The sequence below is a fragment of the Bos javanicus genome, chromosome 16 (assembly GCF_032452875.1).
Source record: "Bos javanicus breed banteng chromosome 16, ARS-OSU_banteng_1.0, whole genome shotgun sequence".
Classification (NCBI taxonomy): domain Eukaryota; kingdom Metazoa; phylum Chordata; class Mammalia; order Artiodactyla; family Bovidae; genus Bos; species Bos javanicus.
The window spans coordinates 30,328,152-30,472,330 of NC_083883.1; the positions used below are offsets into that span (position 1 = coordinate 30,328,152).

The following is a 144,179-nucleotide window of genomic DNA, read 5'->3' on the forward strand; positions in this document are numbered from 1 at the left end:
ATGATGTTGAGTATCTTTTACGTGCTTATTCCCTGTCTTATTTTGTAAGATGTCTGTTCAGATGTTTTGCCCATTTGGTGGAAGGTTGTTTTCTTACTGGTGAGTTTCAGGAGTTTCTGACATCTATCAAGGGATGAACGGACAAAGAAAACATGGAATATACATGCAGTGGAATAGTATTCAGTCTGAAAAAGTAGGAAATCCTGTCGTGTGCTGTAACATGAATGAAACTTGAGTACATTTTGCTAAGTAAAATAAGCCAGCCACAGACTGACAAATATTGCATGATTCCACGTATCTAAAGTAGTCAGACTCACAGAAACAGAGCATAGAATGGTGGTTACAAAGGGCTGCGTGGAGAAGGAATTGCAGAATTGTTTAATGAATATAGAGGTTCAGTCACGCAAGATGAAAAAATTCTAGAGTTTGTTGTACAACAATGTGCATAGAGTTAACAACAGTGTAATGTAACATTTAAAATTTTGCTAAGAGGGTAGATTTCATGTTATGTGGCTTTTTTACCACAATTAAAAACATACGTTTGGATATAATGGTTGCATCCTTTGTCAGATGTGTGTTTTGCAAATATTTTTTCTCAATTTGTGGCTTGTTTTTTCATTTTCTTAACAAAGTTTTTAAAAGAGCAGAAGCTTTAAATGTTAGTGAAGTCCAATTTATCATATTTTTCTTTTATGGTGACATATCCAAGAAAATCTCTGCCTAACCTTAAATCACCAAGATGTTATCCCATATTTTCTTCTGGAAGTTTTATAATTTTAGGTTTTATTTGAGTTCAGTTTACATGAGTTAATTTTTGTATGTGATGCAAAATTTGAGTCAAAGTTCAGATTATTTTGTATATGGATGCCCAATTGTTTCAGCACCTTTTGTTGAAAACACTGTCTCTTCTTCATGGAGTTACTTTTGCATTTTTTGTTGAAAAAGAATTCATAACACGTGTATAGATCTCTTTCTGAACTCTCTCGTGTCCTACTCCTTTGTCTATTTTTAACTGAAGTATATAACTGATTTACAATGTTGTGTTAATTTCTGCTGTACAGCAAAATGATTCATATATATACATATATATATATATATCTATATATATATCTGCAGGAGACATCAGAGATGCAGGAGACATCAGAGATGCAGGTTCTATCCCTAAGTTGGGAAGATCCCCTGGAGGAGGGCCTGGCAACCCACTCCAGTATTCTTGCCTGGAGTATCCCATGGACAGAGGAGCCTGGTGGGCTGCAGTCCATAGGGATGCAAAGAGTGAGACACGACTGAGGTGAGTGTGTATATTTATATGCACACTCTTTTTAAAATGCTTTTCCATTCTGGTTTACCAGAGGATAGTAAATATAGTTCCCTGTGCTGTACAGTAGGACCTTGCTGTTTATCTACTTTAAACATGATAGTTTGCGTCTACTAACCCCAAATTCCCAGTTCATTCCCCTCCCACCCACCCCCACCCCCGTGGCAATCCCAAGTCTGTTCTCGATGTCTGTGAGTCTGTTTCTTTTTCATAGATATGTTCATTTGCGTCATATTTAACAGCTGCATTGGAAACATTTCATTTAGCCTGGCCCCACAATGACATGGACGGCATTTGCAATCTTTGGCTGTCCTGGATTGAATTTTCCTGTGTTGGTGTCATCGGACACATGGGCTATGGTATCTGTAAATAAACACCTGGACAGTTTTGCTCAGTCAGTGGATATGTATCTTAAAAAGTTGAGACTATTTACTGCCAAATCGTCCTCTATAAAAGTAGTGATGCTTTTTATGAGCTCATTTATGAACTAATATATTATTCATTGCTGATCCTTATAATTAATATTAGCATTTCATGAACATTTACAAATAGTTAGATTTTCTTCTTTATAAACAGATTTTGCCAAGGACTGAGAGCTCCGTAAATAGCAAGCTCCTGTGCCCTGCCTAGCCTGAGATCCTGGCAAGGGCACTGTCAGGGCTCCAGGGAGCCCCTGGTCTTGCCTGGCCATTGGGTACATGCTTTGTGGTGGGCCTTCTAAGTTTCCTTTTTCCACTGATGCAGGATTTCTCATGCTGCCTCTATGTGCCAGGCTCTGGGCTGGAGCTGAGGACCCCAGGATGACGAGGACTCAGACTTTCCCACAGGTGAACAAACACAACAGTGTGTGATAAGCACCCAAAGAGCAGGGCTTGGGGGCTCGGAAGGGAGGGTTAAGGACATTTTGGTTTCAGAGGTAGTGACTAAAAACAAAACACCTTGTTGTTCATTCGCTAAAGTGAAAGTGAAAGTGAAGTCGCTCAGTCGTGTCCGACTCTTTGCGACCCCATGGACTGTAGCCTATCAGGCTCCTCCGTCCATGGGATTTTCCAGGCAAGAGTGCTGGAATGGATTGCCATTTCCTTCTCCAGGGGATCTTCCCGACCCAGGAATCAAACCCAGGTCTCCTGCACTGTAGGCAGACGCTTTACCGTCTGAGCCACTAGGGAAGTTTCGTTCGTTAAGTCCTGTCCAATTCTTTGCGACTCCAAAACACATACACACGTACATATTTCTGATTATGAAAGCAAATTATGTCTGCTGGGAAATTTTTGATTAAACTGAAAACTGTAAGGAAGGAAATATAAAACACTCATGATCCCATCACTCAAAAAAAAGCACTGTGAATAATCTGAGGTTTTCCTTTTAACTCTAAAACTTGGGCCAAATAGCACATACAATTCTGAATTCTGCTTTCGTCACTTACCATGATATTGTGAACATCCTCCCCACTCCAGCCTCCCTGGGGAAGCCCACAGTCTATTCCCATGACTCCAGAAGCCCGTTCCCCACCCAGGCCTGCTCTTGAACTCCAGGCCCACGTGCCTAGCTGCCGGCAGACGGCTCCACCTGGATATGTTGCCCAGGTACCTCTATCTCAAGTCATCCAAACTAAACTCGCCATCTCCCCTCCTCGCCCACCCCTAGTCCTGCTTTTCCTCCTGCCTTTCCCCTGCCCCAGCCTACCAGCTGGTCACCCTTGGGCACCCCAGCCCAGCCCTCCCACAGCCATGTGTGCCTGGGCACCCACACTATGCCTCTCACGTTCTTCAGTCCATGGTCTCCACCTCTTTTCAGGACCCTCTGGCTTATCCTAACCTCCTAACGAGTCCCCTCACCTCATCTGTCCCCTCCACTCACCCCCAGGGCACAGGCAGCCAGAGCCATCTACCACTACAAATGTGATCTCATCACGCCCTGGCATAAAAGCCTCTGGTCAATGGGAGAAAGTCCACATACAGCACCAGAAGTGTGCCTGGGCACACCCTTCTCCCCGTCCCGTCCCCAGATGTTCCCCCCACCCCCACCCCGGGCTCTAGCAGTCATGTATGGATGTGAGAGTTGGACGATAAAGAAAGCTGAGCATCGAAGAATTGATGCTTTTGAACTGTGGTGTTGGAGAAGACCCTTGAGAGTCCCTTGGACTGCAAGGAGATCCAACCAGTCCATCCTAAAGGAGATCAGTCCTGGGTGTTCATTGGAGGGACTGATGTTGAAGCTGAAACTCCAATACTTTGGCCAACTAATCGGAAGAACTGACTCACTGGAAAAGACCCTGATGCTGGGAAAGATTGAGGGCAGGAGGAGAAGGGGGCAACAGAGGATGAGTTGGCTGGACGGAATCACCGACTCAATGGACACGAGTTTGGGTAAACTCCGGGAATTGCTGATGGACAGGGAGGCCTGGTGTGCTGCGGTTCATGGGGTCGCAAAGAGTGCTGCGGTTCATGGGGTCGCAAAGAGTCGGACACGACTGAGTGACTGAACTGACTGACCCATCTTCCATCATCTTCCATTTCTTCCTGTACATTGTAATGCACATGTCTGTCCAGAAGGGGGCACCCTCCTCTGACTGCTCTCTACTTCAGCAGCCTCTGTAGGCTGCAGTCTTGATTTCACTCCAGCACGTGTTCTCTAAAGCATGACTAAACTTGGGCATTTTCTCCCATTGAAATAAAACAGGGCTGCTGTCAACAGCAAATTGTCTCAGTAAGATACTGGTTGTCCATGATTTGCAGAAACTATTTTTAAAATAACCCAAATACATGTTGCCACATTGCAAACCACAGAAATTAGCATTGCATGACCCATCCCTACCCTTCAAACTGCTTTATTCATTCACGAGTTTGGAAGGTTCGGGACCGGAAGGTGGAGGTGGAACTAGCCCTAGGTATTAGGGAGCACAGGGGCTCTGTTATGGATTGAATGTTGTGTGTTCCCAACCCCCACACCCCCTCCCACAACACCCCCACCCCACCCCATTTATATGCTGAAGCCCTAACCCCCAGTGTGACTGTATTTGGAAATGGGGCCTGTGAGGGCCTGATAAAGGTTATGTGAGGTCATAATGGTGGGGACCTCATTAGATAGGGTTGCTGCCCTTAGAAGATGAGGAAGAGACGCAAGAGCTGACTCCTCCCCACCCGCTGCTCGGGTGAGGGCATAGAGAGAAGGAAGCTGTCTGCAAGCCAAGAAGAGAGCTCACCCCAGAACCCAGTCCCCGCCAGACCTTCATCCAGGACTTCCAGAACTTGGATAAATCCCTGTTGTTGAAGCCGCCCAGTGTATGCCTTTGGGTTACATTTTGAGACAGGCACCTACCCAGGAAAGCCCTTCCATTTCTTAGGTTATTATTGTTGTTAGTATTATATCAAACTAGTTATTTTCTCATTAGAAAAAGATAACCTTAAGCCCTCACCTTTTGCTAAAGAGTGAAAGCCCTCTTCTCAGCACTTTCCATTCCCTCCCTGACTTCTCTGCTGAATTTGTCATCTCAGGCCTCCGTGTGTCCCACTGAAGCCAGGAGCCGGCCAATGCCATCACAGTAAAGAGAGAAAAATGACGCGTGAGCGGTTTTCTGGTGTTTTCAAAAGTTAGGATGCATTTTCTGTTTTCCTGTGGAAAGGCCCCCTGTGAGCCAGCACATGCGCTTGGCTCTGCACAGGCTGCTGGGCTGGGGTGGGGCGAGCAGTGGCGTCACGGTGCTGCGCAGACCGCACTTCCCTGAAGGGTCACTCAGAGTCCAGAACAAACAGTGCCTCATCAGACAGCTCCTGATCCAGGGTCGCCCCCGCCCAACCCCCCAAGGCTGGCTGGAGACCAGGGGCAGCCTCTTGGTCTTGGGGGCTCTGCAGCTCAGCACCCACCCCTAGGAGAAGCCATGCTTGGGATGAACATCCCCAGGGCCCGGTCAGGTTTATAGTCACCGAAACCAGGACTTACGGCTTGACAACAAGCCATCCCAGCAATCCTGTGATGCAGCCAGTGTGGGGACAAACGTGGCTGCTTGGGAGGCTCGGTCATGTAGGGTCATGGAAAGATCTAGAGCTTTGGTTCAAAGGCTGATTCAGCTGCGTGACCTTAGGTAAGTTATTCACCCTCTCTGTGTCTCTTGTGTACAAAATGGGATTAACAAAGCCCATTTTGTGAAGTTTTATAAGTTTTTCTGTAGCCTTAAGTCACCTGATATGGTGCCTGACAGGTAGCAATTTTTCATCAGCGGTCACCGCAGGGGTTGGAGGACATTTTGGTGAAGGGCCAGATAGTAAATATTTTAGGTTTTGCAGCTGTTCAGTCTCTGGCAACTACTCAACTCTGCTGTTTAGTACGAAAGCTGCCATATGCAGTACATGAAGGAACAGGCATGGCTGTTTCCCATAAAGCTCTGCTTAAAGACAGATGGACTGCAGTTCTAAGATGGTGCCTGTTTAGAAGGTCGCATGGTTAAGGGAGAGGATGGAGGGGGTGCAGAGGCCGGGCAAGTCTCCCATGCAGAGACGTCCTTGCAGTGAGGGGATGGGTGGGGCACATGTCCATAATGTTTTGTTGGGAAGGGCAATTACAATCCAAGAGTTCTTAAGCCAGGGCCCATATACTATCTGGGAATTTTTCAAGGGGCTTTGTGGAGTGTCTAGAAGTCCCTGCATTCATATATAAATTTGTCTGTGCGTGTGCTCATGGACGTTTTTCTGAGAAGAGGGTTCATAGCTCCCTCTAGATCAGGGGTCCCCATCCTCTGGGCCATAGACCCTTACCTCCTGTCAGGTCAGGAGGTATTAGATTGGTGGTGGCATTAAAGTGCACACTAAATGCAATGCACTTGAATCATCCTGAAACATACACCCCCCACCCCCAATTCAATCCCACCCCAAGTCCCTGGAAGAATTGTCTTCCATGAAAACTGGTCCCTGGTGCCAAAAAGGTTAGGGACTACTGCTCTAGATTATCTCCGGCATCCATGACCCTCAAAAGGTGAAAGACCTCTGTGTTAAGCCACATGACTCCCTTGATTTCAGTGACATTCCTGGGGAGACCTCGGGGCCATGTCAAATGTGGGAAGAGAGGTCCCTTGGCTGAGCAGGCCACATCTGCTTAGGGGGCAGGTAAGGGGCTCCCTGTACCTTCCGCCCACACCGCCCAAGAACTTCCCCTAACCGCTGGGCCTCATACTATCTCAAGGAGGTTTCCTGCTGATCCCTGGGGCAGAGACAGCCTCCACGTTGTCCAGACAGCCGAAAACTCTCCAGCTGGCCCTCTGTAGACTCTCAGAGAGCTCTGTTCTTCTCGACCCCTCTCACCTCCCCAGGCCTGGCACACCTGCAGGGTGGTTTGATGTGTCCAGTGTCCTGCCCAGTTGAGTGTGGGGTGTCCCTCAGTCAGGGAAACGCAAGAGGCAGAAGAGAGGAGTGTCAGATGGGAGCTGCCCTGTTGGTATAATTTATGGAAAAAAAAAGCTCCTCACCAGACTTAGTTCCCACAGCACCCCAGAAACCAGAGCAACCCAGCAAAGCCCTCTGTTGCCCCCCACAGTCCAGGAGCCACATTGTCCCCCTACCCCCCACCCCCACCCAGCACTGACCCAGCACAGGCACCTGTGCTCAGGTTGTTGAAGGAGCTGGAGTGTCACCCCAGAGATGCACACAGATAACCAGTGGGAATGTCCATTCCTCCCTGCCCCGTAGGACCGACCACAGACCCTAGCATGAAGGCCTCTCTGTAAGCTTCCCTCCTGTTCATGTTGCCCTTATCCCTGCCTCGATTACCCCACCCCTCACCTTTGCCCCCAGGGACTGCTCTTCCTAATGAAGTGTTAGCACATCAGCCTTTACCTTGGCGTCCATGTTTCAGGGAAGCCGGCCAAGGCAGCTGGTACAACAAGTGGTTCTGGGAAGCGGCAGGGTGACTGACCTTCCAGTTCCCCACAACACAGGTCCCCGACAGCTGGTCACCCTTAGGAAGCAGAACCTCAGGGTGGGGTGGTGGTATCAGCTTGCCCACCAGGCCATGTCTGTGCCCAGGGCTCTCCCGCTTTGTTCCGGTGGAGTGGAGCGTGGGTGGAAGGTGAGCAGGGGCAGGCCCCTGTGATTGGCCGAGGTACGTGATGTGACTTAGTTCTGGAAGGGTCTGCACTTACCTGCTGTGTTAAGGTCAAACCCTTCTGAGGCAGTGGAGCCACACCGGAGTGATTCCGCCACACCCTGCCCCCATACCCCGCGGGCCCATCCTGTCTCCACCTACGAAGTGTGTGGCCTGTAGGCAGCAGGGTCCCTGAGCTCTACTGGTTCACGTGCTGACACTCCCTCCCCAGGGCAGGCAGGGTTTGACGGGCCACCTTGGCCACTGCAGTTTGTCTGAAGCAGGCAGAAAGACCCAAGATCCCATTAAGTAAGCCAGAGGATGGCTATTCCCCATTCAGAGGCACATGTGCCCTGGTGGTACCCATGCTCCTCTGTGTCCCCATGGCCTGGGGTCTGGTCCTTTCTCTGTGGCCCGAGCCTCTAGGGGACATGTAGGGTCCACTCCAGGTTAGCAGGGTGAGGAGTGCGGAAGCTGAGAAGGCCTGGATGCTCCTGGTGCCCTGACTGCACAGCTGGAGAGGAGCCCCGGTCGAGTGGGTGGCCCAGGTCCCAGGCAGGGTGTAGAGACGGCACCTTTGGTGGGTTGTAGCGATGTCTCCATCAGTCTGTGCTGGAGACACAGGAGGCTGAGCAGGGAAACCAGGCGGATACGAGGCCAGGGTTTCATGGCCACAGGAGCTGCACATGGGTTGGGAGCGATCACAAAGCCTGGCGGGGGCAGGGGTGATGATGGTGAGGAGAGGGAGTGACACTCACCCATCCCAGAAAGCACTGTCGTGAGCCTTGTTGTTGTTCTTTAGTCTCTCAGTCATGTCTGACTCTTTGCGACCCCATGGACTAGAGCCAGCCAGGCTCCTCTGTCCCTGGGACTTCCCAGGCAAGAATACTGGAGTACTCTCCATGAGTGCCTCTACTGAGCAATTATTGGCAATGGCAAGGTCTAGAGAAAGACACTCAGAACAGATGGCTGAAAGAGGCACAGACAAGAAGGCGGCAGAGGATGGAGGCCAGGTAATCCATGCCGGTTGGGAGCAGCTCTGCTCCTGCCTAAGAAGGGGCATCTGTGTGCCCGAAAGCCATGGTCACTGGGGGTGCTCAGGGGCCCCATCAACACTGCCTGAGCGCCTGCCCTGTGTCTGGCACTGCAAAATGTGGAAAACTGTAGTTAAAAGGTCAAGTCTCTGCTCTCGGAATGGAGGAGACAGACCCCAAGTCCTGTAGATGGTTTGGGAACACTGAGCAGCAGGTGGGAGATGAGTGTGGCTGGGGTGCACTCGCTTTAGCCAGGGGTTCAGAGACTTTTCCAAGGAGTTAACATGGGAGCCAAGAGCTAAAGGATGGTTATCTCTGCTGAGGTTCCCCAGGGAGCAAAGCCTGAGGAGGAGGCTTGTTTCCTGCTTCTTTATCAGCATAAAGCCCCACCGGATCCTCCAACTTACAAAGATACCCTTGCCCCCGCCCCCAGACACCCTTCAAGGACGTGGGGTGGGAAGGACAGCACACAGATGGCGCTCAGCACCATGGTCTCCAGAGCCTTTATTCAGGAAGGCAACAGGGCGTTTAAGGTCTGTTTGACAGGCATGCTGCGGGGGTCTGTAACAGCTCAGTTTTCTCCAATGAAGCTTCTTTGTCAGAATGAAGACCAGCTGCTGGTCTGATCTGATAGGACCTTTGGGGAGCTGCATCCATCAGGCAGGTGGGTGTGTGGTGAAGGTGCAGGGACCTAGTGACCTGTTCTTGTCTCCCACTGGGGAAAGGTTTGTACCACGGGAAGGGGGACTGTTAAATTCCCCAGACTTCAGGGTTACACAGGCACATGGGCACGTCCCAGGGCTCTGGGCTGAGAGGAAAGAAAGGGCAGGAAGCAGTTGGGATGAATCTGGTTGGAGCCCACAGAGCTAGTGTGGGGCAGGGACAGGAATGAGATACAGGCGTGAGAATGAGCACAGTTACCACGGGATAACCTGGGGAGAGCAGTCCAGCCAGGAGGGACAGAAGGTGCGAAGGCACTGTGGCTGTTTTGTGCCTTTGTCCTGTAATTTTTCAAAATGATAAGGATGAACCAGCCCCCTGGATACAGAACGCTGGGTTCTGCAAATGAAGCCGCCAGCAATCTAGAGCTGGGAGAGGCCTGAAGGGAAGGGCAAGGCGAGTTCTTGATATGCTGCCAGGGCTCCTGCTCTCAGTGGTCTTCCTCGGCCAACCCAGCCCCACGGCCGTGCATTAGCCCACCAAACCCTCGCTGGGCGGCTGTGCCAGGCTTGGTGCTCAGTGCCTGGGATGCATGGCAAAGACAAGACAAGCTCTCTGCCCTCCAGATGTCCTCCCAGGGAGGGAGAAGACAGAATTGGTTTTGAAAACAGGCAAATTCTGGATCTGAATCCCTGCTTCCCACTTATTACCCAGGACAAGGTGTTTGTTCTAAGCCTCAGTTTCCCCACTGGTAGACTATACAGCTTTACTCATGGAGCCGATACCGGGATCCAAGAGGACTAGAGACGTGAGCACCCAGAGCCAGGCTGCATAAGCAAAGGCTGCTGGCAGCTCTGCCAGCTCCAGGGGGGGAGCAGACTGTGGCTTCGTCCCTGAGATACTATGTGAAGTTTTCATGGGAAGAGTAGAAAAGAGTTTTGAAAAGTGTTTAAAACCCTTTGCCGATTAAAATATTACCCAATCTGACCCACACACCTGGGAGTTATCATAGCCCCACTGGATCCTCCAACTTACAAAGATACCCTTGCCCCCGCCCACAGACACCCCTCAAGGACGTGGGGTGGGAAGGACAGCACACAGATGGCGCCCAGCACCATGGTCTCCAGGGCCTTTATTCACGAAGGTACAGGGCGTGTAAAGTCTGTTTGACAGGCACGCTGCAGGGGTCTGTAACAGCTCAGTTTTCTCCAAAGGTGTGGCGAGGAGAGGGGTGCAGAGGGAAGGAGAACACCCGGGGGAGTCTTCTTCTCCAGAAAAAGGCACTGGCAGGGGGTGAGCACCTTGCTTCTTCCCAAGCAAGGGCCTGGGTTATATACACATGGGGGTTGGCCAGACGCAGAGAAACTCAAAGCTAAATACAGCTAGCGGTGGAAAGAGTCCATGGGGAGTGGGGAGGGGAGGGGGGCAGTGGCCAAGGCTACATCCGGGCTCTTTCCACTGGGTGGGAAAAGACGTTCAGAAAGAAGGCAGAGCTTTAAAGGAGAAATAGCATCCGGCCTCTCAGACTTAGTGTTTTGTGCAATTGAAAAACCCACAAAATAAATATAACTTAAAAACCTCTTACATGATACTAAAAGCACATTTGGGACAAGCAGTTGAGAACCCCCCTCCACTGCTGAGCAGTGCTGAACCCCAGGAGCCCCACGGGGCCACCCACTCACGTGTGTGCAGGTGTGCACACCTCGGCCCTCCCTCCTGACACCTGCAGGGCCAGGGCCCAGGGGGTCCCCACCTGGACCGGGCTGGCTGGGGGAGGTTTCCAGACTGCCTGAATCCCATTCCAGGATCCATCAGCCCGCTTGGACAACGGAGGAGTGGGGGACAGCGGGGGGAATGGGGTGCGAGAAAGGAGGTGTGCAGGAGAAGTAGCACAGGAAATACAAACCCCTCAAACCCCTAAGTAATAGAATAACCCCACAGAGATACCACTTTCTACCATTCAGGTATACACTTGTCACCCAAAGCAAAGAATTGCCAAGGGGAGGCCCTCTGGGGCACCTTTAATGAACAAATCACTTGTATATTAGCACACTGTTTGCAAACAACTGGCGTCTGCTTAAAGTGCTTGGAAAGTTTGTTCTCTTCAATTGGTTAAGCTGGTCCCCTGTAGTTTTTGTTCATAGCATTATTTTGCTTTAGCAAACTTTTTTTCATAGATAGAATGAGGGTAACTCGACCAGCCCCTAGTGGGGCTTTACATCTGAATTCATGATGTCCCAGACCCCCCCAGACAGTTGCAGCAGAGACCCCTGGGGTCCCTTCTGACCCAGCTGACCACAGCTCCCAGACCCCGAGCTGACTTTGGCGCTTCTGGCTTCTAGGGTCAGGTGGTGTCACGAGCTCTCTAGTGCTCAGCCGGGCGGGGGTGTGACCTTTAGCAAGTCAGCCCACACGGGAGCTCACTGCTGTTTTGAACAAGAGCCAGGAAGTTGAAAAGTGATTTCCTTTTTTAAAATCTGTACTTACACATCCTCGTGTGTCCCACCCTCCGCCCCCACCAACTGTCACTCACTCAGGATGGAAAGGGAAACGTAAGTCACGTGGGCAAGTTGACAGTTCCCCCAGAGACCCTGGGGTGATGGCGGGCAGCCCAGGAAGCCCTCCCTGTGGACTGGTCCTCCAGGCACACACACCTGGGGACACATCCACTCCATGTGTCCCTGGAGTATCTCCCTGCAGAGCCATGGGTCCAACCTCCTGCAGCAGCACCTGGGCCACAGCACCAAACGGCCGCAGAGCTGGAGTTTTGTTCTTTAAAAGTCATGCAAGATTTACATCCTTCTCAATAATACAGACCTACTTGTTTTACAACTAAAATAAGGCTTACAAGTGGTTCCCTATGAATCTTCAAACCACCTAGTAACCCCAGGAAGAGATGCCTGGCATCTTCCACATATTCTGGAAGCTGCCCACAGCACATTTGGGAAATTGGTCTAAGCCCTCCAGGCTGCTATTTCAGGGGGAAAATTATGCCAGTGAGCCAATGTCCTGCTTCCTCCTTGCTCAGCGCTGGCCTGAGGCTCTGCCCCCTAACTGATGGACACTCTGGGTTTTGTGAGAGCCCTGGGTGTGTATCAGGGGGACCAGCTGGCACTAGGAAGTGGGGAGGTGAGAGGACAGGAGCGTCCTCTGCAGGTTCTTTCTTCCCTTGGGGCTGCCTGGGCTCTGGCCCACTGCCATCCAGCCCTCAGGACTGCTCAAAGTAAGGAGGGGAGTGGGAGGCACAGGTGGAAGGCCCTGGGGGTCAGAGGACATCTCTGAAAGCTCAGGTTTGCAGAGTGTCCCCCTGAATTCATGCCAAGACCACAGAAGGAAGAACAAAGCTCCTGCCTGTGCCCTCCCAGGAAGCTCAATGTCAAGAGCACAGTCAAGTTGGATCTGGGACTTTTGGATCCTGGGTCTATCCCAGTGCTGGGGTGTTTCAATACCCAATGGGAGGGGTCCCTGCTTTGGCAGACCTACAAAGGCCACCAGGGCATCTCTGGGAGTCCCTCGGCTGATAAGCAGAGTCTTTTACTCATGGCCGACATGGTTTTGTGCCCCAAATACCAGAAAGCCTGGCAGCAGGTCCCCACGTCCAGAGCAACAGTCAGCCCATCCCCAAAGGGTAAGGCAGAAGTGGGCCCCACCTAACAGTGCCATCACCGGGACCAGCCACCAGGGGGCAGCAGGCCCCCACAGGTAACCTGCCCAGAGGCTGGGGTGCTCTTCTGTTAGGGTCCCCTCTGGAGCCAGGAACTCCATGGCTGCCTGAGCCTCCCCCCAGCTCTAAACCCCAACTGGCCTCCCAGCAGGTGGCCAAGCCTGGGTTTGGGTATTTCTCTGCTAGTAGGAGATCCTACTGACAAAGAAAGTGGAAACCCCGGCTTCGAGCCCTTCAATTAGGAAGTAACTAGAAAATCTCATCCCTTCTACAAAGTGTTCTGTAGTGCCGATCGATCGGGAGGGTCAGTTCTGGGGCTTGCACCCAGTTGGGGAGTGAAGGGAAAATTCAGAAGGAGAAGGAAAGCAAGGGCGAGAAGAGGCCAGGGCGGTGGTGAGGTGGGGCGGAGGGTGGCCTCAGGCGAGCGGGGCACTGGGGCACATTTCCGTCAGGATGTCAATGAGGTTGTTCAGGCCCGAGAGATAACCGTCCTCCCGGTTCCCTTCCTGCCATGGGACGTCGTGCTGCAGGGTCTGGCCCTCAGGCAGGGGCGTGGTTTTCCCAAAGTCGATCATCCACACCTTGGCCTGTTCCTTCTTGTCGTGGATGAAGAGGAGGGAGCTGCCGATGACCTGGAGGGGAGAAAGGGGATGAGGCTGGGAAGGGCCAGGCCCTACCCTGACCTCACCCTGCTGCAGACCAGGCTCGGGAAAGCCGGAGACCTCAGTGTGAAGTGGGCAGAGCTGCACTCAGGTGAGGCCCAGAGCCCACGGCTCCATTCCCCCATTCTCTCCTGGGCAGCAGAGCCCAAGAGGGTGGCCACGCCCAGGGCAGAGTACATGGGATCCAGAACGAGACCACCCACAGTGTGAACAGAGCCAGGGAGGAATGTCCAGGATGGTAGACCCTGTGTGTGTGTGTGTGTGTGCGCGTGTGTGCGTGCTCGTACGTGGGCCTGGGCTCCCCAGCAAGTCAGGGTCTTACGAACCCCTCCGGGTACTGCTGTCAATCCCCAAATTCTCTCTCTCTCAGGCTCCCTGCGTGCTGCCCTCTGCCTGCAGAGGAAAGCAGGAGCCCTGCTCCAGAGTGGTACCCTGAGCTCTGCCTGCCCTTCCTGAGGATCTTGGAGTGGTGATGGAGGGCTTCTTGGCTACTCCAGCAGCTCAGAGACCCTCGGGCATAGGAGACACAAGTCCTGCCACAGCCACTCAGAACGGAGGAGCCCCCGTGGTCGGGAGGGAGAGGGAGGAGAGGGTGACAGGACCACAGCTCACAGCCCCCGTGGCCGTCCGGGGAGCCTGGCAGATGGCTGCAGTGTGGTTCCCGGGTGGAGTGAGGGGCCTGACCCGGCTGCAGTCAGCCTAAGGACGGCCCTCGGGCTTCGGGAGCAGGTCTGTTAGCGTGGGGGACAGGCCCACAACTCAGGAAGGCGCCCCAAGGTCATGGGCCACCACACAGAGCACAGGTCTCCACCCCTGAGGACAAACGCCTGACACCTACCTCATGGCACTTGAAGAAGGGAGAGATTTCCAGGGTGGCCCGAATGTCCTTCAGCCGGTCCCGGTAGGCAATCTGGGAACAGAAAGATGCCGGGATTTTTAAATATATCGGGGTGGGGGGTGGTGTGGTGAGGTTAGGTGTCGTTTACCTTGTTAAAAGTCACTGACTGTCACCATGAGAGGGTCCTAGCACTCTGATAATTTCAAGCTCCTCATCTAGAAATGAAGAAACTGAGACCCATGAAGGCATGGCAGCTGAGGCCCTGGTCCCACGCTCCCTCTACTCCACACTGCTTCGTGACAGGAGGTGCTGGGGTGGACGGGAGTCAGTCCAGGAGCCCCTCGCACAGGGGTTAAGTCTATTCTGGAATGCCAGCAGTGTGGAGGCAGCACCCAGGGGCCCGGTTGCCATGGTGCGAACTTCCTGACACAAACTTCACTGCCCTGAACTTTTGAAAAGAACAGCATAAAAGAGCCAAAGCCACAAATCTCTCTGCCAGTGGCTTCTCCGCAGAGCTGTGCTGGCTCTGGGGCATCCACCCTCCCGGGGGGCTGCAAGAAGGGAAGCCCGTCGCACACAAGCACACAGGGTCCCCCCGACGCCCATGTGCAGCAGCGCCAGCCTGGGGCTCAGCGCCAGGAATAAACCCCTCTTGGCCAGGCGCGGGCACCGTGCACTCTGAAGCAGCTCTGCTGAGCTGGGGCATCTGTCCCATGACTGAAGCCTAGCTCTTACCATAGACTGAAGTCTCTCGGCTGGAAAAGGCAGGAGGGAGACTGCCCAGTACCAGCCGGTGCTGAGTCTCCTTGGAGAAGGGCTGTCTGGGTCCAGCCCTCCTGCTCAGCAGTCCTGGCGAGCCCATGCAGGAGAAGGTGCCTCTCAGGAGGGCTCCAGGGCCCACCTCCCTGGTGTAGTCAAGGCCCTGATTGTCACAGGGTGCCCTGTCCTCAGGGTGTGGGGGCTCAACACGCCCTACCTCACATGATCCCAGTGCTCAGAGCATCTGTCCAGCCTGCCTACAGCAACTGAAGTCATCTGTCACGAACTTATGCCACCCACACCTCCAGGCTCAGAGAGCCTGTCAGTTCTTGCTGGAGAGGGTGATGTGACATCTCACCTTCTGTCCCCCGCACACTTCCCTCCCTCAGTCTCAGCCTAGTGGAGGGGTGGCCAGGCCTAGAAGTGCAGAGACCAGCAGGCTGCCAGGCCCCTGGGTGTGAGCCCCAGCTCCCCTGCTTTCCTTGCTGTGTGCCCTTGACCACTCAGTCTCCTCATCTGTAAAATGGGGACAAGGATGCTGAGCAGCCGCTGCAGGCGGCTGCTCTGAAGGTTTGGTGAGCACTTGGTGTAATACCTGGCAGGCGGTGGGTGGGGTGGGGGGGGTGGCGCTAGAGGAATACAGTTCTGGAAAGGGCTGCTCTGAAGGGGATGGAGACGTTCTGGGGAGCTGAGTTTCTGACGAAAGGAAAAAACAAGCACATGTTCACCCACTGACAGGCTGACAACCACAGCATCTCCCTCTCCACCTTCCAAGCAGAAGTTCGGGGCCATGGTTTTCTGCATGGGTACCACTGCTCAGTCTTGGGCTGGGCAAGCACCCCCAGAGAGGGCCCAGCCCCCTTTGCCAGGGGCACCCGACTCACCAGGATGTTTGGGTTTCCTTTAGTGAATTCTCTGAAGGCCTCAATCACCTGCTCCCTTGTTTTGGTCTTCTTGAAGTCCCGGTTCACAGAGCCGTCTTCTTTCTGAAAAGAATGACACCCACCCGGGAGGCAGTTCAGCAGACAGCCCGCAGGTGGGCACTGCACTCATTCCCCCACCCCATGCTTCAGAGCCAGGAGCCCCAAATTGACCCCCAGGCAGTGAGGCGCCCGCATGCAGCACCAGGAGGCAGGCGCTGGACTGACCAGGCACGGGGCGGTTAGTGGGACAGCACAGCAGAGGGGCGCCTGACCTGGGCCCTGGCTGAGGAGAGGCAGCGGGTGGCACCAGAGTCTCAGAGAGAGGAAGGGCATCAGGGAGGCCTGGAAGCCTGAGGGGCACCTGGGCCAAGCTGGGGGAGCAGGGCCGTGAGAGCTGCCCATCCTGAGGGTCCCGAGTGCGAGCAGTGGGGCTCTGAGGGAGCTGCACGGGCCTCTGCTGCCCATAGAGGCCCGGGGTGTCGGCACCGTGGAACCTGGGTGCCAGAAGCTCCCTGCTGCCCAGGGACGCCCTTGCTTCCCACAGGAGAGAGAAGCCCCTTGCCCCACATTCAGATTCCCTTTGTAATTTCAGGTCTCTGACTTAGGCTCCCTGAAAGCTGAGATTTAACAGCCCACCCGGCTCCCAGCACCACCCAGCACACGAAATGGGTCCATTTTCTAAGCCTGGTGCTATGTCTGTTCCAGGCAGACCAGGCAACACGTGAGGCTTAATTAGCACCTTTATGAGAATATCTGTTCTTTAAGATCAAAGAGTGAGAAAGGATGGCTCTCCTAGGAGCCCCCAGACATGGGTCTGTGCACCCCAGGAGTTGAGCTTAAGGCATTGTGGCTGCCTCTGTAAGAACCCTGGGCAGAGGGAGAGAGCGGTGGCCTGGGCCTTCCCCACCCCACAGAGGGTCTCTGCGGGGGGCCTTTCCTGGACTAAGGGAGGGGAGAGGCTGGTGGAGAGCTGGTGAAGGCAGCTGGCTTCTCTCAGAGCTCGAGAAGCTGTGGGCTGCTCCCACACAGCTAGACAACAGACAGACCAGAAGATCCAGCTTGAGACGGAGAGAGAGGTAAAGGGGAAAGCAGACTGCTTCAGACAGGTCCAGAAAGGAAAAGGAGCGCTGAGAGGAAGAGGATGTGCATATAACAACAGCAACAGCTGATTTCAGAAGACAGGGGAGGAGCAAGTGGCTTTCTCAGCTCATAAAGCAGCTGTCCCAGGGGCCACTGCCCAGCAGAAACTTCCACCCAATGCCATCTGCAAGGAGGCTGCCCTGGCTTCACTTGCTCGGGAGTCATGCCCTACTCTGGGCAAGGGCCAGCCAACATGAGCCAAGAATGGACAGAGAAGAGAAACCCAAGAATGCTCAGGAACTGTCCTCCACTGACAGGGATGGCTGCCTGAGACCGAGGGGCCAGCACCTCACACCATGCTGCTTGGGACGAAACGCACGTCTGAGCAGACGCCCAGATCCGACAGCAAAGGCGGCGTCTGGGAGCCTGGCTCTGGGGAGAGCATTCTCAGGCCCTACTCAAATGAGTGAAGGGGAAAGAAAGGAGAATGAGGTGGCCTGGAAGTTGAGGGGTGGCCTCAGTGCAGGCTCCCCAGAGGTGTTTGGTGACCCGGACAGAGCAGTGCCTAGTCCTGCCCACCTGGGCAGACGACTCGGATGTCAAAGCAGCTAGCGGGCTCCCTCCCTTGCCTGCATCTCACTGAAAGTCCTCATTCTGGGACCCTGGGCAGAATGAGCCAGGTCCCAGCCCTGGCATCCAGGCAGGGCCCTGCTGTGTGGGTACTCAATGCCAGGCATGGTCTGGACTGAAGGCAGGGTCATTGGCAGAGCGCTTACTGCTGGGCAGAGCTAGAAGGCACCCCTGCTCCGAGGCCCCAGCTCCCTCCATGGCCACCCCACCTCAGACCAAGGAGAAGGCCAGTTTCCCCAAACGCTGGCTGCCCGTGCCCTGGCTCTATACCGGGAGGAATCTTACAGTCTCTGAAGGACCCCTGGGGTGAATGTTGGTGGAATCCAAGGACCCAGTCCTTTCCCATCCAGGAGCTGGGCGGCTCAGGCAGCTTCAGGCCCCACCTGGCCGTCCTCACCTTGATGCCCTCAATCCTGAACCCGAGGGTGGCCGTGGAGCTGATGGTTTCCCTCCACTGCATGTACCGTGGCTTGGTCACGGCCCGCTGGGCTTTCTCCTCCTCGGTCGGGGCCTCTGGGTCCACCTCAATCATCTTCTGGTACATGTCTTTCCGGAGGCTGGGCTTCTTCCGGGCCTTGGTGAGCTCCTCCTCCAGGTAGGTCCTAGGAGGGAAGGGAGGCCACATGAGGGCCGCCGGCTGGACCAAGGCCCACTGACACCTTGCCCAAGGGCTGCAGTCAGCTTGGCCAAGCCAGGCTCACCCAGGGCGGGCACATGTTGGGTTGGGCTGGGGTTGGCTCTTGACAGAGACCGGGGGCAGCCTTGCCTAACAGGGGCAACTTCATTCCGGGACCACTGGGAAGGCCTGACAAAGTCCAAGGAGCTCTTCCTTCTCGGGGAAGCTCACAGGACCAGCAGGGGAGGAGGAGGCAGGGCAGCTTGGGAGCTCGTCCTGCTGGGGTAAGGATGGGGAGGGGGCTGAAGGCAGGTCCATTCAGAGCCCAGCTTCCCAACCCCCCACATCTGCCTGGGACCCTCCCAAGAAGCGAGGGCTTAGGAAGCCAGAAATTGTATGGGTCTGGGAGCATGTTCTGTCCCTCTACCCTGTCCATCTCCCTGGTGATCCTGAGGCCTCTCTCTGAAGAGGGAACACCTTCTTGAGTAAAAAGGCCAGGCCAGAAGGCGGTCTCCGAAGGAGCTACAGTGCTGGAGGGAGAAGCATGATGGTGGGGAGGAGAGGGGAGCCTCGGGGCTCCGTTTTGCTACAGAAGAGACATGTTGGGCTCTTCCTGCCTCTCAGACACCAGGCCTTGAGAAGACACAGTTAAGCAAACTGTTTTACCACCGCGCCCTCTGCACAGGTGTCGGGGGCGGGGCGGGGATGAAGCCTGCAGGCCCAGCTGGCAGGGGTCCCCTAGAAACCAGCGGACATAGCAGAAGCAGGGACGGTACAGACTCTGGGCAGCCTGGCACTGAATTCCTGGCCCCAGGCCACCTCCCTGACCCCCAGGGCCAATGGGGTGAGTCACCCCACTGTTGCACATCAGACACCCACCCTCCTCCCTGCTCCTATTTCAAACTCCCCGTCACCCCCCACAACGAGCTCAGCTGCTGTCTGTGACCCTTCCTGAGACAGAAATCTGCAGCGTCAGTTGAATAGAGGGAAGTTTTCTCCCCAGGCCAGTGTGGGTGGGCATTGCCCACACAGTGGCCTGTGACAACCAACCCGGCCTCCATTCACCGTCTGTCCCCGGGGACTTTGCTCCACAGCCACCCACCACACCTCCAACCTGCCAGTGCGGGACCCAGAAAACACTAGTCAAATCTAAATCTATTAAAAAGTTTCCAGAACCACTGGACCAACTCTTGAAAGAAGCAAATCTTTGGGTGTGAACTTGGGTCTGGTCATTTAGGACCTTCCAGAGTGATGAGGGCTTCCTGGGTAGCTCAGACCGTAAAGAATCTGACTGCAATGCAGGAGAGCCTGGTTTGATTCTTGGGTCAGGAAATTCCTCTGGAGAAGGGATAGGCTGCCCACTCTAGTATTCTTGGGCTTCCCTGGTGGCTTAGACGGTAAAGAATCCACTGCAATGTGGGACACCTGGGTTTGATCCCTGGGTTGGGAAGATCCCCTACAGGAGGGCATGGCAACCCACTCCAGAATTCTTGCCTGGAGAATCCCATGGACAGAGGAGCCTGGCGGGCTATAATAGTCCATGGGGTCGCAAAGAGTGGGACATGACTGAGTGACTAAGCACAGCACAGGGAATGATGAAGACCATAGGAGGTGGTCTGCCTTGGTTGTGCCCTCTACACACACACGCATGCATACATACACCATGCACACATACATACGCCCATGCACACAAACACCACTGTGTACAGAACCAGGTCAGTGATGCTGAGAGCTTCAGGGCAGAGGCTGTGGGCAGGAGGCTTCTGTGTGGACTTGTGTCGTGCTGACCCGTGTGTGTATTTGCGTGTATTTGTGTGTGCGGTGTGGAAGGGGCTGCCATCCCAATGCTCCTGAGTGCACTGCAGGGGCCTGCAGGGCGGGTGGATGGGTGCACTTCTGCAAAGATTTCTCAGTAACTCCTTAAACAGGAAGCAAGCCTCAATGTCAAATCCCTTTCCACACAGGGCTTTCTTCAAAAAGGGACCTGCGCAGTTCAATCTGGGCAGAGTTGCTCACCTTCCAGGGAGGAAAGGGGCTGGGCAAATGCCCACAAGGGTCACGGGCCGGGTGGTGGGGTCAGGGGTCCACTGAGGGTGTCCTGACACTGGCCCAGCCCACCTAGCCCACCCCCGCAGGAAGGTCACGCCTCCATGTCACGTGGAGGAGCAGAGGCCAAGGGGCGAAGCCACAAGATGAAGCAGAGGGAGGGCTCCTCTCAGGAAGGCAGCCGGCCCGTGGCGAGCCAACAGGTGACACACCAAAGCCACCCACTCCCACCGCCCTCTCTAACCCGCTTCCACAAGGGCAGAGGTGCCACAGGCAGCTGGGTCTCCGCCTGCCAGTCTCTGGCCCGAACATCAGGAAGACACTCCTGATTCTCCAGACACAGAGTTACAGGTGAAATCGAAGGAAACTCCCTAGAGCAAAGCAGGCCGATGTCCTTGTGGAACCGGGGTCCCAAGAACGCCCCTTGTTAGGACACCACAGTTGCCTCCATCACCCGTTCCTCGGGCTCCACCGCGGCTAAGGCTCAGTCTGCTGATCCGTCCTTCCATCACAGTGACAAGTCTGTGATGAGTCTGAGCCCCTCCTGCTGGGGATTCAGGGTCTGTGGTGGCCCCAGCTCCAGCCTCCTCCCTCTGACAACCACAGAGCCCCTGGGCAGGGCCAAGCTGCAGCCCAGGCTAGACTGGCAGTCAGAGGCCTGCGGCAGAGGTGGGCGGTGTGTTTGTCTGGCTGCGTGGCCCTGGTGAGTCCCTTAGCCTCTGGTGGCAAAGGGCTTCTGCCCCAGACTGGCCTGAGGCCCATCTGCCAGGATGGCTGTAAGAGGTCCTCAACACTCGGAGCACAGAAGGGCCCTCCACACTCAGGACCCACGAGACAGGGAAGGTGGGGCTGGAGGGGGACTGGTTTGGGAGAGACCTTTCCCTTTCCCTCCACTCGGGCCCTCACTTGCCCACACTCTCAGTCTCCAAGCTCTGCCCAGGACTGAGCTAACTGTGCCCCAGCCCTCCTGGTGGCTCCCGAGAGCCCTGTGTGCAATGGGACAGGTGGCAGAGGGAGGGGGCAGCCCTGGTGAGAGGGGGCGGCTCCTGTCCCCCACAGCCTGCCAGGGAACAGACGGGCACACACAGCCTTTTGGGACTGACTGGCCACACGTTCTTCCCACGGGGTGTGCTTATTTTGGCCGTGGTCTGACTGTACAGCCATCAGAATTTTTATGTGTCTCCCCTTGAGAGGTACTTCCTAGTGCATCACGCGAGTGCCTTCCAGGCACAGAAATTAAGACTCTGGAGAAGAGCAGTGGCTAAGTGGTGGCTGGAGGGATGTTCTGTTTCCTCCCCGGTGGGCTGGAGATGGTGAGACCCCTGGATGGAGGGAGGAGAAGGCTGGGAGGCTGGGGACAGTGCCAGAGCAAAGACTGGGACCTATACTTACCCACCCCTTCGTCCCCGCCCTCGGGGCAATGCCAAGGGGACACAGTGAGCCAGCCTGCAGGGTCTGATTTTATGACACAACTCCCAGGAGGAATGAAGAGGGAAAGAAAACTGACCGGCTTGCCTGCTTCTCTCCTGCACGCACGCACGCGTGCACACACACTCTCACACACACTCCTCTTTCTCAATCTCCTCTTTTAAGAAGTAAAACTGCTTAAACCATCCAAAGCAAACACAGGCTCCAGCTGTGAGCTCTGCGGCTGGGAGCCTGGTCTCCCCAGCGAGCAGCGGGCGGGATGGAGGAGCCGGCGTCTGGCCGCCTCCTCTCGGCACCTGCAGCTGGGTGGCTCTCTGAGGCCTGCGGGGACTTCCCCACCCGCTGCCCTGCTGGGGAGAAGGAGCTACTCGGTGACTCCTGAGATGAAATGTTCAGAGTCTGAGAGATGAGGAAAACCCGACTAGCAAAGAAGGGCCGGCAGCCAGGTCTCAGGCCCTCTGGGCTCTGCTCACCGCCCTGTCTCCTCCAGCCCACTCCTCCTGTCTCCTGTCGGGGCAGGGTCTGGGGTCAGGTGGCGGGACCCAACTCCACATACAGGCTGCCCACATACCCATCTGGCCATATGTCCTGCCCCTGACCCGGGAACACGCAGCTGCCAGGCTGGGGCCACCACCAGCCCCAGTCCAGAAGGCAGCAAGCTGGTGCCTGTTGTCAGGACCTCTTGTGCCCCTGGACTTCCTTCTCCATTGCTCCCTTATGGCAGGCTTGAGTCTTTTGGCATATCAACACAATCTACTGACCAGTTCCTTCTTCCCACTCACCAGCATGGGGGCAGGTGGCAGGAGTGGGAGAATGGGAGAAGAGGAGCCTCTACTCCAGGTGCCCCCCTTGTGACCCATGCAACAGGAAGCCGCCCCCGCTGCTCACACTAGCAATCCCACCTGACCAAATGGGCAGCCCTCTCCATGGGGAGGCTCCGCACTCCTCCAGGTCCCCTGGGTCCCTGGCTCACTGGAGAAGGAAAGAGGTCGTCCTGAGCAGAGCCAGCTTTCCTGTCCCCTCCGCACATATGCGAGATGACCGGGGTGGGGTCCACCCAGACCTCTGGCCCGTCCTCGCACACACGAGGCCTCAGGGACCCCCAGAAAGCCCCTGCCTCCTGGGATCCCTGAGCGCCGCCCTGCCCAGTATCTGCTGCCAGCCAGCTGGGTGCCAAGGAGTGGGCGGCCCCACCCCAGAAGCCTGGCTCACCTGACGCCCATCTTGCAGTCCATCACACACGGCGAGTCGAAGTCAGCCAGCAGGTCGTCCATCTGGTTGTAGCGCTCCCCGTCCTTGACCACGTCCCCGTGGTAGGCAGGCACGAAGGGCTTCAGCACGTCGGCCATCAGCCTGTCCAGGCAGCGCTGCTCCGACTCACAGTGCTTCTTCAGGATCCTGCCGTTGGCAGCCGCCTTGAAGCTCCCTGCGGAGCGAGGTGGGAGGAGACCCTGGGTCTCTGGCCCGGGCCCTCCCCGCCCTGACCTTTCCCCCCTGGCACACACGCCCCTCCATCACGGGATGCTGTGGGGTTGGCTAAGCACAGGGCTCAGGATGTGCCCAGGTCTCTGCTGGCGGAACGAGCCCTTTAAGGGGAGTGGGGGCAAGTCCCAGTCTCCCCCACACCTAGACGGCAACTCTGGGCTGGTTCCCTGAATTCCCAGACCCCAGGCTCCTCCTCTGAAGTTGGAAGCAGAGCAGTGCTCACAGCTGGAGGGTGAGCAAGGCTAGTAGAGGTCTGGGCAGGACCTATGCACCCCCCTTTATGTGATTCCTACCTCCCACCCCACCATTGACCCTTCCCAGCCACGAAGGTGTCTCCACTCTCAGTGGAGAAGCCCTGATAAGATGGGACTTAGTGCCAGGACAGGGAAACCGGCAGAGAAGTGTGGACCCCACACTTCTGAGCCACACCCTCAGGCAAGTACTGAGGAAGGGTGTCCATCGGCCTGCCTTGAGCTAGGCCAATGTTGTCGAGGATATAAAAAAACGTCAGACCTTGTGCTGCCCTGAAGTCCACAGGCAGCGGCTGAAAACCCCCCTGATGATGGATGGATCATCATTACAAAGGATGATGCATGACAAAGGGCCGTGGCTAGTGGGCTAGACAGCTCTAGATGCCCTCCCCTGTCACTGAGGGCCACCTGGAGACCTCATGGCTAGCCAAGGGCCTGGCCACTGCAGCCAGCACTCCCACCGTCTAACACTCGTGGAGTGACCTGCCGTCTCTCCCACCAGCTACGAGTCTCCTCTGGGGCAGACACTGTATCTGCATTCACGCTGTTACCCCGAGGAGCACGGTGAGGGGAGCATACAACAGGCACTTGGGGAAGCACTTAGCTTTGTCTCTTTGTCCAGGGGGACAAACGGCAGGCGAGCTAAAAAGACGGATGATTTTGTTTTATTGAGTTAAAATGAAAGATCGAAAGAAAGAGATCGAAAGAGACAGAGACTGAAGGCGGAGAGGTGTGTGATCTGTGAAGGGGTGACGCAGTATGGAGAGGGCGATTGTCATGTGCATTTTCAAGGTAGTGTTAGGGCCCTTCTCTTGGAAAGCATCTCTGTTCGGAACCTTGAACTCCCGCAATATCCAGGGCCGCCCCCGACATGTGCTGGTCACCTCCCCAGAGCCAGACGTCCCGGGAGAGCTGCAGCTACCTGCGTGTCCTGCCAGCTGGATCCAGGGATACTTCTTCTTGAAGGACATGACAAAGGGAGACCAGTGCACCATGTTTTTTATTTTCCTCCATGATTTGCTCTAGAAACAAGCAAACGAAAAACTCAACGTTAGAAGCAGAACTGCTACTTTCTGGTTAGGATGAATTCAAAGCCAGGTAAGCTCTGGCCACAGGACGACAGGTGAGTGCCACGCCCACAAAGCAGGCAGCTCTGAGGACCTAGCCTCTGAGGACCTAGCCTCCGAGGTCCTCGCCTCCAACATCTATGTGGCATATATCTAGGGGGCTTTGCCCCTTTGTACAAACAGGCTGAGCAAAACACCTCGAGTCAAGGGGACAGGCTCCGACGCACTCAGAACAGAGGGCAGGGTAGGCAGAGGTTCTCTATCCAGGGCTGAGCCCATCCCATGCCATGCCCCTGTCAGGGGACAGCTAAACCCACACTGCCCTTCTTCGTGCCCCTCTCGGGCCTTCAGTTTCATCTGTCTAGGGAGGGTTTAGTTGGTACCCATGCTCTTTGGATCAGTGGACACTCTAGGACTCTGGAAAATGACCTCTCTCATCCCAACAGCAAGGGCTTGTAAGGGGAAGACCAGAGAGGTTATGGTCGCCCCGTGGCAGCGTGCCATCTCACTCTGCACTGGCACAGGCAGTGGCAGCAGAGGCAGCTCTTGCCTATGAGAGGCGTGAGGAGACTTTAAAGGGAATTCCCCAGGGACTGCAGTGCCACCAAGGCTTTGAGACTTGCAAGCAAGTCTTTGAGGCTTGCAAGCATGCCTGTGAGACTCCCTCTCCACTGTACTTCTCCTTCTCAGGACGTTTCTTAAATAAAAACTGTGTGTGTGTGTGTGTGTGTGTGTGTGTGTGTGTATAGGAGGGGCTCCTTGGGCAGAAAAGAGAACTAACCTTTATTGAGCACCTTACTTTATTTTCTCAGCAAGCATGGTAATCATTGTCGTTTCGATTTGCAGAATCCCAGCCTCAGACAAGTAAGTAACACAGCAACATTTAAACCCTCACCTACATGACTACTTTTTTAAAAAATCCTTTTTATCCCCAGCAATAAACATTTCTCTGTATAAAAATATCCCTAAGTGAACTTTAATAAGAATGGGTTGTAGACATGAAGATCAAGTGTCTTGAGCCCCTGAAGCAGGTGATGAGAAGTGAACTGAGAAGCATTTCAAGTTCCTGAGAAGTGGATCCCTGAACCAGCAAAACCACAGACAGTAAACCCAAGACTCTGTGCTGGGAAGGGGAAGCTGGGAATTCTGCAGAAGAGGGGGTCCTGCCTGGACAGGGCACCCTGGAGAGGCAGCTTCTCCTTTCCTGTCCTGAACCGTCTACCAGCAGCCACCCAAAGCATGCTGAATGGACTCCCCAAGGGTAAATCAAGGTTAAATTGGTCTCCTTTGTTTTTTTCTCCGTGGTGAGACTCAGCTACTTCTGTCATCAAGTTTTCAAGTTAAAATCTGTTTAAGGAGAAAAATTCTTCCCTACATGAACCTGGCAATGTTTGCCCCATCCCAGAAACCCTCGCTCTACCGTCAAGACCTACTCTATCCTTAAGTGAGGGCAGTGCTCTGCCAGGCCACATGACAAAGGGCTGGCCTCATCGACAAGGGTGTTTTTTCTAGGTCTTTCTGATGGAGATCACCAAAGAAGGCTAAGGAAAGCCAGTGTTTCTTATCTAAGACCCAGAAGGCTGCATAAATACTCAGGGCAGACAATGCATGAGGGCAGCAATGGGAAAATCTAGTTACATGAGACAACCAATCAAGTGATGGTGTGTTCGAACCAGGGGGAAGACGTTTAGGTGGGTCCAAAAGCAAAGCGCATAGTGGTCACCATCTTCTGATCACACTCCTGCAACAGAGCTCAGAGGGAACGAGGATCCGACAGGTTCAGAGCCAGGTTGGAGGCGGGGGAAGGTACAGTGTTCTCCAACCAGGGCTAAGCTGACCCCGTCCTATACCACTCCCCCATAAGAGGTCAACTAAACCCACACTGACTTTTGTTTGTTTTTGGCCTTGCAGGCTTAGTTGCTCCATGGCATGTGGGATCTTAGTTCCCTGACCAGGGATTGAACCTGCATCTCTCATACTGAGAGTTGGGTTCTTAACCACTGGACCACCAGGGAAGTCCCCCCACACTGCCCTTCTTCACAAACCCTCTTGGGGCCTCAGTTTTCTCATCTGTCTAGGGAGAGATGGACAACTGGTCCCCCAAGCTCTTTGGTCCTGTGGACACTCTGCTGCTGCTGCTGCTCCTAAGTCACTTCAGTCGTGTCCGATTCTGTGCAACCCCATAGACGGCAGCCCACCAGGCTCCCTCATCTCTGGGATTCCCCAGGCAAGAACACTGGAGTGGGTTGCCATTTCCTTCTCCAATGCATGAAAATGAAAAGTGAAAGTGAAGTCGCTCAGTCATGTCCGACTCTTCGCAACCCCATGGACTGCAGCCTACCAGGCTCCTCCGTCCATGGGATTTTTTCCAGGCTAGAGTATTGGAGTGGGGTGCCATCACCTTCTCAATGTGGACACTCTAGAACTCTGAAAAACAACCCCTCTCACATTCCAAGATCAAGGGCCCCTCAGAGAAAGACGAGAGGCCCCGATTTGCAGATGTAGTGACAGCAGAAGACCCAGGGAGGAGTGTCGGCTGCCGGGGTGGGGCTGGGGGTGGGGTGATGCCTGAGGCCTGCTGGGAAGGAAGGCTGACCCCCAGAGGCGGTCTGAGGGCAGACTCGAGGGGGCAGAAGACTCCTGCAGGCAGCAGGGCCTGTGGGAACAGAGGCTCAGGACCGGGGTTTAGAGCAACTGGGCCATGTGTGGTGGGAACGAGAGCTGGAAGCAGTGGTTGATAAGCGCGAGTAGGCAAGACCGGCTCTGGATGCCAGGCTGAAATGGTTGGACTCAGGGGACTGCGGTCTGGGGGAGACAGGCTGCCCTGGGCCTGAGTCCTGGCTCCATCCACTCCTCACTGACCTGGGACATGTAGGACCCTTCCTGAGGCCTTATTATCTTACCTGTAAAATGGGAATAACACATAGCTTCCTTTGGTCCCAGGAGGTAAAGCCATTAGGAGCTCACAGGGCACAGAGGTGTTTGTAGAAGAGTCTTAGTGGTCTGAGTTCAAGGAAGAGTGTCCTTGAAGTCACCCCAGGAATAGTCAGTCTGGAGATAAGTTTACTAAAGAATAAAGGCCATCGAGCTGGGGCTGGGCCAGACCCACCCAGTTGGGATGCAGCTCTTTGAGGACCCACTGGGACCCACTGGGCAGGGGGCCTGGGATGCAGGAGGCAGGAGGGAACTGATGCTGGCTGAGAAAAGCCAGGTCCAGCCCAGCGGAGGCATCTGAGCTGTGAAACCTCTAGGTCCAGGGGTCTGAAAAGGAGAAGGGTGCTCCAGGGCAGGGGTCCTCCAATGGCTTATGGGACCCAAGAGCCTCCCAGAATGGCCGAGCTCTGAGTAAACGAGACCTTTTTCTGGGTAGCTTCCCTTTTCCCACACCTCCTCCACAAGGAAGCAATTCTTCAACGTGAAAATGGGCCCCACGTGGCCAAGGCCAGAGAGCCCGCCCCTTCCAAGGTGGAATATTCCACTGGGCCGGGTGTGCACACCAGGGGATTTCTCAACTGCGCTGGCAGCAGCACGCAGGGGATTTTCCTGTGGTTTTAAATAGCAGCACCCAGGCCGTGCCTAAGGTCGCTGCCAAACACTAAACAGAAAAGCAGATCCCAGTCCAGGCCCAGGAAAGGAGGCTGCAGGGTGATCATGGCCCCCGACCCCTAGCCCATAGAAGTGGAGAGAAACAGAAAGGTGGGAGGTCACAGAGAATCGGTTCGCCTATGATGATGCCGGAGACCCCAGCACCCATCCAGGGACCACCTGCTCCAGGTAGAAGCCATGTCCCAGGCAGCCAGTTCCAGAAGGCAGGTGGGGGCTAGCATTCTCCCTCCGAGCCCCTCGCTGGAGGAAGCCACAGTTCTCAGAAGTGGAGGCCAAGCCTCTGCCCCGACCCAAGACAGGAAGCCAGCAAGACAGGAGAACAGCCCGACAATCTGGAAGAATTCCATCTTGAGGAGGAGATCATCTTTTCTATCCGGGGAGAGCCTCAAGAGCGTCAGCCACTGGAATCAGACCACAGCCCCAGGTCTCAAGCTTCTTGAGCCCAGCTATGTCAGACACACAGGCAGCCCTCACAGGCCTTGAAAGTGGTGTGGCCGAGGGTGCCTGGTCCCTCCTCCAGGGCAGCACTGGCTGCCTGCTGATCTCGCTGGCTCCGGTCCTCCATCACCTCCCAGTCACCAGGGCTATCTGGACACCCTCCGCTGACCCTCCCTGGAATGCCCCCGAAGCTCCACCTGGCTGACACGCCCCCTTGACCTCTCTGGGCGGCAGGATCCTCACATGTCAATCTGAGGAGTCGGCTACCTGACTCAGGCAAGCTCAGCTCTGATGTACTCCTTACTCACATGCAGGTGTGGAACCGGCTTAACTAAATGGATAAGCTGGGGTGTTCCCCTCCAGTCTGCTGAGCATGACAGAGCAAAGGGGATGGCTCTCAGAAACTGCCTGCAAGCTGGCATCGTCTGTCATCTCACCAGGAGGGCTCATTTCCCTAGACGTGCAACAGGATGGGCGCCAGCCTCCCTCAGCACTGACTCATCGCTTATGGGCTCTCACTATGTGACAGGAGCTGGGCTGGGCCCTTTACGGCCGCATTTCTCATCTTCAAAGAGCCCCATGGTGGACAGGAGTCCACCTCTGGAAAATGAAGAATCTTACCAGTTGAATTGCTTCCCAGTCATTCCACTCTCCCCCCCAGCCGCAGGTGCCAGTTCATCCTGGGAACCCCACACCAAGATACCAACAGCGGTGTCTATCCACAAGCAGGGCCCCTCCCAGCCCAGAGCATGCTGGACGAGGTGACGGGGACAGAAAACCGGGCGGGAAGGACGGTTCTTCACGGCAGTTCCCCTGGGCAGCCAGGGCACGACGCTGCTCAGAGGGAAGAGGTGTTCAGGCTGCTTCTTCAGCAGAGGGGCCCAGAGTCTTTGGGAGATGCTCCACGACTGACCACCAAAACCCCAGACAGGTCTCACTCTGGAGCTGGGCAGGAACCACTTCCAGCTTAGCCACCAGGTGACACTGGGCTCGCCCATGAGTCAGATCAGACCAATCGTTCCTAGACTGTGGCTGGGATCCTGCACTGGGGATGTTCTTGGGTGGCATTCCAAGGGGAAAGCAAGCCCCACGAAGCTGATGGCCTGTCAAGCAGGATGGCAGGGGGGCGGGGGGTGGGGCGGAGGTGCACATCTCTCACCTTGATTCTGTGCTGGATGTAAGTCAAGTGCAGACCGCAAGTAAGGTTTTTCGTAGGCTTGGACCACCTGGCTCCACAGATCCCTAGATGACTGCCTGCACGCCTGGGCTAAATAAGCACTGGTCTGGGTTTTGCTCTGTTTTCTTACCTGCATGCAGGACAGGAGGACCTTCTGCTGACGTTTGCTACAGCCCTGACCTTGCTCTGTGAGAGGTGGGGTCTTGTTCTCTACTCTGGCTGCACGGGAAAAGGCGCAGAACCCTAATGCACTCAGAGTAGTTCAGGAGGATCAGAAAACAGCCAGCCCCAGCGGGCAGAGGCTGGTCCTTTAAGATTCAAGAGATATGTGGTGCTCTGACACTGCTCTGGCTGGTTCCCTCCCTTCATACCTGACTTGACGGGAGCTCAAATATTCAGAGAATGTGGAGAGAGGGATTGCAGCGGGAGAAAAAAAAAAACAAAAACACCCAACAACAACAAAACCCCAACCCTCTTCAAGCTTGAGGTGACAGAAGTCACCCGGAAAGGGAGTTTCAGAACTTGGCAAGCATGAGCAGAGCCCTCTCCAGCCACTAGGTGCTTTTGGAAGGCTTGGGGACTAACACATTCTGTCTCACTTTTCCCTCCGCATCTTTGCCTGAAGATTCCAGGCCTCAGGGCAGATGTGAGTTTACTCTCTAGAGGCGACCCCTCCACCCAGCACATGGAGCCTCAGAGTGCCCGGGGTAGCCCTGGCCAGGAAAGCTGCTCCTCACCCCCACTCTGGCCTGGACTCGAATCACCCAGAGCCCTTGAGAGCCCAACGCGGAAACGATCCACTGGCCGATGGGGCTGCCGGGGCCCCAGGGAGGAAGCCTGGGCAGCGTCTCTGATTCTGTGTTTATCTTAACCAGACTCCAAGCTTCCCAATGATGCTAATGGCTCCTGGGCAAACGCCGCCTTCCGGATGGCTCCCCCAACCAGTTATCTGCCTCGTGCTGCGTGGAACATTGCCTTAAGACAAATGAAAGGACTAAACGGATGACCTCAAAGCTGGGCCATCAAACAGGCAAAAAGGACTGGTGGAGATGAGGAGAAAGACGAAGGCAGGAAAGCAGGGATCCGGAGCCGAGGCTAGGGCGTGAGGGGGCCTCCAGCCACCCTACCCACAGGATGCTTCAACTGCTGTCAGGATCGGCTGCATGATACACAGGGCCCAGAGCAAAGCAAAATTCGGGCCCCAGGCCCAGAACTTGTTAAGAATATCAGGATGGGGAGGCACGGCATGCACCAAGCGTGGGGCCCCTTTGAGGGCCCTCAGGGGCTGCATGCTCTCACTCCCCTGGGAAGCCGGCCCTGCCCCCAGGGTGGAAAAGAGCCCTGCTGCTAAGTGGCAGCAGGTGACTCGGGGGTTGCAAGGCCTTTCGGCTCCTGACTTACTCCCTCTCTGCCGATGACCACAGACTGCTGGGAGGGGAGGGCTGGAGACTGAAGGTGCTTAAGGTTCTCCTTGGGGGGCTCCCAGTAGTACACCCCAAAAATCGCAGAAGGGGAATGATGTCCTCAGCTGCCCCCTCATTCACCCTCTGCACGTTCCTCAGGGCCTGGCCTTGCTCTGCCCTTGCTCGTGACCTCTTTCTCGTCCACTGAGTAGGGAGTGGGCCCGGCAGTGGCGTCGGAGCCGATCCAGCCCTCACAACAGGAGGGCGGGCTGCCCAGGGTCAATACCATCTTCTCCTCAGCTCAGCCCACACTGCCCTCCGGGGCCTGCTTCCTGTCTTCTTTCGAGCCACCGCCTGCCCCTCCAAACCAACGCTGTGTCTCTCCACAAAAGTTGGGATGGGTGGAGGAAAAAGGGGTAGTGTCCTGGGGGTGCAGACGCCCCTTTGCTAGAGGACTGCCTCACACGTAGTAGGAGGTTTCCGGGCCTGGTGCCCCTCCCCCACCCACACAAGGCGGCATCTGCAGCTCACTAAACACACCTTTGGGCCTTGCTGGTGGCTCAGATGGTGAATAATCTGCCTGCAATGCAGGAGACCTGGATTCAATCCCTGGGTTGGGAAGATCCCCTGGAGAAGGGAATGGCAACCCACTCCAGTTACCTGAAGAATCTCATGGACAGAGGAGCCTGGAGGGCTACAGTCATAGGGTCACAAAGAGTCAGACACGACTGAGCCACTAAGCATACACACACACAAACACACCTTCTCTCAGGACTGTTGAGATTCTCCAGGCAACTCCTGGCTCCTTAAATCCCTCCCTACCCGCCCTCAACACTTTCAGCCACCAGGGATTTTTCACAAGCATGGGTACAGAGGCAAAGGACTCTGCTAACCCCTAGGCAGCTCAGAGACCCCTTTCCCCAGAAGCCCTTCCTCTGTTTGAGCAGGGTGCTCCCAAGGTGCTCTGGGCACACCTGCTCCCCACTTCTGCTCTGGGTGAGTATAACCCTCCAGAGACCCAGGAGCCCCTGCACCTGGCCCCACCAGATACTCAGCCAGTGCTTGCTGAGAGGGTCCCCGGAGAGGTCACCACCATTAGCGAGGCCTGCAGCTGTGAGGGGTCCCCCATGGCTCAGCAGGAGGGCGACCACATCCAACGTCACCCATCAGGAACCTGGTCAAAATCGCTCAAAGCGAGATGAAGCTGCAGGCCTCTGCGGGCTCTGCTCCCCTCCTAACAGCCCCAGCGGAGCCTGGACTGTCTCCGACAAGCAGGCCTCTTCAAGACAGCTCCTCACAACCCCACTTCGTCCACGGCAGCCAGCCTTTCTGCAGCTTCCCTTCCCGCTGGCCCTGCCAGGCCTGCAGCGTTTCCGCCCTGCAGATTCTCTGTACTCCCCCCCTCCACCTCGAGTCTGTCCAAAGTCCTCTTTCTCTGAGGCAGGCCACAGCATTGGATTTTGTTTCCAGAAGGCACACAACCTAGGTTTTGGAGCTAGAATGATCCCTTGCTCTGCCGCTTCCCAGCTGCAGCTGTGATCAAGTCTTTGAACTCTCCTGCCTCAGTGTTCTCATCTGTAAACTGGGCATGATAACCTCCCACTGGCCACCCCACCAGGTTAGAGAGAGAACTGAAGAAGCGGTAACATATATACATGGGTGCTCTGTATACGGTCATTGAACAGGTGAACCTTAGATGTTCACTTTGTACTTCTGTGTACAAGCTTTTATCTTTTTTTCCTTTTTTAAAAAAATTGAATGGTTTTCTCCTCCAAGGCGTAAGAGACTGGCAAAAAATCCGTCGGGCACTTCTAGAGGGTCAATCATTGCCAGTGGCAAGAAGATGAGCTAATTGTGTGATTAATTGCTTACAACGCTTCCCTTTGGATGTTCGAGGCAGCTGGGAACCCGCAGGGAGGCTCCCATGGCCTCCGAGCTCCATGACTCAGGGACAGCAGAGGTGGCCAGCGCCCAGGTGTCTTGACAGCAGTTTCTGGTTCAGAAAGTCAGTAACATTGCTAAAAAGAGAAAGAAGAGCTTCCCAAAGAACCCCATTTCACACATGTGTAACTCTGCTAGGCTCCAGTGAAGAAAATAATAAACAGTGGGCCTGCTGAACGGATTTCATTTTGTACTGGGGTTTACACACTCTCCTTAACCCCTTTCTCACCTGAGTTGTTCCCTTAATATGCTACTGTCTCCTCCAGCACTTCCCTTTTCATTTAAGTAGATCACCCGGCTAATTTTTATTTTCAGATAATTATAAAGAGTATCCTTTTTTTTTTTTTTCCCCTGAGTGAAAGAGATGAAGGGAAATCTCTAAAATATCAGAAAAGGGAAATTATCTCTGTATCCCATGTCTCTCCAAAGCAATACTGCCAAAATCCTTTGCCTTGCTGCACACGTGTGCATACAAGTATGCCTGTGCATATGTGTGTTGGTTAGTGATGATAACCTGGCTTGTCTGGGAAAAGAGGCAGAGAAATCACCTATTAAATGCCTAACATGTCACTAGGTACCATGCTAATATTTCATGTAATCCTCACTCACTACATGCATCCAGTTATCACCATTATGCAAATGGTGAAACATGTTCAGAGAGGTTAAGTAACTTGCCCAAGGTCACACAGCTTCCTGGTGTGCTCCAAGGATCTTGTTTTGTTTCAGCCAACAGGATAACTGGGCCCCCATCGTCTCTCCTCCAGTTAAAAAATAGTCTCGGATAAACAGCAAGTGCTTTGTCAGAAGAGTGACCTTTCAGATGGAGTGGGTCTGAATAAAGACCTGCCTTGCCCTCCTTTCCAAGCTGTTCCCAGAACAGCCTCCCTGACACTGCGGGAAGGCAGTGACAAAGCACTGAGAGCGGGTGAAGACGCCCCTGCCCCGGGAGGTTCGCTCTGTGTCAGTGCCTTTGTCCTGCTCTTGCAGAAGTCTGAGAGAAAAGCATTGAGTTGTCCTTGTTTGGAAAAAATGCGTTTTTCTTCTTTCTTTTCTTCTTTTGGTCTTTCTAAAAAAGCAGCTTGGGTTTCCCTAGTGATCATTCTTTCCTCCGCTGGGGAAAAGCCTGTGCTTCTCCCAGGCTGCAGAGCTGAGGCCAGCCAACTTTGTTCATTGTATTCGCCCTGGCAGAGCCTGCCTGTGACGGCAGCTGGGTGCAGGCCCAGGCAGGTAGGGGCCCCTGGCTCAATAGCTCCGTCCCGAAGCCCTGGTTAGAAACCTGGCTGGGGCCAAAAGCGAAACCTGCCCCTGCCAAAGGGAGCCGGGAGCCTGGAGGGGAGGAGGGAAGGCCTTTCAAAACCTAGACACCAAGGATCGGAAAAATGAAGCCCAAGGACTTGGCAGGGCAGGTAGCTCCGGCTAAAAATAAGGATCTGGATTTGAAGACTAACCATCTTCCTCCTTTAACAAACAAGAAAACTCCCCTAAAAGCCAAATGCAAAAACACTTTTTGAGAAAGATCCGAGTAGTGCTGAGTTTAATCTGTACCCCGCTCCCGCCCCTACATGATGTTCCCACATGCTGGGTGGTTCAGAACACCTTTCACAGGGGCTGTGCCTGGCATGCCCTTTCCTCACCTGTCCTGCAAAAAACCCACAGCAGAGGGTGAGAATCACGCTGAGGGGTGGGGTGGGTGGAGCACCTCCCCCAGAACCAACGGCTGCTCTAGGGCTGGAGAACGAGAACAGCGGGTCCTCACCAGCCTCAGCAGGCCCGGACCCCCTGGTTCCTGTGCACTCGAGAGGTGGGCTCTGGCTCCGTGTTCTCAGGGGGAGTGCTCTGTCCTCCCCACTCCTGGTCAGTTTCAAGGGCTGCTCTGCTCCGGGTCTGGAGGGCAGGAGCTGCTCAGGACCCAGGGCTCCCGACGGGAGTGTGCAGCTTGGCCTGGCCCTCTCTGAGGGATGTCCACCTCAGTCGGTCAGCTCCTAGTGGCATGTTCTAGCCAAAGCCAGGAAAACCCTGAGCAGTGGCCCAGCTGTTCTCTCCTGAGCAATGGCCTTTGTCTTGTTGCAACCGGAAGCCCAGATTCGGGGAAAAGGGTAGTACCTGGTGTGGCACACAGGGGTCGGCCCTCACGGCCACTCTCCCTCCTCGACCATCACCCAGAGTCCCTGCCTGACAAGGCTGCCCAGGCCCAGCTGGCCAGGGCAGGTCCCAGCGAGCACTTCCTAACACCTGCAGGCAGGATCAAGGCCCCACAGGCACACGCGGCCGCCCCAGATGCCTGTGCACCCTCCTTGCCTACACTCAGGCTCCTCACCGCCCTCTCTGATTCCCCTGGGCCATCTTCTCGTCCCACAACTGCTCCAGCCCCAGGTCCTCGCCCATGCAGGTGCTCTGCCTGCAAAGCTTTCTGTCCTCCTTTCCTTGATCCACATTTGACCTGTGGCTCCAGCCGACAGTGCTAGAATCTGTGAGCCGGCCCTATCTTCTCCATAAAGCTTAGACCAGCGACACACCATTCCAGGAAGCCTCCTCCTAGCAGGATAGGTTTTGAGAGCTTCTTTGAGAGGGATTCTTTTGGGCTGTACTGTGTCTCCCATCAGAGGGTATGCTTCTGGAGAACCGGGAGTGTGTCCTCTCATTGCTAGATGCGCCCCAGGCTGGACAGAGTGGAGTACGATACAACCAGCCATGTGACGGATGAGCAAAGTTTACAGACCCAGCCACACGGCAAGGGCTGAGGCTCTGCTATATCCCACCTCTTAGGAACTACATGCACGCATGCTAAGTCGCTTCAGTCGTGTCCGATTCTTTGCAGCCCTATGGACTGTAGCCCGCCAAGCTCCTCTGTCCATGGGATACTCCAGGCAAGAATACTGGAGTGGGTTGCAGTGCCCTCCCCCACGGGATCTTCCTGACCCAGGGATCGAACCTGCGTCTCCTGTGGCTCCTGCACTGAAGGCAGATTCTTTACCACTGAGCCACTGGGGAAGTCCCATAGGACCTGAAACAGATCTAAACCAGCTCCTACCTCTTTACACTCACATGCTTGAGCTTGGATCTTTCCAGAGACATCTCCAGGGGGCATACTTATGGGGATTTCCTGTCCAATCTGCCTGGGGTTCACTACACACCGCCAGGCTCCAGCACAGCGGAGCCGGACCCAGGGGCCTTTTCACACACACTCATCAGGGTCTGGAGGATGTTCTTTCACTCTGGTTCATGAAGAAAGCACTTCTACCAATAATTCTTTCAGATCCACCCTCCTCCCCTCTTCCTAACTTTACAGGAGCTGGCAATCAAGGGGCTTACAATCTTGCCAAATCAGCCTTTTTTGTTGTTGCTGTTACCCAGGAATGGAGGTATCCTTCACCCAAAATGGAAATGCTCCGAACACTCCCTACCAGGCAGCCCCAGCAAATGCTCCCTCTCTGATTGAGAAGGTCACGGGCTTGGCTCCTCCTTCCTCCTCCCTCCTGGACTTCATCCTCTTAAGAACTAAAAATAATGGAGCGCTAGAGGAAAGAGGCAAGACGGGGAGGGGGAAGCAGCTGAAAGCATAGGAAATGCTTTGGTGCGCAGGGGCCTAGCCCACCTCTCCCACCAGGAGTCTGTGGGGCCGCAGAAGCAGAGGCCTGGGGGAGCCAACAATTGCAGGAAGCAGGGAGTGGTCAGGGGGCCGGGGAAGAGCCCTGGGGGTGGGGGTAGCAGCTTCTAGCAGCTGACTTCCTAGTGGACAAAGCTCACAGGACAGAAAGGTTCAGCCTTTCCTCTGGGAAAGGGCACCCGGGGCCCTGCCCAGCTGGTGGGGGCCGCCCCGCAACACACAGGTCCCTTCCCTCCCGTCGCCTCGTCCACCCCTCCCCAGAGATTTTATTTTTACTTTGGTTAAAATGCAAAAAACAAGGCCAAGTTGCAGAGGGTGGAAATTTACTGAGGTCTTTACTGGTCAACAGACAATTGGCACTGAAGGCTGAGTACCCCCAGTGCCCCTCCCAGAGCCACTTCCTCACAGGGACCAGTCAGGACAACCACAGCTCCAACAGACCTCCTTCAGCCCAGACCCTCCTTCTCAGCTTCTGGGCAGGCAGTGGCAAAAGAATCCTCCTGCCAACGCGGGAGACACAGGAGATGCTAGTTCGATCCCTGGGTGGAGAAGATCCCCTGGAGGAGGAAATGGCAACCCACTCCAGTACTCTTCCCCAGAAAATCCCATGGACAGAGGAGGCTGGGGGGCTACAGTCCATGGGGTTGCAAAGAGTCAGATATGACTGAGCATGCATGCATGTGTGCTCGAGTGTTTACTACAGCTAGACACAATGCTAAATGCTTTGTAAGTATTACGTATACATAATACAAGTATCTCAACCTGTCACCTAGGTCATTTCATTAGCCCATTTTACAGATGGGGAAACTGAGAAACAGATTAAGCAACTTGCCCAAGAACGCAACTTGCCCAATTACAAATGGTAACTGGCAAAGCTAAGATTTGAACCCAGGCAGTCTGGCTTCAGGGTCCAAGCTGTCCATCCCTCTGCTAGGCTGCTTCATTGGTCATCTGTAACATGTACCATTATAGCCAGATAAACCCAGGTTTAGATCCTGTTATTCCTGGCTGGTTGTATTAGGCAAGTTACCAAACCTCTCTGAGCTTCAGTTTCCTCCTTATTTTTAAAATGGGAATACCACCTACCTGGCAGGGTTATTTTCAGGATTAAAGTCTCTCTATGCAGTGCCTGCTACAGAAGAAGCACTCAGTAGAGGTGAGTACTGCAAACCTCTCATGTGTCCGGTCTGGTCTGTAAGCCTCCTGAGGACAGGAGCCCGTCCATGGGATGAAGCACATGGAAGGGGGTTCTGCACTGGCTCAGCAGGGTCTGATCACCTCCTTCTCTACCCCAGCCCTGGCCTTCGGAGGCCACCTTTCCAAGAGGAAAGTGCAGAGGATGAAGGCCACAGACATCAGGCAGCGGGTCCCCAGAAACAGATCGACTCTTTCCTTAAGCAGAGACTTCCTGGAAGTCCAGAACTCCCAGGGGCCCTTCTAGGATGGGTATGAGAGGCAGCCTTGCCCAGCAACTACCAGCAGTTCCTCTATTTACTGGTGACCCTCCCCTCTCACCACCCCAGTCTTCCCCCAGGGACCCAAGGTGTGAAAGAAGTCACTCTGCCTGTTGCCAGGCAACAGGCTCCAGGCAGCTCTGACAGGTGGCCCACTGGAAACAGACTTCTTCTCCCCATGCTTTGCTGTCGTTCACTTGCTGAGTCGTGTTTGACTCTTTGCAACCCATGGACTAAAGCACGCCAGGCTCCCCTGTTCTTCACTATCTCCCAGAGTTTGCTCAGATTCATGTCCATTGAGTCAATGATGCCATCTAACCATCTCATCCTCTGTTGCCCCCTTCTCCTTTCCGCGTGCTACGTCGCTTCAGTCACGTCTGACTCTGTGTGACCCTGTGGCCTATAGCCTATCAGGCTCCTCTGTCCATGGGATTTCTCCAGGCAAAAACACTGAAGTGGATTGCCATGCCCTCCTCCAGGGGATCTTCCCAATCCAGGGATCGCACCCGAGTCTCTGACGTCTGTCTTCTGCATTGGCAGGTGGGTTCTTTAACATGAGCGCCACCTGGGAAGCCCCTTCTCCTTTCTAGAAGATGACATTTAAAAGGCCAGGAATCGGAGAGGAAGTTTTCTGCAAAATGTGGAAGAATGGAGAATGTCCTCTTCTCTTCCTCCAGTGCTCACAAGCAGAACAGCACTGCTTATGGAAACAAGCTTCTCCTGTGTTAGCAGCTCAGAGATTCCCTGTATTCTCTCAAAGATGCTCTGAGACTGAAATCTTCTGGTTATAAACTTAAGAACCTGAGGATCCTACTGTGTACCTAGTATTACTAGAAGAGACAAGAACTCCTCACTCCTCAGCTTGATAAAAGTTTTCTTCTCTAGGGAAGAACATTCACAAATTAAAAACTACTGTTTAAGTAGTTTCTGAGACCCCAGGAAGCACTTGTAAGGGTGTTGGTCAAAAGGGGATATTCTGGACTGATGCCAAAGTCAGATTTTGGGGGAACTCCCACCAAAGGCATTTCTAACAAGGAAACTTTTCAGGAAGAGCGTGAATACCACATGAGAACAAATCATGTGCAGTATCAAATATTTAGCTATATTTAGAAAATATTTCCAAGCAAGACACATGGCTGCAATTCATGTTTCTAACAGATGACGCTGATTTGCCTGTGGCTGAGCGGCGCTCAGCAAATAGGAAGGCGGGCTTGCAGAGGCTCGGAACCCGACTGCGGCGGCCCTGCCCAACAGAGCTGAGGCAGAGCTCTGAGTCACCCAGCCTCCCTCTCCCAACCAGGGCTGTTCTGGGTAGAGGGCTGTCTCAGTGAGGCGGTCATGCATCTGTTCACGTGCAGACTGCTGGAGGCACAGGAAATGGGTTGCCAGAAAGACACACCAGTGAACCCCCAAGTATGAGCAAGACTTGTCAGCTATCAGAGTGCAGCTGTCCCCCGGGTCATCCTGACGTCTGTCGGTATGTGTGATTTTCATAAACAGATTGACTCATCACCCATCCCCATGCCTCTCTGTCAACTGGGGCCCTGAGTGCTTACTTAGCACTTTACTGCATAGCAGGAGCCTCCCAGGGCACCTTTCATTCCCTGAGCAGCTCCCAGGGGCCAAGAGGTTCATCCAGGCTTGGATCCCAATCAGGGGACAGACCTGGGGCTCCTGCCCTAACTCCCATCCCTGGCAGCCCTGACATGCCCAACTTCAGGGGGGTCTCCCACACACCCCACAATTGTTTCCTTCACTTTTCTGCTTTAGGCTACAATGCATTAACATTTATCTCACACTGAAGTATTTTACAGCAGCTCTTGGGATAATTAAGTCACACAGGGAACGGATCCTAACACCACGTTGGGGATCTCCTGTGTGAAGACACGGGCAGTTGGTGATGGACAGGGAAACCTGGTGTGCTGGAGTCCATGGGGTTCCAAAGAGTCGGACACGACTGAGCGACTGAACTGAACTGAAAGCCGGCTTCTGCCACAGTCTCTCCCAGCTTCTCCCTCAGATTACAGAGGAGCCAACCCACAACCCAGCACCAGCACCTGCATATAGATGGTGAAGGGTTTTCTATACAAGGGACACCCCACCCTCTGCCTCAAAGCTTGAGCTACAAAAGTCCCCCTTCTTGCCCACATGGCTTATGGAATGCTTCTGATTCCCTTAGACGTGTTTCCAGCCCCTTCCAACTAAGTCGGGGGAAGTGAAAGGTTATTGAGAGATGCAAGTGGGTTGTCTGGAAAACGTATTCTCAGATGGCAGAAGCTGAGAAACAGGCTTAAGGACCGAGGGTCCTTCCAGCCAGCGGGCCTGAGCCAAAGCAACCAGAGAGACCCTTGGAAGACTGGCTGCTCCAGACAGACTGGGCTTAGGTCTCGCCAAGTTCTAAGCCTCTGGGCACAGGGAAAAGGCAGGAGTTGAGAAAGCGCTCGGTCTGCCAATCCATGCCAAGTGCAAACCTCCTTTGCACTGTCCACCTGCCATGTGCCGGGAGCCCAGCAGCTGAGCTGGGAGCCCGGACTAGGCGTGAGAGCCTCCCTCCCGGGTAAACACAGCCGCAGGGACTCTGTCCCAGAGAGGGGGGCACTCCGGAGTCTCATGGTGACCCTGGCCCTGTCACAGGCTCTGCCTCCACCCCAGGTCCCTGGGGACCGCCCACATTTGGGAACTGTAACATAACTTCTAGGGAACAGAACCAGCTGGCTCATCTATCCCCCTCAATTTTCGATGCTATTATTAGGGCACATCTGTCTCCGAGTGAGGTCACCAAGGAAAAACCCAAATGGAGAAAATATTTTCAAGCCGCCGTCATTTCAATCTTTGGAAGAGGAAGCGAGGCAATAAACTGCCAGAGAACCCCAGAATTCACGGTGACCCAAGAGGAAAATGGAAAGTATTTGCCCTGGGAATGCAAGCAGATGAGCTATTTACAGGGTGCTTGGCCAGCAGGGCGCGGATGGACCGGCAGCTCCTGGGACGGTTTCCTCTTCCCCAACTTCCCAAACCCTTGGCTGGGGAAGTCAGGCGGCGGAGTTCCCCCTCAGCTCCAAACCAGACCCAGAGGAAAGCCACTGAGCGGCCGGAGGACGCAGGACCGAGCCTCCAGCCAGTGGCCAGCACACTCGCTTTCTTTGCCAACAATTTGTTTTGTTCGAAACCAGTTGCCAACATTTAAAAATCAGGACATTTCACACAAACATCCAGATTTCCAGCATTCTTTGAAATACTGTGCTTCACACTGCGCTCCCACCCTCCCCCCCCCCCCCCGCAATCGGGGGTGATGACCGTCTGTGGGCCGCAGCTAAACTACACACCTTGAGATGGACCTTCTGTCACCTGTCACCGGGTGTTCACCTGCATTACCTGCCTGGCCTCCGACAGCGTTCAAGCTGAGTTTCTGGATGACAGACGAAGGGGATCAGGCTCCAAGGATGCCTTAGACCTCAACTGGTTGTAAAAGCACTACTCACTGCCACGTAACACGGTCAAGTCACCTACCCCCCTGAGTTTCTTCTCCATCTGCAGACAGTGCACAGGACCACCCTGCCTCTCGGACTGTCGGGAGGATGATGTGGGAGAACAAGGGGAATGCTTTCAACACTTGCCCACCCCACAGGCAAGGTGAGACATGGCCATTTAGGTCTAAAGGATAAAACACTCAAAGAAAGGTGCCCTCTCTGATTAGATTAGTAGCCAGGGAGAGGGAGGCAAGAGGTGGCTCAGTGGTTACTTAGGGAAGCTGAAGGAGAACCCAGCACTTCTGAGCCACACAACCAGGCCCAGTCTCCTCAACCAGAGAGGTGGGACATCACGGGGTCATGGCTGAACAGAACAGGCTCTGATGGGCTTCAAATCAGAGCAGAATTTAGAACTAGGGGTGCCCGGCACTTGGGACCGCCAGTTGTGGCCCAGCCTTGGGGAGGAGACGCTCACCATGGCATCACCACAGTGGGTCAGGAGAAACCTTAATGTCTTAGCCACAAAACCTAACACTCAAAATGCTAGGGGAATCCAGAAAAGGGGGGATGGATATATGTATAGCCGATTCACTTTGCTGTACAGCAGAAACCAATACAACTTCGTAAAGCTTTTGAACTGTGGTGATGGAGAAGACTCTTGAGAGTCCCATGGACTGCAACGAGATCCAACCAGTCAATCCTAAAGGAAATCAGTCCTGAATATTCATTGGAAGGGCTGATGCTGAAGCTGAAACTCCAATACTTTGGCCACCTGATGCGAAGAACTGACTCACTGGAAAAGGCCCTGACGCTGGGAAAGATTGAAGGTGGGAGGAGAAGGGGATGACAGCGGATGAGATGCTTGGATGGCATCACCGACTCAATGGACATGAGTCTGAGTCAGCTCCGAGAATTGGTGATGGACGGGGAAGCCTGGAGTGCTGCAGTCCATGGGGTCACAAAGAGTTGGACACAACTGAGTGACTGAACTGAAATGAAAGCAACTATATTTCGATTAAGTATGGGCTTCCCTGGTGGCTCAAACGGTAAAGAATCCACCTGCAGTGCAAGAGATCTGGGTTCAATCCCTGGGTTGGGAGGATCCCCTGGAGAAGGAAATGGCTACCCACTCCAGTATTTTTGCCTGAAGAATCCATAGACAGAGAAGCCTGGTGGGCTACAGTCCATGGGATCACAAAAAGTCAGACACGACTCAGTAACTAACACACACATAGTACTCTGATAAAAATTTTTAAAAAAAGAATGCTAGGAGAAACCAGAGGGTCCTATGGCCTCTGAGTATTTCCCAGGGCAGTGGCAGGGGCACTTTTAGGTATAGGCCCACACCAGAGCCAATGGAGAAGGCAATGGCACCCCACTCCAGTACTCTTGCCTGGAAAATCCCATGGATGGAGGAGCCTGGTAGGCTGCAGTCCATGGGGTTGCTAGGAGTCGGACACGACTGAGCGACTTCACTTTGAGTTTTCACTTTCATGCACTGGAGGAGGAAATGGCAACCCACTCCAGTGTTCTTGCCTGGAGAATCCCAGGGACGGGGGAGCCTGGTGGGCTGCTGTCTATGGGGTCGCACAGAGTCGGACACGACTGAAGCGACTTAGCAGCAGCAGCAGAGCCAAAGCTCCTGCCCAACCTCTCTCTTCCCCTAAATCTGGTGAAAATGAGAATAAAATGATGAACTGGATGGAAGAGGGCCAGCCACCAAGGGGCTTCTCCTGGATAAGGAGAGGTATGAGCGATAAATGCCTTGGTCTCATGTCCACCCTGCAGTCCTCCCGAAGGCGATGCACGAAGCACAGGCTGTCTGCAGGGAAGGCTGGGGAGAGACCGGCTATGAAACGAGAAGAGCAGGGACCACCAGATGGGATCCTGTGGCCAGAGCACCTATGGCTGGGGGCTGGGGACGCCAAGGTGACCAAGCCACCCAATCAGGGTGCCTCCCCCAAAGCCAGAGGCTCTCAGAGGCCAGAGCCCAATTGCTCACTGCTCCCAAGACAACCAGCTCCTTCAGAGAGCATCAGGAAGACAGGAGTCCCACTGTTTGCCCACATACCTCACTGGTTTCCTGGTGGCTGGGGGCTGAAGGGGCTTTGGGCAGAGTCCTGCCCTGACACCCGTTCAGCAGGCCTGACAGGAACTAATGAGGATCACAAACCATGTGGAAGACCTGGGGATCTCCCCTCAGGGGAGCTAAGGAGACTCTGGCGCAGATGGTCCAAGGCCCCCGAGTTTATCTCCCTGACAGCTCTCCCATCCTCATCTGCACCACCCTGTGCTCCTCCCATCTTACCTGGATTAGACGGCCTTCCCTTTCTCCAGGTGTGCCTTCCTCCAATTCCCGCTCCGCATCTCTTTCTACAATGTAAAGCTCATCTCGCCAATTTCAGCAGACCCCTGCCTGCTTTAAACCCTCAACAGCTTCCCCAAAGTCTTCAGAACAGAGACCAAACTCCTTCAGAGGGGCTCTTGAGAGCTCTGGCCCAGCCATGTCCCTCCACCCCCTGTGCTGAAGAAGAAAATCTGACCTTTCCGCCAAGACACATAATGTGGCTTCATGCTTCTGAGCCTTTCATGCTGCTCCCTCTGGCTGGAGAGCCACCCTCCTGACTTGCCCAGAGAGCTGGTCTCCATTCTCTCAAACCCTGCTCACTCATCACCTCCTCTCTGCCCTTCCCCACACCACATGTCCCCTTGCCCAACACATGCAGAAGCTCATCGCTTCCTTCCCTGGAGAACTACTCCTCCACACCCTGCATGTTCATTTGTGGCTCCCTTTAGAGCAAAATCAAATTATCTGGTTGTACCATGGGTGTCACTCAAACTACAGCGAGCAATCCGTGAGGTCAGCGAACAGCTGAAACCCTAGGCCCTAAAGCATGACCCTCCCAGAGTCAAGAAGTAATCAATGCCCGTTACACTAAAGGCCTAGTGCCCTCCTGGACTCAGAGGCTGCTTGGAAGGCAAGAGTCTTCTCCTCCAGAAGCCCCAGTCCTCACTGTGGAGTCTGGCTGAAAGCTGTGATTCCTGAAGCAGAAGGAGGAGCTTCACACACACCCAGAAGTCAAGAACCAGAGGCAGCAGCCTCTAAGGCCTTCATAAGGTCCTGCCCCCAGGGCCAGCCCCTCCAGGAGCACCCCAGACCCAGGACCCAGACAGGTCACCCTGAGCAGGCTCCCTGGCCTCTCCCATCCCCATCAGAGGCTGGTCCAGGCTGCACACAACTCCCAGAAGGGGTTGGCTTCCACCCACAGACCCAGGGCACGGCTGGCCAGGGACTTGGACACAAAAGGAAGGCGGAGCCCCTAAAGGCACCTTGTGTGAACCCTAAACCCTTTAGGAGCCCCTAAGGAAATGGCAACCCACTCCAGTGTTCTTGCCTGGAGAATCCCAGGGATGGGGGAGCCTGGTAGGCTGCCGTCTATGGGGTTGCACAGAGTCGGACACGACTGAAGCAACTTAGCAGCAGCAGCAAAGGCACCTAAAGTTCACCTTGTGAACGCTGGAGCAAGAAGCAGCTAGAGTTCAGGCCACTCTGTGCAGGTCCCTCACTGCAAAGAATGCCCAGAGGGGAGGGACCTGCCCAGACCACAAGCTCAACAGAGAAGAATCCAGGTTTCTACAAACCCAGGTCAAAGCTGGTTCCACAAGTGTGCCACCTCTTTGTCGGCTGTCCTCTCCAGAAACTTCTATCCTGACTGAGAGCAAACAGTCGCACTCTGCTCTCTCCTTGGCCCTGTCCCGACAAAAACAGCCTCCACTCACCTCCCCTGCTTATGAAATCCAAAATCCCGTGATCCCTCCTGCCTATTCCTCCTCGTTTTGTCCTCTACCACCCAGGACAGTTTGTACCCATTCCAATTCAGCAAGGTACACCAATCCTTATACTATGTCCTAGGTTCAGTGCTGAGTTCTTTATGGGGGATAAAAAACTACATTAGAGTGTAGAAAATGTTGGCGATTTTACGGAGGTGCAGATAGGGGCTATAGGAAGTTAGCTTAGTTGGGAATCAGGGGAAATACATTAAGGAAGCTCTACAGGAAAGGTGGCATTTAAGCTACATCCTGGAAGATGAGGATGGTGCAGAGGGCGTGTGTGTGTTTCAGGTAAGATTTCAGCCCTGGGAAAAACATAAGCAAAACAGAGAAATAAAAGCACATTCAGAACAGCAAGCAGGTTAGCTCACCACCAAGCCCAGGCGAAGGGGGGCAGTTTGCCTTAGAGGTAAGCAATTAAGAGGGTTAACAGTCTGCTGGGAAATTTACAACAATAATAAAACTGATCAGCTTTTTATTATCACCACAAGCTGGCAATTCTGATTGAACATATTCCTAACCTAACATTTTGTCTAATTCCTCCAAGCCTCTTATCTAACTCTAAACAATTGAGCACATGACTTTAATTTTTAATACCATATGTAAGCTTCAAATTCACAGCTTTATTACTTATCCTTTACCATCTGAGCCACCAAGCAAGCCCCCAAAATACTGGAGTGGGTAGCCATTCCCTTCTCCAGGGGATCGACCTGACCCAGGGGGTCGAACCTGGGTCTTCCACACTGCAGGCAGATTCTTCACTGTCTGAGCCACCAGGGAAGCCCATTACTTATCCTTTAATAAATTTACTGTTTTCTACACAGAAGTTGGCTTCCCTGACATTCTGTTAAGACCACTTGTGGAATTTCTTTTTTTTTTTAATGTTTAAATTTTTTCAAAAGCAGAGACATACAATCAACCCCAAAGAAAGACAGATAAGGACAGTGTTACAGTTTCTGGATTTACTGTGAAATGGGAAATTGGTGAATTTCTGCCAAACATACCTTTATGTTTAAGATTTTTTTCCTACTTGTATACCTGACATTTCAATTGAAAAAACTTTCAAAATTAAAATGAATAAAAAATTCTTTACAACCAACTACAAGCGAAGACAGATGGAGAAATCTGGCTCTGTCTACCTAACATGAATATGCAAAGGAGGGTCAGTTTTTATGAAGTCTGACAAATTTATACGAGCCTCAGAAATAGAAGACTTCCCCGGTGGCTCAGCCGTTAAAATATCCACCCGTCAGTATAGGAGATGAGGGTTCAATCCCTGGGTTGGGAAGATCCCCTGAAGAAGGAAATGGCAACCCACTCCAGTATTCTTGCCTGGGAAATACCAGAGACAGAGGAGCCTGGCGGGTTACAGTCCATGGGGTCGCAAAAGAGTCGGACATGACTCAGCAACTAAACAACAACAACAGAAATAGGAGCTATAATGTTATTAGTCATTACAGCTACAGACCAATATGTAAGTGCAAATTTTCCCCTGTTCCCAAAGGATGCATTACTATCTTTAACAAGGATTAAATCCACTACTCATCTCTGCCTCTACGCCCCGACCCACAACCACCAGCACCACCACAGTTTTTATTGACTGGCATGATCATATGTACAAAATTCAATAGTAGAAAAGTTTTATTGTCTGCAAATCTTTCCTGGCCATTTTCATTATTTATTTCTTTATCATCACTGAAAATAATTTTGTCATACAGAAGAGTGTTTAAAAAAAAAATCCATGCCACATGCCAAATATGCTAGATATGCCACTGGTTCAGCTTTCTGACAAGATGGTTTCAAGAGGAGAAGAGAAGGTGAGGCTTTGGGAGAGGAGAACCAAGCCAAGATCACTAAGACCTGGACTGCCGGGCTAATGAACTCGGACTACGGTCTCCAGGGAAATGGGCAGAAACGACAGAGGAAATTAACAGAGCTTTGACTATCCCAAATGTAAGACTTCCAAGTATTAAGAGCAAAGCAACCCCCAAATGTAAGTAAAAGTCAAACTGGGAATAATATTTTACAGAATACATTATGATGGAAGGGTTAACACATTCTGTACATAAAGAACTCACAGAAATAGGTGAAAAAAACCTCTAAGATGCCAATAGATAACATGGCAACATAAACTCAACCAACACATAATGAAAAAAACAATATAAGATTTCCCCATTAAGTCAGTAAAAAACAGAAACATAATCAATACAAGTGCTTGTGAGGAGGAGTGCACAGTGGGAGGCTGCTGGAGACACCCAGCTGTATAGGACCTTGAGGGAAATCAGTTCACGAATATGTTTTAAAGGCCATAAAAATGTCTGAAGCTTTCATTAGTTATTCTACCTCTGGAAATCTACTTAAGGAAATACTCTAAAATATGGAAAAACTTACAAGCACAAAGATGTTAATTAAGCCATTGTTTATTTAACAATAGCATTGAAAATAACTCAAGATCTAACAATAGAGGAATGATTAAATAAATTAGGGGTACGTCCTTGGGATTCATCATTCCGTGTTGAACAATAACAGTTAGAAGGTAACATGGAAAATTTGGTATAGTGTTAAATGGTGGCAGGGGGGAAAGCAGAATAATCTATGAAGATTGTGCATAATTAAAAGGCCAGGAGGAAATACATGAATGTATATGAATAGTTATATTAATATGCATTTCTGCATAAAGTTTATATTGACTTCCATAAACCTATTTAAGCCTTTGTTCTGACTTCTTAGTTATTTATTATATTCTATTGTACTACATATAAGCTTGTAAGCATCCTCAAACCTCTTCGAATTAAGATGAAATACAGGGACTCACCTGTTGATCCAGTGGTTAAGAATCCACCTTGCCATTCAGGGAACACTGGTTTGATCCCTGGACAGGGAACTAAGATCCCATATACCTTGGGGTCTGGGCAGGGAACTAAGATCCCACATACCTTGGGGCAGCTAAGCTGCCCCCAAGGCAACCCCCAACTAAGACCTGATGCAGCTAAATAAATAAAATTTTAAAAAAGAAGATGGAATATAAATTAACCAGTTAATTAATAATCAACAAATCAATAGACTTAGTTAAAATTTTAGGGTTATGATGATAGTAGGGTTATAGGTTCTTTTACTTTATTCCTAAAATGTCTGTGATACAGTTAGTTGGCTTTTACAATTTTAAAAATGTACAGATCACAAGCAAGCTAAGTCGTGTCTGACTCTTTGCGACCCCATGGACTGCAGCCCTCCAGGCTTCCTCTGTCCATAGGATTCTCCAGGCAAGAATACTAGAGTGGGTTGCCACACCCTTCTCCAGGGGATCCTCTCAATTCAGGGATCAAACCCCCGTCTCACGTCTCCTGCATTGGCAGACAGGTTCTTTACCACTAGCACCACTTGGGAAGCCCAGATGTCTCTCTCTCACACACACACACACACGTGACATGCATACCCAGATCTCTCTCTCTCACACACACACACACACACGTGACATGCATACCCTGCTGTTCTGTCTCCTCCAGCACCTTCAGTGCTTCTCCTTGCATTTGATCCAAGAACACAGCCGCCTCCAAAATGCCCCTTCATCTGAGGGAGAAGCAGCCTTCCTTCCCCTCTGGGCAGGCTCCTCAAGGTCCAGACTGGACACTGTTCCCTGAATGGGGCCCCATGGAACTCTGGAAGCCCAGGAACATCAGAGGAGGATAACAGCTAGAATAACACAGTGAGTGGCCTTTCCAATACTCAGAACAGTAGTGAGGGACAGAGTTACGTGTGACTCCCTCCCACAGAGACGAGAGCAAGATGGTTCGAGCAGGACCGTGAGGGTCATTTTTGTACCCCTTGCTACAAACACGGTGCCCAATCAAGAGCTCAATAAATGCTGCTGCTGGTGGGTTCATTTCCCTGCTGGCCTTTGAACAAATATTTATAGAGTATCTGCCACATGCTGTGTCCGAGGCACAGCGGCTACAGCAGTGAACACAGCAAAGCCCCTCCCTTCCCAGTGGAAAAAGGCATAAATATATAAATGGTACATCATATAAATAAATACCGGGTACATCGGATGGCAGTGAGTGTTTTGAAGAAAGATAAAGGGAGGCAGAGGAAAGGGTGTGGCTCAGGGCAGGGGGAGGGCTTGCTATCTGGGCTGGGCGCTCAGGGAAGGCCTTCCTGCAGGAAGTGAGGAGCTGAGCCCTGCACACGGCCTGGTCCTGGCCAAGGTCAAGAGAGCAGCCCAGTTCAGGGGCCTGAGACACAGTGTGCTGGGCGGGATCAAAGGTCAGCAAGAGCTACAAGCGCCCGAATGGAACGAGCACAGGGGAGTGGGAAAAGAAAAACAGGCCCATTGGGGCAGCGCTCCTCAGGCTGCCTTGAGGATCTTGGCTTCTATTTGAGAGATATGGGAAGGCAGTGGGGGTTCTGGGAGAGGAGCATTGTGATCAGCTTTGGGTTTTAAAGATCTCATTCAGCCTGTGTGAAGACAGACCTGGGGAACAGAAAGCAGGGCAGAGAGATCAGTTTTGAGGTTGTGTGATTGTCCAGGTAAGAGAGGAAGATGGATTAAAAAACAAACACCCAACAGCTCTCTGCTTTGGACCATGACTGTTTTACCTCTGGGTGTGAGAGCATGACTCTTTCACATGCCCACTCCAGCCTGGAGGTGAGATCCCTGTTCACAGGAGATGCTTGCAAAGGCCTTGGGATCCTGACAACATGAAAACAGGAAGGAATTCTGGACCAGAGATAAGCACCTGTCTGTGTGCTGGTGAGGAGTGCTGCCCTGGGTGTGCCTCTGTGGGAGGTGAAAGGAATTTTAGGTTTGATGAAGGGGTGTAGATATCCCTGGTGACTCAGATGGTAAAGTGTCTGTCTACAATGCAGGAGACCCGGGTTCAAACCCTAGGTCGGGAAGATCTCCTGGAGAAGGAAATGGGAACCCACTCCAGTATTCTTGCCTAGAAAAATCCCATGGACGGAGGAGCCTGGTAGGCTACAGTCCATGGGGTCGCAAAGAGTCGGACACGACTGAGCGACTTCACTTTCACTTTGTAGATATCTCGCTCCAGACTGCAGCTCCTAATGAGAGGTGTGAACTCAGGCAGACAAACAGGAAGACGGTCTGGGGGACAGAGCTTGCATTTGGTTTCTGTCCCCCAATTCCAGTGATCAGAAATACCCACTACCCTCAGAACACTGGTCCTTCCTAACCAGAAACCTGCTTCTGACAAGTGGAGAACATGGAGAACGTGCTTTAAATTGTGCCAAGTGTATGGCAAGAATGTTTTTCTAGATATTCCTGTTTTTAAAAAGGGAAGCACTGGAGCAACTGTGAAAACACCTTCAGTCTTGCTGAGGAGTAGGGATGGCATGAAGAAGACCAACACAGAGACCTCGGCGGTCTAAACACAGTCACAGGAACTGTGACTCCAGCCAACTCCCAACCTGTAGCCAGAGTCTCAACTCTTACCTATCAAGGGATTCTTCTAAACTCTCAAGATGTATGGAAATTTTGATAGATCTTTGGTACCTATAGAGTACAGAATATAGCACAGCATAGATTGATACATAATGCACATCATATACATGAGATGTATGTCATATATTTCTACTTCTTGGCCTTTCGGCTTTTTTATCTATTTTTTTATCTATCTGCACAAAGTGGGAAATGCTACAAGCCTGTGTGCAATTTAAGTTTCTATATCTGGATTGTCCTGCAAACCCGCCAGAGTTGCAGGAAGCTCCCGCTTGTTCTGCCGAGATCGCTCTTCCAGATAGGCTCAGAGACCTGCTCTTTTATTGTTCTGTTTAATAATGCATAAAGATTAAGCACAAATTCACAAAGAGTGGTTTTACTTTTTCCCCTTCTTTGGCTCAGTCACTGCATAATTGGAGGACAGAGTCAGGACGTTTTATGGTTCACACATGCCTCAAGCTCACCCACATGCCACTCCACCTCAGCTGCCGCCCTCCAAAGTTGGCGTGACCAGGCCTACATCACAAGCATTTTCTGGGGGTGGGATTCCATGGTCTTCAAGGTTCTACAAAGGACTGGGGTGGATTCAGAAGTTCTTGTACCAAGTGTATGGCAAACCAGCAATAATAAATATACATTTTAAGTATTAGTTTAAAAATATCTAAAATCAACAGCCCCTCTTCAAACATCTTACTCATTCTTTACTGATCCTTTCCTTATATCCCCCACACTCTTTTCATTTCTCTAGAATCCCTACTTGCTTCCTTTTCATCATTACCTAACCACCAAGTCCTGCTCTGCTCCCCTGAAAGTCTTCAAAAAAAACCCTGCAGGGTTTGTTCCTTTTCATTCCTAGCAACCTGATGCAGCGTGCTCCCCTCAACTCCTGATAATTAACCGCTCCATATTCCTACTAGGTGGAAGGCCAACCCAGTTTCCTCCAAAATGAAGCAGGATGACAAAGCACCTCGGGAGACCTGCAGTTGACCTGCATGTGGGTTTTCTGTACTCCCCAAGCCCTGTATCAGAGGGGAAGGAGACTTATCCATCAGACCCTGCGTGTATTTCAAGACAAGAGGAAAAAAAGGAACCCTGCTCTCAGAAGGGAATACTCTGCTGTAACTGGTGTTTACCACGTTCCACTGGGTGCTGAGGAGGAAGTGGTTACTATAACCCCAAGGGGGAAATGCTCGCTTGAAACAGGAAAATGGAACTCTTACTACTTTCCACTAGCAGTGTGCAAGAAGCCCGCCACACTTGGAAATGCTTGCACAGCACTCTCCTCCAGAGCAGAGTGTCTAAGGCTCAGCCCCATTACCCTCAAAAAGCACAGATCAGGATCCAGATACAGGTCTGCTCTTTTCCAGAAACATCTCAGCATTGGAAAACTTCTCACTATCGCTTCCCTTATCTCTAAGCAGACAGATGGTCAGGAGCCCCTGGGCAGCTGGGGGGAGGACGAGGGGGAAGAAGGCTGGATGGTGGATTGGAAAGAATACTCAACTGAGCAAGGGTCGGACAACCGGGGCTCTGGGCCCAGCTTTGCCATTTACTAGCTGTGGAACCTTGGGCAAATTACTCAACCTTCCTGCTTCTCGGTTTCTACTTCCCCTATAAAACGGGGATATTATTAACTGCTCTGCTCACGTCTTTGGTTGTGAGAGTGATATGGAATAAGGCATAAAGGTGAAGGTTCTCAGGACACTCCAAAGTGCTATGCAAAGGCAGGCTTTTACCATCAACAAGAATCAAGACCTTACAAAGCTTTCTTGAGCGCTGAACTCTGTCTCCTCCAGTTTATCCCCTCAGCTACATTTCCACTTGAGTACTTCCCCAACTCATCCTTCTGAGCCTTGTTTATTATTACTGCCCACAGTTCTGCAGAATTTTCGTAGAATATTCTGTAAAGTCTGCCGAGAGGAATCTAAGCAAGACCAAACACAAGAAGTGGGGAGAAATAAACAAAACTACCTGACCCTGGGCTCCCACATCCTCTACAATCGATCCAAAGACAAAGACTTTACCCTCAAGGGCTAATTTGCCTGCCTGGAGGGTCAGAGTGGCCCCAGTTCTGAGTCATATTTTCCATTTATTAAAATGAACATCTGGCTGCTGCCTGATGCCTTTTGTGTACCGTCTTTTAACTCATGATTACCTGCCAGGCAATTTTGATGTGTAAAGCAATGCAGAAAGGAGAGTCACGGACACGCCCATGCTAATTCACGCCACTGTGCATGGCCTAACACAAAGTCAGCCATCTTGGCTTACCTGCAAATTCTAATGAAGCAGAAAAGTAGCCAGAACCAGCAAGTCCACACACTCATAAAGAAGAACTATGAATTAATTTAATCTAAGAACATTCCCCCTAATTCCATCCCCCCACACCCCAGATCTTGGGTCCCAGGAACCATCCTGCTATTTCATCTCAGTGGGAAGCAGGCCAATTAAGAGAAGTCTGAGCTCTAGGGCTCTCTCTACCCCTGTGTGACCTTGAACAGGCCACTCAACCTTCCAAAACCATGGCTTCCTCATCTGTGAAACAAGGATAATAACAAGACATGCCCTGCCTGGTTCCCAAGGTTATTGTGACAACTAAGTGAGAAAACAGATGTGAAAGTGCTTTGCAAACCACAAAACATCATCCAAATGCAAGGTATCTAGCAAAAGTGCCTGGAGAATAACCCCCAAGGCTGGAAGTGTTTCATTTAATCTATTAATGGACGGATATCCTACCTTGAAATTTAAAAAGAATTTAAGGTAGCTGCCCAGAGGGGTGCTGAAACAATTTCTAAAGAAGTTTATACAAGCAAGTTACAAGAACTATCTACTGCATTGGGTAGGCAGGCTTTGGGGATTCTTATTTTTTTTAATAGGAAAACTGTAGATCTTTTACTTTTCTTCTTTCACTCTGATTTCTGCTTTAGAGCCTCCAAAAGGACTAACATAAACATATCGTGTTGCCTTTTAGGCAGATCTATGAAGAGTAGCCGTCTTTCAATGTCCCTTCCCAGCCCCCAGATGGCCTGGAAGTCTAGGGCTCTTGGAAACCAGGTTTCCCAAAGATTTCCAGGCCAAAGGCATCCCCATCACCCTTCCAGGAGGGTGCTGCCCTCAGGGAGGGACAGCAGGAGTCTCTAGGACACACAAAGGCTTATTCTGCTCACAAGGGCTATTTACCAAGTCAGCCCTGCCCGTTTGCCAGGATCACGGTGAAAGAGCAGAGCTGGGACAGTCTCCTGAATGCACTGCCTGGCAGATTTACTCCTGTCTATTATTAGCACCCAGGCAAGACGCCACCTGGCTGGGGAGAGACCAGTGCATCCAGGTGGAGAAGGCAGGAAGAGGTGCATGTGCAGGAGAGAAGCACAGGGAGCTGTCTGAGGTTTGAGGGGGAGGGAGCAGGGGTTAAGGCAGTCTCTCCTTCCTCTTCAGTCCTCTAACTTCATTTGAATCTCACACAAGCCCAGCCCCAGGATCAGAAGGCCTGGAATTCAGACCCAGACTCACTCTGACTACTGCTCATGGTTGGGGAAGAGAGTTCCACCTGCCTTTTGGGTCTGGCTAGGGGTTCCCACAAGCAGCTGCCCACTCCTGAGCTCTGGGTTATGCCACAGGCTGCAAGACAGAGGAGACTGGAGAAACTGAGCGAGCGGGAAAGTTGATGAACGCTTCTTTCCATGGCAAAAATGCAACTCACTGCAGCCCAAATGGACATATGTTCCCAACACATAATAACTACCATTTTATTTGCTATGTCATTGAAATATAGTTGACTTACAATGTTTCAGGTGCACAGCAAAGTGATTCAGTTATACACACACACACGCACATATATATATATATATATATATATATATAATTTCCTTTTCACACTCTTTTCCATTATAAGTTATTACAAGATATTGATTATAATTCCATGAGCTATACAATAGGTCCTTGCTGTCTATTTTATATATAGTAGTGTGTATCTGGAGAAGGCACTGGCACCCCACTCCAGTTCTCCTGCCTGGAGAATCCCAGGGACGGGGGAGCCTGGTGGGCTGCCGTCTATGGGGTCACACAGAGTCGGACACGACTGAAGTGACTTAGCAGCAGCAGCAGCAGTGTGTATCTGCTAATCCCAAACTCCTAATTTATCCCCCTTACCCCTACTTCCACCCCACTTTTCAATGTGTATTAATTGCTCAGTCGTGTCCAACTCTTTACGACCCCGTGGACTATAGGCCACTAGACTCCTCTGTCCATAGAATTCTCCAGGTAAGAATACTGGAGTGGGTTTCCATTTCCTTCTCCAGGGGATCTTCCCAACTCAGGGATCGAACCTAGGTCTCCTTCATTGCAGGCAGATTTTTTTACCGTCTGTGACACCAGGGAAGCCTGTTTTCCCCTGGGGTAATCATAAATTTGTTTTCTATGTCTGTGAGTCTATTTCTGTTTTGTAAATAAGTTGCTTTGTATCATTCTTTTAGGTTCCGCAAACAACTACCATTTGAAGAGAACCTTCTACATAAATTATGCTCAGTCCTTCACAAAGTGGGGCATCATCCTTGTATTACTGACAAGAAAACAAGCTTGGAGAGGCCAAGTAAACTGCCCAGTAGAAGAAAGTATCTAACACTGACTAACAGGGACATAGCTGAAGGGGGAGATGACCAACTTCACTTCTCTACATCTTGTATTATCCCACCTGTATGGGTATTTCACTTATTTCACATGCTATATCAAGCTTGAACAGTTTGAAAAACATCAAACGAAGGAATTTTTTAAAAAAATATGCTGCTGGTCACTGGTAGGATTTGTATTCAAACAGATTTGTCCAATCCCATAATACGCTCTCTCTGGTCACACATTTGCACTTGTCCAAACCCAAACTAGGACATGGAAGCTAACGAAAATTATTTTTCTAACATTACTGGTATGAAAAGTTTTACAAAAGTTACTCAGTGACAAATTAGTTCTTAAACATGACAAAAAAACATCCTATGGAAAAGAAAACAAAATGACACAAAATGAAAACTGGCTGCCATGAGGGCATTGGAACCAAGGCTTCTAACTTAGTGTTTGAAAGACACCAGAGTCTGGCTCAGGAAAGAAGAAAAGAAAATCCCTGTGCAGCTGGCTGAGACCTCCTCTAGCATACTGCCCCTTGGGGAAAAGGCTGAGCCCATAAAGGAAATCAATTCACCTAGTCTAGTGGTTAGAAATACGATCTCTGGAGCCAGCCGTGTGAACTCCGGCTCTGCCATTCACTAGCTCTTCAGGTAAGCTGGTCTGTGCCTCATCCATCGCTTTATCTGTGAAAAGAGCTTGGGACACGGGGAGATAGCACTAGACACTCTCTAGGTGCTGTAGGAAAAAACAAGGCACGAGACACTGGTCACGTCCCAGGTCTCACGTGAGTCCTCGGCATGGGACTCCAAGTGCAGTCTCTTTGGCTTCGTGCAGGAAAAAACTTAAAGAGTGAGCCACAGTAAAGGGAAAACAGTCTTATTTAGTGAGATGCCCACTCCATAGAGACAGAATGGGCCACCACAGAAGGCAAGAGCTATAGCCCCAGGATAGTGGGTCCGGGCCTCTCAAAAGGCACTGGGAGAAACACATTCCATAGACGGAATCCTGTCTGTTCTGTCTTAAAAGGCCCCGATGTGTGGGGGTGGTAAGTTTTTATGGGCTGGGTAATTTCACAGGCTCATGAGTGGGAGGAATATTCTAGTGAGTCATTTAGTATATGCTAATATTTTATAGTGAGCGCACAATGAGGCTCAAGGTCCACTGGAAAGCGAATCTTCCACCATCTTGGGCCTAGGAGGTTCTAACCAGTTTTTGTGGTATCCTGTTCTTAATGCTTGTGTCATTCTTTTTAATCCTTGTGCCTTGCCCCCTTCCTTCCTGTCTCTTAGGTGTTCACTTGTATTATCATTACCGTCCCAGTCAGAGAGAAAAAGAGTGAATTATCTATTTCAAAAAGAGCAACATTGTGTTTTGGTCAGGTTTTCACATGGTCTTGACAACCCTACTCACAGTAGGCTTACTTTAGGCTGCTGTCAGGAAAGAGGTTTCCTGTGTGAAGAGGGAGGCCTCCCAGGAAGTGATGAGGAGTCGTCAATTAATACTCCCAGCAGGAGAAACAGGGGGCAGGCCCCGGGGTGGCTGCTGAGGGGCAGTCTTGGTGGAGGTGCTAATAATGGAGGAAGGAAGAATGGCGGCTGCCCAGCAGAAGGCATTGTCAAGACTTACAGAAGACTTTCGGACTCTGCGAGAGAAGAGGGTGGGACGACCCGAGAGAACAGCACTGAAACATATACATTACCATATGTAAAACAGATAATCAGTGCCAGTTTGATGCATGAAGCAGGGCACCCACAGCCAGTGCTCTGTGACAACCTGGAGGGATGGGGTGGGGAGGAATGTATGTAGGAGGGGAGTTCAGGAGGGAGGAGACACATGTATACCTATGGTTGATTGATACTGATATACGGCAAAAACCATCTTAATATTGTAAAGTAATTATCCTCCAATTAAAATAATTTTTTTTTTTTTTAAGTCTTAGGCTAGAGGAGATTGGGACTGACTTCCTCATAGATTGGTCCATGTATCCCAAAGAAACACATGCCTCTCTAAAACAGCACTCTCTGCCTCTCTATGTATCTGTCTCCTTGTTTTCTTCCATGGAGGAATAATGTCTATCAATATTTAGAATTTTAGAATATGTCACTTTAGCTCCATTTGTTAAAAAAAAAAAATAGAATGCATCAAAATTCCAAAGAAAACTGTCCCTTTCTAATGTTACTGCCTACCTCCCCTCTACCCTTCTCAGGCTTTCTTTTTTAAATCTCCAACCTGAAAATGAGTTGCCCTATTCTGTGCTCTTAAGAGTCTAGGGAGCTAATTTGGCAACCCCAAGCAAGTCATGTCACTTCTGAGCCTCAGTCCATAAAACAGACGAATTCACCACATAAACTAAAAAATAACAGCTGGCTCTGAAATTCCGTGGTCTTTGGATACTCTCAAAAAAGGCTCAATTGTGGTTACTGATCTGTGTTAATATTCTGCTTCCCTTTTAAAGTGGTTTTTAAGGGAGAAAGCAGATAAGAGAATGGAAATTTTCTACCTTATCAAAGTAACCCAAAGCATATATTTTAAACTGTATTTTGACAGTATGAAAGCAATTTTTCAAAAAACGCTTTAAAGTGTTTAGCACGATGAGTATAAGTGATTTTTATTTCTTTATAGTTTTCTAGATTTATCCAATTATCTACAACAGACGTATAACGTTTTACGTTACTAAGTGCCGGAGACAGGGTTAAGAAAGAATCTGTCTTAAGAAATCCCCCTCTTCACCAGCGTAAGTTGCTGTCACTTGGCGCAACAAGGCAGAAATCGGAGAATTAAAGTGATGCCAAACGTGGGACAAGGGGAAATGCGAAAAGTCCCCGCAAATCTGTTTTCCTATTGTTATGGACACCCTGGCCCCACGTCTGCGCTTCTAACCTACCTATAGAGACCACCTCCAAGCCTAAAACTGATCTCAGAAGCGCTGGTCAACTCCTCAGCCTCTCTAGATCCAGCAAAGGGGCAAAAATGTAACCCAGAAGCCAGAGGGCGGGGCCTCTAGGCCTCGGAACAACCACGTGAGCGCGGCTCCGCCCCTACCTTTTGGAGCCGCGGCACCAGAGGCCCCGGCAGAGCGCGAGGCGAGGCGGGGGAGGGCGGGGCCAGAGTGCAACTAGCTGCCCGAAACCGCGTGACCCCGAAAGAGCCCCCGGCTGCTGCAAATTTAATTCTCATTCCTTTGAGGTTTGAAAGGCAGCATCGAGGTTCTCAATCCCTTTTGGCCGCGAGGCGGAAGGCAGGAAATCCCGAAGGCAGCTGAGTACCGAGGAGGAACAGAAATTCGTCCTCTAAGGAGATAAGGCTGAATGTGTCAGGGTCCTTGTCTAAAAAAAGCGGGTGGACGAGAGTTCCTGGACAGTGACTTCACCGTGATCAACTGTACTAAGTTATCCACGATTTTTATTGAAAAGGAAAGCCAAGTCTCACCATTTGCGGAGGAAGCAAAAAGGAGGACCCAGGCTTTTCAGCTGAGTTGGGATGCAACTCAAACTAAAGAAAAGTTAGAGCAAGGGCACTAAGCCAGGAGTGCCCTGTTGTCCGGGATACATTTTAAAGTGTCTTCTCTCAGCACAGAGATTTATGCTGCCCTCTCGCCTCAAAGCCCACTGGACACAAGACAGCTAGCCTGTCCCTGCAATAAACAGGGAAGAATGTTCCACCTCATGCTGGGTAAATGCAAGACCATACTCCACCCCACCGCACACACATACCTTGTGGATAAGCTAGGTCTGTGTGAGTGTTTCTTCATAAGCTGAGAGAAAGTCCCCACATAGGAAATGGTCAGCCTGTGAGGTGACGTCATTGTGCCCGAGGGCGCCTTTGAGAGGCACTGTCCTCTGAAACCAAAATTCACCAGGGATGGCCAAATTATTAGTGCCACTTCTGGTGGCCTTTCAGCTGAGCACCTTGGTCAGAAAATTAACCATCTGCTTCCTTTTACCAAGTCAGACCGTGTGGTCTTGAGAGAAGATGGAACACCAGGTGGTGGGCTCTTGGCACCTTTCTTCCCAGCCTGTGGATCCTGTCTAGACCAGCTCTTCTGCTCTTGAGGGGTCTTACTTCACGTACCATCAGGTCGACCAGCAGGTTTACTATTGTAGAATAGTGAACTTCCTCATCTTTACAATGGGGCAGAGAAGGAAAGGGAAAGAATTCATGTGTTGGGTGTGCACTCTGTGCCTGGCACTGTGCAAGAGGGACTGTGTCTGTTCCCTCAGTCTTATCAGCCACTGTGGCAAGGGCACAGAGTGGGTAAGTGCAGAAATTTTGATAAATCCAGAGTCGAGGTCTAACCCAGGTCTGCTAGATGTCAGCTTGCCTTCCTTCAATTGCCTGGAACACCTACATCAAGGCAGAAGATTTGATTTAAAAATTAGTCTTTTATTTTAAAACCCAATTTGCATATCTTTGCATTGTACAGATTTGGATCTGTGCTTACCCCTTCCCACCTGCAATGACATTTACATGCCTCAACCTGAGTGCTGAAGAAGGGAGTGAGTGCAGGTCTACTGGCAGCCCTGCAGGACACAGCTCTCCTGGACAATACTGTACCTCCCCCTTCAAAACAAACACTCGCACTCCTGCATCTGTCTTGAGAGGCCCAAGCTGGGAGTTCCAGATACTGCTTAGAAAGTTTATAGGCTAACTGACACCATTAAATAAAAAGACAGTGGCAGAGGTATCTAGAAAGAGTGGAGCCGCCATAGAGGTGGGTCACCCAAAGGGCTGAAGGATTCCTCAGCCTCCTGAAGGATCCCAGTCACCTTTCACCTCGATTACTCAAAGGAGCACCACCAGCTTGAGGCCTGGTGGACAACTGCAACATTTTTATCCTTGGCTGCACAACATCACCTGGGAGCTTTACAACCACTGTTGCCTGGGTCCCCCTCCCAGAGATGCTGACTTACTCGGTTTGGACTGTGGTTTGGTATCAGGATTGGTTAATGCTCCCACATTTCCAATGTGCAGCCTGGGGAAGAACTTTGGGGCTAGTGTTTGGTCATAGTGGCCCCAAAGAGCTGAGAAAATGGAAGTAACATTCATGAAGCAAGCCATTCAGGGTTCTTGAGGACTTCTGCTGACCGACAGTGAAGGTGTCCAGCATTTGGCCCACTGTGTGACCTAGGCCAAGCCACTTCATGGTTCTGAGCCTTAGTTTCCTGGTCTGTAAAATGGGAGTGATAATAATACCTCCCTCACGGGACTGTGTTAAGAACTAGCTGTACTAGGACACTGCCTGGCATAAGGTCTTTGGTAGGTGACACCTGTGACTGTTAACAAACCACCTGGGATTAACTCGCGGTTGGCATGAAGAAAAGGGATGTGGTGGGCAGACAAAAGGGGCCCTCTTGAGTGAGTGAGAGTCATACTTCTTTGGGGAGGAGCCCCATGAAACCGAAAGTGGCGTGGGAGACAGGCAGGACAACCTTGCAAGTCTCCAGGACACGTCCCACTCTGGTTGCCCATGTGGAGTCCCCGTTTCACTTCCAAGCTCAGCTTTAAAGGGAGGTGGCAACTTAGGAAGAGAGTCCAAAAGCATCTGGCTACAGCTGTACCTCCCAAAGTGGGTGGTCATCAGACTGGATTATGTCACCCTAGGTTATGTCACCCACGCACGGCAGCTCTGCCCAGGACAGGTGTGTCCGCCTCCTCCTTCTTCCCTCCTACTTTAGGCTATGATGCCATGATGCTCTGAGGAAAGCCAGGTCCCAGGGGGCGGCCAAACCACTGCAACCTGGCCCCTGTTCTGTACAAATGTGTGCACAGCTGGGTGGAGGAGACAGAGCTTGGCAATCTGTGTCAGGTGTCCCAAGGCAGAGACAAGGGGGAATCCCAACTCTGGAACAACAGTTGCCAATTCATGCTCTGAGCAGCCCAGCATAAAAGATCCTGCTTCCAACATAATTATTTCTCCTTTCCTCTCCTCTCCCTCCTCCTCATCCGCAGAGTTGATGGGGCTTTTTGCATATATTATATCCTATGATGTTCCAAACAGCCGTGGGAGGCAAGAGATGCAGGGACTAAATTACCCCCACTCACTGATAAGAAAGTAGCAGCTCAGCAGATCCCATGATTTGCTCAAGTTCACAGAACTTATCGGGGGCAGAGCCAGGACTTGAATCCATGTCTGTGTACTGAGAACCCATTTCTCTCTGCCATGCTATGTCCCCTTGCCCCTACCCATTTCAACAGCCCTCCCACTTGTGCAGTATAAGTCAATTGGGAAATGGTGGGGAGAGGAGGGTGAGGAGAGGTAGCTGGTTTGATTTTCAATTCTGAAATTGTAAGTTTAAGCAACACATCATTCCCTCTCTCCTATCTTCATCTGAGATATGGCAAGGCTACCAATGCAAAGATTAAAGGAGGACTAAAAAACCAACCTCCAAGCCCCTTACAAGGTCTATGCCCCCAGAACAGAGCTTTAATCTTACCAAACTTCATTTTAAAAAATTAAGGAAATGAGAGACTTCCCGAGCTGTCCAGTGGTTAAGACTCTGCACTTCCAATGCAGGGGGCACAGATTCAATCCCTGGTTGGGAAACTAAGAGCATGCCATGCAGCACGGTCAAAAAAAAAAAAAAAAAAAAAGAACAAAAAAACTAAGGAAATGAGGATAGTGCAAGGTATTTTGCAAAGAGATTTTATTAGTTGCTGGCCCAAAGCAGGAAATGTTAAGTTCCAGCTGCAGAAGGCACAGATATCCTGCTAATTCCCCAAGGCATGCTCTGTATTGACAAACCATCTGGCTTTCCGGGTCTAAGGGAAATGTCCAATACAAAGAGCAAATGAATTTAAACTAGTGGAAAAATAGCTCCTGTACAGCACCCAAGTCTCATCAATGGGACTCTCACCCTTAGCATCAAGGATGGACGTTGGGCTATTAGGAACAAAATCAAGGGGGAAGAAATGGAACCAGCACAAGCATTAGCAGCAGGAAATGAGGAAAACAGCAGACTCGCCCCCAAAGAACTCAGGGCAGGAGAAATTTCTGCTCCTCTGTTACCAGCTCCTCTCCAACCCGCCCTCCTGGCACGAGGCTTCCAGGAGATGCGCACCAGCCAGGGAGCCAATCTTTCTTGAAACCCTGTCTGGAATGCCTACATTTGTATTCACAGAGTCTGTCAGTGATGGGGCAAGAGTGGGAAAAAGGTAGCATCTTTTTTTTCTTAAACCAAAAAGGGAGACCCATAGGTATAGTCCACACAAACCTGAAATCATACTTGGCCTAGAACTGGAGTCTCTAAGAGCCCTTCTCCTGGGGCCAAATGTTCTTTCCACAATGGAAAGAAGCCGGTGTAAGCCCCTGGGAGGGCCAGTACAGGGCTGCAAATGAACACATTCGGGGGTATCATCTGCTGTTCAGGGAGAATCCAGAAAGAAGGCAGTCATTCACATCCTCAGAGAAGAAAAACAAGGCACAGGGGCCGAAACCACTTGTCCAGAAGGATACACAGGTGGGTTCAGAGGCCATGAGCTGGCCCCTCCATCCTGGCATCTGCCTCCTGCCCTCTGCCGCTCATGCCCACGGGTCAGCATTCCCAGGGCAAGAGAATACAGAACTCAGAATCAGACTGATTCCTGGTCCATCAAAACCAAGGTGAGGTTCCCACGTACCATGAGGAAACAGTCTTCTACAGGAACAACAGAGTGGCCTCTCTATACTCAGATATATTGATGATGTTCCCCAAACTTGACGTGTTCTCTTATCACCCACAGGATAGCTTACTCTCCTAAGAGTGCAGCCTGCCAAAGTGCAACTCCTGAGCAGCTTAGTATTCAGTACACCTGGTACAGCAGTACAGACACCCCAGCTGTTCCCCAGCCCTGCTCCTCAGTCCTGGGATACTCACTCACTCACCATTTCCCGGTCCCGCCACATTCTCTCAACTTTCTTGGCTGTTGGATCGTGTGACATGGAATCCGTCTTCCCTCCCTTGTTCAGGCACTGATGTCCAGCTCACCACTGAAGACGCGGCTCCACAGTCACCACGTCCAGGGAGCCTTCGGGGATGGCTGTGGGCTGGAGGTTTCCCAGTATGCCCCACAGCCCTGCCCTGCCGCTCCCAGGCTCCTGATCTGATTGGACCTGAGATCAGCTACATCTCCAGTTCCTCCAGGGCCTCGCTCAGCTGGAATGTTTAGCATGTAACAGGTGTTTAGTTCAGTGTTTATAAAATGAACTAATGAAAAGTCCAAACACACTGTAGAGGGGGAAAAAAATCCCCAGACCTGGGGAAGTGAAGTGGCTTCTTCTGGGTGCCAGAAGGGCAGGGGACTGACGGGCAGTCTTTAGGAAGAGACTTTTCGTGAGCAGGTAAACGTAGAGCAACATGGGAGCTGATGACAGCTCTGTGGAAGCTGTGCAAAGAGTCGGGGGAGGATAAAGATATCCACCCCTGATGAACAGGACCAGCTGCCACTGGAAAGCAAAGAGCTCCTCCAGCATGGTAGATAAGGCTCCTGCCCACAGGGAACTTCAGAAGAACCCACGGGAAAGCCATGTGGGCTAGCAGGCTTTTGAACCGGTTTTGTCTGCTGTATTGAGGCAGCGGAGGTAGGTGAGCAGGGGGGCAGGTCACAGAAGCATCTGCCCTTAGACAAGCAGTGAGGCTCCAGTGGCTGGAGAATCTCTCTAATTCTTTAGCCACCCACTGGATCTAATTTCACCTCTGGTCATGCTTGGTACTGATGGAAAAAGAGGTTATGTTTAGTTACTAACAGACATGGAAAAATTCCCTCAGCTTCACAGGGATAGCATTACTGGACTCAGGTCCTCGCCAGCATTTTGCAGTCCAGAGCTGGGGATCCACCTTGGGTTTTGGGATAAGTGAAGAGTGAAAGTGTTAGTCACTCAGTCTTCTCTGACTCTTCATGACCCCATGGACTGTAGCTCACCAGGTTCCTCAGTCCATTGCAAGAATACTGGAGTTGGGAGCCATTTTGTTTTCCAGGGAATCTTCCCAACCCAGAGATTGAATCCATCCTGGTCCCCTGCATTCCAGGCAGATTCTTTACCATCTGAACCACCAAAGAAGCCCCAGGCTTTGGGAAAAATGGGAGAAATTTTAAAAGATCAGCCCATTCAAGTTTTCTTACACCCAGCCCTTCCCCAGCCTCTGAGAGAGCCCAGTCTCCTCCAGCCTGAGCTGTGAGCGCCCTTCACCCAATACAGACCAACCCAGTGTTAAACATCCCTCTTGCTTACCTATGATTTCTTTCTGAAATACAGTATTAACTATGTACAATGTTGGAAAAGGGCACTCAAAGGGTTTGGGTGTACATCCAGTCTTCCTAAGGGCTGTTCTGTATGGCAAGTACAAACTGGCCTCTGTACCCAGGGGGTCGCTTGTGGCTGGTTTATGGTGATGGCAGGGGCTGAAGCAGAGCAGAGGTGCAGAAGGACACGTGGGGAGAAGGTGCTGGTCGGCAGGATCCGACTGTGTAACAACAAACGCCCCCGGAGGGCTCGCCGGACTGGATGCACCCAGGGAGCGCTGTGGCCCTGCACCAACTCCTGCCTCACTGATGCGGCTCAAGTCATCTGCTGCCTTGCATTTCTAGTTCTACAGTCAGTGAGCAAGAAGGAATACCTTAAAAAGGAATCTTCCTATAAGGAATCTTCCTGTAGCGTAATTTACACGTGGACTGAAATAAGTTCAGGGTGGAGCAACGTAAACTCTGGTTAAGAGAAGGCAGAAACAGTGCAGAGGAAGAGGAAACAGGAATGCCGCCAAATAGACCATGAGATACAGGACCATAAATTATCTGCGAAGAGAGCTCTTTCGCAGTCAAGAGTCTACAGCTCCCATGCTGCGATGGAAACAAAAACCTCACCCACTGCCCACACCGATCTGCCAAAAGTGGGCTGAAAAAGGGGTCATGTGAGGGTATCAGCTGCCATTTGCCGTGGCCTGTGTCCCTCTCAGCTCCCTGGTTTTTGTTCTCCAGCTCAGGGGTCAGCCCAGGAAACAGCTTCCTGGACTGAAAAAGAACGTGAGTGAGCTCTGACACAAAGCCTGCTCCTGAACTTGACGACGACGTGAAGCCAGTGAAACCGACGAGATCCCTGAAGTCTTGCCCTGGCAGCTCCCCTCACCCAGAGACTGGTGCCTCCCGTGGCTCGGCCTGGAGTAGACACAGCGAGCAGAGGCCAGAGGAGACCTGCACAGCTCTGGGATCGCTCCTCAGTTTCCAGGTCCCTTTACACATGGCCCTCAGTGAGGCAATGGAGGCTGAGCTCAAAAGACACTATCCCCCCACCTCTTGAGGAGCTCACCAGCTCCTCTGGGCATCTAGGGAGAGGGAAGAGCTGCTCCCAATAACAAGGACCAGTCAAGGGTCTGCAACCAGACCAGGCTGCAACAACCACCTCCCCCACCCTTTTTTCTAAACAAGAAACAGGAGAAAGCACCAATCTCCATAAATTTCCCTGAGGATAAGGAAAAGTGGAGGCTTATACACTAACCCGCCCCAAATCCAAAGCAAGGAAAAAACAAACTGGACTTAACCCATTAAATGGTAGCACCGATTCTGAGTCCCTCTGAAATGACAAATCGGACTAGTGGTATCACTGTGAAGAAGATCCTTACAGCCCTGAGGTCTCAGAAAAGAAGTGTAAGTGCGTTAGTCACTCAGTCTTGTCTGACGTCTGACTCTTTGTGACCTCCATGGACTGCAGTCCACCAGGCACCTCTGCCCATGGGATTCTCCAGGCAAGAATACTGGAGTGGGTTTGCCATTTCCTTCTCCAGGAGATCTTCCCGACCCAAGTATGGAACCTGAGTCTCCTACATTGCACACAAATTCTTTACCGTCTGAGCCACCAGGGAAAGAAAAGAAGAGCTCTCCCTTAATCAGTCCTACAGGGGACAGGTGCTGTGCTGTGCAGAGCTGCTCCTGGAGACCCAGCATGCAAATCCCTGGCACTGCAGGATGGTCCCATCTGTTTAGGATCTCCCGTAAGAGAAAGAGAAGAGCCATCCCATCCTGCTACATCTGGCATTACACGAAGGCCACGAGGAGAAAGGAGGAAGGGAAGTCTTGTCACCAAAGCAACCCTGATGGCAGAGACGCTGCTGATGCTAACGGGGACCATCGCCATGAGCAGACGGCTCAGCCACCAGACGGATATCAGAGCTAGTACAACATTCCCATGAGTGGAAGCAGCCTGTCCAGTGCAGGACAGAGCTTTTATGCTAGAGCTTTCTCCTCTGCCTTCTACCTGGCTCCTGGAACCCCCCACCAACAACCCTTGCATCCTCCTCTCTGCCCAAGCCGCAAACTGTCCATGGAGACTGGTATGATGCATTGGTCAAACCAAAGACAGACACCCTTAGTGAGGGTGGGGGTGAGGGTGGTGGTCTGGAAAGAATGATCGGAACTCCTGTTCCCATCACCAATCCATCTGTCCCCACCAGCAACACACAAGCCCTCCCAGCTTGACTGACCTTCAGATTCCACGCCACTAGCTGGGGAGGGGTTGAATTTGTTCTCTGACCTCCTCAGAGTATTTAGTGACTTTTCATCAAAACAGCTCTCTCCAAGGAGAGTTGTTTAGCTTTATGAAAATACCTAAAGCCACTGGGATATGTTTTCTTGCCAAGACATCTGACAACTGGCCTATTTTTAAAGTCCCAACTAATAATCTTCGAGAAGTGCTCTACACACAGACAAGGAGGCAACGACCAAAAAAGTAACAAGACCAATATCAGGTTTTTGGTTTTTAATCCGGCCAGAATCTACCCATCCAAATAATATTTCTTCAAAGTGTTCTCCTTAGGAGGCCCTGCCCTCATTCCACTGGTGCTGTGTTTGTTCAGAACACTTTTGGAAAGCCTGGTTGTAGCAGAGCCTTTGTTTTGCATACAGTCCAGCATATTATTAGTAAGCCCTGAACTAGCCGCCACTGCGGTAAGCTCTGCACTTTAGGCCCCGAGGCCAAACAGGTAAGTAAAACAAGGCCTGTCCTATCGAAGTGCACACTACCTGGTAGAAAAGGGAGGAGAAAGGGAACAAAGATTTTTTGGAGACTGTATACCATAAGCCAGGTTCTGTGCTAACAACTTCTGATACATTGCCTTTAATACACACACCAGAAAGAAAAAAAAAAGAAAAGTCTTCTTAAATGCAAAGACTGAGACTGAACGAGGTTCAGTGATTTAGCCAATGTCACACAACCCAGGAATTGCAGAACTGGTGCTGGCCCCAGGCTGTCAGGCTCCCAGCTAGGACTTCCCACCCCTGCAGCACCCGGCAGTATATAGGCCATCCTAATACATGAGGCTTCCCAGGTGGCACTAGGGGTAAAGAACTAACCTGCCAGTGCATGTAGACATAAGAGACGCAGGTTCAATCCCTGGATCAGGAAGATCGCCTAGACTAAGAAATGGCAGCACGCCCTAGTACCCTTGCCTGGAAAATTCCACGGACAGAGGAGCCTTGTGGGCTACGGTCCATGGGGCCGCACAGAGTCGGACATGACTGAGTATGTGTGCACTAGAAAGTAAAGGAGGTGTGGATGCATTTTGATATATGGCAAAACCAATACAATATTGTAAAGTTATAAAATAAAAAAGAAAGTAAAGGAGGCGAAGTGGGATGGGGCAAGTCGGGAGAGACTGCTCAGAGCAGGGAAACTTGATCTGGGCACCCAGGACCTGAGGGAGGAGCTTGTTGTGTATGTCTCCTCTTGCATCAGGAGCTGGCCTCACATGTATCTACTGTTTACCCTTTCATAAAGGGTCTTAGACAAGTCAGGTGGGCAGGAAGAGTTTTTCCACATATAAAATAGGATGTGTTGTTGTTTAGTCGCTAAGTCACGTCTGACTCTTTGCAACTCCATGGACTGTAGTCCACCAGGTTCCTCTGTCCATGGGATTTCTCAGGCAATAATACTGGAGAGGGTTGCCATTTCCTTTTCCAGGGGATCTTCCTGACCCAGGGATGGAGCCCAAGTCTCCTGCACTGCAGGCAGATTCTTTACCACTGAGCCAGGACGTTTATCTCCTAACTATTTACGTAAATATAGACAGACAGACTTCCAAACACATCCAGATGTGTCTCACTCACTCACACAGAGTACTGTCCATAGGATAGTACTTGTCAACCTCACAAGGAGGCAAGGAAAGCAGGCCTTCATCCCAACACATCAAAACTAGTATCTTACAATAGCCAAAAGGTGGAAACCACCCAAGTGTCCATCAATGGATGAATGCATGAATGAAATGTATTCTACACGTACAAGGGAATATTATTCAGCCCTAAACAGGAAGAGAATTCTGAAACGTGGAAGAACCTTGAAGACATTATGCTAAGTGAAATAAGCCGGTCACAAAAAGACAAATACTAAATGACTCCACTGACGTGAGGCGGTCCAATTCACAGAGACAGGAAGTCGAATGGTGGTTGCCAGGGGCTAGGAGGGAGGATGGGGAGTTAGTATTTAATGGGTACAGAGTTTGAGTTTGGGAAGAAGAAAAAGTTCTGAATACGGGTGGTTCTGGCATTGGTTACACAGCAATGTGAATGTAGTTAATGCCACAGAAATGCGTACTTTAAAACAGTTAAGATGGTAAATTTTATGCTGAAGAGGATGTGGAGAAAAGACAACCCTCCTACACTTTTGGTGGGAATGTAAACTGATGTAGTCACTCTGAAAAACAGTATGGAGGTGCCTCAAAAAACTAAAAATAGAGTTATCAGATGATCTAGCAATCCCACTCCTGGGCCTATATCCAGGGAAAACTCTAAATCAAAAAGATACATGCACACCAATGTTCATAGCAGCACTATTTTCAATAGCCAAGGCATGGAAGCAACCTGAATGTCTACTGACAGATGAACGGATAAAGGTGTGGTGCGTATATACAGTGGACTATTACTCAGCCATAAAAAGAATGAAACAATGCCATTTGCAGCAACATGGATGGGCCTGGAGATTATCATAATAAGTGAAGTCAGAGAAAGACAAATATATGGTATCACGTAAACATGGAACCTAAAATGTGACACAAGTGGACAAAATACAAGTATTCACCAAACAGAAACAGACTTATAGACATGGAAAACAAATTCATGGTTACCACAGGGGAAAGGCCGTGGGGGAGGGATAAATTAGGAGTCTGAGATTAACAGATACAAACTATTATATATAGACTAGAAACCAACGAGGACCGACTGTATAGTACAGGGAACTATATTCAATTTCTTACAACAACCCATAATAAAAAGACTATATAATGTGTGTATATGTATCTATATATAGTATACAACTATATAGCTATTTATACAGTTATAAACTGTTCATAAGATCAGTTTCTTCTATTCTCTTCCCAACCTCAGGCCATAAGGCTTCCAGTAACAGCAGCGAGAGACTGGTGGTGGCCAAATGTGACTGTACAGTCATCAGACAGTCTAAAATCAGCCCCAGAAAAATCCCCCAAATATATATAAATGCCTTAGCCCAAGCCTGAATCAACAGGAGGAAAGGGAGGGCCTAAAATTAGCAAGACATACACCCCTTCCCAATTTGCAAAGCAGTACTTTGGCTTGTATATTTGGCCCAATAGAGAGCACAGCAAATAATTTCAACACAGGAACAATGAAAAGAGACTTCTGGTATTAAGACTGATGTGTTAAGGAAAACTTTGTTCTCTGACCAAGTTCAACTTTCCCTAATAAATAATAATGCCGTAATGCCCAGCAGCCTGCCCTGTCACCGCAGCAGCTGTGTGCTCTGCTTCCAAATGGTCCTGTGTTGCTTCCATCTCTCCCCACCGAGTCTTTGGATATGATGGGTTCAATTTTAAATGACCCCCAAACGAAAAATAAACACGGAAGGGCTCTGGGAGAAACACTAGGTTGTACCAGCTCTAATTCTGAAGGCAGGTTTCAGTGGGTCCCAGGAGGCCTAACCAGGACCCACCCAAGTCCAGAGCGGGTACTCTGTCCTGGGCTCCCAGGTACCCGCTGGAGCCCAAATGGGTGACCTATGATGGGCCAAGAGTAAAACATAACCACTCTGGAAAAACAAGGATAAAAGTCCTGGGAGGGAATCAGTATTTATCAAGAGCCTCCTATGTGCAAGGGGCTAGGCCTTTATTCTTCATGAGCCGTCACAGCCCTGTAATTGTCCAGTTTAATGAAAGGGAAGAAATTCTGCAGTCTGCCCAAGGAGCAGAGCTAGAACTCAATTCCAAGTCATCTGACTCCAGGGTTTACACTCTTTCCATTACGCTCAGCTGCCTTTCAGAATGACTTTTATTTTTTTTTAAATCTCACTTGACTGGCTGCTCTGCTTTCCCAAGTTTTCTGTAGGCCCCAACCCAGTCCAACTTTCCATTTGGGTAAAAAGAACATCATCCCAGCTGCTGTGTCCCAAGTCACATGAAATGGCGGGAAGAGATTTTATAAACACAAGTCCAAAAGCCTCTTTAAATAAATAGGAAAGTGGAAATTATTTTTAAAGGGGTAAGCTTCTAAAGAAAGCACCTCCTCCCTGGGATTCTGGGGCTGATCTTCAGCCTACCCCCCCAGAGGCTGAACTTGGCCTCCAGAGAGCCTGGGGGTCTGGGCCATGGTGGCTAATTCTGAGCCACCACTGTAAGGAAAAGTCACATCACACCAGCACCTAGCTTATTCCCCAAAAAAGAGCGGGAGGGCATGTCGCATTCTAGAGACAGCCTTCACCTGCAAAACTGTTAATGCCCAGAATATAAATACTCAGGTTTGAGGAAGGTGCCAACTTCTTAAAAAATGGAAAGAAAGAAAGAAAAAGACCAGCACACCAAGTGACACTACTCTGTAGAGATAATTTTGCCAATGCAAATGCTGTCTCTCATTTCTCCTTCTCTTCTCCTCACACGTACCAACAATCAGCAGACAATATACTCTCAGTATCTGGCCCTAAGTCCATGGCTTTAGTCTCCTGACCCTGGAACTGCTTCAGACCCGAGTAGAACAGAGCTCACTGGTCACGGTACAAACCAGGCATTTCGATCCAGTCTGCTTCTTTAATCTGGGGACCAAAGAGCCCTTCAAGGCAACTGTTCCAATAAATCCTCCAGTCAACTGCTAGGAGCAGACAGTGCAGAGCCTTACTTTCCAGAAGCTGAACTCAAGTTCCTATTGGGGACGGGGAGGCCCAGGAGCCCAAGAGCAGAAGAGCACTGAAGACACTGAGCTAGGAATGCCTCAGGCTTCTCAATGAAGTCAGGCCCCTCCGTCACCCTCTTCCTCCTCTCCTGCCTCTTCCTCACTGGTCTAAACCAAACCATCAAGCAATGCTGAGAATCTCTTCACACAAAGAGATCAGGGAAACCCTTGTCTAAGAGTTACGGTTTTAGAATTTAATTTCTAGACTTTAGCACCACTTCCAGTGTGGGTCTAGAGACCACCGCCTGCTGCGTGGCCAAACTTTTCATTGTGACCCTTTTGGGGCAATCAAATTTACAGCATGCCCCAATACATCCCTCACATACACACACACACAAACTAGAAAACAGACGTTTCGCAAAACATACTTACCATTGCTTGTGTGATGCTTTTCTGACGTCTCTATTCGACTCTATTCATTAAAACATGTTGGTTGCACCCATCTATGCTGACCCCCATGGAGGTCATGCTCTGTAGTTCTAAAACCACTGTGGTTCATAGGAGGCAGGCCTCACATTCTGACACCATGGGTCGGATGGAAGATCTACATCAGGGGGCTCATCTGTACCTTATTCCTCTTTCCTGGATAACTCCAATTTTCCCACAAAGCCTCACGCCAGTGCTTTTAAGAGAATTCAAGTTATCCAAGGGCCCCAGTCACGGGGGATATCCCAGCACACATTGCTGACTATCCTTGTCTTCTGGGGCAGCCCCAAAGAACTCCACTACGTGTTCACAGAACCGTTGCTAGTAACCTTTAAGACAGCACAGAGAATGGGAGAAGGGTCAGAGGACTAAAGACAGGTCAATATTTGCCTACCGTTCTGCCAAACTGGATTCTGGAAGCTTCCGACTGGCAAACATAGGGCTGGTTTATAGAACAAGTGAGTTGTAAGCATTTACAGAGAAAAGTAGACATCACTACCAGTCTAGTGGGTTCAGCAAGAAAAAAAATCTCAGCAAACCACTCTCATGTCTTCTTTGGATGCAGGCTACAAAATCAGGAAGAATGCTACAGAGAATGAGTTTATATCTCATTAAGTTGCATGAAAAAACAGAGAAATAAAATCTGTACTAGACAGTGAGTAATTAGTTCTGAAGCTGTTTGAATTACATCCCGGGGGCTACTGACAGCAGAAATTTAACCCCAAGGAATGCTTCTGTTAAGGCCCCAGAGGGTTCCTCCCTAAGTCGAATCCTAGGCAAGCTTTTCTAATTTTTATTTATTTACTTATTATTTATTTTTGGCTGTGTCGGGTGTTCACTGCTGCACACCGACTTTCTCCAGTTGCAGCAAGCCGGGGCTACTATTCATTGCAGGGCACTGGCTCCAGGTGCTTGGACTCAGTAGTTGTGGCACACGGGCTTAGTTGCTCTGCGACATGTGGAATCCTCCCAGACCAGGTATCAAACCCATGTCCCTTGAAGGGGCAGCAGGTTCTTAACAACTGGGCCACCAGGGAAGTCCGAGGCAACCTGTTGATCAATGACTTCTTTAACTGGTAAATACAGCAGGACTAACTGGTCTGGAGCAGCCTCAATCATAATCGATAAATGAATGAACTGGCCACATACATTGCACTTGGCAGTTTTATCAAGTACTTTTACATATTTTATCTCATTTGAGCCACCCCCACCCCCAAGTGAGGGAGCCTGGGATCATGACGTTAATTTTGCAGTTTAAGAAGCTCAGACTCAGCCACCAGGGTTTCTCCACCTCTGCCACATTCACTGCTCAGATGGAGTAATTCGTGGCTTTGCTGTGCGCTGCAGGATGTCGCGCAGCATCCCTGACCTCTACCCACACAATAGCAGTGGCACCTCCTCCCTTCAAGTTGTGATAGACAAAAATACCTGTAGGTCTTCTTACCCTCTCAAAAAGCTGGGATGGATAGTGAGTATGATAAAACACAGAAATCGGGAGTCAGAATTATCTTGAGCAAACTGCTAGGCCAAAACCAATAATAAAAGAAAATGGAGGTTCTACATTTTGGTGTTGAAGATACTCCCTATATAGTGAGGTGGGTGCTGGTTTCACAGTGGTTATATATGGTGGACCCGGGGGCGGGGGCCAAGTGTGTGAATAGCAGCACAGGTGTTTCCCCACTCCCACCCTCCACGGCCCCAGCACTGCCCTATGGTCCTCTCTCCCCTCCCCACCCACTGCAGCAGACCCCGAGATACTACAGAGCGCACACCGCCCCTGAACATGCCGCCTCCCCATCCGCACCCTGCCCTTCCCAGGAGTCTGGTGTGCAATGAAACCAGCAGACAAGATGGCAAGAAGGAAGAGAGGGGAAAAGTGGAGAAAAGGGCCAGGAGAAGAGGCGGCGGGGCACAGAGAGACCATGGCGAGACCAGCAGTGAACCGCCAAGGCGGGGGCATTGCAGGAGGGTGAGGGTGAGGAGAGGGAGGGGCTGAGGGGGGGCCCCTAAGTCTAGGACCAGGAAGAAAAGAGAATAAGGTGGAGCGTGTCCCCCAGGCCTCCTCCTCAGCCCTCCATCATCCCCACTTTCATCATTTTCCCTCGTCCCCCAGCCTCTGCCTGGCCCCTCACCCGGGACACCCAGCTTCACCCACTACCCACTCATAATGCCCCTACCTGGGAGTCTCTGGAATTCAACACACTTGGTTAAAATCCTGGCTTTACCAATTACTAGCCTCTCTCTTAGCTTCCATATCTGTGAAATGGGATAATAGCTTTGCTCTGGGATTAAATGAGAAGCTGGCACACAGAAAGTGCTCCCTGTAGCTAGAATGAGATGTAATGGATATCCCTGGCAGGGAAAGAGTAACCTTATTCTACGACCACAAATGCCAGCTCCCACCTCTGACGAGGCCACGGCTAAGAAATGAAACGGGCAGGCCAGGCCCTGCACTTTCTCCTCTGTTTCCTGAGGACATTGTCTTCTTGCTGGAGCATTGGCTGTTCCTACTTCTCAGGGTCCCTTCAGAGACAAAGTGCCCACTAAGGTGACTGATTTTCTACAAAAAAGTGACTGTTGCTATTAGCAATGAGAAAAACAACACACCATGCCTTGATATCCAGTGAGGGCTCTGAATAGTTTCTAAGTTCTTCATCACACTTACTAAAGTCACAGAATCTTAGACCTGAGACATTACAGAAGTGACATGGTCCCAGACTCCCCCTCAGGCATGAGTACCCCCTACCCTCATAGGGACTGCAGGGGGCTCAGCACAAGCAGTCCCCACTCCCAGGAAACACACCCACCACAGATCACACTTGGGGATACCAACTTCCTACATAAGGACAGAGAGAGTGTCCTTAATTAAAAAGAGGACACACCCTGACGTTCATTCACCTGGCCTTCTTGGGAACAAATCATATCAGAAACCACTAAACAAACTGGTTCACTTGAATCTGGAGGTGTCACGATCTGAGAATAATGCCACATAGTTCACTGAACCAGAAAACACAGGCAAGTGTCAACTACCAGCTGGAGGTCCAGGAAGAGATCCACTGATTAAAGAGATGTGCCCATGACCAGGCGGTTAACCTTTCTGCATGTTTCCTTGGCTGAGAGACGGCAGAAATAATCATCATGGGGCATGATGAAGGCATGACGCATTTAAGAGCACGATGAGGTGTTTAGCAAATATTCAACAGAGGTTAAGTTTCTTTCCCCTTCACAAATAAGCAAATCTGAAAAGTTCACAAACACAGTACAGCAAACACAAGGAAAAGAATCCCTGCCTTAAGAGACACACGAGCACAGCAGATGGAGCCCTGGCACGGGCCAGCGAGGGCGCTGGTTCCTCTTCTCAGCACCCTCACTGTGTGGACCTCAGGTGGGGGTTCCCTTTGCTCTGGTTGTCTGCAAATGACGTCACGCCGCTTCCACGCTGAGGAAGAAGCACTGAAATGCAGCGTATCTCTCATGAGGAGGGGTCTGCGTGCGGTTCCCCACACTCACTCACTTCTCGACATGACCGTGGGGGCTAGAGGAGGGGGCGACTACAGGGGAAGACACTGGCACCTCGCTCCAGGCAGTGAGAGAGACAGAGCTCTCAGCATCTCTGCACAGAACCCTGAGCTCTCCAGGTGAGGGCTGCCCCTGCAAAACCATGGTTCTCTGTCCTCTCCTGGCACCTGGGCCCCAGCCATGCACCAGGCCAGGGCCCTTAGTTAGGGTTGGTGGTGTCTCCTGGGAGACCTCACCAAAGTGAGTGCAGGCCTGAGGGGCGACGAGCTCCCAAGCCTGCCTTTCCCAAGTCAAGCCAAGCCCTCAAGGGGAAAATATAATTGCCAAAACTGAACTCTAAAGGGACGGCAGACTGTGGTGATGCGTCCAGTCCTATGCTACACATTGTCCCTGAAAACTGTCTTTCCTTGTGCATGAAGGCTAAACCATCTTCTCAGAGATCGTTCCAGGGAAGGGTCCTGTCAGAACGAGCAAGAACAGCCAGCCACACAGATGCCTTTACATCCGCAGGTAAAGGACCCCAGAAAGGAACGAATGGCCTACTGGGGAAGCGCCAGTCACGGCCACCAGACCCAGACACGTGTCATGCTGCCCTCTCCAGACAGATGGGGCAGCAGCACTGCCCCATGGCAGGATGGTACCACAGGCTGAAAGGCAGCTTGGGGTTTGTTTGCCCAACCAGATCAAATCTCATTTTCTGTTCCCTAAATGTCATGGGTATGACTGTCAAAGGCTAAGAGGACCCACAACGGACCGTTTCCTAAGGACAGAAGTTGTGTTGAATTTCTGTTTCTGCAGCACCTAGCATGGTGCCTGGAACACAGGGTAGATGTTCAGGAAATCTCTGTTGATGTGCAAGACGAGAAAGGTCATTGAGTTGTTAAGGCCTCTAATGTGGCAGTTACAGCTCATTTCTGGATTGAACAGGGCTGACCTCAGGGCAGAGGGGCAGGGCTAGGAATGCTGAGCCCATGGGTGATGAGAAACCTCTCTTAACTGAGACACGGATGCTCTGAGCTAATGAGAGGAGGAGAGCTTTTCAGAATCATAAGGCAGAAGAGTGTGTGCCTTCTTGTTTTATTCTGCCTCTTCCCAGACTCAGAGTAGGGCCCACCTAAACCACACCTAGAAAGACAGAGGCCAGGGGACAGGTATGGTTCACTCACATTTGAATGGGTCATAACTCTGTCACTCCAGCAGCTGGAGACAAATGGAAAAGACACGCTCCTCCTGCAGGTGGCTGATCCCAAAGCCAGGGAGCCCCTGGCCAGGATCAGGGCATCAGGAAGAGGAGGGGCATTATCTGCAGAAGGTTCTGGAAGGCTGCACCCCGACAGGGCAACGCTCTCCTCGTCAGACCACGGAGCTGGAGCCCAGCTCTGCACCTGGCCTCTCCTCCAGTCCTGGTGACTCAGCACTTGCAGACCTGCCGCTGGGCTCCAGGAAGAGCACCTGGCTGCACCAGCTCTGTTACTCTGGTCATGGCGCAGGCTGGTGCCCTCTCCAAACTGCTGCACTTACTTGCTTAAAATGAAGAAGGCTGAGCCTGGCAGCTTAAGAAAGAGCTGGAAAACGAGTATCAAACCAAGGTCATCTGGAAACTCAAACATACTGCTGGGGAGGACCCAGGGAGGAGCTGATGGGCAAGGAACAATGCCTTAAGTTTTCCTCGGGTTCCTTGAACTCTCCATGGCCCTGTGGCCTCCATTCCCCCCGCCCCACCACCATCTCCCATAAAGAGCAGCCTTGACTTTCTAACACACTGATAATAAAGACCTGTCAGGCCAAGAGAGAGGGAAAGGTCTCAGCCCAAAGCGGAGTTTTCAGTGGGCCGTTTGCTCAATAGGAAGGCTGAATAAGCAGCCTTCTGGTCACAGCGGCTGTGTGACAGAGAAAGCCGAAGTGCAAGGGCGGGATGCCTGGGGGATGACCTCTGAGGGTCTCAGCACCACCAGGCACCCACTGGCTCTGACAACATTGATTCCCTAGTCTACAGTCTGCACTGAGAGGTCGGGGAGAGCAGAACAGTTCTGACCTCAGACTCCACAGCCAAACTGCCTATGTTCACATACTAGAACTTTCCCTGACACTTGAGAAGTTACTTAACCTGTGTCTCAGTTTCCTCATCTCCAAAATAGATATATTAACAGCCTGATCTCACAGGCCCATTATGAGGATTAAACAAGCCAGGATACTGAAAGCATCGAGAACAACGCCTGACGTATATTAAGCCCACAAGAGTTAACTACCAGCATCTTTACTGACAACTTTCTCAGAGCAGTCCTTTCTCAGTCCTTACACAGTACCCAGCATGGCCTCATCAGTGTGAAACAAAAACAATTAGTACCATTTACCATGTGAGCATCGTGGGGATTTACATCACTCAGTCCCCACATAAACCCAATGCAGGAAGTACTTTGACAGACGATAACTATCTTGCCTAAGATGATACTAGTAATTGGCCACCTGGGATTGAAACAGCCTCTGACTCCAGAGCCACAGGCTACGCTGCCTGACTGCTGACTACCACCTGCTCAGCACAGAGCAAGACGGCACCAGAGGCCTTTAAACAGCAGTCAAATAAGAGAGGACAAGAATATAAAAAGAAATGCTGTAGACTTCAGAAGAAATTCACTATCTTATAAAAGCCTGTGTCCTTCTCTGGACCTAAGTTTGTCATCATCTGCTGCTTTCCCTTTGACTCTGGAATTCCGACTGCACAGGGTACTTGCTCACGGCACCTTCGAATCTTCATGTGAACACACTTCCAAGAACTTCAGATGCTCTTGGCACTCTGATCAGAAGCCAGCCACACAGGATCGGTGGGAGCTGCAGGCAAGGCTCCCTGCTATATTAGCCAGGAACTTCCTGCTTTTGGAAGAAGTACCATTTCTACAGAACAGAGAGTACAATCCCCAAAGGAGAATTCCTGTAAGGCTCTGAGGGTTCTAACATCTTCTAACAATGGCCGTACTTCAAAAACTTGACCTTCCCCATTTTCTCTAAGGACCTCATCTCTTAAGGGCGGCAGATACATGGAGACTTGCTCAGTGAACTGTTAGCATGGCAGGGAGTAAGAGAGGTGGTGAGTCCTCCCACTGCTCACCAGGCCTGACATGAGTATACTTTAGGGACACTCACTAACCCAGCTGCTTGTGACGGGAAGCCTCCTCCTTCCTTATGTGCTGAATGCTTCTCACTGACCTCACACAGCATCAGCACCATAAACATCCCTACTTCTGCAGAACAACCAGTACCAAATAGCCATTTCCTGCTCACCAATTGCTCCCTTATCAGAAAGCTTCCTCCTCCTTCCTCCTCTAACACCCGTGTGCGCACACACACACACTGAGAGGATCAGAAAAGGCAGGAAATGCTTGCCTAAGACCGGAGAAAATATAAGAGAACAGAAAGAGACCAAAAAAAAAAAATTCACCAGCTATTTGTCTAGCAGGGCAACTGTTTCCCCAACAGAAAAATCAACGTGAGACTCCCCCTTGATCTCAACACAATGAACCACCAAGAAGGAATTACTAACCTTCTGCTGGGCTGCCTATGTTCTTCTAGGGCCTCACTTTATCTCTTAAAAAGGCAGGACACAGCAGGCACCACGCCTAGAGAGAGATGAACTGAGCCGACTACACTTGCAGGGTAAGAGTGTAGATTTAAGTCAAATCATTTGGCCCTGAGAAACCCATGGAACAACTTCTCACTGTTTCTTTACTGGGCAGGTGTAAACGCGGTTTCGTTGACAGGGCACTTCCCTATTTCATCCGTCTAAAATTCAAGTCTTAAGTCTAGAGTGGAGTCAGAACCGGGAAACCCAGAACCAGGGAACCTCCGTTCGTGTGCTAAGAGCAAGAAAGCGAATTTAAAGAAGGGTCATCACCAGGAACCAACATTTCAAAGGGCTTTCTTCAGTCCCTGGTATGTTTTGTACTGATCTATAGAACTGTTCCTTGCCCCAGATCCCTGCAATATCAAGGAACCAGGAGTTAGAATAATTTCATTCCTTTCTAATTAAACATTTTTTCCTCCTGTAGATAATCTACATTGACCCTATCGAGGAAAAAATCTGAGCTGGTGTAACTGCAGGAGGTGGTTTATTTTCACAACAGTAAAATATCTAAACCAAATATGCCCTGTGTTTTAGCAGCTTAAACATTGAGGTCTGACAAGGACCCAAGATTCCACTTCGCTTGCCAAGGGCTAAGTGTGTATGTTTAAGTAGGAGAAAGTGATTATGAAGAAAAATGGGAATGTCTGAGTAGGTGAAGGGGAAAGGGGTGCAGATATTGCTAGAAAAATGAGATTGCACTCTAAAGTCCCATCGCCTAAGCATGAGAAAAACCCCTGGGTGTTTCGGGCTGAGCCTCCCCTGAAACCAACGAAGCCTGCACCGGGGACCCAGGAGACCCGGCCTGACTTCATTTCCCACTCGAGTTGTTTACAATTAACCGACAGAGCGGCGGGCCTTCCGGCCTCCATTCGGGTTCGCCCCGCCAGAGAGGTCTGGGGAGGGCCGGCTCTCGGAGGGGCTCACCGCCTCGCGGTTCCTCCGAGCTCTCAGCCCCAACCCCCCAGCGCGGGCTCCTCCCGGGCGCCCCGCCTGCCGCCCACGCGCGGAAGCCCGCGGCCGGGGAGGGGTCGCCGCCTCCCGGCATGCTCGGCGGCGGGGCGCGCGCCCGTGGTGGTCACGTGACGGCAGGGGCGGGCCCGCGCGTCTGCACGCGGCGGCCGCGGCGGGGTGAATGGAGCTGGAGATGCTATTCTGCTCATTTGCTTGCTTCCTCGGTGGTGGCAAAAACCTGAGGGCCTCCACTGCACGGTTTCGGAAGGAATCCCTGCGCCGCTCTTTGCCAGCTTCGCGGTCTTTTCGAAAACTTATAGAAGTCTCAGTTTACGCATTTGTAAAAATAGGTACAATAGCTCTTTTGTAGGGATTTTGTGAAAAACCAAAGGGATAGTCAAGGTGTCCTGACCTACTTTACTGAGTTAGCAATAACTTGTGATTGATATTTTATGGCACGCTAAACGGGTTTATTCTGGAGTATTTGTACTGTTAAATACCACTCATTAGTTGAGCAGCCTCCGTTTTTCATATCGCCGAGTAGGTTGAATTCAGCCTAGACTGAATTCCCGAAATCAGCTCTGATGTTTTTCCTGGTGGCTCAGTTGGTGAAGAGTCTGCTTGCAATGCAGGAGACTTGTGTTCAGTCCCTGGATCAGGAAGATGCCCTGGAGAAGGAAATGGCAACCCACTCCAGTATTTTTCCCTGGAGAATTTCATTGACTACAGTCGGCTATGGTCCATGGGGTCACAAAGAGTCGGACACGACTGGGTGACTATGTCTTCCCCCATCCCTCTTACCCCCAGGAGTTTTTGGTCTCAGTTAACTTTGTGTGAGACTGATACTCAAAAAAATGCCACAAGTAAACAAAAACCTTCATTTCTTTAGAAAACAGTGTGCCCAACTCCTTGGACACCTTGTGAAAGATACTGACCAGTTCTGCATCCAAACCCAGCAGACTTAAGCTTCCCAAGACCAAACACTGAGAGGGTCAGGCCCTAATACTATTTGTTCACAGCCCAGAGAACTTTTGAATAATTCAATCTTAGGCTGAATTCAGTATACTTTTGAGTATGAAAAACAGAGGCTGCTAAAATCAGAATTTAGAGTAGAATAAACATTAACAGTAGAAGCACTTAAGAAAAGTCTATTTAGCATGCTATAAAATAGCAGTTAAAAATTATAAACTTATTAAATTAGATCCCCAGTGTAATTGTACATGACTAAGAAAGTAATAAAACAACTTATCTTTTTTAAAATTGCTATATAATCTAGGCTAGCCACCCCCCCCCTACAAAACAAATACAATTGATAAAAGTTGTGAGAATTCCCTGTATAAAGCTTGTGTGTGCTGATGAAAATGTATGAGACTGGGGGGGAAAAAAAAACCCATCTAGTTTCTTTCTTGGGTCATTATGAAGAATTGAATGAGCAGACAACATTGAAAACTGTCTTTCTGGAGAATGCAACGTTTTCTCATTCTAGGGAAACAAATAGAAAGACCTAGACAAAAGCACTGGAGATAAAAATGACTGTGGGGAAAGAGTTTACAGTGGCTTGAAACAAAGCAGTGCATCATTTTGGCAACTTTACAGCCAGGCTTTTTTTCAGGGATCACTGGCTACTTAAACAGCAAGTAACAGAAGTTCAACAATGCAGTGCCCAGTCTAGGAACAGGAGGCTTTCGGCTCCACAGCTGATACAGGAAAACCTGTGACTTCACACAACTTCAACTTTTGAATTCTTGAGCTGGACTGAATTTTCTTAGTTGTAGCTCCTTTACACTGTGAAAAAAACTTCTCAAAGTTTAGAACTGGAAAGGAGAACTACTGGCAAAATTGTTGGTGTGCTTTTTAGAAGAATCACAGCATTGCTCCTGCTTGGTTAGAGGTGCTAAACGTTCAGAGATGAGTTCTAGAAGAGGCAGGAAACAAGAACAGCATCAGTGGTATGGCTGAACCAGATCCATAGGTTCCCCACACTCAGGCCACTGTCCTACACAGTGAAATCATCCTAATATTTAGGGGGTAAATATTCATCCTGTAAAATATCTAGGGGCTAATGCAAGGAGATCCAACCAGTCCATTCTGAAGGTGATCAGCCCTGGGATTTCTTTGGAGGGAATGATGCTAAAGCTGAAACTCCAGTACTTTGGCCACCTCATGTGAAGAGTTGACTCATTGGAAAAGACTCTGATGCTGGGAGGGATTGGGGGCAGGAGAAGAAGGGGACGACAGAGGATGAGATGGCTGGATGGCATCACTGACTTGATGGACGTGAGTCGGAGTGAACTCCAGGAGTTTGTGATGGACAGGGAGGCCTGGCGTGCTGTGATTCATGGGGTCGAAAAGAGTCGGACACGACTGACTGAAATGAACTGAATGCCTTTATCACTTGCCCTCCAATTTACAGAAACGTTCCAATGGCCAGAGGGAAAGAAGAGATCCCAGAAACATAAAATTGGGGTTGAAGACTCTGATTCTCTCCCTTATGCCCCAACTCCTTTTGACTTCCTGGGTTGAATCCAAGTATTGAGAAGCAGCAGTGTGCACATATATGCACACATGCCTTTAACCTCCCACCAGAAGGATTTGTGACTGTCTCCACCCTCCCCTTCCAGGAGGCTGAGCTGGCCTGGACAGCTGGAGGCTCAGTTGGGGACCATGGGCATCTTCCCTCCAGCTAATATCAAATGATACTGGGACTTTTCTCCTGACTCCTTAAGACACATTTTGAGGCCCAAGTCATTCCTTTCAGCTCCCTCTCAGGCAGGTCACTTGAGGAATTAGAAAAGTCCCTGGGAACTAAAGCAAAGCTTCTTAACCAAGTAAGCCCAGAGGTGCTGGGAAAGCAATCTGATCAACCAGAAGAAATTTTCCTCCTTCTCTTCCAACTCCCAAGGACCCATCTGTTCACAAAAACAACGCAACCAGCCCATTCTCTCATGTCCCAGGCTTTTAAAGGCGAAGGGTCAGCAGGCAAGGCTAAGGGCTGCTGGGAGTTGCCAGGGACATCTGGGCAGATGTTCCCCTCCCCATTCCTGTGATAGGAATGTCAAAAAGCATTTGGAACCCAGCTCCACATACACTTGAAAGATTTCAATGGTTTCGGAGGCAGTACAAAATTTTCAAAGAATAAGATACAGGGAAAGAACGTGGTATCACAGAGTTAAACTCAACCCTGGAAAAAAACAAACAACACAAAACCAACCAACCAAAAAACCAGATAGTAAAACTCTGGGCTGGATAGTTGCTTTCTCCAAGTAAGTATAAGAGGCTCCCTTTTGTCCACTTCCAATCCCAGGTTCCTTGACCAGAAACTTTCTAGAACTTTGGCTTTCTGAGTTAAAAAGGGACCTCAGAGATCAACAGATCTTTGGGTTCTAAACCTGCAGACTGGACTGAAGTGGAGGTGGGCTTCTAGCTATAGATGTCCTGAAAGAGCATACACAATGATTTGTGAAATGTGCACTTTTCCAGGGAAAGGACACACTACTTTCAACCCCTTTCCAAAACACAAGGTCCAAAATGGGGTCAAAAACCATCAGTCTAGTCCAACTCTCGGGCTTCAGAGATAAGGCTCAGAAACTCAACTGCATGCTCCAGGTGACAGAGCAAATTACATGCCACCTTCCAAAGCTGGTTGGGCCCGTGGGAGGGGAGGACACCGCATGCACTAACAGGCTCTTTCCCATTCTAATTACAAGGATTCCATGAAGTCTCCAGCCGCCACTCTGTCTGGCTTTCTGGGTCTGGGTGTGTCGGTCACCACTTGGTTGCCAAGGTGTACAGATGGCCAGGGGACTGGGGATGGCTGGATGTGGCCAGCTGCCAGCTAGCTAGCACCCAGGCACCAGCTTACATCACACTGCTTCCTGGAAGCTCAAAAGGGGGTTTTCAGAAAACCCAGTTTTCACAGGGTGAGGCACAGTTCAGTCCTCTAAGGACCCATCACAAAGGTTGGTTGCATAAGCAAAATCAGTAAAAACCACTGCCCTCAAGTACCAGGTGGTCCCTATTTCCAGGCCAAGACAATTAACAACTTGATAAGGGGGAAAATAGAGATTGATTAGAATAAACTGGAATGAAACACTTTCTCTTTTTTCAGAGAAAGTCATGGAATAGAAATATATTTGTAATAATGGAACTAATAGCTTCAAGTGCTATCAACACGGGCCATGAACACTGCAGTCTAATTACATGGTTGCTCAATGGGGATAGACAGTCGGTTTGCACATGAGTAATTAAAGGCCACCATCACAAGGAAACATGTAGAGTCTCATTTAAAGAATTACAAATTAAAACTCTAAGGGAAAAAAAGATTAAAGGACAATTAGACAATACCAGACTAGAAAACCCAGCAGTAGTAGGGAAGCCAGAGCATTTAGAACTTGCAGATGACCCTGAACTGGTTCAGTTTTTCCAGAGGGTGAGGTGGGACAATGACACAGTCGTATGTTCTTCTTGGGCTCTGAAAACAATGCCACTAAGAAGACCATTTCCCAAGGTAATAGCAACAGCTACATCCAACCAGTCCATCCTAAAGGAGATCAGTCCTGGGTGTTCATCAGAAGGACTGATGTTGAAGCTGAAACTCCAATACTTTGGCCGCCTCATGTGAAGAGCTGACTCATTTCAAAAGACCCTGATGCTGGGAAAGATTGAGGGCAGGAGGAGAAGGGGACAAGAGCAGATGAGATGATTGGATGGCATCACTGACTTGACGGACATGAGTTTGAGTGAACTCCGGGAGTTGGTGATGGACAGGGAGGCCTGGCATGCTGCAGTTCATGGGGTTGCAAAGAGTCAGACACGACTGAGTGACTGAACTGAACTGAACAGTAAAGGCATGACCACGTAAATTATGCAGTGGTTCAAAGCTAAGGCTCAAGATTTAGGCTTCAGTCCCTTTCTAGATAGTCTGTGCCTCCATTTCCTCACCTGAAAATGGGTTGCTATGAGGATTAAGTAAAATAATCCATGGAAAACACTTAAAACAGTGCCTGTTCTACAGTAAGTGCTTGATAAAAGTTAGGTGCTATTATTATTACATATTAACTTACAAAGAGGACTTCCTTGGTGGTCCGGTGGCTAAGACTCCATGTTCCCAGTGCAAGGGGCCCGGGTTCAGTCCCTGGTCAGGGAACTAGATCCCACATGCCGTAACTAAAGATCCCACGAGCTGCAGTCAAATAAATTAAAAATTTTTTCTTTTAAATATTCATTTAAAATGACAAGCAGATGACCCCATGTCCGTTCCTGAAAACGCGAGATGACATTCAAATGATAAAGGCAAAAGATAAAACTACTACAATCAGATTATAAGTATGTAAAACAAAGTTATGCAGCTTATCAAAGTCCACTGAGAATAAAAAGTTACATTGCTTGTTACTGTTAGACTCTCTATGTAATGTTTATGTTAAAAATTGAAAAGAATAAAGAAGATAATCAACACCGCCTCAAACCTTTGGCAGGATGAGGCAGGGGACAGAAATAGGGACCTAGTACTGTTTGGGTGTCTACACTGTGCCAGGGAACCCAGCCGCAAGTGTGCTGGGCGGAGCTCCCCGGGAGTAACTGTGTACTAATTAAGTTCCTCTCACACCAGAGGCAGACTTGGGCGACACATTCCGGTCAGTGAGACATTGGGGATATCTGCTGGCGCCTTCTGAGAAAGATGCCTCAGACACAGAGAAGAATCACGCCCTTTCCCCTCCACGCGGGACACCTGGACCTGCAGCAGCTGTCCCGTCATTCTAGAAGAGGAGCCTCGCCATGCTCCGGGGATGCAGCAGACTGATGCGAAGCACAGGAGTGACCCTGCTGCTCTAACGAATTGCCCAAGGCTGCAGCTGCCTGTGCTGGGGCCTGTGAATCAAGGTGAGGTAACACCTTTTCCTTAGGGTCTTCCCAGGTGGATCAGTGGTAAAGAATCCGCCTGCCACGCAGGAGACGCAAGTTCAATCTCTGGGTCCAGAAGATCCCCTGAAGAAGGAAATGGCAACCCACTCCAGTATTCCTGCCTGGGAAATCCCATGGACAGAGGAGCCTGGTGGGCTACAGACCACGGGGTCACAAAAGAGTCGGACATGACTTAGCGAGTATACCACAACAGCAACAAAATACATTTTCCTTATGTTCAAGCCAGCAGAGTTGCAGTTTTCTGTTACTGGCAGCGAGAGCACCTTCACTGATGGGGCAGGGAGCATGAACAGCCTTCTGATGGAGGCCTGGCAGCCCCTCAAAGCCCTGTGGATTCTGCAGGAGGCCTCGCTGGAGCCCATCCTGGAGAGCGCTCAGGGTGGAAGGAAAAAAGGCAGTAGCTCTTCTATCTCCATCCTACAGAAGATCTAAGGACAACTTAGGCTTTTACCCAGCCTAAGGACATCCTACCCTGGCCTAAGGACAGCTCCAGATGGTGCAGCAAGCTGGTGACCGCACTGGGCGGCTGAGCTCCCTACTGGTCCCTTAAGAGGGGACCGGCAGAGGCCTCCTGGACTCCAGTGTTCATTTCTGGATTCACATGTTTCACAAAGCCTGTGACAAAACTGCCCTCTGGAGTAGGGCTGCCAGGAAACGCACAGGACACTCAGTTAAATCTGAGTCAGATAAAGAACAGTAACTTTTTACTAAGTATGTCCCACATGTGAGGCTTCCATGCCTCTGCTCCAGTTCTCCCCTCTCTGCCAGGTGCCAGACTCAGGACACAGGCCTCTGCCTGCACACTGGACACGGAGATGACCTCCATGCCCCCTGCTCATCATCTGGGCATCCCTGAGTGTGTCTGGCCCAGAGGCAGGAGGATGGCCGGCATCTGGCCTCATGAGGTCTCCGATGAGTCTAGGAAGGTCTGGTTCACATGTTAGAGGAACAGACAAGAAGTGGCTGATGCTTAAAAGGCAGGGGTAGGGCAGGCATCACTTTGGTTTCGGGAGGTGGGCAGCTAGGCAGCAGGTGGTGGAGCACTTGGGGGAGCACAGTGGCTCCTGACTTCCAACTTCCCCCATAAGAACTTCATTGATGAAGCAGAAGAGATGTTTCCCCCAGCCTACTCTGTCTGAATGTGAGTCCCCTGACTCTGGCCCACTTCTCTAGACTTACCTCATCTGTGGTCATGACGGCAGTGTGGTCTCCGTCCAGCAGATCATGTCTTACGGCACCATCCCCCAGGCCGAGGACAAGGTGTGTGGAATTTGCTTGGTGTGACACTGTCTACACCTGCTCACAAACGATCCCTTAATATAGCTGGCCCATGAGAGCAGAGCCTCATTTCCTGGAACCTGGCTTTATGGTTCCTGTCTGGTATCCCTCCAGTGTCCTGCCCAGGCCAGCACTGGCGCACAGTAAGTGCCTGTGAAAAAACATCCCACAGACGCAGGAAGATCTGACCAAAAACTCCAGCCATGTTTTAGTGACAGGACAGATTTCCCTTCCCCAGCCCCTCTCTCCTCCTCCCAGTTTGCTGCCTCTTGTAGAAGGGGCTGTGCCAACAAGGTATCTTCGGAAAAGTTTGGGGCTCGTGACCACGAACTTCAGAAGGACAGAAGGGAGAAAACGAATGGAATCTCTTGCATTCACAGTGACCCTTTTTTTCTTCCCAGAAACAGGAAGGAGAACTAAACAGAAATGGCAGGTAAAAATGCTGTATTATTTGCAAGGCCCAGTGCAAAGTGAAAACAGCTCCACCTTGTCTTCAAAAAGTGGGGAATAGGGCCAGGAATGGCAGTAAAATAAAAACCTTTTTCCTCTCTTCCACAGTCTCTCTTTCTCTGCCTGATACAGTGTCGATCTCTGCTGTCTAGACATCTCTAGGCCCGGGCAGACCCTCAGGGGACCCAGGGGCCTCGCCCCGTGACTCTGGCCACTCAAGGGGGCTTCTGGGTCCCCTTCCATCAGCCACCAGGTCAGAGAGCCCTCCTCTCCCCACAGACCCACCCCAGGATAGAAGCATCCACAGGATTAGAACCTCCCCGTGGGACACACTTGGTACCTGGATAGGGAGTGAGTGGGAGACTCGACCCCACTGAGTCATTGCTTGTGGTGCTGCCAGCCTCGGGTGGGAGGGCCGCCACGCCCCACCAGTGGCACAGACCCTGGCCCTCCCTGAGCCCTCCCCCAGGCCCCCGCTGGGACATCATCAGCTGCTGGGGTGTGGGGTGAGGAGAGGAGGCAGATGCAGCCCCAGCCAGGGGACCCAGTCTCCCCATACTTCATTTACAAAACACAACTCAAAGACAGAATTATTAAGAATGTCAAGATGGTGACTGCAGAGCATTAAGCCCAAGGGTGGGGGAGAGAGCAGGGGGCCCTGTGTGATTGCACTGGTCGTGTACTCAGGAAACTGGCCCTGAAGTCACAGTGCAGATTCAGAGAGGATGCAACGAAACAAAAGAAAACAGACACAAGAGATCCTCCAGCTAACGGAGGGTGCCCGGTGCTCATAAACAGGATGAAAAATTAAACTCGATCACTTCAAAAAAAACTGGGCCCATACCTGGCCCTAGGTAACAAGGCATTTCTCAGCCTAACACCCGACCCCTGTCTCCTCCCCACTGTCCCTAAAATCCTCTGGCTCCATTTGATATCCTCCTGAGATGCTGCCCAAGTAAATAATTCCTTTCAGTGGTTCCTAACCAGCAGTAGTACCTGGCTGGGCCCAGTGGATGTCTGGAAGAGGGGTGCTCAGTGGACAAGGGAATCAGTACACGCAAAGGGGCGGAAGGTAGTAGATGACCGGTAGCGTGCCGGGCAGTCCCAAACCACGAGACAGGTCCCCCCAGCACAGCAGTGACACCCACTTAGAAAAACCACACAGGGGAATTTCAAGTCACCGAAGCTTCGGTGGAAACCTGCCCGTCAGGGCCGCCTCCTCTCCTTTGTCGTGGAGGCGACAACAGAAATCCCTCTGGAGTCCTGCCCGTTGTCCCCTCGAGTTCTGAGCTGAACCTGCTGGGGCGTCTGCCAGTACTGAGCACCCCTCACCCACCGCGCCCATCCCTGGCCCCAAGGCCCCACCTTAAAAGGCAAGAAAGAGAAGAGGAGTTTCACTGTAGGTTGGGACCATGCAGGAGCTGGAGTGTGAGGCTGGTCATTTTTCTAGCTGCCCTTCATTGCCCTCCTCTCTCCTCCTCCTCCCAAGCAAGCCCTACTAGGGCCTCCCTGGGAGGGATGGGGGAGGGTCCCACGGATGCCCAGGGCTGAGAGGAGGGCTTCAGGAAATCTCCCTGCGGTGGCTGCTGTGAGCCACCAGGGTGGAAACTTAGCAAGCGTGAGATAATCGCCCAGTTTTATATATAGCACCTGTGTCTTCCGGAGACCTCAGAGCGAGGAAGGGCAGGTTTAACCACCTCGTGCCTCCCCAGGGGTGAGCAGGGCTCACTGGGAAGCAGACCTACCTTCTCGGAGCCCTGCTGGGAAGGGTCGGGCCCTCGGGAGGGGCACAGAGTCTGGATCCCCTGCCCTCCTGGCCACTGTGGGCGCAGGGCCAGTCTGAGGATGAGTGATGGGTGAGCAAGACTCCCCACGCTACATGGGCAACTGAGAAAGATGGCGAGGGGCAGCTGGGCTACCAGCCTCCTCTGCCTGAACAGATGCCTAGAGCCCATGCGCCTGCACACAGTTCCTGCTCAGCTGTCTCCCATGTGCCCACTTTACAGCTGAGAAAAAGGTGTTGAAGGGACAGTGGTCCTGGTAGGGGGAACATGGCCTGGGAGGAGAGAGGGCTGTCTGGGCCCTGGCCCTGCGCTCAGCAGGCCCACCTGTCTGTTCCCGTCTGGTCCTGCATAACCTGCTTAAGGGCACCACAGACCTTGATGCTCCCCAAGAGAGGAAGAGGCTGGGGCTGTGAAAAATGTTAGGGAACCCTGGTACATCATGGAGCACCCTGGGGTACCTGACTACAACAGAGGGAGGAAGCTAATACAGCCAGGTTAGGCAGCTGTCAGCAAACCACAGGCTGGTCTGGAGTGCTCCCCCATTGCACACCTGGTGTGGCACCCCTCTCTCGGGCACAGGCCCCCACGTGCACACCTACAGCCATGCAGCGAGATGCTCCACCAAGACCCCAGAGGTGAAGAGACTCTGGACCTAGCTGGCTATTCTCCACTCTTCTGGTCTCTGGAGGCCCCCTCCACAAGTTCCCAGACTGTGACTAATCCTGTCTCCCCGTGAGTCGATGCCTGTGAGTCCCCCCGCCCCCCCCAACCCCCTCATTTCTCTCCAGCCCTCCTGCCCTGGCTCCCTACACACACCATGGTGAGAAATAGCTCGGAAATAGAGGGGAAACCAGGTTTGGAAAGGGCGCTTCACTGGGGAGGGAAGTGGCCAGCAACTGCTATATTTATTTCTATTTTTCTAAGACCTCTGTGCCCCCTCTGCCTAGGGGTGACAAGGACTGCATCCTCCCCGCAGATTTCCGGTCTTTTCCCATTTTAGATCCACGGCAGCCCGTCTCTGTGTCTATCTCCTCGCCCCAGGGCCCAGGACAGAGGCGCGGTCTGAGTGAGTTTCCAACAAGGAAAATTTCTCCTGGGTTATTTATAAGGCACCGGTGGAGACTTTCTAAAATAATCCTAAATGCTCTTGGTGGCTCCTGCTCTCATTCATTTCTTCCTTGTATCTCAGAACAGCCCATGAAGGAGACCATCTTTCTACTTAGTTCAGGCTTGAAAGCTCTTCTACTTACTTACGATAGAGACAGCCAGCATCCTGAATGTTGAAGACAACTACCTGTGTGCGTCCTGAACACCTACACCCACTTCCATAAAACAACCTACCACATCCAGGCCGTATTTACCGGAATCCTTTCTCCCATTCTCAACCCTCGACGTCCTAACTCTAAAATGAGAGCCTGTGACTTAGTCCTAACCCACAAAGACCTCTCTGACTTATTCAGAGAATTAAAATTTTTTGGACTCTTGATTATCTAATTTTCTCTTTTTGCTCGGCTATTTCACAGTGGCTTTGGCAATAGGCCATCACTGAAAGCCAAGCAGGAGGCCCTCGGGGAGAGGATGAGGTGTCCATGCTCGAACATCCTAGGGTGGGCCTTTGACACCTGTGGGAGACGTGAGTGCTATCTCCAGCATTTCCAGTTCTTCTCCTGGGCACGTGGTATGTCTTGAGTCCTCTGTCCCCTTAAAGTTAGGTGAGGGCATGAGCCTTTCTTGGCCAATTGAGTATAAAAACAAGTGGCAGGTGCTACTTCTTGGCTGAAGCTTTACAAGCCAGGACAGGATTCGCCACATTCTCATTCTCTCTGTCTTGGTACCCAGCGGAGCTCCAGACAGTGGCAGCACCACCGGCCTGGGTTACAGGGTGAGCACAACAAACAGCAGAGCCCACAGCTGACCCAGGTCAGGTAGGCAGCATGAGCAAGAAACACACCTTTGTTGGTTTCGGGGCTATTTGTTATGCAATAAAACCTAGCTCATCCTGACTAATACAATACCTTTGATTGAAAGTAAAAATTATAAGGCTGCTGTGAACCAAGCTTGCTGCTAAGACAAGAAAACTGCAACAGAGAGGGAAGTGAAGGGTCCAGAGGGAATTATCTGCCATCCCTTAAGCCAGATTTGTTTTCTCATGTTTCATGCTTTTGTGCAAGGGGGTCCTTCTACTCCAAATATCCTTCCCCCTTTCCTGCCTAAGTGAATTCCTCCAAAATTTAACTCAAACAGCACCACCTCGGAGATTTCTCTTCCCAACAGTCACAGATGGGAGTGGCATCTGTCCTCTGCTTCCAGCAGGACTCCAAATGGACTTATCATTCTAAACACACAGAAACTGTGCTGAACACTATTACCTGGATAGGCAGTATGGGGCCATGGTTACTAGGACAAGGTCTAGAGCGGTGACTCAACCAGAGGTGATCTGCCCCTCAGGGGACATTTGGCAACGCCTGAACATATTTTTGATTGTTAAACCTGGGGAAGGTGCAACTGGTCAGGGATGCTGTTAAACCCCCTACAGTGCACAGAACAGCCCCCCAAACAAATATATATATGATGCCCCAAAATGTCAATAGTGTCAAAGTTGAGAAAACCTATTCTAGAGTAAGAATGTCTGAATTCATATTCATATTCTGACTCTTCTATTACTGTGATTTTAGGCAGATTAACTCCTCATTCAATGCTGACCACATAATAAAAGCGTAGTTAAGAACTTCCCTGGCTGTCCGGTGGTTAAGACTCTGTTTCTCCACTACAGGGACTGTGGGTTTGATCCTGGTCAGAGAATTAAGATCACACAAGTCATGAGTGTGTGTGTGTGGGGGGAAAGAGAAATAAATTATTGCATAATAGGTGTTGGGTATGTCATTTGCATCCTTGATTGAACTGGAAATTCCTAGAGGATAGGAACTAAGGTTCACTAATACACAGATCCATATCTGCCAGGACAACCTGGATGCTGACAGCACACAATAAATATTGTGGGCTGTATGAATAAAGAGTTATTTATAAGAGTTCACTCTTCCCTGAAAGTTAGCAAGTTGCAAACAGTAGATAAAACCCTTCACCTGGTCCCAAGAAGACAAAGTCTGTGCATTTAGCAAAACCTCTGCTGGTTTTTGTGCCAAGTATTTTATTACTTCTAGTTCACTGCAGAGCACTATTGCAAGTATAGTAACTCTCATTAACCAGAATATTTAAGAAATGAGATCAACATACACACCATCCTGGAAGAATGCAAGTTCATGGGAAATGAGTTTTATAACAGTGATGCTATCTGGAGAAGTGACTTGAATCAAAATGAACTTCTCACCAATAGCCATAATACTTTTTATTTATTCAAACTCAAACCAAGGGCAGATATAAAATTTTAATTTGAACCAGGAATGTAACAAGAGGGGTTTTCCCCTTTCTTAACTCTATTGAACAAGTTCAAACCAGACATAAACCTAGGTTTTCAAAAAGTACCAAATCAGAAAAACATATTGGACCAAAGCATCATGTGATTCAGCTCCGTCTTCGATCTCAGGCCCAATCAAATGACCCGCTGAAATGTGCTGGAATATTCTAACGGGCCACGGTGACTGTGTGGAAAGCCTGTGACCATCCACCATCCTCACTGCCTGGGTTGGGCTCAAGGGACACGTGTAAAAATCCTCTGTTCGTTTTCCAAAACTCCTCTAAGGCCACGCAGAAAACAATTCCTTCTTTGTGATAGATTGTTTGTGCACATTCACCAAAGGAGATTTTGCAAATATTATACTTCATTAGACCGAGGGAGAAACAACCATGTCCTTTCATTTCTTATGACTCACTGACGTGAAGGTTAAGGATGCTTATTTCATGTGCTGTGAAGTCCCGTATACATCATTAGGCAGAAACACAAAAATAAATGCATTCTTCAGTCAGCTACCCTGCCTCCCAGGGGAGCCCAAACGCCCCTGCGGGTCCTCAAACTGGCAGCAATCCCATCAACACTCAGGACCACTTCCTGCCACCACCCCCACCCCCAGGAGGCAGAAGACAAACCATCAAGAACACTTCCAAGCAACTAAGGGTGAGACGATGCCATTCAGAGCACCCTGAAAAATGACTGCGGTCGCCACTGTCTTCACCGGTTTTAAATGATACACACACTTTTCTCTGTTTGTTTAATTAATATAAAAAAGGAAGCATATCTGGGACCTTCAGGATGACCGTGGTGCAAAACTAAATCCAGTACAGGCGCCACTGAAGAGACGAAGAGGGAAGGAGCGCCTCGGGGAGGGGGGCTGCCGGGCCACAGCCTTCCAGGAGGCCCACAGGAGGCCAGGGAGGCGGCATGGAGACACTCGGCAGCTCTTCCTTTGTTTTTCTTTGTATTTCCAGGCCCGACAACACCTTTCCCTAAATACAGCACCCGCTGAGTCAGCTTGGGTGGGATCCTGAGGAGCCAGAGCTGGGGGGTGGCAGCGTGTGGGTGGGGGCGCCCTGGGTCTCCTGCACACCGCCGTCCCGCCGTGGGGGCGGCTGCTCTGGGTCACCATGCTTTTTTTGGAATCAAGAGATGGTTGGGGCAGGAAGGGACCTCAGAGATGACCAAGCACCCACCCGCATCCCCCCCCCGCCCCCCACCAAAGTCCTGAGAGAGGAAGCTCACGCCAGGGTTGGGGACCAGTGCCCAGGGCTTTTGACTCTTGTTTGACAGCATCTCTGTGGAATTTTCTTTCAAAGCCATATCGTTTCAGCGAAGAGGATATACAGATGGCAACTAAGCAGATGGAAAGATGTTCAACACCACTTGTTGTTTGGTCGCTAAGTCGTGTCTGACTCTTTTGCGACCCCATGGACTGTAACTCGCCAGGTTCCTCGGTCCACAGGATTTCCCAGGCAAGAATACTGGAGTGGGTTGCCATTTCCTTCTCCAGGGGATCTTCCTGACCCAGGGATCGAACCCCTGTCCCCTGCATTGGCAGCTAGATTCTTTACCACTGCGCCACCGGGGCAGCCCACCACTAGGGAAAAACAAAACCACCATGAGACAGCCCTGCCTGGCTATCAGAGTGGCTAGAAAAAAAGATAGCAACACCACCACGTTCTCGCGAGGATGCAGAGAAACTGGATCACTGCTGGTAGGAACACACAAGGGTGAGGGCATGCTGGAAACAGTTTGGCAGTTTCTTAAAGAACTTAATAAACAGGCAACAGCCTATGCCCCAGTGACTGCATTCCTGGACATTCAATGCAGAGAAATGAAAGCTTATGGCCACAAAAATAACCTGTACATGAAGGTTCACGTCAGCTCTATCTAAATTGCCAAATAATGGAAACCACCCAGATGTCCCCTCCTAAAAGTGAGAGTTTCTTCAGCGTCTCAGAAGCCACGCCAAGGGTGAGGATTCCAACTGACAAGCTAAGGGACCCCTGAGAGCACGGCGCTCACTCCACCCCACGCCTTTGCCCTGTGGCGGCCGTTCACCGCCCCACGTGGCCCCTACACGGTGCTCATCAGAAGCCACCTTCCCTGGTAACAGTGCTCTGCTCCTCTCTAAGAAGGCGCTCAGAGCTCACGCCTTGTGGTCTCGGCTCTGCCCACTGAGGCTACCAACAAAGAGGTCCCTTCCTGCAGGTCAGTAACCCCGAGACAAGCATCTGTGGGAAGCTGGGGCCTCCTGGCCATCTGCCCCTTTGGAATAAACTTCTTCCCTCTGCTCATCCGGTGTCTCCTAATTTAGCTGAAGTCTGTAGGCAGGTGATACAACCTGATGCACCCACTTCAAGTTTAGGTGCTAATGTTATGTTTGAAATATAAACCCCAGACAGGCTTTTACCCGTGCCGTCTGAAAGGGGCCAGAAAGCCTGGGGCTGTGCAGTGTAATCAATCCAGAAACCTGTGAAATGGAGAGGCCCATGACACCTGCGCTGGGTGGCCTGGGGAACCGGGACTCTAGAGATCAGAGCTCTGTACCTGCAGGACCCCTGCCCTCCGGCAGCAGTGCCCTCTCTCTCCTATGGGAGGAGGCAGGAGAGATCCCAGGCTGCAAGAACCAAGGCCTGATGCCCTCCCCTCCTGCCATGGTCAGAGGTTCACCGGCTGAGCAGTGAGCAGCTTTTTCAGTTTTTATTGCCCTTTTGGGTTAGGAGTTCTTCACTTTTCCCCTCCCTCAGGCCAGGGGCAGAGAGACGGCTCCAGAAGCTCACTTCTGCTACAGTTCCATCAACCCATCTGTTTCTGCACAAAAGCCTATTCATTAGAAGGAAAAGAATACTCTCTTAGTTCCACCTCTGTGAACAGAAAACTTATCTTGAACAGACTAAAGCGCTACTCCAAGGCACCTGTGTGAAGACAACTCTCTTGCCCTCCAGGTGGAGTAAGTCCAAGGCAGCAAGCAACTCTCGGAGAAGGCAATGGCACCCCACTCCAGGACTCTTGCCTGGAAAATCCCATGGGCGGCGGAGCCTGGTAGGCTGCAGTCCACGGGGACACTAAGAGTCAGACACGGCTGAGCGACTTCACTTTCACTTTTCACTTTCATGCACTGGAGAAGGAAATGGCAACCCACTCCAGTACTCTTGCCTGGAGAATTCCAGGGATGGGGGAGCCTGGTTGGCTTCCATCTATGGGATCGCACAGAGTCGGACATGACTGAAGCGACTTAGCAGCAGTAGCAGCAGCAGCAAGCAACTCCAGTTCCCTCCACCTGTGGTTCAAACCTGTGGTTCAAACCTCTCATCAGCCCAGCATCTGCTCTGCTTTGATGTTTGGTAGCTAGGTCTAACACTTTGCGACCCCATGACAATAGCCCACCAGGATGCTCTGTCCATGGGATTTCCCAGGCAAGAATACTGGAGTGGGTAGCCATTTCCTTCTCCAGGGGATCTTCCCAACCCAGGGATCGAACTTGCATCTCCTGTATTGCAGGCTGATTCTTTACCACTAAGCCACAGGGGAAACCCATTTTCCTCTGCATTCAGCACAGTTAGTCCTCATCTTCCAAAAGCACGAGGCCTGGAACTAAGCTCAGCAGCCCTCTGCATGGAGCTCCACCCGCTTCGTCTCTTCTCCAGGTAACATACAAAGGAAGGAGCAGGGACCTGGGAGACATTGATAGGTTCAAATCCCAGCACTGCCACTGACCAGCTGTGCCCTTGGAACTGGCAACCTCATCTGCCTGATCCCCAGTCTGCTCATTATAAAAGGGGGAAACTAACAGATGCCTTGGAGAAATTAAAGTAACTTATAGAACATGCCTGGTACATAACATATACTTCAGAAATCACAGCTGCTGTTACTTCATCGGTACTGTGTAGCCTAAGACTGCATTTGTAACAGACGTGCCACCAACTAGTGCGTGCTGAATGTTTGTTAACATTTTAACTCCCAGTGAATATCAAAAGAAAAATTTCTGAGCCAGGTCTCCGCTATCCTATCCTTCATGCAGTTAACTTTGTAAAACTTCTATTCGGGACTTACAGTCTTTTGTTTTTAGAATTTTATTTATTCATTAATTATTTTGGTCTGTGCTGGGTCTTCATCAGGGTGTGGACTTTTCTCTAGTTGGGAGAGCAGGGGCTGCTCTCGAGTTGCCGTACGTGGGCTTCACATTGCAGTGGCTTCTCTTGTTGCAGAGCACCGGCTCTAGGGCGTGGGGGTTTCAGTTGCTGTGGTTCCCAGGCTCACAGGCACAGACTCAATAGTTGTGGTACACAGGCTTAATTGCGCCGCAGCACGTGGGATCTTCTCGGACCAGGATGGAACCAGTCTCTCCTGCACTGGCAGGCAGACTTTCTTTACCACTGAGCCACCAGAGACCTTATATTCCCTTTTACAATACCTGGTCATGGAGTCATACTGAACTATTTTCTGAAGTTCTTGAAATCTTCTTTCCAAGGTCACATGTCATATGTCTGCAAGCCACAGTCAGAAGCCCCAGACTAATAATCCCCAGCAATGTGCCACCTGGGACATTCAGGGCACTTCCCGCCAGGCTAACCCACGCCGACCTTTAGGGCCAGCTCCCTTCCTCTGCATCTCCTGGTGAGACTCACTGCCTTCCTCTGGGGATGTGGTATTTGAGGCCAATGGTGACAGACCAGAAAATCTAGGCCAGTCCAGAATGCCAAAGAAAGAATGCCAGGAAGAACCTCTGACCTGCAAGAGTTGGTTCAGTTTCTCGGCATGAACCAACAGCCCGCAGTGAGGCGGGAGGCGGTTCCCTGGAGGGAGTGGGCTGATGCTTAATGTATAGTGTGATACCGCAAGGCAAACAGCGTCTCAGACACTGCTCCATACGGCCTTAGCCTGGGATGGAAACTAATTACCATCCTGTGTATATTTCCAGGTCGGAGCAATAAGGGAGCTACTGTCCAGCACACTCACCATCCAGACTGCCTCTGAGGTCAAGGCTGCCACATGCTAACAAGTTCTTTTCGTGGTTTCATTCCTCCCAGACGTCAGCCCCTCCGTCGTGCGAAGAGCAGGAGACTGGGGCTCAGGGGGATGTTATCACAGGCCAGCCCTGAGACCCATCTCTCCGAAAGGGTATGTGGTCCAGTAACACCATGGGAAGGACTCAACAGTTCAGGGTCTAGAAACTCTGCTCGGACATCGAGTGGCCGACTTGGGAATGGGAAGGTGAGTGAGGACCAGAGGCAGGCAGGAAAGATGCGAACCCCAAGGAATCGCAGCATAAGCTGTCACCGCGTATTATAGTCAAGAAGGAAAGGGGGATTTCCACATTGGCAGTACGCCAGAGGAGAGGCCCGTGTTTGGCAGGCAGGGTGCCCAAGACGGTGGTGATGTGTGGCCCAGACAGTCTGTGCTGCTCTGTGGGTTGGGGAAGGGGACCCACCTGTGGCCACGCAGCCCCAGTTCCTGGGAGAGTCTACATAGGCTCCTACAGGCCCTCCTGCAACGCCGAAGTGTGCTGGTGTGCCCCGGGCGGTCCAGCTCAGCCCGGCCACCTGACTGTGCTCTCCCACCACACCATCCCCCACCCTCCCGGCCCCAAGAGCAGCTCAACAGGTCTGTTGAGCCAGGACAATGGCAAAAAGCACCTGTGGGGCTGGGAAATGCTGGGCAAGCTCTCCTGTGCTTTCTTTCCTTTGGGGTGTGCAAAGCGGGCTGCAGAGACCCAGCCTGGGCCTCAAGGCCTCAGTTGGGTCTGCAGTGGAAGAAAGCATCTCTTAAATCTAAGAAAAAGTGAAAAAAGTGCAAGTGTTAGTCTCTCAGTTATGTCCAACTCTGCGACACCATGGACTGTGGCCTCTGTCCATGGGATTCTCCAGGTAAGAATATTGGAGTAGGTTGCCATTTCCTCCTCCAGGGGATCTTCCCAACCCGGGGATGGAACCTGGGTCCACTGAATTGCAGATTCTTTACCCGCTGAGCCACCTAAGAAAGATCCTGTCTTCTTCTTCTCTCTTTTTTTTTAAGTCTTTATCGAAAGTGTTACAATACTGTTTCTATTTTATGTTTCGGTTTTTTGGCTGTGAGGCATCTTAGCTCCTCCCCTCCCCCCCCCCCCCCCCCCCCGCACCGGTTGAACCTTCACCCCCCGCATTGAAAGGTGGAGTCTTCACTACTGGACTGGCAGGGAAACCCTAAGAAAGATCCTGTCTTAATAAGCGTGTGCCCAGCCCACCAGCAGACACAGTACAGGGAAGCAATGAAGGCCAATCAAACCACATACAAGTTCAAAGACCTCCCTGGTGGGAAGAGCCACAGCTAGACAAAGTGGTGGTGTTTCTTACACACACACACACACACACACACACACACACACACACTCCATCCTCTCTCTTATGCATGATGGTGACTCTAAAATATGCAGCAAGAAAGCAGAGGAGCGAGGGGAGGGGAGAGAAGAGATGGAGGGTTCCTCACCCCTAGAAGGCTGGGCCTCCTGCCTGGGGGACCTGTCAGTTTCCACCTCCCAAACAGAAGGACTAGAGGCAGGTCCCAGGTGAGTAACCTGACACCTCTTGCCCAGCAGCTGGATCTAATGGATTGTTTTCTACTCTTGAAGCTCTGAGCCCTGGTGACAAAGTGAGGCCTCTCCTACAACGGAGAAACCTTCTTGGAAAAATAAATCCTGCCACCCATTCTGTCACCATCCTTCACAGTTAACGGCACTTTCGGGTGAGACGGCCAGGGGCCACTCCACGAAGGCAAGTTAGGGTCCTGGTTGGGGACGAGGGGCCAGAGACAGGCTGCCTCTATCCCTGCCTGTTCTGTGTCAGGACCTTGAGACACACAATCTCAGCTCATCAGCTCCAGAGCCCACGAGGAAGGGTGGTCATCCTCACTTGGCAGATGAAGAAACCGAGGCTCAGAGAGGTGAAGTTCTTCTCTGGGACACAGTGAGGGTGTGACTTCACCTGTGGCTGGCCAGAGTCCTCTTCTCCAGCAGACCCCCCCTAACTTCCCTACACCTCCCGCTAACCTCAGCATCCAAAAGACCTCAGTCCCCACTTTTTCTTCTAGGGGAAGAAGGGCACCAGTAGGCAATATTCCCTTGGGTGCCCTCAGCACTTTCACCTAAGCGAAGAGAATGGTGGACATTGCAAGTTCAGCTTAATATGCTCAGGAACGACAGCGGGGCTACCTCTAAGTCCTCCCACCTTGCTGTCTGTTGAGCATTTCATACATCCAGACACGGCGCCAGGCACTTCACACATGGCCTCATTTAAGGCTCACCATCTTAAAGCTGGTATTATCAGCCCCACTGCACAGATGTTGAAACCGAGGAACAGAAAAGTAAGACATTTCTCTAGGGTCACACAGTCAGGAGGTGGCAGAGCTTAGACTCAAACCCAGGACTGTCCTGACTCCACACCAGGGCTCTCTCCCTGGAAGGGTCTACACAGCCCCTAGCCCAGCCAGCCTCCCCAGAACTCTTCCAAAGATTCAGACTCAAGCTTCTCTGGTAGTTCAAACAGTAAAGAATCTGCCTGTAATCCAGGAGATATGGGTTTGATCCCTGGATTGGGAAGATCCCTGGAGAAGGGCATGGCAATTCACTCCAGTATTCTTGCCTGGAGAATCCCCATGGAAAGAGAAGCCTGGCGGGCTACAGGGCATGGGATCGCAAAAAGTCAGACACAACTGAGCAACTAAGCACAGGACAGATACTAAGTAGAAGCCCCTCCCAAGTTTTCCTGACCATGTGCCTCTGGTCGACTGGGGTGAGGATGGAGGGGTCCCCCAAGACCCCATCTTAGCCTCACAAGAGCATATTTACAGCACAGTCATTTAAGCATTGCATTAAGGTGGGTGTCCCCGTCCTCTCCAACCTCCAAGAGCCTTTGGATCCAGAATACTGCCTTTTCTTGACCACTTCTAACAGAAATAGCAAACCCTTCAAGGCCTTGACTATCTTCAGTGGCTGCTGCCCAGATTCCTCTATTCCTTGTTCCACGACACGCACTGAAGCTTCCTGCATTTTCCATGCCAACACCAATTCATTATTTATTAACTCATATTTAATGACTGTGCTTGTTTAATAGTTAGACAACTTGTTCTTGCATTTCGCAAATCTCAAGTATGTCTGTTGGCATCCACTTTGCCCTAGAGGGCACATCCCCAAGGACAGGGATCGCATCAATTAAGCCATTCTCCTCAGCAGAGGTAACTGCAGACAGAGATGGTAGACCAATGCCTGTTGTTTGGGCAGCCACGGGGGTGCCACCTCCGCCTCTCAACATGGGCAGTCACAGGAAAGGAGGTCCAGCTCTGGGCACAGGTTTTGGGATCTAGCCAGGGCCCAGCCATACTTCAGAAGCGCCCAGCATCTAACTGCCAAATGAAATGTCTGCTTTAAAGACTCAAGATTTTGCTGAAATCTTCTCTTTCACTTCCTAAGACACGAGAAAACCACCACATGGTACTGGAAAAATCAATGCCCCCATTAAGCATCCCTGGACTCCAGATGGAGTTGTGGTCTGGTCTCAATTATTCAGGAGCTGACAGCCCTGCTCGAGGTACATCAGACCCCTGCTCTGCACCCGCTCCTCACTCCCGCCAGCCGTTCCTCGTGTCCATCGCATTCGCAGGGTTAGCAAACCACAGAAGCATAAAGTGCTCTGGCTGCGATGGTCACTCAGGCAGGAAGAGGTGCGCTACTGAGCAGCTGGAGTCGAACTAGGATGCAATTTCGAATGTCTGCTCATCCCTGCTTCCCAGCCCCACTGTCATGCCCACGTCAGAACTGGCTCTGCTATGGACATAAAGGTTGTCTCTGACATACTTCTTAGCAATTTCTCCTCTGGCAACACAGATGTGGGCGTATCTTGCATTGGTACAGTGCTTGCCCTCATCCATCCACTTTTGGAAAGACTTATAAAAACAACATCATATTTGTACACCTGAAAGTAATATGATACCATAAGGTAACTATATGTCAACTTTAAAAAATAATATAGATCATTGTTTATTAAAAAAAAACAAGTATACGGAAGGGTATGTGTGACAGAAATAAACAAATGAGTACTGGAGAAATAAAGAGAAAACTTGGGGGGAAAAAGCAACATCGTAGTATTCATAATAAAAAAAACTTAGACAGGAAAGCATATACTCTCAAAATGACTCTACAAACACAATGTCATTTGAGACTCACAAAAGACCACACGAGATCAGAAGATGATCGATACACCCATTTTACAAATGACGTCACCAAAACCCAAAGAAACCAAGGACCGAATCTGAGAGTCCTAGTCTTTCCAGCACACTGCACTCCTGGAGTAAGACCTTCTCAGAGAACATCTTGTGTGTCCTAAATTACTGGAATTAGCTAAATGCTGAATACTAATAACTACTTAATGCTGTGACAAAGATGATGACAATGGTGAAGAGGAGGAAAAGATTTCGATGGTCTCATGCAGACTAAAATATCCAGTTATAACGCATTCAAAACGTCCCGTACGTCAGCACATTTTTCTATCTGTAAGGATTTTCCAGAAGTCTCTCAAACCAGTGTCTTCCCAACCTCCCAGCTTGAACACACAGCGACCCATTTTCCTATGCTTGGCTCAGCAACCCAGGTCTCAGGATCTGCTGTCCCAACAAAACCTCCTAGCCATTTCTTAAGAGCCATTTCTTAAGCTACTGGCTGCGGTTGGATTTTCCACTTGACATTGTTAACAGATTAAACTGTTTATCTCATTGTCATACACAGGCCTTTTCAGTTTCCTGCTAATAGATTCAGGTTAGATAAGGATTACAGAAGTGATACTCCCTGAGTTCCTCTCTGTACCCGAGCCGGTATCCTTTCCCCATAGTTATGAGGTGTATTTTCTTAAACCTACTCTTTAGATAGCTAACTTGCAAAAAGAAAACCTTACACACCCATTCATAGCAGAGGACTAGCCAAACACCAGCTCCTACACAACTATGGAAGAAGCGCTTAACACGAGATCCTGCTGAATTATACATTTTACGACTCAGTCATCAATTGCCATAGAGAAGAAGAAAACAAATTGAGCTGAGCCTGGAAAGAATGTCAGTGAAACTGGAAAAACACTCGCTGGGAACCGCCTGGGGGTGCAGGGACCTCCCCAGTAACTGCCGGGGTCCCACAAACTCACAGCATACCAAGAGAGATTGTGGGGTGAGCTGGTGGATGGCTGGTCACCGGGGAACCAAATCCCTCCATTCTGAGGCACTCTAAAGACTCCCCATAGTGAATGAAAATATTAAGTGCTGTTAATATAAAATGTATTACAGCTTCTTCTTGGGAAACAGTACAATCAGTTTATTCATCCTGATTAAATGGATGGTGGGGGGAGTAGGAAGCAGAGGACCCATTGAGACGGGTCAGGAAAGAAAACTGCTGTCACAGTTCCAAAAGCCCAAAGCAAAAGTTCCTGCCTTCTGGACGCATTAAGATCAGTTTTATAAACGTGAGCAAATAGACCAGGTTCTGCTTGGCCAAGGAAAGGGCTTACCCTGCATCATAATACTTACATCATCTCTGGGTTGTTGTTGTTTAGTTGCTAAGTCGTGTCTGCCTCTTTTGTGACACCATGGACTGTAGCCACCAGGCACCTGTGCCCATGGGATTTCCCAGTCAAGAATACTAGGGTGAGTTGCCATTTCCTTCTCCAGGGGATCTTCCTGATCCAGGGATGGAACCTGTGTCTCCTGCATTGGCAGGCGGATTCTTTTCCACTGAGCCACCAGGGAAGCCCCATCTCTGGGTTAGGCAAACCCTAATCTTAGTCACCAGGTCAATGGAAATGATCTCAATGCCTCTGTTTGAGATGCTGCATCATTTTATTTTCCCTTTCCACCCAGAATTTTACCACAAAGGTAAAAAGCTAGACTAACAGAATAATAGTGACCTTCAAGAGGGTGGGATCTCTTCAGTCCAATATTTGTCACCACCAGATCAAATGAGGAGTTTTTTTTCTACTTATTCTACAATGGGAAAATAAAAATGTATCCTCCCCCTCCATGTTCCACCCCCGCCTCTTTAAATCCTACATAAATATGAACTGCAAAGGTTCATTCTGCTTGCTTACTGTCAGTACCTCCTTCTTTTTGGTTACTTATAAAACTTAACAGCCGGTTTGGAGCAAAACAGAAGTAAAATTTTCAGCAAATTAAACATGTAGTACTGACCAGTGGCCTGAAGAGATATCTTTTGTTGAATGGGTTTCCATTAAGTAATATCAAGTCAGTAAAATGCCCAAGTAAAACTCAACAGAGGGGAAAGATCAGATCTCTAAGAGTGAATTCTTAATGAAACTGTTTTAGAAACACTCCAAACAAGTTAGTCAAAAGCCTGCGTGTTGGCTTACCAGTGGAATGATGATCATATGTCATTCCTCACCAGAGAAAGCCTGGAGGGCCCTGCCTTCCCATGAGAATCATCAGAGTGGTCTTCCCTGCTCCGACACTCCGGGAGATCTTGTTCCCTGAGGCTGGTGCTGATCTTTGATCCCCAATCCCATCACTGAATCAAAGGAAACTACACTAGGAGATAAGAGAGAAGGTAAGACCAGCCTTCTCACTGTTGTATGAACTGCACTTGAAGAAGCTGCTGTGGTCCCACAGTCGCCTGTGAATTCACACACAGAGAGTGAGTCGCTCAGTTGTGTCCGACTCTTTGCCATTCCATGGACTGTAGCCTACCAGGCTCCTCTGTCCATGGAATTTTCCAGGCAAGAGTACTGGAGTGGGTTGCCATTTCCTTCTCCAGGGGATCTTCTCAACCCAGGGATTGAACCCAGGTCTCCTGCATTGCAGGCAGACACTTTACTGTCTGAGCCACCAGGGAAGCCTGGTGAATTCACAAGTAGACTGTAAACCCAGGTTTTGAGAAATCGATTTCATTCTAGCCTTACTGGGTGAGGCACAATCATTTCCTAGGATTGTAATGTAGTACCTAAACAAAATCTTAAGCTGCTACCAAGCATTTCTTCCAAGAGGCCCAGTGGATTTTCCAGACATTACTACTCAAGATGTCTCCTAACTCCACCTCCACTAACGTTAACTGAGCCTCTACTACATTCTGGGAACCATCTAAGGCACTTTAAAACACGGCACCCCTGAACTCTCATCCCCTACTCTGCAAGGTCATGCCTCCGCTCCCCATTTTTCAGAGGGTTCGCAGGCACGTGTGGCCTTGGATTTCACCCAGTTCTCGGAAACCTCAGTCAGGCACCCCTACTCCTGTGGCAGAAAGGTCTCGGGAATGAGCAACGAGCTTGTCTTCATTGTTCTTTCCCCCCTTTCTTTGTCCCTCCTCTTGCAGATAACTCCACAGTTCTTCTACAGGTAGACAATGCAGCAGAGCTACTGCCTGTTACTCATGCATTCATCCATTCCATTAACCAACATTTCAAAAGCATGTCCTATGTTGAAAGCCAAGGTGGATCTTCCCAGGGGAGTAAGGAGTTTATCCACTAATGAAGTTTTATAAGTGAAAAAAAAAATTTAAAACATGACTATATTGAATACTCTCTGGCCTCACTTTCCTCATCTGTAAAACGTGGATATTGGAGGCAAGGAGCTCTAAAGCCTCTCCCAGACTCAGATTTATATTATGATAATTATGCAGGTCATAGAAAAAATTTTGTTATTTTTTTAAATTCTAAGAACAGAGCCCTACCTTCCTAATGAGATCATATTTATATCTATATTGTCTTTTAGCCCAGGAGACCTGAAGTGTCTTTAAATAATAATTCACCTCTGGAAAAATGAATGCCCAGGTATCTGGTGGGGCCACAGTGACAGAGGTGAGGGCACAACTACAGCAAGCTGAGTTTGACTACAGGGTCATAGGACCAGGTTGGCAGATTCTTCCAGCCCCCAGGTGGCCTCCACAGTCAAGCAGACTGGACCCACTGGTCTGAGGGAATGCTATAAAGCTGAGTGTTCCTATGTTGTTAGGTCACCTATAGTGCCACAACCCTTAGTTAACTAAGTTAACAGTACGCAACCACAGAATGGCACTCAGGAGAACTGGACTTACAAAACCCCAAATATTCCAACGAGCCAATGGCCACTGGCGCTCTAAATGGCTTTTCACGTTACCAACAAGTTCACAGTTGGGTTTGCTGTGATTTTGTAAACAATGAGCTCCCTGATACATGAAAAATAAATCATTCACAATGTCAATTCCACCTAGTCAGGAAAAAAATAATTGCAAGACACATTTGTCATGGACTGGAGGGCATGACATACATAACCTACAATGCCAGTATTTCATCTCTTAACAAAACCCATAGACGGGAGTTCCCTAACAGTCCCATGGTGAAGACTTTGCCTTCCAATGCAGGGGATGTGGGTTCGATCCCTAGCCCAAGAGCTAAGATCCCACAAGGCTTCCAGCCAAAAAAAAACAAAACCTAAAACAGAAGCAATATTGTAACAAATTCAATAAAGATTAAAAAAAGAAATCTATAGACCCTTCCATGCTGAGGGCGTGCCCACAACACAATACAGAAGAGTTCATGAGTTAATCCTGAATCTCTGATTACCTGAAGTCTACAAAGCTTGTTCAACCAGGACATAAAATTATTTCCATTAACTGCTTTAAATTCTACCTTTAGATAACTAAATTGAAACCTCACAAGCCTAAACAATGTTATCAATGCTCCTAGGAATATAAATAAACTACAGAGGACTAATCTAATCTGCAACTACATTTACCTGGTATGTGCCAACAAAAATCAGAAAAGGGACTCGGTAGCAACTCAGCGCTAAAAACAAAAGTTCTGGAAATGCTTTATGTAACACCTGAAATACATTTCTCTAAAAGCAGAAACCGTCCAGTCTAATGTTGGTTTTGTTGTTGTTGTTGTTGTTAAACCTAAAAGCCTGGTAAATCTTGAGATGTGTTTTTGTGATGCCTAAATACCCATCTCTGTTTTCCTCTGTCTCACCTTTACTTGAAGGATTTTAAGCTGGATGAATTATACTTTCATCTTTGATAAAACAAATTCTTTGAAGTGATGTTTTGGCTCTGTACTGGCAAAGCCTCAATTTCCAAACTTAAATATCTGAGGAGGCCAAAGCCCTCAGATAACAGAATGTATTTTTCACTTTTCAGGTTAGCATGCTGGCATCCTACCAGCACAGCCTCTAATATCAGTCTAATCATTAACGAGAATCTTGGGTATAGTACTGATTTATGTGATGATGCTTTTTCAGTGTGGAATTATAAAGAACCATTCTTTCAGGTAAGAGAAACAGATCAATGAATGGGTCTGAGAGAAAAGCACAGAATTAAATGTGCCCTGTTTCAGACTCAGCTGCCTGAGGTCCACACCACAGAAATCTTGTCACTTTTCCAAACACTCTGATACCTATTTCATATACAGCAGGTTTTGAATCCAATCTCTAGAATTACATAGTCACGCAGAGTTACAACTCTATAGGTCCCCATGAGATCATTCTCAAGCAGAGTGCATATTTTAAAATGGGAATCTGAGCCAGAGCTGCAGTCTTCAGGTCCCTTTGCCTCTCTGAGTCTTGGTCTCCTCCCTAAACAGATCAGGGTAACAGTCAGAACCTCACATAAATGACTTGGGGTTCTCTCAGATCTGAAAGGTCCTAAGCCCTTTCCAGAAAGACCCTCGCCATACACCTGAGGTGGAAGGGTGCCCCATCTTAGGAAAACAACATATGCAACCTGAACTCTTTACTCCATAAATCTGGGCCTTCAATATTCTCTTCCAGAATTTTCCACTTAAAAGAACTTACCACTAGATTCATTTCCCCCCAAAGATCCCTCTAAGACTTCTAAATTTTAATTGGAAAAATTTCACACTTTTAAAAACCACATAAAACCGTTTTAAAATGTTCAAATTTTTTTTTTTACCATATATTAGTTTGCTTTTTGAACCTGAAAAAAAAGACAACAAAACTAGTTAACACGAATAAAGTAAAGGAAACAAAATTTCAAAGGCCCTGAAAAAGTAGTAACCCCCAAGAAGGCAAAGATTTTGTATTATACTTCTTTATATGCCTCCCAGATAATCAGACCAACATTTTGTTTTCGTTATCGTATACATGACTGTTAGCACGATTTTGGAATAAATCAATAAAAACCTATTTTTTTAAGTAAAAAGCATGCTTTTCTTAACTTAGTGCTTTAAACCTGGCATTTCAATGGCCCACTTACTTTTAAATGGATTAACAGAAGGAAGTCAAGAACTGTTGATTAATTTCTAGTTGCCTTAAAGAACAAGCGAGAACACCATTCTTCCTCAGGGCAATTCATTTCTGTTCAGATCTCAGAAAAGAGTAAATGTGAACATGCCTGAATTTAAGCCATTGAACGCAAGGCACGTACAACAACTACTTCTGAGCAAATTTCAAGCGTCTGATCCTTTATAAACAGACACACAGGTGCAAAAATTTGGAACATTCTATTTCCGAGACAAGCATATCTGTCAGGCTCCTCTGAAGCCTGAAGCCCAGGAAAGGCCTCAAGCACTTTGCATGTTTCTGAGGGTGTCTTTACAGCTCCTACCCAGGGAAGCAAATGAGCAGAGAAGGTTCTCACCACACACCCGTTCAGTAAAAAGGCCTCTGCTCATTTGCATCATCTAAATGGCTAAAGGAGTTTCAGAGTGTGTTTCCAAACGACTTTTCACTTTGTTTTTAAGTACAAGGACGTCTTCGAATCCCCCTGCACCGAAAGCTGGGGCTTCTCACAGGCAGGGAGCAGGCAGAGAGGCCAGAGAGCAGGAGAGCTAACCTGGCAGCCAGGCTTCAGGCTTTGCGGGGCCGTCACCTCCACCGGCACACACGTCACACACAGTCACCCCTCACACACAGCGTCACACAGAGTCACCCCTCCGCAAGAGCACGAGAAGGTTTAACTCTGTGGAAAGACAGGGAGGCACACACACGAAAATGTTCTCAGCATGGGTCTAAGGGTCAGGGGTTGGTTGTGTGACCGCCAGGCTGAACACTCAGGTTTCCAACCTGTGCATCCCAGTGGGGTGTTGGGAGTGTGCGTGGGCATGTGTATGCCCCTGAGTGCAGGGCTGCAGTGTAGACAGAAGCAGCACAGCCCAGAGAAGGGGACTGAGTGTTGACCGAACCTCAAACAGCGCCAGCTCGGGTTTTATCTGTCAAACACTGAACAGCCCAGCCGAAAGGCCCAGTCAATCAAGTTGTCTGGCCTTCTGTAGACAAAATATCCATCTCAGGTAATCAAGTGATTTTTGACCCAAAGAACAGATGTTGCGGTGTCACTGATAAGGCTCCACCATAACAATCTGTACAAAAAAAGAAAACTGAGTTTATCACTCAACCAAAAACTCAAAAGTCCCTAGGATCCCATAATTTCCAGTTGGCTACCCACCCTTCCCTCCCTCCACCCCCCTCCCCACTCGCCCTTGGCCTCATGTGATTCAGAAAAAGAGGCTGTCGGGGGATTTTTTTTCCCTGGCCCTATTCTGTGGGTGTCTGAAACCTTATTTAAAGGAGGGAGGTAAGCTGGACAGCCGTCAGGCCTCATTTCCACCTCTGGACCTGTTTGCTAACTTGATACCACTCAACCCTCTGGTTTCTCAGCTGGCATCCTTCTGGCAAATGAAAAAAAAAAAATTATCACCTGTCATTATTTATCTCCCCTTTAACTTACTTCCAGACAAGAGCCCTTTTCAAACATCAGGACACACAAAATACTTTGAGAGCCAGCCAATAGGAGCTGCTAATCCACCACTAGAAAGGGCAAATGGAAAGTTGGAGAACAAGTGAAAAAAAACTTGGCTGTGCCGGCTGTGCTCCAGGGTTTAAAAAGCCAAAGGGAGGAGAGGAACAGAGGACCGTCTCATGGGCCTTTAATTGTGGATAAGCGGGCAGAGAAATCTGGGCCATACCTTCAGTGAGAAGCATATTCCACCTTCCTGTTACCACCATCCCCTTCCAGGTGGACCAGATGTGTCCATGTCAGGTGCCTTGTGCTGGCCACAAAATGCCAGGGTGATGGGGACCACATTTTGCATATACATTTGCCTCCCCACCATCAGCAGAAAGCAGAGTCTCATGAAAAGAAACGCTTGGTCTTCTGAGATTCAGACTGTGATTTCTGAAGTGGGAGTGTGATAGAAATATGCTTTGGAGTCCAAAATACCTTAGAGAAGAATGTAGTGTAGAACTATAAAGTTCTCAGCTGCTGTGGCTTAACACATTGAGTGAATAGTACGTGATACTCAAGATTAAGTCGGAAGACCTACTACAATAAAAATGCAGACTTTCCCCCAAGGTAGCACAAGAACCCCCTCACACACCAAACTAGGAAATTCCCCAGACTCTGGAAAAGCTTAGAGAAAGTCCAGACCTTTTCAGAAGCGATAGCTTCAACTCTTATGTCTTCCGTCCGATGCTCTGATCCTCCTAAGAGCTAAAACAGCCTAGCACTGAGATAAACCGTGTACAGAAATAAACCCCTGTCTGCTGCCATAGCCAGAACAACATGTCAGTGTGCTGAATCACAACAGATGCACTTGGAAATGTACTTGAAATGTACCTGTACCAGACAATAAGTATGTCCATGAAGAGGTATATACGCTAAGGGTATCACCCAGGTGTTTATCTCAGGCAATTCAACCTATTGTAATATTCTGTCATTAAAGAAACCGTCTCCTTACCTCAAACCATGCTTTTCATTTTAAACCATACAGCAAACTCTTTCTTACATCTGTTGGCCCCACAAATATTGCAATATGCTGACAATTGACTGAGGTGAGGTGGTTTTTCACCCAACAGACACAGCCATTATCTACAGGTTTCAGGGACCTGTCACAGAATCACATCACTCATTTTCCTGGCCTATTAGTACAGGCTGAATTAATTTGCTGACATCCTTGTCAGTTTCCCCTCTGCCTAAATGAATCACAGAATTAAAGGGTTTCACCTGATCAGACAAAAGCTACAGCTCTGTTCTCTATCTCTGGAGATTAATCAGGAAGCCTTTGGTAACACTCATGAATATGATCTTCCCAAGAAGTGAGTGGTGACCTACGCGAGGTACCTTTAAAAATGTCTTTTAAGATGTACATGGAAACAGTAACAGAAGTGACTCCAATTTGCTGTCCAAGCTACAAAGCGCAGGGCCAGGGCCTAGGTGCCTCCCAGGAACACCTGGAGAGAATTACACGTTGTGACTGCCCCAGGGCCCTGGTCAGGGTCTTCCCGACTCAGTAGAAAGTAAGAAAAAGGGACACACGGGCATGAAAGCAGCACAAGTTCTAGAAAAATCTCAAGGCAAGACATACCACTCTGGGCTTCTGCTGGTCCAGGGTATGCAGGAAAGCAGAGTTGGGGTCCAGGCAGCGCTCAGGGTCACTGGAGATGTCCTCCTCCGAGTCCTCATAGGAGGAGGAGAAGCCAGTGGAGGAGGCAGATGAAGAGGAGAGTTTCCTCAGCGGCAGGCTGCCCCGAGGGCTTCCCTGCGCCTCCTCCAAGGCCCTGTCCTCCTGGGCATCCGCGTCTGTACCCATGTCTGTGATGATGACGGCAGGGATGCTGTTTCGGCCACAGGCCTCTCCCAGGGAAGGCTTGTCCTTCTGTGCTGGGGAGAGCCGCTCTGGGCTGAGGTGGGCGTCTCTGCCCTGTGGCTGGCCTCCCCAAGTCCCCTTGGATTGCACCGCTGTGCCACACGTCCAGGCCAGACAGGCTTCTTCCATGGGGCTCAGCCAAACCCTGGAGGTCCCAGGCAGCACGCCCACCCTGTCCCCAGGAAAGTACTGGGGTTCTTTCAGTTCTTTTGCAGCTTCCCAGCAGGGCAAAGGCTCCAACATTCCACCAGACGGAACTCCCGCCTCCACCTCCGGGGTCCCTGGTTGCTCTGAGCTGCTGCCCCCAAGCAAGCCCAGCGTCGCGGACCCCTCATCCACTCTGTTAGAGGCCGGCGGTGCCTCCCTGACCACTAGGGCCCCACTTTGTGTCCCGGCAGAGCCTCTGGAACCCTGCCTGAACCAGGTCGGAGCCTCAGGGAGCTCCGCCGGACTCTGTGCGTTCCCAGTCCTCTCCTCTGGCCTTCCGTCAGCCCCAGGCGCCCGGGAGCTCGGCATGCCATCGGACAGAGTTCCTCTCCCCACCTTCCCAGGGGGCTCTCCGCTGCGGGGTCCGCCCCTCTCTGGGGCCGGGCTTGTCTCACTGCCAAGAAACTGCCCCTGACTCTTGGCCAGGGCCTCCAGGGGGTGCGCACCCCCAAGTTCACGAGCCTTCTCAGACGGCTCAATTAGGGCAGGGTCGTGTGGATGGTGTGGAACGGTGGATGTGGCTCGGGCTGCCACTGCTGTGTCCACGGTTAAGTTCACTCTGACCAGTCCCAACGAGGGAGCCTGGGAGTTCTGAGTTCCCAACGGAGGAGACCCCCTCTTGTCAACTTCCATAGCGGTGGGTGAGCCACAGTGGGGTCCGGCAGGGAGCGCCTTCTCCATTCTCTCCGAAGCCCTGGGACCCTGAGCCCCTGATCCTGACGGGGCCGCAGGGCGGAGAAAAGGTGCCACTACTCCCTCCTTGTCCTTTGAGAGGCAGACGCTGGGCGAGCCTCCTCTTCTCCCGGATTCGACCTCGGAAGTCTCCGGACATTGTTCCCCCCAGGACTTGGTCCTCCGCTCCTCGCTCTGAACCAGGACCCTTCCTGGGGGCTGACTGACACTGCGCAAGGGGCACGGGGAGGGCGAACGAGCCCTGCCCAGACGCGGGCTGCGGGGCGGCTGCGTGGCGGAGCTTTGTGCCTGGATGTGCGCCTCGAACATGCCCACTTTCTGGTTCACCTGCACGTTCTGCAGCTCACGCTGCAGGATTCGAAGCTTCCTCTTGGCCTCCTCCGGCCCAGGAGGGGAGAGGGTACCGGCGGTCACCATCTGCTGCCCTTCCCCTCTTAGACGACCGGCCCAGCTCGGGCTACCCACGCTGCTGCCGCTGCCGCTGCTGCTATTCAGCCTGCGCCGGCCACTCCGCCAGCCCGGGGGGCTCCCGGGGTCCTCCGGTGACAACGACTCAGCTGGGGGGAAGAGGAAAGAGGAGCCACTCCCGGGGCTGAAAACGCTGCCGGGGCTCAACACGGCCCTCCCTGGCGGCGGGGGCGTCTCGTTGCTGCTGGACCGAGGGCCGCCGCCGCTTTTCACCTGGTTGGCGCTATTCATGATCACCAGGCTGTTGAGGGCATAGCAGTACATGGCCATAGTACTGGGTCCTGCGCGCTGCCCGCCGCCGCCGCCGCTCCCGTTCCCGCTCTGCCGCCGGCGTCTCCTGCTCCCGCGGCTCTCGGCTCTCGGCTCAGCCGCGGAGGCCCGGCGGCAGCGGCTCCGCGCGCAGATGGGGCGGCATGGCCTGGGCGGCGGGCGGGGGGCAAGACAGTGGGCTCAGTCCCCGCCCAGAGGTCCATAAACAACAGCGCCGCTGTGAAGACACAAGGAAACAAGTCAGGACCCCAGAGGGAGGGTGTGGGGGACGGCTAGGGGATTAAGACGGGCCCCGGCCCACGGAACTCCAATCTGTCGGGGATCTGGTGCCACTGGACGGCTTATCTATAGGGGCAGTGCGGCACGGCGAGGACATAAACCTGGGGGGGCCCCCCTCGGTCGCCAGCGCGGTGGTGATGTGATGCGCTGTGTGTGATACGCTTGAAGGTCCCTTCCAATTTCAAACGCTAAGAGTTGTCTCCAGAGCCGCGCGGGACGGGCGGGGAACGATATACAACTACTTGAATCCTATGTTCGGGGCGCGGCAGATTCTGAGCTTTCTGAGAGTGAGGACACCCTCTCCACCGTCTCGGGGTCTCCTCGGCTTTGCAAACACTGGCTATACCGGGTATAACGGGACAGCTTTTCGCCTCTCCACCCCCCCCACCCCCCCCCACCCCCATCTTGGGCTTCAGGATGTCCTCGCTCCACCTTCTCTTGGCCATCAGGGACCGACTCGGAGGAAAGCTGATGTGAACCTGCTTTTCCCGGCCGCTGCCTGCGCCCGGGTCTGGGGCGACCCCTGCTTGCCTGCCGTTTACCTTCCTGACCCTGGCCTTGATGCTGTGTCCCTCGGCCTACGACGGCCTGGGCGCGCGGCAGGGCGGCAGCCGAGGCATTTTAAGCACTGGCTTTGTCGCCAGTCCCCAAACAAGTGTGTTTTGTGAGTGTGGGCGCGTCTGCGCGCGCCCGGTGTCGAGGCGCTGCGCGTCCCCTGTACCGGAACCAATACTTGCCGCCCCCCACCCCCACCCCGCCGTCGCCCCAGTGGAGGGACGTGTGTGTGTGTGTGTGTGTGTGTGTGTGTGTGTGTATACGCGCGCGCGCGCACGCGTGGGGACAATGAGTCCGCGCTCCACACACCCGGTGTCCGAGGACGCGGCTGCCTCTGCGGGCTTCGGGACTCGCGTCCACACCGATGCGTGTGCGTTGCTGCAGCAGGGCTGGAGCCCCGGCTCTGCAAACCTCCCGGGGTCCAGCTCTAAGCCCCGAGGCCGCGCGGCCGAGTGCAGGGCTTCTCCGCATCCAGGGCACCCTCTCCCGGCGCCAAGCCGGCCGCCCGGCGGCCCGAGCCCGCGGATGCTTGCAGCGCGCCGGGGTAGGCGGCGGAGAGCCAGCGGTCCGGAAGAGCAGAAGAGACGGCGAAAACTCGCCTGTCCTTCGTCTGCACGCCGCCCTCCCCTTGCCAGTCTCCCCGACCCACCTCTCCGCGCTTTTTCGGATCCCAGATTCCTCAGATTCGCTCCAGAGCAGACAGTGAGGGGAAAGAGGGTTCGGAGGCGAAAGCCATTAAAAAGTCGCCAAGCTTACCTGCAGTTTCTCAGATTCCCGGGTCCTGTGCAGACTACATGACCCAGGGACGCAGACCTCGTAGGTGAAAGATGACTTTAAAAGTTTTTTTTTTAAAGCTCAGAAACGATTTCCTCACTTCGTTTGGAAGACAAAAAAAGGGGGAGTGGGAAAGAAGAGAAACCGGTTGGCAGGGGCGGGAGATCCGGGCAGTGGCGACGCCGGCCGGCCCTGCACGCCCTTCTGGGCCGTGGAGATACTACCCTGTCAGTGTCTGCTCCCGGCTACTTCAGTGTTTGTTCAATGTGCGATTAAAAAAAAGTTGGGGCGGGGGGGTGGGGGTGGGGGATTAGGGGTGGAGGAGGGAGGAGGGAGAAAGGCGGGGGCTAGGGGGAGGAAAGCAGGAAGGAAGTTGTGAGCCTGTCTGGGGTTGAACTCAGCGGAACAAGTTTTTCTTTTCTTCTTTTTTTTTTTTTCTATTGCTTGGCAAGACCGAGGGAGGGAAACACTTAAAAAAAAAAGTTTCCATTGTTAGCTAACAACAACAAAAAAAACCTTTTAAGTTCTGCGGGTTAAAGATATACGATCCATTTTCCACCCCCTATATCGAGCCTCGCTGATGGCTAGCTTTATGAAACTTTTTTTTTGAAAAATGTTTTTAATAAAGTTTGAGTGTGCATTTTAAGCAGAGCAAATAATGGGGATCTTTTTAAGCATTTTAAATGGGCTAAAGCCTCACGTAAACGGTTTGTGTTCTTGTACACAAATATGCAAATTCGAAGAAGGTACTTTGTGGGCACCTCTTTGCAGAGTTGCAGATTTTAAATGCATCACAGTTGTATTTTGGAAGACTGGTTGGGCTGTGAGCTGTTAATGGTTTTGCAGTGCAATTGCTAGTTGTATAAACACGCCTTTGCATTGCACATTTTTCTGTTATTAAATGCACTCAGCAAATGTGACATTGGCATATTTTTTGCACTTCGTTCTCAAACTTATTTTAAGAAGGATAGTCCTGGAACTAAGAAGGCCTGGGACCCATTGCTCAGTCTCCTGCAACTGGATCACTTTCCAGAGACATTTTCCCCCACCATCAGCAAATACTACCCGTCAGGGATATTACCCATTGAAGCTCTGGCGCTGCAAGTGTGTTTTGCATAATTCCCTAAATCCTAAACTATAGCATTTCGTGAAAAGAGGAAAAACCCAGCTGCCAGGCTCAGGAAATGTAAAATACTAAAGCCTGAATCAGTCCTGATATTCCTATTAGTCATAATTTAGACAGAAATTTTAACTTTGCTTGTGGCAAACCTGTCTCTTGATTGTTTATGTAACAATACTGTTTAAGTGACAAAAGCAGCCTGCTGCTCCATCAGGAAAAATCTCATCTTCAATCTGAAACCAAGAGATCTTCTAGCTAAGAATTCCCAGGAATGAGATAATATTGAGTCCTACTTGTTTTTGGTTAAATTTATTGATTTATTTGTTTATTGCTGTGCTGGGTCTTAGTGGCTACGAGCAGGCTTTCTCCAGTTGCAGTCTGTGGGCTTCTTATTGCAGTGACTTCTCTTGTTGCAGAGTGTGGTCTCCAGGGCGAGTGAGCCTCAATAATTGTGGCATAGGGGTTTAGTTGCCCAGGGGCATGTAAAATCTTCCCAGACCAGGGAATGAACTTGTGTCACCTGAATTGGCAGGCAGATTCTTAACCACTAGACCTCCAGGGACGTCTGAGTCCACTTGTTTTTTAACGTGCCATGTTGAGAAGACTGAGCCTGAGTCCTCTCTCATTCCCTATGTGAAGTGAAGTGAAAGTCGCTCAGTCCTGTCCAACTTTGCGACCCCAGGGACTATACAGTCCATGGAATTCTCCAGGCCAGAATACTGGAGTGGGTAGCCTTTTCCTTCGCCAGATCCCATCCCCTATAGAAGTAAGAAGTGAAGTCGCTCAGTCATGTCCGACTCTTTGCAACTCCATGGACTGTGGCCGACCAGGCTCCTCAGTCCATGGAATTTTCCAGGCAAGAGTACTAGAGTGGTTTGCCATTTCCTTCTCCTGGGGATCTTCCCAACCCAGGGATTGAATCCGGGTCTCCTGTTTTGCAGGCAGACGCTTTACCATCTGAGCTACCAGGGGAGCCCACATCCCCTATGGGGCTAAATAAAAAGATCCCAGAGTTTATTCAGGTGTTGACTCAGGACTTGGGCAGTTGCTAAAGCATAGACGGCAGCCCTACCCTTGTCCCTAATTCACTTCCCTAGTGGCAAGAAACAGGAGCTGCCAGTTCTCAGGAGACCCACTCCATGGAGTTTCTTTCTATCATAGGAGATGCAAACACCCATGTCAGTCAGGTGTTATGGTGGAAACAGCTGGAGGACCTAACAGTGCATCCAGTGAGCACAGAACCTTAGCTTTCCAACCTCTGGGAACTCTCACTGTCACCTCACACAGCAGATATCACTGACCTTCCCTAGAATTGAGAAATCCGAGCTTCCTGAATGTTCAGTGAGCCTGAAGAGTTCTTGCTTAAAACGCAGCCAGCAACTGGTTAGGGGTGGCATGCTGAAGAAATTCCTGCCTTGGGCTGGCAGTAGAACGATAGTTCTACCAGTCTAAAATTCTAACTGCTACTAAGGATGAGAGAGATTAGGGGAAAGATGGAGCAAAACCCATATCTGGAAGCCAGCATGGCTGGCTTGCATCTTGAAGCAGAATCTAGTAGCCTCCCTTGATTTTACATGGGCAAAGAAAAAAAGTTATATAGCACTTAGTACTTATTATTATCCAGGCACTGTTTTAAGCACATTATATATATTTATATATTTCAATCCTTATAACAATCCTATGAGATACATACTATTATTACCCTCATTTTATATACGAAGAAATTAAAGCACAAAGTGGTAAGCAATTTGCCACATCTATTCAATATTGTACTGGAGGTCCTCAGTTCAGTTCAGTCGCTCAGTCGTGTCCAACTCTGCAACCGTGTGAATCGCAGCACGCCAGGCCTCCCTGTCCATCACCAACTCCCGGAGTTCACTCAAACTCATGTCCATTGAGATGATGGCCATCCAGCCATCTCATCCTCTGTTGTCCCCTTCTCCTCCTGCCCCCAATCCCTCCCAGCATCAGGGTCTTTTCCATTGAGTCAACTCTTCGCATGAGGTGGCCAAAGTACTGGAGTTTCAGCCCCAGAATCATGAGGAGGAGGTCCTGGTCAGCGCAATTAGATGAGAAAAAGAAGTAAAAGGCATCCAGATTTGAAAGAAAGGAGTAAAACTGTATTGACTGACAATGTGATTGCCTATGCAGACTATCCTATGGAGGCTACAAAGAAGCTACTAGAACTAATAAGTGACTTTTTACTAATAAGTGACTTTAACTTTTTAGTGTATTTGTTGCTAGGACTGTTGTAACAAAGTGCCATAGATCGAGTGGCTTAGACAATAGAAATTTATTTTCTCATAATTCAAGAGGCAAGAAGTCTGAGATCAAAGTGTTAGTAGGCTTGGTTTCTTGTAAGGCCTCTCTCCCTGGCTTTTAGATGGTTATTTTCCCGTATGCCTTCATATGGTCTTCTCTCTGTGTGTCTGTGTTCTAATTGCCTCCTCTTGTAAAAACATCGGTCATATTGGATTAAGACCCACCTAATTTTAACTAAATTATCTCTTTAAGGACCCTATCTCAAAATATGGCCATTCTGAGGTACTAGGAATTAAGACTTCAACATATAAATTTTGGGGTACACAATTCAGCCATAACAACAAGATTGCTGGATACCAGTATACCATAATCAATTGAGTTTCTACATATTAGCTATGAATAGTCAGAAATTAAAACTTTAAAAATGACATTTAAAAATTGTATTTACTTTTAATCGAAAGATAATTGCTTTACAGTATTGTGTTTGTTTCTGCCAGGCATCAACATGAATCAGCCATAGGTATACCTATGCCCCCTTCTTCTTGAACATCCCTCCCACCACCCTCCCTATCCCACCCCTCTAGGTGGTTACAGAGCCCTGGTTTGAGTTCCCTGAGTCATATAGAACATTTTAATAGCATCAAAAACTATGAAATACATAGGGATAAACATGACAAAAGATGTATACAATCATAGAATAAAAACTACAAAACACTACTAAGACAAATTAAAAGAAGATCTAAATAAATGGAGAGATATACCATGTTCATGAATTGGAGGACTCACTATTGTTAAGATGTCAATTCTCCCCAAATTTCTGTCGAGCCAATGCAACCAAAATCAATATCGAAGCAAGTTTTCATTTTTATAGAAGTTGACAAGCTGATTCTAAATTCGCTCAAAACTACAAAAATGTAGAAAAGCCAAGACAGCTTTGAAAACACAGTGAAAGGACTGACACTGATTCCAAGATAAATCTTTATCATAAAGCTATCATAATCAAGAATGTGTGGTATTAGCATAAAGTTAGATGAATAGGTCCATTATATACATGCGGACATTTGATTTTTGATGCGGGTGCAGAAAAGTGGAGAAAGGAATGTTTTTGACAAATAGTCCTGTAACAACTGGATATCCATATAAAAAAAAGAATTTCAATCCATATCTTACACCATATATAAAAAACTAACTCATTCTGGCTCATAGATCTAATTGTAGAAGCTAAAACCGTAAAACTTTTATACAAAAACATAAGAGAAAATCTTTGGGGCCTTTGGTTAAGCAGCAAAGTATTGTATCTATTTCTTAGACACAATACTGAAAGCGTGATCCACAAAAATTTTGACAAATTGAACTATATTAAAATTTCAAATTTCTGCTCTTCTGAAAAGCATAAAAAGACAAGTTACAGACTAGAAGAAAATGCATGCAAAGTGTAAATTTTATTAAGGACTTGTATCTAGAAGAGATAAAGCGCTCTTAAACTTCAATAATAAGAGAACAACTTAATAAAAAATGGGCATTGAAAGAGGTATGAGTGACAAATATGCATATGAAAAGATATTCAACATCATTCATCAGTAGGGAAGTGCAAACTAAACCAAATTAAATGTCATTAAACACCTATTAGAATGGTACAAATACAAAAACTTACTTGATAAAATTGTGGGGAACCAAGCTCTCATACACTGCTACCAGAAATGTAAAATGATATAGCCACTTTGGAAAACAGTTTGACAGTTTCTTAAAAAGTTAACCATACAAATCGTATGACCCAAGCAGTCCACGCCTAGGTATTCACCCTAGAGAAATGAAAGCGAATGTCTATACAATACACATACACTAGTGTTCACAGCAGCGTATTTTAATTAGCCATAAACAGCAAACAACTCAAATGTTCATCAACATATGAATGAATGAACAAATTGTGATTTGTCTATACAATTGAATACTATTCATCAACCAAAAAAATGAACTCTTAATATACATACAACATGGATGAGTTTCAGCGTAATCATGCTGAGTGAAAGAAACTAGATTAAAAACAATATTTACTGTGCAATTCCTTTTCCATAAAATTCTACGAAACACAACTTCATTTATAATACCAAAAAGCAGATTGGTTGCTACCTAAAAATGGGGAACTGTGGGGAGGTATGGGAGACAGGGAAGACAAAGGGTCATGAGGTAATTTTTGAAGGTAATGGATACTTTCACTGTCTTGATTGTAAGGAAATGTTTACATCAATGAAATTTATCAAATTATAAAATGTTACATATGTGCACTTTAGTGGACTGTATATCAATTATAACTTAATAAATACTTTTTAAAAAAGTAGCTATGGACAGATATAGCTTTTGACAAGGCTATTATGGGCCTCCATCCGAGTACCAGGCACAGTGGCTGACACATAGTATCATCTCTGTGTAAAATATGAAATCATTCATCCGGTAATTCACTCAGGAACTTCATGGAATAACTCTGTGTCCCCATCCCCCTCATATATACCTCTTGTTAAGTTATTGGCTACACTGTAAAAATCTTCAGTCTTCCCATCTTTGTTCCCTATCAGATAGAGCTCTCCAAGGAAGTGAACGTCACTCAGCTGTGTCCAACTCTTTGTGACCCTATGGACTGTACAGTCCATGGAATTCTTCCGATCAGAATACTGAAGTGGTAACTGTTTCCTTCTCTGGGGGATCTTCCCAACTCAGGGATCGAACTCAGGTTTCCCACTTTGCAGGCAGGTTCTTTACCAGCTGTGCCACCAGGGAAGTCCCTTCAAGGAAAAGACCCTGATTTATTTATTTTCCTAGCCTTAGGTTTTAGCCTTACACAGAATGGATCTTTACGTTTTTATTTATTTATTTTTAATGTTTTTTTTTTAATTGAAGTATAGTTGACTTGCAATGTTGTGCCAGTCTTATATGTTTTTAAATAAAAAAAAAAATAGAGGAATTAAGCAATCAAATCACTATGCAAAAGGGCCAAGGAATCAGCACATCAGGAAAGCTGCCTGCTCCTATTTCCCAGACAGAAGGAAGTGCTTCCCACTGCCATACTTGGCTGCTGCGAGCAGGCAATAGAGGGGGTGATGATGGAGGTCTCCATCAGTTTTTCCCTCCTCCTACACTCCTTCCTTGAAATCTTAGTTATAAAGTTTCCAAAACACCATTAGCCCAAGGCATGGCTGAGGCTCCTCTCCTGTGCAGCGCAGAGCAAGGCCACAAAGCAGCTTCCTACTGCCTTTCACCTCTGCTCCGGACTCTCTGGCCCCTTCTTCACTGGCTTCCTTCCCCTTCCCTGATCTGTGTAAGGCAGTAGATAACTCACTCCTTCCTTCAGGTATTGAACCACTGAGTGGGAGCTTGTGCATCAAGCCTGCAGCAGCTACTAGACACAAGATGATGAAGATAAGCCCTGCCACTGAGTCTAGGGGGAGACCAGAAAGGCATCCAGAACAGGCTGTGCGCTTCTTTCAGCCGCTGCCAAGTAGGGTAGGAGGGAGACACAATTTAGTTAGATATGAGGTTCTTATAGGCACCTTCATTTACCATAGCTGTGTGTCCTTAGGCAAGTAATTGAAACTCTCTGAACCTCAGTTTTGAGCTCTATAAAACAGAAAGCATTATAATACCCTCCTCCACGGTGTTCTTATAAAGATCTACTAGATAATGCACAGAGAAACACTCCAAAAGATATGCCTTCTTAAAAAGTACCTCTCAATCCTTTAGCCCATCACACCAGAAAGATCCAAGACTTAGTGGATCTAAGAATCTGCCTTATACATAGCAGGTACTCAATAATAAATAGTTGTTTCCAGTATAAGATTCTTCAGTACCCAGAGACCCTTCCTTCCTATGATCTACTACTCTGATCATACTCCTGGCGACAGCACTAAAGGTGGAGAGGTTTGGGCAGTTTCTCTTCACTCTATTTTGAGAAATTCTGAGGTCTAAATGACATCTAGCTGCCTATGCTCACATTCAGGCACGTGAAACTACATGAGAGATGCCTGTTCCCAGCCCACATCCCCTTCTAAGTGAATCTGGCTGCCTGATCCTGCTTAGAAATGCTGGGTTATCAAAGGGCCACACTGGACCCACAGCTAATTAGACTGAGATGGACAAAGCTCCCAAAGACAGCTAATCCACAGGCTGCCTAATGACCTTGCATGAAAATATGAACCAGTCAGTCAGATTGCTCTCACAGGACTTTGGAATCCTTATTACAGGAACGAGCAGAAGGATCATGTGGTAAACTTGGGGCTAGTGTAGCACGTACAAGAGCTGTAGGCAGGAAACCAGGAATGAGCAAAGGGTTCCTGGGTGAGTGGGGAGTGCAGAACAGGTACAGACACAAGAGAAACCACAGCACCTGATGAAAGCCAGGGAGAGAGAAAGGCAGGGAGTTGGCTTACCAGCTGGCAGCATGGCAAGAGGCTGGCACATTCTGTCTGCCCTTAGATTTGTGAACAGCTGTGGCATTTCTATGAATGACCCCTCCTTCTGCCAGACACCTAATACCTTACCTTACACATAAATATTTATTCATGATTAATTCCTCAGCCTAAAAAAACAAAAGCTATTTAAAAACACACACACACACACAGTCTTTCTGCCCTCTGCCACTAGTAGTAGGAGATAGAATCTGGAGGAGAAAAATGCAAATTGTGCATGTTGTAATTCTAGGTTGAGACGAAGAAGAAAAATTTCCTCTTGACCCTCCCCCCAGGCCCCTTGTCTTCCTGGGTCCAGTTCAGTATCAGTTCTTCCTTGTGTTATGAGAGCTTACTCTTCATTTCTTCCAGTCATTCATCAATCATTTAATAAACACCCCTCACTACACACCCATTGTAATCGGCTCCCTTTGTCTCCTCTTTGAGGCAAGAAATTGTAATGCTTCATTCCATCAACACCGGCAGGACCTGATGGAGAAAAGTTTCTTGATCAATGTTTGTTGCATGATCAGTATATCCACCCCAGGCATGGGCAAGAAACAGAAGGATTTTTCGACCTTCTGTTTTGAGGTGGTGCTGGACAGGGAAAAGCAAAGCTGGTTGGATCTATTCCTGCAGCAAAGCATCCATAGGTAGACCATTTACATGGGGAACACTTATCTCATTTCAAATAGACTTTTCGCCCACGTGAAAAGCAGATTTCTGCACAGTTGCATTGGCTGTGTTGCAGATCTGATTCAGGCACAGGCATGCAAAAGCCATGGATCTGCCATGATCTGAGCTAGTGGTTTATATATACAAATGCATTTTCTTCATTGTCTGCAACCAACTGTGACCTGATAAGAGATGGATTGAAAAGACAGGCTCCTGCTTTCCGTACCTAATTGTGAACTTAGCCAACTCAAACATTCAAGTTGAAATGTAGTGCCAAGACTTCGCTCAAATTTCAACCAAGTCATTTGTTATCAGTTTAAGATACTGGCTCTATGGTTTTGCACCACAAACACCCCCTCTCCAGGCATCCCCTCCCATCACTGGGCCTATTTGTCACTGAAGAGGCTGCTCTTAATGTAAAGTTTAAAAAATGAAGGAATAAGGAGCAGCCTCAGCATCTACATGACAACTTCTCTAGATAACTGGATTTATGTGATATCTGTGGACACCTCCAGGACAAAAAGAAGTGATGAGAAGAGCATGGAGGACATGTAAGTTACATGACATTTATAAGACATTTTCTTTGAAGTTATGATATAGTCTACCTTGGGGTTGAGTGGTCTCAACGGGCCAACCCAAGAGGGCTAGAGAGGGCCTTTGAGTCAAACCTGTCCCCTTAACTAATATTTTACGAAGAGGAAGGAAGTGTAAAGTTTACATGCAGAGTCTTTAAGGACAGAGTTTCAGAAAAGGTCACTGTGTAAGGTTCTAATACAAAATAGACAACTATCTCCAGCAAAAAGAGGAAGTTTCTTAGGCCTCACATTTCTCCTGTCCCTCACAATAAAGGAACAGTATTAGCAACATGAGATCATATCTCTGGTGCTTGCAAACCACCATCCATCAACACTGTAGGTGTCTAGAGCTTCCCCTGTAGACCCATGAACACAGCCTGTTTAGCTCTTGTTTGACTCAGGGGCACCTTTTTCCAGCCTTGGGTATTATTATTCATATTAAAGCCATTCGTTCACTCATCAAACCATTCTCAAGTTTTCCAGGCCAGAGCTGGGGGGCAGGGCAGGGGAAGAGAAGGACAGGAGGAGGTACATGAAGAAGACTAGAAGTCTAGGAAGTTCTTCAGAAAACTCACAGACTAGAAGGGGAGTCGAGCTTGAAAACAATGATAACTCCTTGCCATTTGTGTTATAACAGCATTCAGGGACTTCCCTGGGTGTCCGGTGGTTAAGACTCTGCTCTTCCAATGCAGGCTCAGGTTCGATCCCATGGTCAGGGAAGTAAGATTCCATGTGTTGCATGATGCAGCCAAAAGCAAAAACAAAAATTCCAGCAATCAAAGTACTTGGAGAGCACAGTGGCAGGCTGCCCTTGGGCTGGGGGAGGAGGTGGGAAGGCTCTAGAAAAGGGCACTGTTTGAACTGCATCATAAAGACTAAGTACGGTGGGCTTCCCTGGTAGCTCAGCTGGTAAAGAAACCACCTGCAATGCAGGAGACCGGGGTTCGATTCCTGGGTCGGGAAAGTCCCCTGGAGAAGGGAGAGGCTACCCATTTCAGTATCCTTGGACTTCCCTGGTGGCTCAGACAGTAAAGAATCCTCCTACAATGCGGGAGACCTGGGTTCAATCCCCGGGTTGTGAAGATTCCCTGGAGAAGGGCATGGCAACCCACTCCAGTACTCTTGCCTGGAGAATCCCACGGACAGAGGACCCTGGTGGGCTATAGTCCATGGGGTTGCAAAGAGTCAGACACAACTGAACAACTAAGCACAGCACAGAAACTCACTGGGCAAAGAAGAAAGAGTATTGTAGGCAGAGGCCCAGCATATAAAAGGGCTCTGGGCCGTTGAGGAGCAGGTGAAAGAGTGGGAAGTGGGTGTGGCTGGAGCATAGTGTGGCAGAGGGTCAATAGTGGAGGAGAAGAGCCTGGAACAGCACTTTGGGGACATGCAGTGAAGTTCCCTGTTTGCTATGCTAATAGTTTGGACTTTTAATAAAAATAATAAGGGGCTTTGAGGAGTTTGAAGCAGAAAGTGACACAATTACATTAGCATTTTAGAACCATCTCCTTGAGGCAATGTGGAGGGATATATTAGAGGGGAGGCAGAGGCCAGTGCAGTGGGGCCATGATCTTAGAGCACCTGTGCTGGGTGCTAGGACTTCAAAGATGACTTTCAGGAGCTTGCAAGTGAGGGTGTATACCGATTATTTATCACCATAAATATTATCAGAAATGGGGACTTCCCTGGTGGTTCAGTGGTAAAGAATCAGCATTCCAATGCAGGGGACAGGGGTTTGATCCTTGGTAGGGAAACGAAGATCCTACATTCCAAGGAGCAACTAAGCCTGCTTACCACAGCTAGAAAGTCCATGCACCACAACAAAAGATCCTTCATGATGCAAGAAGATCCTGTGTGCCACAGTTAAGACATGATCCAGCCAAATAAACATTTAAAAAAATATTACCAGAAACATAGTGCCTTAAAACAACACGTTTTTCATTTTATTTATTTTATTTTTTGAAATTTATTTCAATTGAAGGATAATTGCTTTACAGTTATTGTAACACATATTTATTATCCCAGAGTGTGTGAGATGCAATGTGGCTTACCTGGGTCCTCTGCTTCAGGCCATGGATAAGGTGCTGGTCAGGGCTGAGATTTCATCTCAGGCTCAACTGAGGAAGGACCTGCTTCCAAGCTTACATTGCCGATGGTGGGATTCAGCTGCTTTCTCGCTTTGGTAAGAGGCAGCCCTCAGTTCTTTGCCATGTGGACCCCCTCAGCGTGGCCACTGGCTTCATCAAAACACATGATCCGAGAAGGCAATAGAGAGAGTCTGCTAGCAAGACAGAAGTGGTGATCTTAAGATAATCACAGACGTCACAGCTCATCATCTTTTCCATGTTCTATTGCTTAGAAGCAAGTTCCAAATCCCAGTCACACTCAAGGGGAAGGGATTACACAGGGGCATGAACACCGATAGGTAGAAATATTTTGGGGTCATTTTAGAGTCTATCTCTAGGGAGGGAGACAGACCTTAAGCTATTTCAGAATATTCAGGAGAAAATAAGGTAGGAGTAATCTTGGGGGGTTGTGCATCCAAAGGGAGGTTATCTGGACCAACCTGGCTCCTCTGGTGATGCTTCCTTGAGAAGCTTGATTAGGAAGCCAATGCTGTGGGCCTATAAGATGTCGAATATTTGATCTTTTCCTGTTGTTCTATTCTTATACTTTGTTTTAAAAATCTATGATGGTCACAGGTTGGGATTCCTGCTCTGACATTTAGAGCTGTGTGAATCTGGAAGTTAGGTATCTTCTCCGAGCATCAGCTTCCAAATTTACAAAATAGGAATACTGCTGCTTACCCTGCAGGGCTCTTGAGGGGTTAAAGGAGATGGCGTCTACAGAAGAACCTACCTCGGGCTCTGCCACATCCAGGCCAAGCCAGTAACTAAGGTCACTAGTACAGAACCAGATGGACATTTGGCCTGTTCAAGGTCATGCACAAAGCAAGCCCCAGCTATGAGAGACCCTGAGCTCCAGGCTTCTCCTGAGAGGGCTGTGATCAAGACTGTCACAGACACACCCACCATCAAGGTCACCTCAGTGGTAAAAGTAGAATGCCCTTGTATCTTGTGGTATGGACACTCCATCCTTTTGATAACTGCCTGATAAATACTTGCTGACTTCCCTCTAGGCTGTGGGCTCCAGGGCCATGTCCTCCTCTCCAGATGCTCTGCCAGCCTACAAAGGGCAACTCCCTTCCACTAAGGTCCAGCATTCATTTGATGGCCTGGCACTGCCAGGCACAGAAGGGATGTGAAGCCAAGTCCACCATGGTGGACTTAAGAGACAGCAGAAATCCCTCAAGGTAATTACATCTTTCTTTCCCAAAATAATTGTAACCAAAATGACTGATGAGTGCCTACTCCCCCATCCCAGGTTCTAGAGTCCACAGCCTCCAACATCGAACTTGACTTCGAGTGTCCCTCAGTTTTATTTATTATGTGCCTAGCTAAGGCACCTAACTCAACTAAGACACATGATTAAGGAGGGAAAGCTGCGGTAAACAGGGTGGGATAGGGTGGCTCCCAACTAAAGAAGAGCTCAGAAGATGGAGCTGGGGATAGGCTGGGAGCCTCTTCCTCCATCAGGACTCCTGAGCACAGCTTCAATAATTAAATATTCTGGAAATGAGGCTCTAGAAGAATATCCCCCAGAGGAGTCCTGGAGCATGAATGTTTGGGTTGAAAGCTTCCCATCCAAATTCTGTCTCCATGTGGTGCAGTTGCCATCAAGTTGGATAGCTCACATCATGTGCTGCTGCTGCTTCTAAGACACTTCAGTCGTGTCCAACTCTGTGCGACCCCATAGACGGAGCCCACCAGGCTCCCCCACCCCTGGGATTCTCCAGGCAAGAGCACTGGAGTGGGTTGCCATTTCCTTCTCCAATGCATGAAAGTGAAAAGTGAAAGTGAAGTGGCTCAGTCATGTCTGACTCTTAGCGACCCCATGGACTGCAGCCTACCAGGCCCCTCCATCCATGGGATTTTCCAGGCAAGGGTACTGGAGTGGGGTGACATTGCCTTCTCCGCATATCATGTGCAGGAAATCCATATGAAGACTCCAGAATGCCCAGATGTATAAGAACTTCAAATATAGACATCTGTTCCAAAGACCACAGACACTCTGAAAAAGGATAGAGGTGGACTATGAGATGCAAAGAATACTAAATTGCTCACATTTGGGAAGGTAGCTTGTGAGAGGTTAGGAAAGCTTGTACAAGGCTACTGCTTTTCCAGTGGTCCCTCCAGTCTCAGGGGTCACTGAATGTCCCCACCCTCTGTTGGTACAGGTGGTTATCTTGTATGGAGTATCACGGGGCAGAGCCCCGTAGTAGTCAGAGTTCTTAATGGCAAGCAACAGAAATTTGAGTTTAACCTTTATAAGCAGAAGATAAATTTATAGTAAAGGATATTGGGGAGCTCATAAAATCACTAAGCATGCTGGAAAATCAGGCTTAGGAAATGGGGCAGGAAAGGGGGCGGTGCTGAGCCCAAGAACTAGTCCAGCACCAGGCACGGCTGTGTCAACACAGCTCGTGGTGTGGTGGGTTCCTCCTGGGTGCAGCCACCACGGCTGCCCCATTACCACCAACGTGGCCCTGCCAGGCCCCTGCTTCTCTGTGTCCAGATCTGGTGGGTGTGTCTGATAGGCTGAGCCTGGTCAAGATCTGTGCCCACCGCAGGGAGGCTAGAATGTGGGGCTCAGAGGCTGGGCAGCTAAAAATGGTCCGTGTCCGCTGGGGTTTATTTCAGGTCTCTTAAAACCTTCTTTCTTTAAATAATTAAAAAGCAGTTACCTGTAAAAAAAGGGAGAAGACTAATTTATTCCTAACCCTGTTGTTGAGCAGGCAAATTCTAGACTGTGAAGATAGAACAGATGCAATCCCTGACCTTGGAAAGATGACACTTTCGTCAGAAACAACTGTAACAAGCATGTATTGAGTGCGTGACTGTGTTTGTGGTATTGCAGAGTACTTCGGAGAACAAGAGTGGTAAAAGGGCATAGAGTGTCAGAGGTATTGCTTTCTGAACTGATCAGAAAAGCACGTGTTTGTACTCATTCAGTGTGTCTGACTCTTTGTGACCCCATGGGCTGTAACCCATCAGGTTCATCTGTCCATGGGATTTTCCAGGCAAGAATAGTGGAGTGGGTTGCCATTTCTGACTCCAGATCAGGGAAGACTGCCCTGCTAAGGTGACAAAGAGCTGCAAGGAGGGAAGGGGAGAGTCAGGAGGCTCTCTGCAGGGGAGGATCATCGACACAGAACACAGGTTGAACAAAGGGCTTGACACAGGAGCACATATAAGCGTTCAAGGAACAACAGCTAAGAATTAATTAGCACATTCTCCCAATTCCTTGGACTTCCCTGGTGGCTCAGTGGTAAAGAATTCACCTGCAATGCAGGAGACACAGTTTTGATCCCTGGATTGGAAAGATCCCTTGGAGAAGGATATAGCAACACATCCCAGTATTCTTGCCTGGGAAATCCAGAGGAGCCAGGCAGGCTACAGTCCATCTACAGTCCAAAGATTTGGACATGATTTAATGACTAAACAATCCAATTCCTTGCCACCAGGAGATAATAATCATAATGATATTTAAATGGTTTGAGCTCTTACTATGTTCCAGGCACTGTTCTAAGGACCTTGCATATGTCATTTACATGTATTAGTCATCTCATTCCCACAGCTATGGCATAAGGTAAATAAGATAATTATTCCCTCTTTAAAAGCACTGAAATCGAATAACAGAAAGATTAAATAATTTACATAAGGACCAGTTACAGAGAAATGAAGTATTCCCTGTAGTAAAACACGGAATAATTATTACGTGAACAGGTAAGCATATACGTTCCTTATTGGGGCTCGAGTACTTATAAAATGTAAAAAATACTGTAAAATGAGGGTATTGGGAGGAATAATGGCTAAATCCTTAGCTGTGAACATCCATGAATTCTTCATTGCTAACAAAGAAAACATTGTCCCATTTGCCAGCTTTGCATTATAAACATTTAAAAAGTATTTCATGTTTTCTCAATGTCTGCAATGAACATTTAAAGAGTACCTTGATTTCAAGTATTTGTTATTGCTTAAAAATTGTCACTGATAATAATTAGTTCGATGAATAAATAATATGTCTTTATTTAGAAAAATTGTACCTTTCACATATGCAAAGCCAAATATTTTCCTACACAGATGGAACGTCAACCAAGGGCTAGAGTTCAATTGACAGCAACTTGTGGCACCCCAAACCATCCCATCCACCTGTCCATCTGTCCATTCATATGAAAAGTATGTATTGAGCTCCTGTTATATGCTGAATTGTTCATTGTAAGTTAAGATGTTGCAACATATTCAATGTTGGAGGATGTAAAAGAGTATGCATTTTGGAATCAGGTGTGCCTGGTTTCAAAAACTGGCTCAGCAATTACAGTGTAATTTGGGCAAAGCAATAAAAATTTCTCTGAGCTTCAAATTCCTCATCTGTGCAATAGTGATAATAATAATAATATCTACCTTCTCATGTTATCATAAATATTTGATGTTGCGTATGTAAAGTCCATGCAATCCATGCTTGGCTTGGAGTAAATGCAATAAATTATTTCCCTTGGGGTCCTGTCTCCTGGATAGCACTTCAGTCCTTCAGATTTTCTGAACTCCAGGGCCCAGTGTCCCCATACGCTCCTAAAGGGCTCCCAACCTTCCTCCATTATTCATCATCAAGAGTGCAGTCAAAGGCCCCTTCAGGCAAGCTCCCACAACAGAGAAAGCCCGGTAGAATTCCAGAACAGGGTGGGGCTGGGAGCAAGAGGAAGGAATAAAAGCAAGAGGAAAGGATAGACAAGCCGCAGAACCTGCTCTCTGTCAAAACTCACCTTTTGGGTCTCTATTTTCCCAGCATAGAGTTTAACGTTAAACGTTATTGAAAGGAGGAAGAAATGAAGATTAAATGAGTAGTATTACTTCCCTACTGATGAGTACGGTAGGACTCAGAAAGGTTAATCGACTCGCCCAAGCTCACGCAGCCACACAGATGGATTTGAACTCAGCTTGTCTGAAACAAAAGCCTGTGCTCATTTATTGGTGGGGTCACCAGACAGAGCCTGAGACACGAGGGTATGTCACTTTTATTTTGAAGTGCTCACCAAGGAAGGGGGGGTGAGGACAGGGAAGGATGTGAAAGGAAGGATACAGTCTTAGTTGAGGCTAGGTAGTTTTTCCCCTGGTGGCTTGGATGATAAAGAATCTGCCTGCAATGCAAGAGACCTGGGTTCGATCCCTGGGTCAGGAAGATCCCCTGGGGAAGGGAATGGCAAACCACTCCAGTATTCTTGCCTGGAGAATTCCACGGACAGAGGAGCCTGGTGGGCTACAGTCCTTGGAGTCCCAAAGAGTTGGACACGACTGAGTGGCTAACATACACAGGTAGTTTCTTAGCCTACTCGCATCAGGAGCTCTAGAGAATGAATTACACCACAGAGTAATTTGTCCAACTTGAGCCAAGAAGGCAACCAAATTTGTTCCTCTGGTGCCTGAGTCATTGGCTATGGGCGGCAGAGCAGAAAGCAGACCTTCCCAGGTGAAGCGTCTCCCTTTCCGTCAACGGCAATTCTGAGAGGCATTAGCAGCCAGTGGACACAGCTACTGGGGACTGGCCCACCCGCCCAGTGAAGGGATCTGGGCGAGCCATCAACAGCATTTTTTACATTCACATTGCATTCCTAACCATTGGCTGAACGAATAAACGAGTGAATGTGTTTCCTCACTAATAAACAGAATTGGTAATGTGTACTTCAGTACAATTCAATGGCAGTACAGTACAATGGCAATTCAGTAACTAAAGCCCTGGGAGGCCAGGGAGGCTCCACTTCAACCCACATCCCCAGCGTCCAATTTTTGTGAGCGTCAGTAATGATACTGCTCAGGATGGCCTTGGGCGTAGCTCACAGAGATTGGGCTCATCACCCCAGCCCTAAATACACTATAGGATAAAGGGGGCGGGGACAGGGGAGACGAGGTAGGCTAGGAGATGATGGGAAGTGTCCCCAGCCCTGGGTCCTCGACCCAAGCCAGAGGCAAGCTGGCACCATCACAGCACTGCTATTTGTGCTGATGGCATTGTTTCCAGACCCAGAGGCATCACCAAAGGTAAACCTTCTTGGGATCTTCCCTGATCTGACCTTCAGCACCTCCTGTCTGATGCTTGTCTACCCCGCCATTCCCCTTTACCCCACTGATTACACTATTAAAATGCCCAGTTTCTGCTGAATTTTCAGAATCTCAAATGCATCATACTGTGTGTGCACTTTAGTGAATGCAAAAAGAAGCAAACCATTCCTATTCCAAATGCAGTGATTTCACTCTTGTTGAGATTATATAAATCTGCATTTTCTTTTTGTACCCTGGAAACACTTGATGGAGGTGGAAGGATGGTAGAATGGGGGAGAAGGCAGACCCTGGAGGAAGTCAGATTGGGCACAAATGTGATATACATCTGCATAATCGTTTTTTTTATTTCTAGAAACATTGTCTGGGATCTGGAGCTTAATGAATTGGGTTTCTTTGCCGCTCATCCCTCCCCCACCTTAAATACAGATAAGTTGTTCTCTCCTCTGCCTTTCTCTTCTCTAACTCCACCTCTGCTGATTACACCTCAGACTGCCCAGCCGTGTGTTCTCCCCAAATCAGCCTCGTATCTAAAGCAGCCAGATGGAATCAAACTCACGGTGAGCCGGTATCTTCTGCTCCTTTGGTTCTTCCTCTCTCAGTTCAGGACCTAATGATATCACCATCCAAGCTAGAAACCCTAGAGTCTTCAGTTTACCTTAAGGGAGTGACAGGGCTTCTTACTCACTGCCCCTCATCCCACCTGAGTTATCAAACTCAATTCTATTCCAACTTGTGACTCAAATCCACCCCTTCCACCCCATGTCTGCCTCCACTGCTCAGGCACGCATCACCCCTGCATGAGACTAAGGTGATAGCCTTCTGATTGATTTGTTTCTCCCTCCCCCCCATCTGTCCATTAGTCTGTCCATTCTGCACATAAATTTTTACTGATCCCCTACTGTAGTCAAGCACTGCTTTAGACCTGGGAACGCAAGGATAAACCTAACAAGATCCCTGTCCTTATGGAATTTACATTCCAATGGGGTCACAGGGTAACACACAACAAATAAAGGACTTCTGGATTAAGACGGCAGATTGAAACTTTCTCAAAGTTTTGTTCTGCCAATACCTCAAAAATAGCCAAAAGAATAAAGAAATAAAAACAAAATAGGGACTTTCCTGGTGGTCCAGTGATCCAAACTTCACCTTTCAATGCAAGGGGTGCGGGTTTGATACCTGGTGGGGAGCTAAGATCCCACAATAAAACCCAATAAAACAGAAGTAATATTTAGCAGTTCAATAAAGACTTTAAAAATGGTCCATATAAAAATAAGCAGAAGAAATTCACCAAAAACAAATAAGGAAAGAGGCATGCCCAATACAATAACCTTCAAAAACCATTAAGCAAGAAAACAAGATGCTGGGGTAGAGTAGAGAAGACCAGCAAGGCTTGACTCCTAACCTGGTCCCTGGGGCCCTGGGAGCTGCAGTGGAGAATCTGCCAAGTCCTGGGAATTCTCACTAATATCCCCAAAGCCAAGAGAAGTCAAGCATGTAGGTGTCCACTTGCATTTCCTCCACTGACTGAAAAGTGGTAGAAATGGCTACTGGGGAGAAATGGGTAAAATAGGGGGAGTGAAAAACGGGGCTGATTCTGACCTCAGTAAAGGCTTCAGGGCAGCAAACCGAATTTGAGCCACAGTGAAATCCTGAGGTTCTGCCCCCTCAAGAAATGGTGTGTACTATCCAACACCAACCCTGAGGATTAAATCCTGGTACTGTTGCAAAATCACAGCAAAGAGAGCAGCGCTCAGGAATTCCAACCACCAACACTCCGCCCACTGAGCTTCCCTGCTGGCACCACCACCCCACAGATGTCTCCATCCTTACAATGAAACAGTGATCTCAGATACAACAGAGAGGGTCCACAAGTCCCCCACGCTCTATCAGAGCAAATAAACTGAATAGATGTAGTTCCCTATGCATGAGCAAAAGGAAAGCGTAAGCATGAAAACTATAAAACCATATAAAACCATACTGCAGAGCGAGGGTTGGGGAGAAGCAACTTGTGAATGAGCAGACATCTTAAGCAACAGAAGGACATTCCTCCCAATTTCATGTTATATGGTTTAATTAGAGCTTGAATCTGGTGAAAGAACTCAAAGACAAGATGGTAAAACAACAGAAATGACAAGAAAAAGAAGATTTCAGATTTAAGGAAACAGAGGGCAATATTATTATAGAATGAAAATATAGATTAGAAATAAGAACAAAATAAGAAGAAACTCAATAGATACTGTTGAAATTTGAATTGTGATGCAGGAGAAAAGCTTAAGATAGTCATGTGAATGTAAATGAGAAAGAAATAGGTATGGAAGAGAGAGATTGAGAAATAGAGAAAAGTAATGATTGAATATAAAGATTATTCAAAGCCCTTAGGTAGAGGGCCCAACTATCTTTCCCAGTGGCTCAGCAATAAAGAATCCGCCTGCCGATGCAAGAGATGTGGGTTCAATCCCTGGGTGGAGAAGATTCCCTGGAGGAGGGCATGGCAACCCACTCCAGTATTCCTGCTTGGAGAATCCCATGTACAGAGGAGCTTGGCCAGCTACAGTCCATAGGGTGGCAAAGAGTCAAACATGACTGAAGCATATAAATAAGAAGTATACACTACATTACAAGAAAACATGATGTGGAGTGTTACATACCAACATATAGTCTAATTAAACTAGTGAACTGTCATGATAAAGAAAAAATTCTTCAGGCATCTTGATGACAGAAGAAGCAAATCATTCTAGAGAAGCAAAAACTGGTAAGATTCGGTCCTCTTCAAGCGATATTCAAGGCCAGGAGAGAGTGGAGACAAACCACCAAGCAAAGACAACACCAGCCCCCGACAGTGGGCATGGATGTTTAACTGTTCTATTTGGCATTAGATTGTAAAGCTGAAAATGCATATCTATAATCACACCCATTCCACCCTTGAATGTATATCCTACAAAAATTACTGTAAATATTCTAGGAGACAAGCACAAGAATGTTCATAACAGTATTGCTCATAATAGAATAAAAAAAAGCTAGAAACAACCAGTCAACTGACAAGAGAATAGATACCTTGTCAGTCAGTCAGTTCAGTCGCTCAGTCGTGTCTGACTCTGCGACCCTATGAATCACAGCACGCCAGGCCTCCCTGTCCATCACCATCTCCCGGTGTTTATCCACACTCCTGTCCATCAAGTCGATGATGCCATCCAGCCATCTCATCCTCTGTTGTCCCCTTCTCTTCCTGCCCCCAATCCCTCCCAGCATCAGGGTCTTTTTCAGATGAGTCAGCTTTTCGCATCAGGTGGCTAAAGTATGGAGTTTCAACTATAGCATCAGTCCTTCCAATGAATAGTCAGGGCTGATTTCCTTTAGGATGGACTTGTTGGATCTCCTTGCAGTCCAAGGGACTCTCAAGAGTCTTCTTCAACACCACAGTTCAAAAGCATCAATTCTTTGGCTCAGCTTTCTTCACAGTCCAACTCTCACATCCATATACGACCACTGGAAAAACCATAGCCTTGACTAGATGGACCTTTGTTGGCAAAGTAATGTCTCTGCTTTTTAATATGCTGTCTAGGTTGGTCATAGCTTTCCTTCCAAGAAGTAAGCATCTTTTAATTTCATGGCTGCAATCACCATCTACAGTGATTTTGGAGCCCAGAAAAATAAAGTCTAACACTGTTTCCACTGTTTTCTTGTAGCATATTCATAAAATTGAATACTTTCTTACAGTGATAATAAACAAACTTAAGCTACACATGTTAATGTGAACAAATCTTAAGACATCAGATCAGATCAGTTCAGTTCAGTCACTCAGTCGTGTCCAACTCTGTGACCCCATGAATCGCAGCATGCCAGGCCTCCCTGTCCAACACCAACTCCCGGAGTTCACCCAGACTCACGTCCATCAAGTCAGTGATGCCACCCAGCCATCTCATCCTCTGTCGTCCCCTTCTCCTCCTGCCCCCAATCCCTCCCAGCATCAGAGTCTTTTCCAATGAGTCAACTCTTCACGTGAGGTGGCCAAAGTACTGGAGTTCCAGCTTTAGCATCAGTCCTTCCAAAGAAATCCCAGGGCTGATCTCCTTCAGAATGGACTGGTTGGATCTCCTTGCAGTCCAAGGGACTCTCAAGAGTCTTCTCCAACACCATAGTTCAAGAGCATCAATTCTTCAGCGCTCAGCCTTCTTTACAGTCCAACTCTCACATCCCTACATGACCACAGGAAAAACCATAGCCTTGACTAGACGGACCTTTGTTGCACACTATTTACAGTAGCCAAGATGTGGAAACAACCTGTGTCCATCTGCAAATGAATGGATAAAGAAGATGTGGTGTATACATACAATAGAATATTCAGTTCACTTCAGTCACACAGTCGTGTCTGACTCTTTGCAACCCCATGGACTGAAGCACGCCAGGCTTCCCTGTCCATCACCAACTCCCAGAGCTTGCTCAAGCTCATGTCCATCAAGTCAGTGATGACATCCAACCATCTCATCCTCTGTCATCCCCTTCTCCTCCTGCCTTCAGTCTTTTCCAGCATCAGGGTCTTTTCGAATGAGTCAGTTGTTTGCATCAGGTGGCCAAAGTATTGGAGTTTGGAAGGGCTTCAGCATCAGTCCTTCCAATGACTATTCAGGGTTGATTTCTTTTAAGATTGACTGGTTTGACCTCCTGTCATAAAAAGGAATGAGAATGGGTCACTTGCAGAGATGTGGATGGACCTACAATCTGCCATCCAGAGTGAAGTAAATTCGAAAGAGAAAAACAAATACATTAACATTTATGTGGAATCTAGAAAAATGGTACAGATGAACCTATTGTAAAGCAGAAATAGAGACACAGATGTAGAGCACAAGCGTATGGACACAGAGGAGAGAAAGGGGAGGTGGGATGAATTTGTGAGAGTAGCTTTAACTTATAAACACTACCATGTGTAAAGCAGATTGCTAGCGGGAGGTTGCTGTATAGCACAGGGAGCTCAGCTCAGCCTTCTGTGATGGCCTAGAGAGGTGAGATGGTAGGTAGAGGTAGGAGGGAAACTCCAGAGAGAGGGGAAATATGTATACAACTAGCGACGGCTTTGTTGTAGAGCAGAAACTAACAGACTGAAGCAACTTCTTTTTGGTTTAGTCACTAAGTTGCATCCAACTCTTTTGCAACCCCGTGGACTACTGCCCCAATAAAAAAAGAAACAGACTGCATATTTCATGTTAAAAAAACTATATTACTTAAGGAAAATTTCCTGATAAGTTTTATAGAAAATTTAGTATCATGACTTCCTCTAAGGGTCATTGTCCAACCAGATGTTCAAGTTGGATTTAGAAAAGGAAGAGGAACCAGGGATCAAATTGCCAACATCCGCTGGATCATGGAAAAAGCAAGGGAGTTCCAGAAAAACATCTACTTCTGCTTTATTGACTGTACCAAAGCCTTTGACTGTGTGGATCACAACAAACTGGAAAATTCTTCAAGAGATGGGAATACCAGACCGCCTCACCTGTCTCCTGAGAAATCTGTATGCAGGTCAAGAAGCAGCAGTTAGAACTGGACATGGAACAACAGACTGGTCCCAAATTGGGAAAGGAGTATGTCAAGGCTGTATATTGTCACCCTGTTTATTTAACTTATATGCAGAGTACATCATGAAAAACACTGGGCTAGATGAAGCACAAGCTGGAATCAAGATTGCTGGGAGAAATATCAATAATCTCATATATGCAGATGACACCACCCTTATGGCAGAAAGGGAAGAGAAACTAAAGAGCCTCTTGATGAAAGTGAAAGAGGAGAGTGAGAAAGTTGGCTTAAAACTCAACATTCAGAAACTAAGATCATGGCATTTGGTCCCATCACCTCAAGGCAAATAGATGGGGAAACAATGGAAACAGTGAGAGACTTAGTGACTGCAACCATGAAATTAAAAGATGCTGGCTCCTTGGAAGAAAAGTTATGACCAACCTAGACAGCATATTAAAAAGCAAAGACATTTCTGACAAAGGTCCGTCTAGTCAAAGCTATGGTTTTTCCAGTACTCATATATGGATGTGAGAGTTGGACTATAAAGAAAGCTGGGTGCTGAAGAATTGATGCTTTTGAACTATGGTGTTGGAGAAGACTCTTGAGAGTTCCTTGGACAGCAAGGAGATCCAACAAGTCCATCCTAAAGGAAATCAGTCCTGGGTGTTCATTGGAAGGACTGATGCTGAAGCTGAAACTTCAATACTTTGGCCACCTGATGTGAAGAACTGACTCACCTGAAAAGACCCTGATGCTGGGAATAACCGAAGGTGGGAGAAGAAGGGGATGACAGAGGATGAGATGGTTGGATGGCATCACTGACTCAATGGACATGAGTTTGAGCAAGCTCCAGGAGTTGGTAATGGACAGGGAAGGCTGGTGTACTGCAGTCCATGGGATTGCAAAGAGTCAGACATGACTGAGCAACTGAATTGAACTAAAGGGTTGTAGGAGGAGCTCAGTGTGGGCAGGTGCCTAAAAGGAAGCTTTTTCAGTGGCAATAATGTACCCGTTAGGAGGTTAGCTGATGAATTCATACATGTCCATTTTATGATGATTTCTGATATATAGGTTATAAACAGTAGGTATGGAGTTTCTCTGGTAACGCAGCCAGTAAAGAATCTGCCTGCAGTGCAGGAGACCTGGGTTTGATCCCTAGGTTGGGAAAATCCCCTGGAGAAGAAAATGGCAGCCCACTCCAGTATTCTTGCCTGGAGAAGTTCATGGACAGAGGAGCCTGGCGGGCTACAGTCCATGGGGTTGCAAGAGTCTGACACAACTTACAGACTAAACAACCACCACAGTAGGTATCAGTATATCATAAGTAAAAGGAAACAAAATTCTAGACATTAAAAATTAATTAATGTAATTAATTTATATTATACTCCATTAAAGGTTATAACAAGATAATGGATAATTCCTTGTACTATCTGATATATCCTTGGCTTATCTATTTTATACATAGCAGTTTGTATCTCTTAACTCTCTGCTCCTAATCTGTCTCTCCCCCTTTCCGTCTTCCCTTTGTTAACCACTAGCTTATTTTCTGTATCTGTGAATCTGTTTCTGTTTTGCACATACATATATATAGATAGATAGATATACAACATCTTTATCCATTCTTCTGTTGATGGGCACTTGGGTTGCTTTCACATTTTAGCTATTATATTAATAAATAGTGCTGTTATGAACACTGGGCTGCATGTACCTTTTTTAAATCAGTGTTTTCAATATTTTCCAGCTATATACCCAGGAGTAGGATTGCTGGATCATATGGTAGCTCTACTTTTAGCTTTTTTGAGAACCCTCCATACTGATTTCCATAGTAGCTACACCAATTTATATTCCCATCAACAATGTGCCAGGGTTCTGTTTTTTCCACATCCTCACCAAAATTTGTTATCTGTAGGCTTCTTGATGATGGCTGCTCTCACAGTTGTGGGATGATATCTCATTGTTGTTCGACATTTTTAAAGACCTTTTTAGTCACTAGGAAAATAGTTAAGGAAGAAAATAGACCACTATAAAGACAAATATGTAGCACTATAGAGAAAGCATGGCTGGGAAAATGATGCCCAGATAAGATGCCGCTGCTGCTGCTAAGTCGCTTCAGTCATGTCCGACTCTGTGCGACCCCATAGACGGCAGCCCACCAGGCTCCCCCGTCCCTGGGATTCTCCAGGCAAGAACACTGGAGTGGGTTGCCATTTCCTTCTCCAATGCATGAAAGTGAAAACTGAAAGTGAAGTGACTCAGTCGTGTCTGACTCTTAGCGACACCATGGACTACAGCCTACCAGGCTGCTCTGTCCATGGGATTTTCCAGGCAAGAGAACTGGAGTGGGTTGCCATTGCCTTCTCCAGATAAGATGCTGTTTCATTATAAAGACAAAAAGCAGACATTCCCAAACTTGAAAGAGCTCAGGAATGTAACACCTATAAGTCTTTTTTGGAGCCAAAAAACACAAAACACCTATTTTGTTTTAAAATCAGAACTTTAGGGGAATGAATCAAATAAAACACTCAAGAATTGAAAGATAATTATAAAAATTACACTAGGAAATTAGAATACTGGATCTATTTAATCATAGTATTATTGCTAAAAAGAAAAGAAAGGAGTGGAATTATGGCCACAAAACCAGAACAAACATGCTATAAACTTGGATGATATAATAATAATCATAAGCATAGTCACAATTTTCTATTGAAAATCAAGGGTGAGCTTTCGTTTCTGACCACGTTGGAGTAACTAATACTGGATATACTCACCTGCTAAAATGATTAGAAAAATGAGCAAAATAGATGAGACAACTGTTTCCAAGAACTGGACTGTGAGCAACTCAGGGCTGTGACCCTTCAGAGCTGAGATACACACGGACGGCTCCACATCCATGCCAGCTTCCTGCTCCGGGGGGCATTCTCTGAACAACAGCAAGGTGATGCAGAGAGAGGTGGTCTTGCTGAAGCCCCTGGGATTTGTGGGGAGGTTAAACAGAGAGAAGGGAGCCCAGGGCTCTGAGTGTGGTGGTCCTTGGCCAAGGACAGGACAAAGGGCTGAAAGCTACCTGGAAACTCAGAGGCCAAGCAGGACCACCAGCAGCTGGCCTTCCCCAGAGCCAGAATGGACGAGCCCTGCTGAGTAGCTGGGGGTACCCAGCTAGAAAAGAAGAAACACCATGAGAAGATGATGGGGTTATGGAGCCCTCCTCCAACACAAAGTCAGGCACAGCCTAAAGTCTGCACTAGCAAAAGAGATGCTTATTCTAAAGGCAAAATCATAATCAGGACAGGGAGACACAATGTTTTCCTCATGACACAGGAAATGAGTTTACATGAAGCAACATGGACTCTCCGGCCCAACTTGAAGATGGTTTTGGTTGCATTCTCAACAATTCAACCTGTGTCAACACAAAATGAAAGGTCTTTATATATCTGGAAAATTTGTCACGAAACAAAGATCAAGACCGTTGTTCAGGGCAATTGATGCTTTGTGTTTAAACATTTCATTTTAAGAACAATAACTTTCAGTATTTGTGATAATATCTTTCAATTTTAATGACTTTGCTATTTATTTTTGGTATAATTTTTCATGTTTTATACTCTCAAATGTCTATATCAGGTAGAGATTATTTGTGTTTCTGAAATATACAATGTATAAGCACTATATATTTCCTCATAAAATAGTAAACTATGCATTTATTATTATACCTTTTTAAAAATGCAAAACCTCTGAAATGCTTATTATAACCCTACTGCAGAAACATGAGTCATAGTTTATTGCTGTGGTCACCCATTATTATTTGAAAAGAACTACATAAAATGTTATAAAAATATAGAATAATTTATAATTTTGGGGAACAAAAATCTCAAGAACTCCTGGGAATTATGATTTGTTACCGAATCCCCAAAACTAATATCACTTTTTTTGCCTGATGAACTCCTACATGTTCTTCAAATTCAGCTCATATATCTCCTCTTCTTTAAATCTTCTCTATCTGGAGGAAAAGACACCTTTCTGTATTAGCTCAGGCTGATGATTCTAAATATAAGAAATCCAATACACTTAGGCAAAAGGGCACTTTACTAGCTCATGGTGTAGCTTCAGGCTCAACTGGATCTAGAGGTTCAAAATGCCATGATTGCTCTCTTACTCTGTCTCTCTCTCTCCCACTCTCTGAGCGTTTCCTCTGACTTAGATTCAGTTGTGCAAGCTACATCACTTCAGTTGTGTCCAACTCTTTGAGACCCCATGGACTGTATCCCACCAGGCTCCTCTGTCCATGGAATTCTCCAGGCAAGAATACCGGAGTGGGTTGCCATGCCCTTTTCCATGGGATCTTCCCCACCAAGGGATGGAACCCACCTCTCCTGCATTGCAGGCGAATTCTTTACCACTAAGCCACCTGGGGAAGCCCCTCAGTTTCTCCCCATCTGAAGTTAAAGATGGGCACTGAGAACTCCAGGCAGGCACACATTATCCCTAAAGCACAGGATCCCAGACAAAGAGAGAATGGATGTTTTCTAATAGGTTTGGGGAAAGTCCTCAGTAGTTGATTGTCCCCGTGTGTGCCACACGCTCATCCTTGAGCAAGGACTGTCATCAGGGAGATTGATATTCTGATTGGCCCGTCTTGGGTCACCTGCCCTCTTTGTCCTACCTGACTACGTGGAATGCATTCCCCATGAGTAAGATAGGTTTCTCCTGTCTGAGGAAGGGAGGGATGTGATGCTGGGTATACAGAAGCCATCCTTCCTTTCTTCTTTTCTGCCGCAGAAAGAATGAGTTCTCCCTGTCTGTACTCCCATAACTTTTATTTCTTCCTGTTGCGTTACTTCTCACCATGTGCTCTTGTTCCGCGCATGTCCATTTCCGCTGTGCCCACCTCCAGGAGCTGGTGCCATTCCTTTTGGCATTCCAACGCCTAGCTCATGCCAGGCACGTAGTAGATACTCAATAGCTAATGTTTACTGAAAGGTATTATGTGTTAAGCACGGTCCAACATTCTATATGAATTTGTTTACTCTTTGCAGTAACAGTATGAGGTAGATATTATTACTCCCCAAATAAATATTCATTGAATAAGACAATAAAGATAAGTTATGGTTTAAAGAAGTTACAAACTGAACCCCGTTAGAGAGCTTAAGGGCTGTCTCTCACAAGTGAAAGGACATGGAGCTGCCAAAGGAATCTATCGTCAGGGTACTTCCCTGAAGGTAAGGTAGCCAGCCTGACTGCATAAAAGGGTGGGATGACCTCCACCAAAGAGGCTGGGCCTATGCCAGTGACCGTGGCCCTGAGGCGGAGGGAAACACGCCAGTCACTCACTGCCACCCCCGCTCCCCCATAGCGTCATAAAATATCTGGGTTCCCCCTGAGGACAGCAAACAAAAGAACAACTGCCTTTTGGAATAAGTAATCCTGATACTGGACGTCATCCAAGACACACAGAAGGACTCCCTCTGGCAGAGAAATCCTGGCATGGCAAAGCAAGAGGAACCTTCAAAGTCAGCTAAGACTGTGCTTTTGTTTTCAAGATGAGGAAACAGTCCTGCTGAGGTTAAAGAAATTGCCCAAGGTCGCACAGATACTTAGTACCGAAACTAGAACTGGAAGTAGAGCCCAGGTCACTTTCTGTGCCCCCTAAAGTTTCGCATATGCTGAACCTTTCCTCAGACGATTTACAGCCCCAACTGTAACACTTGAAGGTGATATCTTTAACCTGGGCAGATGGCATTTTGTCTTCAATATCTTATAAACGTGCTCTGAAGGAGTCTTGGTTTGTGGTTAATCTGAGGTGAGAGCCCCAGCACACAATTCTGTTGCCTGGAACCGTCCATGCTTTGGCTGGACCAGGTCTTGGTCCCATTGGAGAAGTCCTCCAGGGCCAGAGAGTGACGTCATTGATTGCTTGTTCCAATCAGCAGAACTAACGACCCTCTGAGGGTCCTGCTGTGGCCATCTTGATTGCATTTTCTGACCCCCTCTACTTCCGGCTTCGAGGCTGCCAGGGTGGACTTTTTCAACCCTGGGACAATGTTTAGTGCTATTATTAGGGAGTTTCTAGCTTGATTTGATGCTGTTGCTGTCTCTTGTTCTGATATTCCAGGTGAAGCCTGATCAGAACATCAGAATATCTGCTAGGCGGAGCTGCTGCTCCTCTTGAATGCAGATTCCTAAACACCTCTAACCCCATCAATCTCCACTGAAACAGGCCCACCTTAGTGTGAGCAGGCTACAGGGCAAGAGTATGGAGCTCCACATACACTGTCTACACAGTAAGAAGCGATAAAGCAAACCCCTAAACTGTTAAAACATGTTCCATCCTCCTACCTTGATAAACTTATTTTTCTAACAACAAAATTTAAAAATATGTGTAAAGTTATGACTTTCATATGATTGCAAGTCAACAAAATATCAAAGAAATCTAAATTTTATTATATAAATATAAGTTTATATTGAAAAAGCACAAGAGTTCTAGAAAAACATCTACTTCTGCTTAATTGACTATGCCAAAGCCTTTGACTGTG

General features: G+C 49.3%; 1 protein-coding gene across 2 annotated transcripts; it reads right to left on the reverse strand.

Annotated features, from left to right (window-relative positions):
- Positions 1–10,202: 10,202 nt before the first annotated feature.
- Positions 10,203–113,288, reverse strand: ITPKB (inositol-trisphosphate 3-kinase B). 2 transcript variants are annotated; one of them, XM_061382407.1, is made up of 7 exons: positions 111,369–113,288; positions 24,392–24,491; positions 22,946–23,159; positions 18,041–18,245; positions 15,895–15,996; positions 14,252–14,323; positions 10,203–13,383 (listed from the first exon to the last, which is right to left on the reverse strand). In XM_061382407.1, exons 1-7 carry the CDS (start codon positions 113,286–113,288, stop codon positions 13,168–13,170), a joined length of 2,829 nt encoding a protein of 942 aa, XP_061238391.1. In that variant the 3' UTR covers positions 10,203–13,167. The 2 variants fall into 2 exon arrangements, with proteins under 2 accessions (XP_061238391.1, XP_061238392.1); XM_061382408.1 differs by lacking the exons at positions 10,203–13,383; positions 14,252–14,323; positions 15,895–15,996; ... (1 more) ...; positions 22,946–23,159; positions 24,392–24,491 and adding an exon at positions 52,015–59,876.
- Positions 113,289–144,179: the final 30,891 nt, after the last annotated feature.

Coding starts and splice junctions, on each gene's coding strand:
- ITPKB (XM_061382407.1), bottom strand. CDS start 113,288: ATGGCCATGTACTGCTATGCCCTCAACAGCCTGGTGATCATGAATAGC. Junction 24,492..111,368: donor ACCAGCAGAAGCCCAGAGTG/GTATGTCTTGCC, acceptor GCTTGTTTCTAG/AGCAAATCATGGAGGAAAAT. Junction 14,324..15,894: donor AAGGAAACCCAAACATCCTG/GTGAGTCGGGTG, acceptor TTCTGTTCCCAG/ATTGCCTACCGGGACCGGCT.